General features: G+C 39.8%; 1 protein-coding gene across 3 annotated transcripts; it reads right to left on the reverse strand.

Moving 5' to 3' along the window:
• Nucleotides 1-15,377: 15,377 nt before the first annotated feature.
• Nucleotides 15,378-82,543, reverse strand: CWH43 (cell wall biogenesis 43 C-terminal homolog). 3 transcript variants are annotated; one of them, XM_007539697.2, is made up of 16 exons: nucleotides 82,236-82,542; nucleotides 79,983-80,174; nucleotides 77,435-77,555; nucleotides 76,575-76,729; nucleotides 72,667-72,868; nucleotides 69,080-69,168; nucleotides 63,563-63,820; nucleotides 59,654-59,779; nucleotides 56,539-56,618; nucleotides 53,344-53,449; nucleotides 52,154-52,289; nucleotides 49,895-50,044; nucleotides 34,428-34,572; nucleotides 26,313-26,374; nucleotides 19,300-19,455; nucleotides 15,378-15,993 (listed from the first exon to the last, which is right to left on the reverse strand). In XM_007539697.2, the coding sequence occupies exons 1-16, from the start codon at nucleotides 82,276-82,278 to the stop codon at nucleotides 15,912-15,914; spliced, it is 2,103 nt and encodes a 700-aa protein (XP_007539759.2). In that variant the 5' UTR covers nucleotides 82,279-82,542; the 3' UTR covers nucleotides 15,378-15,911. The 3 variants fall into 3 exon arrangements, with proteins under 3 accessions (XP_007539759.2, XP_060044056.1, XP_060044057.1); XM_060188073.1 differs by lacking the exon at nucleotides 63,563-63,820 and having other exon boundaries at nucleotides 82,236-82,543; XM_060188074.1 differs by lacking the exons at nucleotides 77,435-77,555; nucleotides 82,236-82,542 and having other exon boundaries at nucleotides 79,983-80,165.
• Between the last annotated feature and the right edge of the window lie 61,636 nt (nucleotides 82,544-144,179).

Genomic DNA, 144,179 nt, shown 5'->3' on the forward strand with positions numbered 1-144,179 from the left:
CGTCCATAGGCTTCCACTACAGCATCATATTCAATTTTATTTCTTTTTTTTCTGATGGAGAAAGATAATATTGTTTTTATTTTATTTTTTTTACTGAAGTAGCACTGCACTATAACATAAGTTTCAAGTACTACCTGAGCATCCCATAAGTAAAAGCTTTTGAGTGTATCTCTCATATATTATGTATATATGTATACATATACATATATATTACAAATATATAATGTTACAAATTTTAGTGGGTATCTGAATCATCTGGAGAGGTGTTCCAACCTAGCCCATCCAGCCCTATCCCTGAAGCATCAGAGATGCAGTAGATTTGAGATAGGAAACAACCATCTGCATTCCTGACAACTTCCCAGACTGTCAATACTGCTTATGATGAACCTCACTTTCAGTGGTATTGCTATAAATGTAACCTCAAATTTATAATTCTAAAACACTAATATACCATGGAATAATATAGTGATCTTAGGACCCAAATGGCGAGGCAATCAGTAGGGTGTTGAACTTACAAGCATGAGGTCTGAAATCTGATCCTGGGAATCTCACATACCAGAGTGATTCTCTGGTTCTCTCACATACATAGTATCTACCTACCTATCTATCCATTTGTCTGTCTATCATCTCTATCTCCCTATATTTCTCATATTAATAAAAATCTTTTAAAAAAATAGTGTGGCCTGGGAGGTGACACAGTGGATATAGCTTTGGATGTGAAAGTGTAAAGCACTCAGTTTAATCACATGTAACAGAGTGATAATTTAGTATGTTCTCTCTCTCTCTCTCTCACACACACACACACACACACACACAATAATGAGTAAATAAATCTTTAAAATAGTGACTAATATTTTTCCTGCATGCTACATGCAGCTACAGGAAAAAAAAAAAAAAAAGAGCCTATCTTAAATACCACTGCACTAATCTGAGCGATATTGGTATTCTATCCAGAGAGACAGCTATATGGCACTTCATAAAGAATTAAAAAACTCAAGCATCAGACCTTGTGAAAAAGAAGATAAAAAGGGGGCCACATCAGATGGGCACAGCTCAGGGTCCTTCTAATGCTCCCCTGTAGTGCTGAAGCACTCTGCCTTTCATTTTCAGCTAACTCTACTCCTGTCATCTCTCCTCTGCCTTGATTTTTTCTTCCCTTTGTGGTAACAGCTACCATCACTTTTAGGTAATGCAATCTAGCACTCCTGTTGTTCCTTTATGGAAATGTGAGCCACTGCAAGTACATGTGGTACTTGATATCCACAAAGCAAAAAAATGTTCTGAGTGAGCAGAGCTTTGATTGAACTTTAATTTTTGCTGTTGCTTTGAAGTCTTGGCTCTGCATAAGTTGCTGTTCAGCATGGCTACATTCAGAAGCACCTGGAAGGGAATTGTTCCCTACTTACATATGATATAGATTTCCAAGGTGCTTTTGTAGATTTCTTCAGGGCTATTGCTATTTGGTAGAAAATGAGGCAGATTTATATGCAGAAAATAAAACAAATACCTGCACTTTGAAAGAGGAGATTCAAGATGTTTTCAAAGGCTCGGGAATAAATTCAAACTTATGGGATACTGTAACAAGACCATAGTAGCAATAGACTATTATAGCAATATAGTTATATGAATAATATATAAATACTAATACAGTACTGTTTAACACAGCGGTAGGTTCCACTGTAATAGGATAAGAGGAATGGATTAGCATAGCCCACATTTTTCTGAAAGAGAACGGAAGAATCTTTTGAAATTTTGAGATAAAGGAAAATCTTAGCTTGCTAGTAAAGACAGAATGCTTTCTGTCAGAGATAATCACAGTGTGTCTTGTGACCGAATCTGAGCAATAGAGCAAATGTCATATACTGGGAGGTGCCTTCAAAAAGCCATTTGTGTTGTGTAGGAAAACCACTGGGAAGCATATCCTTGCTTTCATTGGCTAATGTCTTAATTTACAACCACATTCCAAAGGATAGATTCATACTTGTGAGCAAAATGGCTCATACTCATTTCTTTGCCTCACAACTACTTAAGTCATGCCTAGTTTCCCACCCCCATTTATCTCAAATGATGTCTTTCCCCATAGATTAAACCCCTTGGCTTGCTCAGAATTCATGATGACAATAGCCCAGCAGCCTGTGCTAAGGGCAGCATGTGGCACTACTACAACCATCCAATTCTTATAGAAATCCTCTCGCTCTCTCCTCTCTTGCCCAACCTCATATCAACTTCAGAAAGAAATAAGTCAAATGGGAGAAGATAGGACTAAGAATAAATGCCATCAAGAGTCCTGACACACGCAGACCCACTTTGACCTCCAAATGCCCTGGACTGAAAAGGAGCAAAAAAGAAGTAGTGTTAGCATTTTGTGGTCTTTAGAAAACACATGAATGTTTAGCTGTAATGTATACTGTCCTGGTATAGCAGTGGCCCACTTTCAGGACTTAACAAGTGTCGGCACAGGGCCTGAGTTCCTCTCAGGCTGGATAAGTAAGTAAACAGCGTCAGATAGGTTAGCAAAGAGAAAATCAATTTTAAAACATATACACAGAAAACTTACATTGTAGCAAACTCTAAAGAAAAACAGGGCAGATGTGGAATATTTATCTTGTATGGAAGAACCTAGAGTACCAAGGAAAGAGGGAGATTTTACACTGCAAGTAGGGTGGGGCATTTACTCCATTTGTACTATGAGTTTCTCGGGTAGAGACATATTCACTAATAAACTTGCTGGATGATACCCAGCCCACCTCCCCCAACTACATTCTTCTAGATGATTAGAGAGGGAATCAGTGTTTCATTCATTGATTAGGAAGATGACAAAGGACTGATAAGGGATAAGAGCTTACTCAGCCTCAAAGGTCTTGCTTTTTTTTTTTGTTTTGTTTTGCTTCCAGGGTTAAGCTGGGGCTCAGTGCTTGCATTACGAATCCACTGCTCCTGAAGGCCATTTTTTCCCTTTTGTTGCCCTTGTTGTCTATCGTTATTGTTATTATTATTGTTTTATTGCTGTTATTATGATCTTGCTTTTAACTTAATCTATATTCTTAAGATAATGAATGGTAGCATACTTTCTTGGTTTTCCACACAGAAGGTGACATCTATTGGGAAAAATTCTATTCTGCATATATTAAAAATAGCATATCTGATCCTTTGGGGAGACTGATAACACACTAAATGTGTCAGGCTGGGCAAGACAATTCGATTAGCCTGGAAATTATTTTGCTCATATAAAAAATATAATGTCTCTTGAAATCTAGATGTGGCAGATTAAAGGTAACTGACCACATTCTTTTTGACACTTCTTATTTTAATTAATTAATTAGAGAGAGAGAGAGAGATATCAAAACGAGGGCACTGCTCAACTCTGGCTTTATGGTGGTCCTGGGGATTGAACCTGGACCTTAGAGCCTCATGAATAAAAGTCTTTTGCATAACCATTATGCTGTCTCCCTAGCTTGATACTTCTCTTATTGAGAGGTAAGGTCCTAGTCTCCTGCCCCTGAACTTAGCAACTACTTTGGTGTATAGGGTATGGTAGAAATGACATTATTCCAATTTCTGAAGCTAGACCTCATTCTTCTAGAAGCTTCCATCTATTTCCTTGAATATTCACTATAGAATCCCTAAGCCACCATATATAAAGTCTACCTAACAATCTATAGAGAGAAAAACAACTAAGGGGCTCTAGGGAGTCCAGCTTTTCAGTCACCTGCATCATGACGCACAGATCCAATGGTCCAGACTAACCACCATCCACATGCCAGCAAGTGACCTTCATTAATGTCATATTACATGGAAATGGATTGCCTAACCAACTTCTGCCCAATTTTTTAACCCACAAAGCCAAGAGATAGAGCATACTGAACTATAGTTGACCATCAGATTATCACTTAGATGAACCTGGGGGGCCAGGCAGTGGTGCACCTGGTTTTAAGCACACACATTACAATGTACAGGGACCTGGGTTTAAGCCCCTGGCCCCCACCTGCAGGGGGGAAGCTTCATGACTGGTGAAGCAGGGATGCCTCTCTATCTCCCTCTCTATCTTCCCCTCCTCCCTCAATTTCTCTCTGACTGTATCCAAAGTAAATAAAATATTTTTTAAAAGATGAACCTGAAAATCAAAAAGAAATTATAGGCAGAAATGGACTCACAGACTACAAAACATGTTTCATCAGTGTTATGTCAAAGAATAAACTCTGTGTCTCTGAACACAGGTATTTACAATTATTTTTTCCCATTTTGATTTATGGAGGCAAAGTCATTTGCTAGCTATGGTAATAATGGTAGAGAGTGAAAGAAATGCATTCAACTTCTAGTTCTTTATTTTGATGAAGGCCAAGATTTTGAAAGCGATACTAATGCAAGCTCCAGCTGAGAAAAATAATATACCAACAGACTTTACATTATGTATTTAATTAATGAATTTGGAGCATGAATTTATTTTCTTTTCTAATGGTATATTCACCTTACCATATTTCAATGTGATAATTTCAATTAACTAGAAGATTCAGAAAACACAGTACTCACAGTATCTGAAAATTTCATCAGTCCTTCTTGTTGAAAATATTTTCTAAAAGTTATAATAGTTTACCTGCCATCCAGAAAATCTAAACACTTGAAAAGACTGTGAAAATTTAATTTATCAATAAAGACTTAATTTAGGAAGTGTTCTAACACCTGTCATGGGGAAATGTGGAACTATATTCCGGTGGCAACAACAATCATATAAATCAACATTTCCTTAATAAAGTGATACTGAAGTTAAAAGAGAAAAAATATTTAATTTAAAGATTGGGAATGTAGCTTAGTAGTAGAGCACATACTTCATATATATTAAGCTCCAGGTTTGAGGTTTGATCCCCAGCAGAACAAACACACACACTTACATGTTATTCCCAAGTTGAACCTTTGAAACAAACTCATTTCCCCCTTACAATTATGCTGTCAGTGATACAATCCCAAAACACAAAGCCAGTAGGATTCTAAAAATGCTATAATAGACTTCCAGGAGGCATGGCCATCGAATAAATGGGATCGAATTGTCTCTCCTCCCCAAACAACAAATAAACACAACAACAGACCCAACTGAAGTCATAATCTATGGTTGAAAGATCTGCGGCCTCAGGTGGGTGCTCATTAGAGTGTGGTTGGGGCAATAAGGGGTATATGGGTTGAAGAACAGCAAAGTTAAATTGGAACTCTGGGCAGCACAGAGCTGAACTGCTCCATTTTGGTGATTTCACTTTAAGTGCAGCAAACAATGCAGGTTGTTCCTAGTGCCAGAAGACAAGAGAAAGGGCCTTAAAACCTCTCAATCTTTGACTTAGGGGATATTTAGCCTTCTGAATTTAAGGTAAGGGTACAACAGAAAACAGAGCATTTGTGACCACAAGACAGCCCAAAGCAACCCCCCCCACCCCCCCCCGACCCCATCCTACCTGCCTTGGACCATACAAATAAGAGAAGCCTAGAGATCATAATAGCACTACCTGCTGGCCATCAGTAACCAGCACAGAGTAGCAGCAGTTGCGTCTCTCTCCTGTCTCTGGTCAGGCACAAGTTAATCCAGGCAAGTGTGATTAGTGGATTGAATGGTACTGAGAGAGGGACCTCATAACACACCATATACAATGGTTAAACCAAGAAGAAACATTGCAGAAATGAACCAGGACAAAATCCCAGATAAAACCCCCCCAAAGGGTTTTGAGGACAAGATCCAAAAACTAATTGAGTTATTAGCCACAGGAGTGAGGAAAGAGTGACAGTATGACCATCAGAAATGGGGAAACAGCAAATGAGACTCTGAAAGAAAACACTATCGAGGTAATTAGAAAGCTGAAGTAGCTAAGAGCACAACTAGCTGAACAAGCTAATACAGTATCAGAGCAGGGTAGCAAAACAGCTAAGCTACAGCAAACAACAGAGGGGAGAGAGAATAGAATAAGTGAGGCAGAAAACAGAATTAGCAAGATTGAGGATGAATTAGAGAAAACTAAGAAAGAAGTAAGACATCTCAAAAGAGATTAAGAGATACTGAAAACAACAACAGAGACCTATGGGATGCACATTATCAGCTTGCCAGAGACCTATGGGATGACTTCAAAAGAATATGCACATTATCAGCTTGCCAGAGGTAGAAAGAGAAGGAGGGGAAGAAAGCATTCTACAGGCCATAATAGCTGAGAACTTCCCTAGTCTAGACAACATAAAAGACATAAAGGTTCAAGAACCTCAGAGGGGCCCAAACAGAATTAACCCAGACTTAAAGACACCAAGACACATCATATTTAGAAAGGAATAAGGATAAAGAAAGAATCCTGAAGACTGCAAGAGCAAAACAAAGAGTCCCATACAGAGGAAAACTCATAAGATTAGCAGCAGAGGGGGTCGGGCGGTGGCGCAGTGGGTTAAGTGCATGTGGCACAAAGCGCAGGGACCGGCATAAGGATCCCGGTTCAAACCCCTGGCTCCCCACCTGCAGGGAAGTCGCTTCATAGCAGTGAAGCAGGTCTGCAGGTGTCTATCTTTCTCTCCCCCTCTCTGTCTTCCCCTCCTCTCTCCATTTCTCTCTGTCCTATCCAACAACGAACAACATCAACAATGGCAATAATAATAACCACAACGAGGTTACAACAACAAGGGCAACAAAAAGGGGGGGGGAATGGCCTCCAGGAGCGGTGGATTCATGGTGCAGGCACCGAGCCCAGAAATAACCCTGGAGGGAAAAAAAATTAGCAGCAGATTTCTCCACAGAAATACTAAAATACAGAAGAGAATGGCAAGATAATCTATCGAGCACTCAATGATAAAGGCTTTCAACCGAGACTACTGCATCCTCCTAGACTGTCATTCAAACTAGATGGAGGCATAAAAATTTTCTCAGACAAGAAAAGTTGGAGGAATCAACTACCACCAAGCCTGCCCTGCAAGAAGTTCTGAAAGGTCTTTTATAAACAATCACAGCATCATAAACAGCCTATATATCACTCTAAAATTTTAGAATAATGACATTAAAATATCTTCATTCTCTAATATCAATAAATGTCAATGGCCTGAATTCACCTACTAAAAGGCACAGAGCAGGAAGATGCATCAGAAAACCCAACCCAACCATATGTTGTCTGCAGGAATCCCACCTAATTCAACAAGATAAACACAGACTCAAAGTGAAAGGATGGAAAACTACCATACAAGCCAATGGACCACAAAAAAAGTGCAGGAACAGCTATTCTCAATCAGACACGATAGACCTTAAAACAAGTAAAATTTTAAAAGACAGGGATGGACATTACTTAATGCTCAGAGATCAGTCAATCAAGAGGACTTAACTATTACTAACATCTATGCATCCAGTGAGAGGCCATCTAAATACATCAAATATCTACTGAAAGGACTACAGCAATATATCAACAGCAACACAGTAATAGAGGATGTTAGACCAGAAACTATCAAATACTTAGACGAAAATATTGACAGAAATCTTCTCCAACTTTTAAAGGCAGCTTCAATGGAATCAATCCAATTACCAAAACAAACAAAAAAAAGTTGTACAATAAACAATGCAGAACTTGGACGGGGTCTGGTATATTGCACCAAAGCAAAGGACTCTGGGATGAGGGGGGAGGGTTCATGTCCTGGAACATAATGGCAGAGGAGGACATAGAGGGTGTTGAACTGTTATGTGGAAATTTAAGAAATGTGAACAGGGGTAGATGGCATAATGGTTATGCAAAGAGACTCTTATTCCTAAGGCTCCAGAGTCTCATGTTCATGGTGAATTTACCTTCTTTACTCCATCTTGGATATAGCTCAAAGACATCATGTTAAGTGAGATAAATCAGAAACAGAAGGATGAATATGGGATGATCTCACTTCTAGGCAGAAGTTGAAAACAAGATTAGAAAGGAAAACTCAAAGCAGAACTTGGACTGGAGTTGGTGTATTGCACCAAAATAAAAGACTCTTGGGTGTGGGGGAGGGTTCAGGTCCTAAAACATGATGGTAGAGGAAGATCTAGTGGGGGTTGTATTGTTATGTGTTAATGTTACACATGTACAAACTATTGTATTTTACTGTTGACTGTAAACCATTAATCATCCAATAAAGAAAAATTTTAAAAAATAGTACCTGAAAAAAAATGCTATAATACTCCCTAAGACTATATTTTAAGGTTTTAAAAGAATCCTCACAACCAATTTTTAAACCTTATAACATACACTTGACCCAATGAAGCCCTTTTCAGTCAGAGTAGGGAGACCCCAGGATGTCAGTACTCCAAAGAGAAGGCAGTTAAGAAGGCTGAGGCTGGGGCTGGGGAGACAGCCCAGTTTTTATGCAAACAGACTTTCATGCCTGAGGCTTGGCAGCCCAAGATTCTATCCCAAGCACCACCAAAAACTAGAGGTGAGCAATGCTCTGGTCTCAGTCTCTATCTAAAAAATAAATAAATAAATAAGTAAATATTAAAGTATATATAACATGCTATACCTCTACTCCCTATGTTTGTCCAGAACTTAGCACAGAAAAGCATCCATGAAGCAGCACAACTTAGTAATGAATATATGCTTCAAGTCAGAGTGACATAGCTTTGATTCTGCCTTGTCTCTTGGCTATAGTGTCAAAGCTAGTTAGCTCTAAACTTCAATTTCTTTTTAAAAAAATATGTATATTTATTTATTATTGGATATAGATGAAGAGAAATTGAGAGGCGAGGGGAAGATAGAGAGGGAGAGAGACAGAGAGACACCTGCAGCCGTGCTTCACTACTCTGTAGGTGGGACCAGGGGCATGAACCCACATCCTTGTGCACTGTAATGTGTGTGCTTAGCCAGGCATGCCACCACTTGGCCCCTAAACTTCAATTTCTTCAATAATACTTTTTTAAAGCAGCTTTTGTTTGGATTTGAGTTAACCTTGGTTTACAAGTCCCTCAGTGTTCTGAGGTACAATTCTTGCCTCCTCAGGATGCATTTACCTCATCTGCTACCTCCTCCCCAGAGCACCTGTATCTTTCTCTTCACCAAAGGCCATTGAACCATTTTTACCCCTTGGCCCCATCCCCCAACCCTTAGTTAACCTCAGTTCTTTTCAGTCCATGGTCTTTGTTGGGTTTGGCTTGCTTTCCTGGTTTTATTTGCTTTCCCTCTATGGGTGAGGTCATTTTTGTTTTCATTTCATGTGAGTTCCTTAAGTGTCTCTTATAGGCCTGGCTTAGCAGTGAAGAATTCCTTGAACTGCTCTGAAAATCACATCTTCATCGAACCTGATTGAACTCGTAGGCAGGATAAAGTGTTCTTGGTAATAGATATTTTTCATTTAAAACTTTGTATTTTTATTTATTTATTTTATTGCTACCAGAGTTATTGCTGGAGCCTGGTGACAGCACTATAAATCCACCACTCCCACTTGTTTTTATTTTCCTTCTAATTGTTTTTTTTAATATTTATTTTCTTTTGTTGTCCTTGTTTTATTGTTGTAGTTATTATTATTGTTGTTGTTGTTGTTAGACAGGACAGAGAGAAATGGAGAGAGATGGGGAAGACAGAGAAGGGGAGAGAACAATAGACACCTGCAGACCTGCTTCACTGCTTGTGACGCGACTCCCCTCAAACCAGGATCCTTACTGCAGGTCTTTGCGCTTTGTGCCACGTGCGCTTAACCTGCTGCGCTACCGCCTGACTCCCCTAATTGTTTTTTATTTGATAGGACAGAAAGGATTTGAGAGGAGAGGGGGATACATGGGGGGGAGAAAGGCGTCTATAGATCTGCTTCACCACTTGTGAAGTGGACCCTCTGCAGGTGGGGAGCATAGACTGGAACCCAGGTGCTTGAGCTTGGTAATACATGTGCTTCACCGGGTTCTCCACCAGCCAGCCCCTCATTTAGAACTTGGAACATGTTCTACTAGTTCTTTCTAGCTTTCAGTGTTTCTATTGAGAAATCAGCCAAAATTCTTTTTTAAATATATTTATTTTATTTATTCCCTTTTGTTGCCCTTGTTGTTTTATTGTTGTAGTTATTATTGTTGTTGTCGTTGTTGGATAGGACAGAGAGAAATGGAGAGAGGAGGGGAAGACAGAGAGGAGGAGAGAAAGATGGACACCTGCAGACCTGCTTCACCACCTGTGAAGCGACTCCCCTGCAGGTGGGGAGCCGGGGTTTGAACCAGGATCCTTATGCTGGTCGTTGTGCTTTGCGCCACCTGCGCTTAACCCAGCCAAAATTCTTATGGTTATTCCTCTAGGTGCTGTCCCACTGTCACATTTACCCTTCATTTGTTTTTGTGTTTTTCTTTCTTAACTGTCTTTTGGGGGAAAATTATTATTATTATTACTCTATTTTTATTAGATATTTAATATTGATTTATATAATTATAACAGGTGTATAATTCTACACCCTTCCTACCACCAGAGTTTTGTGTCTCCATTCCCTCCACTGGAAACTGCATTAGTTTTCCCAAGGTCACAGATATAGGTTGACTATTATTTCTATAACTCTCTATACTTATATATTTATTAGCTCATTTTTTCTGTGGTCCTGCCTTCTGTTCCTTTCTAAGTCACACCTATTACTTCTGAGTGTACTTCTCCCCCTGCCCCTTCCCCCTTTTCCTCCCTCTCATCTCTCTGGGTCCTGATGGAATTGGGAGTTCAGAGCCCTCTGGTCATCTTCCCCTAACATTTACCCCTCTGGGAGTATGAGCCAAAATTCTTTATGGGGTGCAGAAGCTGAAAGGTCTGACTTCTGTTATTGCTTCTTCGTTCTATCTGGCAGGTCGATCCATACCCCTAGATGGGCAGCTTCTTTTAGCTGAATTTCTTGTTCACCACTTTGGTCTTCGGTGTCTATATTCTAGCAGGTATTCTCTGTTTAACTCTGTCACTTCAATCTTCATTTCTCTGAACACTATTATGAATTCATAAATAAGTTTCCTCATCATTTCTTTGAGTTTGTTGTGGTGTTCCATATTTCTTCTCTAGGATCGCTGCTTCAAGGTCTTCCTTAGGAGGATATGTAAATCTAATGAATTTGAATTTTTCCTTGAGCTGTTTTTGATGTCCGACATTATAGATATATTACCTTGTTTTCCCATTATGTTTAATTCCCAGAAAAGCTGACTGAGACAGTGGCCCTGACTAGAACCAGATGGTAGGCACAGATGTGGACACTTAGCTGAGGCTGGGTGAACTATATGTACCAGGTACAGACTGAACCAGGCATCAGGGAACCTAGTTGGAGCTGGAATCAGACAAACTGTACTAGACACAGGCTGAGCAGAGAGTGAGCTGATTCAGGCTCGGGCTGAGCAGGAGTAGGCTATACCAACAGCAGGGGTGCCAGGTGGACTGCAAAGGCAGGTTAGAGCTGCAGGTCTGGTTGTAACCTTGCCCAGTAAACCTGCTGGGGCTGGGAGCCAGATTCCTAGCTGGGAGCCGGGTTCCTAGCTGGGAGCTGATGGGCTGAGAACTGAGTGGCTGGAGCTAGGAGCTGGCAAACCCAGCAGCTACCACAGATCAACCAGAACACAGCAGCAGATAGCTGTGGCAAAGGCTAGGCCTGTTTTGGTCTCAGTAGCTGAAGCAACTTGTGCTGAAATATTGAGAGCCAGATCTCAAGAGAACAGATCATGGCTAGCAGCAAGACCCTAGTGGTGGGAAACCCAGAGGGGATCAAATTATTACCACCTTTGTGAGTTTCTCTGTCCTCTCCACCTGAATTTTGGGCTTTTGGTAGTTTATCTGTGCTCTCAGCTCATTTCTATGTTTTTATTTGTTTGTTTTGTTTTTGTTTTTCATGTATGCTGTAGCTTTTGTTGTTGATGATGGTGAGGCCAGATGGAGGATCCTAGTCTTGATAAAGACTAATAGTAAGTGCAACAATAACATTTGTCATTTATAGCTATACATGAAGCTCCTATAAAAGCTTAGTGGGATATGCAAAAGCATTCTTAAATTTAAAAGAACTCTGGAAAAGAAAAAAAACTGTATTAAACATTTCCAGGTAGGTAGTTTTCTAAGGAGAAAAATAAAAGTGGAAAACTACTAGAAATATTTATAGACATTGTTAGAAAGTTTTTATGATGGTAAAAAAAACAAGAACAGAGAAATGTTTTGCTCTGAACACAGAAGTGTCTTTTACTCTGCTAGGAAACAGTTCAAACATAAAGGTTCTGTACATTTCTCTACAAAGTAAGCTAAAGAAAAATTAGAGAATTCCCATTCAGCCTGGATCCAATTATAGAATATGAGCCTTAGGTATTGTCATTATCAAGAAGCTTGAAATTTCCATAGACTTGATTAGTGTTTTATAAGAAAACAACAGGCATAAAATGGAGTTATTCATGTCAGGCTATCCAAAACTTAATAACCAGCCTAAATGTAGTTTCAGCTGGACTCAAAATGTATGATTTTAAACCAATCTGATCTGGGTGTTTCTGGCCAGCACTAGTAAGGAATTCTACATAACACTCCTCACCCCATCACACCTCCTTAAATGTAAGATGAAGTTGGCTTTGTATGTAATAATCCTTCTTTAACTGAAGACCTTGTCCCATCTTCTTTCTGACTATAAAAACCTATTTTGTATAACTTCTTGTAGTGCCTTCTTATTATACTTGCTAGATAGAATACTTCTCCATTAAGCATATATATTTATTTCTATTTATTTTTATCAGAGCACTACTCAGCTCTGGTTTATAGTAGTACTGGGGATTGAACCTGAGATCTTTTGTGCTTCAGGCATGAAAGGTTTTTTTTGCATAACCATTATGCTATTTCCTCAGCCCATTATTTATTTATTTATTCATTTATTTATTTTTAAATAGAAGCTGGAGCAGCATCAGTTTCAGACACATAACTTTTTAGAAGCGACTTCCCTGCAGGTGGGGAGCCGAGGGCTCGAACTGGAATCTATGTGGTCCTTGCACTTTGTGCCACCTGCACTTAACCCTCTGCGCTACCGCCCGACTCCCCGATTAATCATTTATCAAAGCCAACTGGACCTTTACAATTAATTGGGCTGGATTTTTATTATTTAACTTTTCTCTCAAGTACTAGCCAGACCCAAACCACATTCCCTTTAGCTTCAGAGATCAGACAAAATCAGGAGAGCTCAGGGGATATGGCCAAGGACAACATTTCTAATCCATAGACTTCCTCAGAAATTTTAAAAATAAGGAGAGCTAAGAAAATATGTATTTTTCTGGGGTGACAGATTACACCAGTTTACTCATCATTTCAAGTTCAGCCATATTGTCAGCTTCCAAAGTAGTCCCTATGAGTTGCCAGGATGCCAAGTCCCCACCTTTCTCACATTTAGCATGACTTAGTCCTCTTACTCCAAGGTGGCCCAATGGATCTACCCAGATGTTCCTAGCAAACAGAGAAACTGTGGTCATACCGTCACCCCATACAAAACCTTAAGTCCTTTAGGATTCAACCACAGAAGTCATCTTCCAGGCCCAGATGGTTAGAGGTGGTCTGAGTTATTATAATTACATGGAAATAATAATCACTAGCCTAAGGGAATTATATAAAACAGAACTCCATATGCTTTCTGTTAAAACTTGTGAAAACTATATGCTAAACTTTGATTTGCACAAAGATGTACTACTATATAAAGATGTAAAGGGATTAAGTATACAGGTAGAATGATAGTGTTTTTGCAAAAGTTAAATAAATGCATTTGAATTTCCCTGGTTCTTGTTTCTTGGGAGCCTTCTACCTCTGGACCAAAGTTTCTTCTGACCTATCTTTCAGTTCTCCAGCAACTTGTCTGTTCTAGTGTCAAGCCATTTCACTGAATTCTTAATTTTAGTTACAGTATTTTTGAGAATTCTAGAATTTTCCTTTTTATGCTGTTAATTTTATCCTTTTAGTTTGTATCAAGAATGTCCAAGGTTGTTTCCCGTTGTTAAATAGAACACATAGTTACCTGATAAATTTTACCCCATAACCTCTGTATCACTTGTCTATTGTTTCTGTTATTTCTCATCATGTTTCTGGTGTTTTATCTCTTGTGCTTAGTCACATATAGCTATATACCAAATACTGTTACGAAAAAAATATTTATATTAATAATCTGAGACTTTTATATGCCTCCTAAGCGGAATACCACTTATCTATCATCTACTGAAACTTTTTGCTACTTTATGTTTCTTCTTTTCCTGAATAAAACTAAAATGGACTCTCCTGGGTTAAGAAAAGAAAGAAAGAAAGAAAGAAAGAAAGAAAGAAAGAAAGAAAGAAAGAAAGAGAGAAGGAAAGAAAAAAAGAAAGGAAGGAAGGAAGAAAGAAGGAAAGAAAATGGGGTGGCATTTTTTTTTCAACCAAGGAATATCTATTACCATCACAGGCTTCACACAGTTCTATGGCTATCATAAGCACTTAATATATATGTTCATTGTTGCCAGGTTCCCAAAGTTGCTCAATCATGAACATTTCAAGGACTGATATGTGACAAATTATTCAATACATCAGTGAATTAAACAATAATTATTATGTTAAGAATTTAGATATAAGCTAAATAGTTGTTAAACTTAGGTCTCTCATGAGTTGCAGCTAAGATGTTAGCTGGAGCTGAATTCAATTTGAAGTTTCATTGGGGCTGGAGGCCAATATCTGAGGTGGTTCATTCACATGGCTGTTGACAAAAGGTTCTCACCATATTTCCATGAAGCTGCTTATGTCATGGCATCTAGCCTTGTTCAGATCCAAAAAGGTAAAATTAAAGCAGAAACTATAGCATCTTTTATAGCCTATTGTCAGAATTGACATACCTCTCTTTAATTTCATTCTCATTGGAAGTGAGTCACTAAGTCTAGCTACCCACAAAGAGAGGCAAATTAACTCTACTACTTGAAGGAAGTGCAAAAACATCTGTGGAGGGGGTAGGGAAGTAGCTCAACAGACTAAGTGCACATTGTGTGAAGCGCAAGGACCACTGTAAGGATCCCAGTTCGAGCCCCCAGCTCCCCACCTGTGAGGTGGGGTCGCTTCACAGGCGTTGAAGCAGGTCTGCAGGTGTCTATCTTTCTCTCTCCCCCCTCTGTCTTCCCCTCCTCTCTCCATTTCTCTCTGTCCTATCCAATAACAGCGACATCAATAACAACAATAATAATGAGCACAATAACGGGAAACAAGGGCAACAAAGGAGAAAAAGATAGTTTCCAGGAGCAGTAGATTTGTGGTGCAGGCACCGAGCCTCAGCAATAAATCTGGAGGCAAAAAAAAAAAAAAAATCTGTGGATATGTTAAAATAGTTGTTTGTATGTGTGGAGATAATGTTGGGTTTATGAGACTGTATGCATACAGGGTGCAAACTCATACTTTTTTCTGATGTATGTTACCACACCATGCATGCCCTGTGGACACATATAAATATGGAAAAAGATTTATGATTTATCACAGCTCATGGAAGGATGGTATTGGACATGTTGCCACTGCTGCTGAGTCAGAAGTAGTTATATGTACACATTATTCTTCATACAATTAGATTTAAATTCAAACAGTTCTCCAGTAGTACTTTGTTCTGGGTGGATTTAAAGTTGCTTGGTCTATGTTAGTTGTCCTTCTAGCTCATTGATAAGTCAGTTTCCTATTTTTAAGCATTAAAACACTAGATTTGTTAGTTATTATATATTTAACAGAGAAACTTTCCTGCTTTTTTCAGACTTCTCCCCAAAACATTTTTGTACTACCCCACATTCTATTAATTATTAAAACCAATTTGGAGAAATGATGTATTAAGCAATATAGTTTATAAGTTGACAGAATTTCCTACTGTATAAATATATTTGTCAAAATCAAGGTTCTCTGTGTGTCATTTTCCACTTTCAGTAATTTTGTCTTATCTTCCATACTTTGTTTTCTTTAGGTTTTCCCAGTCAATAAATTCTTGTTATAAACAGTTCATAAAAAGTACTTGGGAGTACTCATGTGAAAATGGTGTTTGCTTTCATCATGATTATGACCTTCTTTGTAGGATCCAAATCTAAAAACAGTAATCAACATGTTAAAAAAAAACACATTCAAAAAGGTATTCTATGTGAAATTTCAATCATAACCCATAAAACTAGGAGGGATTGATGAATTACATAACAGCAAATGGAGGGATATATCCTAAAGAACCAAATATACCCATTTAAAAAGATCTGTGTATACCAATGTTCACAGCAGCACAATTTGTAATAGACAAAACCTGGAAGGAACCCAAGTATCCAACAACAGATGAGTAGCTGACAAAGTTGTGGTATATATACACAATGGAATGTTAACTCAACTATTAAGAATGATGAATTTAACTTCTTTACCTTATCTTGGATGGAGCTTGTAGGAATCATGTTAAGTGAGATAAACCAGGAAGAGAAGGATAAATATGGAATAATCTTACTCACAGACAGAAGTTGAGAAATAACAACAGAAAGGGGAAACACAAAGTAGGATTTGGACTGGATTTAGTGAATTGCACAGAATTAAGGACTCTGGGGAAAGAAGGGCTTTAAGGTCCTGGAACATGATGGTGGAGGAGGACCTAGACCGGGGGTGAGAGTGTTTTGCAGAAAACTGAAAGATTTTACACATGTACCAACAACTGTACTTACTATAAACCACTAATTCCCCCAATAAAAAAAGAAAAATACTAGAAATGGACCTCCCCTATGATCCTGCAATTCCTCTCCTGGGTATATATCCTAAGGAACCAAACACACCCATTCCAAAAGATTTGTGTATACCTATGTTCATAGCAGCACAATTTGTAATAGCCAAAACCTAGAAGCAACCCAGGTGTCCAATAATAGATGAGTGGCTGAGTAAGATGTGGTATATATACACACAATAGAATACTACTCAGCTATTAAAAATGACAAATTTGCCTTCTTTCACTTTATCTTGGCTGAAGCTTGAAGGAATCATGTTAAGTGAGATAAGTCAGAAAGATAAAGATGAATATGGGACGATCTCTCTCACCGACAGAAACTGAAAAATGGTAACAGAAGGGAAAACACAAAGCAGAACTAGGACTGTTTGGTGTATTGCACCAAAGTAAAGGACTTTGGAGTTGAGGGGAGTGTTCAGGTCCTGGAACATGATGGTGGAGAATGACCTAGGTGGGGGGTTAGAGTGTTATGTGGAAATCTGAGAAATAATATATATGTACAAACGACTGTGATTTACTGTTGACTGTAAACCATTAATCTCCTTAATAAAGAAAAAAAAGAGAAAAGTACATAGAACAACATCAACAACAAAAGGATTCATACATGTAGGAGAAGTTAACTAGACTAAAATTTTAGCTTCCAAAGTCCTCTTTCCATGGTTATGGATGACTCCAAAAGCACAAGAATTCAGCAATTATTGATTGACACCATTGGTTAAAAAATGAAGTTTGGGGGGCTGGACAGTAATGCAGTGGGTTAAGTGCACATGGCATGAAGTGCAAGGACTAGCTCAAGGATCCTGGTTGGAGCCCCCAGCTCCCCGCCTGCAGAGGGGTCACTTCACAGGCAGTGAAGCAGGTCTGCAGGTAGGTGTCTAACTTTCTCTCCTCCCTCTGTCTTCCCCTCCTCTCCGATTTCTCTCTGTCTTATCCAATAACAACAACAGCAATAATAGTAATAAAAACAAGGGCAACAAAATGGGAAAAATGGTCTCCAGGAGCAGTGGATTTGTAGTGTAAGCACCAACCCCCAGAGATAACCCTGGAGGGAAAAAATAAAATAAAGTCTGGATTTTCTCTCCAGTCTCAGTTTGAATAGTATCTATTTTGCAGGTGAAGGGATCATAAGTCCTGAAATGTTGTTTATATTTAATTTATTCATATATGGACTTTATTTTGGAACAATTTAAACTTTGAAGTCTTGTGCTAAGTCACTGCTGCAAATTAACTATATATATAAATATAAAATAATTAATTTTATTGTTCTGGTTGATATGATGAAATACAAAAGGCACTGGAAAGGAAGATGAGACTATATATATATATATATTGTGTGTGTGTGTGTGTGTGTGTGTGTGTATGCATATGGAGTCTCTAGACAACTTTTATAATATTAGAAGAATACGTTAACAAAAGCACTAGGTTGATTAGCAGAAGGTTGATATGTCCATACAGTGGAATACTATTCAATTATTAATTTTTTTCTATCTTATTCAATAAGAGAGAAACCTTGAGAGGGGAGGGCCAGACAGAGAGGGAAAAAGACACCTGTAGACCTGCTTCACTGCTCGTGAAGCATCCCCACTGCAGGTGGTAAGCAGGGACTTGAACCCGGGTCCTTGTGCAGGTCCTTCCACATAGTACTATGTGCACTTTACTGGGTGCACCACCACCTGGCCCAGTTATTAAAATATTTTCAGAAGAGCACAAAGCACAAGGACCAGTGTTAAGGATCTCAGTTCGAGCCCCCGGCTCCCCACCTGCAGAGGAGTTGCTTAACAGGCAGTGAAGCAGGTCTGCAGGTGTCTATCTTTCTCTCCCCCTCTCTGTCTTCCATTTCTCTATGTCCTATCCAACAACGACAACATCAATAACTACAACAACAATAACTACAACAATAAAACTACAAAGGCAACAAAAGGGAATAAATAAATAATAAAAATATATTTTCAGAAGAATGCTTTACTATGGAAGGAAGTTCATCATATTTTATCTGAATAAAAAAATAAGATTAACAAAGAGACTGAATACACATATATTGGATTGTCAGAAAAGTCATGACACATTTTTGCATAGAAAAATGTCATGACTTTTCTGATAACCTAGTTCATGGCCCATACATTTACAAAACGGGGATAATTATAGGCTACTTGAGGTTGGGACTACAACATGCTTCTCTCTTCAAGAAATTAGAGGTCATAAATTGAACCCAAGCAGAATGTTATTTTTATTTATTTATTTATTCCCTTTTGTTGCTCTTGTTGTTTTATTGTAGTCACTATTGTTGTTATTGATGTCGTCGTTGTTGGATAGGACAGAGAGGAATGGAGAAAGGAGGGGAAGACAGAGAAGGGAATAGAAAAATAGACACCTGCAAACCTGCGTCACTGCTTGTGAAGTGACTCCCCTGCAAGTGGGGAGCCGGGGGCTCAAACCAGGAACCTTATGCTGGTCCTTGTGCTTGGCGCCACCTGCGCTTAACTCGCTGCACAACCACCCAACTCCCCCAAGCAGAATGTTATATCTTTACTTTATCTGAACAAAACCTTTAGAACCAAGTATCATGCGTAGCTTATTGTGAGGTGATATTAAGGTTTCTTAGAGGGGAAGGAGTGCCCTGTACAACATAAAGGAACTCACCGAGGGTTGAAATGAATGTTCTCAGGAACCTTCCTGGGGTCCGTGACCATTTTCTGGTTATCATTATAATTGGTAGGGTCATCGGGGATCCTAAATTTGGCCATCTGAATTTCAGAGTCACTTAGTTGAGCATGGGAGATTCTCGCATAGCCCAGCCTGTGGCAGAAATAGAAATGATTTGTGAGGTTTTATCATCTAGAAATCTGATGATATCTAATATGTGACACCTTCACTATATGCCAGTCTCCTGCTTCTAACTCTGTTCTGTATATCACTAAAATTAGCTTCATTTGTTAATCTACACATTTATTAAAACATTGCTTTTATTATATGCATGAATAAAAGAAATACACATAGATTTAATTAACTAAATATACTTAGCACTCTTCCTTTACTTTTTAAATACTATTTAATAATCTCTATATGCAAACTGCCTCTCACATAATTTATATGTTCTGAGTCTGTAATGGAACTGATTCAGAAGGACAGGAACACATGCCTAAATTTGTTCTTACCTTTAAAGATCCAAATGCCAAAAGCCTATTTTTACCCACACTAGAATCTAAACTAAAAGAATTTATATGTTTGATAAAGTGTACATCTAGCTTTTGCTTCAGCTTTCAGATCTCCAGGAAATTCACTTTATAGATGCTATGCACGTAATTCTGAGTAAGTGGGGGAACTGTAAGCAGCCAAGATTTTCTTTTCTGTTATTTATATTTGACTTCTCATTAAAAAAAAAAAAAAAAGCCTCTGTTCTGCCTTGACAGTCCTGGACCAAAACTTGAACTGCATCACACTGGGGAGGATGGGATTTGATCCTGGAGCATCTGGCTTCCCAACCCAACAACCCAATAGTCTGCCACTGAACTGTTACCCTGGCCCTGCTGAGAAGTGCTTATTCTCATCCCTTAATGTTCTCTTTTAAAGAGAGAAAGCTGTGTAGACAATGCTTCCCACTTTAGCCAATCATTGAGAAAAATACTGGTTCCAATTCCACTTGTAGGCATTTACCCAAACATTATAATAACACCGATTCAAAGGGATATATATATATACACCAACATGTTCATAGCAGTTTTATTCACAATAGCAAGAAACTGAGAACAACCAAAATGCCCTTCGACAGATAACTGGACCAAAAAAAAAATTGTAGGGGGCTGGGCGGAAACACAGTGGACTAAGCGCACATGGCACAAAGCGCAAGGACTGACCTAAGGATGCCAGTTCAAGCCCCTGGTTCCCCACCTTAGGGAGGGTCACTTCACAAGTTGTGAAGCAGGTCTGCAGGTGTCTATCCTTCTCTCCCCCCTCTGCCTTCCTCTCCTCTCTTGATTTCTCTCTGTCCTATCCAGTAACAACAATGATAAACAACAAAAGCAACAAAAGGGAAATGTGGCCTCCAGGAGCAGTGGATTCGTAGTACAGACACCAAGACCCAGCAGTAGCCCTGGAGGCACAAAAAAAAATTGTAGGACATATAATCAATGGAGTATTACTCAGCAATAAAAAGGTGATATTGTGTCCTTTGGGATAAAGCAGAAGGTATATTGGAGATTATGATTAGTAAACAAGTAAGAAGGTAAAGGACAACTGCAGAACTTGTGTGGAATACAGAGAACTGAACATGCAAATGTGAAAAAAATGTCAATATATATCTTAGACTGCGGGAGACCTATAATAGTTATCTGTGGGGGTGGGGATGGGGACACAGACCTTTGGTGACAGGATTGATGAGAGAAAAAAAAGAGCATACTGTAAACCATTAACTCCTCAATAAAAATAAAATGAAATAAAATAAAATAAAATGCTGGTTCTAAGAGACCTGTCTCATCTTCATTTTTCAAGAACCCGTTCTATAAACAAAGTCAAATAGGCACTGTGGAGATGAGGACACTAGCAAAAGTCACCTAGTTAAATTGTTTGCCAACTACATATCCAACAATGGAGAAAGGACTAGAACAACTGGGATATCCCTGTGATGGAATAGTGTAGTTATTCATAGTGAATTTAGAAGTTCACTGAATCACATAATATAACTGGCAGTTGTGAACTATGCACACATTGATTATGATTTTATTTCCTAACTGTTCACTGTATAATTTATACATATGCTTAAAATATTTACAATGTTAAAGGTTTCTTTCCATTCCTGTGGCTTCAATCGTGGAAGCTCAGGATTACCAAGGCAAAAAAAAAAAAAAAATCTATTGCTGAGCTATTACCCTCACTCTGTTTGCAAATGCATCTCCTTGTCTAACATTCTCTTTCAGACTAAAGAAGGCTGTGGAGGTGGAGCTTTCCATCACTGGTCTTAACCAATAACTGAGACAATCCTGGGTCTAAGTTCCAGTCAAGCCACTATGCCAGTAAATTCTACACTCATAAGACACCATGAACACAGTCACTAGACATGAAGTTGGACAATGACCCATTTACTTTACACCTTACACAACACAGTAAAATAAATTCTGGAAGATACATTTAATTTAAATTAATTTGTTCTGGAATTTTACTCAGAAAATAGTCCTTCAAAGTTACTCTCAACTGATTAGGTTTCAGAAAGTGTTTTAGCACCAAATATGGGGAGTCTTGCTATGCACTTGGTCACTGTTGTTCCCAATTGGCAGCTGTATAGCAAGGAAAGAGGGAAGGAGAAAGGGAGAGAAGAAGGCAGGGAGGAAGGAAGGGAGGGAGGTGACCTTTCCCATCTACAAATTTCAAGAACTCAAGGAAAGGATTAAAGCAGGGAGGTAATGCAATTTACAGAAAGAATATTTATGCTTGGACCCCAGTGATAGAAGAAGCACTTAAAACAAAGCCCTTAGAGACCCATAAAATAAAGTCAGAAATCCAGAGCTGGGGCAAGCAGAGGCAGTAAGTCTGCTCGCCATGTAGGAAAAGAGATTGAACAGCATTAGATGCAGGTGTGAGCTGACTGACAAGCTAATGTATTTTCCTAAGCTTGGTCCCAAATCCATGCAATTCCTGGTACTTCTAGCTTACTGGCTCTAGTAAATCTAGGCTATTTATTTCCCAAATCTCTATGATCAAAGTCCTAACTTGCTGCACAGCCATTGCCTTTAGTGACTTTCCACAAGTCTTTGAAGATAAGGAACCAAATTTTCCACTAAAACAGAGAATCTTACATTGTTGCTCAGTAAGTATATATTTAGTGCCTAGTAAGAACAGTAAATTGATTTAGGTGAGTGAGATAAAGTTTATAGACTTTATTTTGTGTACAAAACTGAAATACAGTAGTCTCTAGCTTCACTGGCTTTGGACAATTTCAAAATTACCTTCTAATCTATTATAAACTCAGTGTTTGTAATCCCAACAGGTTCATGTTAAAGCCCTTACCACCTCTACATCGACATCCATTAGAGACAGGGCTTCTTGGGAAGAAAGGTTAAATGAGGTCATAGGGTGGGTACTGATCCCATACTATCAGTGTCATATATAAATATATATATGAAACACTGACAAAACCATAGGATAAGAGGGGCACAACTCCACACAATTCCCACCACCAGAACTCCATATCCCATCCCCTCCCTTGATAGCTTTCCTATTCTTTAACCCCATTCTTTTTTTAAAAAAAAAAGAATGGCTCGGGAGGTGGTGCAGTAGATAAAGCATTGGACTGTCAAGGATGAGGTCCTAAATTTAATTCTTAGCAGCATATGTACCCAGAGTGATGTCTGACTCTCTCTCTCTCCCTATCTTTCTCATTAATAAATAAAACCTTTAAAAAGCAGCACTATAGAACCCCTACTCCCTTTTTCTAGAATTGTTGGTTAAACCACACAGTCTATGGTATTCTGTTACATAAACATAATATAAATATTTGACAGTTATAATATATATTAAAATATTCATATATGAAAATTTGCTGTCTTACTTCTAGCAAGGAAGTCTCAGGCCACATGTATACAAACACAGCCCAGCAATTAGTAGTTATATATATTGGTACAATAAATACCACTGTTTGCTGTCAACTAACAATTTTTACCATTCAAAATTATCCCTATATCAGTCTATATCATAAACAGAAATTGCAAGAAATTCTAAAATCCCCATTAAAACAACCACTTTATTATGACCTTAAAGGTGAAACATTTTCCAACTGAGACAGCAGAATGTTTTGCAAGACTAACAACTTTGTATTCTCCTGTTGGTATGCTTCTAATTCTGCTTCTAAAAACCCCTTCTGTTTCATTTGGTTTAATCCCCCCTGCTTAACACTATTCTATTTACATAACTAAGCACCAGCATGCCTGCATGGCATTGGTTTAATCCCCACTGGTTCATGATGTCTTTTTGCTCCACCCCCTCTTGTAGTACACCCTGATTTGCACCTGATTTGCACCTCTTGTAGTACACCCTGATTTGCACCTGATTTGCACGCTCCACCCTCTCTGCGTCACATCCTGTTTCCACCCTACTTGGCGAGTATATATAGGATTGTGTTTTTAGTTTAGTTTGTAGTTTAGTTTAGCTTAGTTTGGCCGTAGATTGTGCTGCGTCCTACATGAATAAAGAGATACTGCGTACAACCCAGCCATGAGTCCCTGATGGTCTGTTACCCGCCCGTGAAGCCAGCCCAGCAAAAACAACATTCTCCCTCCTACATGAACTCTTTGGAATAGTCAAGCTGTCTGCCCTGCAGCCTTGTGGGTATTGTGCAGGGCCTTCTAGAATTTCTGAATGAGCAGTGTAACTAAAACAATCTTAGCATCTTCTTTAAGAGTCTTCTTGACCTACCTCAATAGGCATATGAGCCTAGTTGTTGTCTAGGAACCAATAAAGGTCACCTGCTCCCAAGTAATATCCAAAGTCCTTCTAAGAAGAGTCTTTAGAAGTGTGTAAGACCTGCCTCCCTCAATCCCCTTTCCCTGCACTATCCACACACACTAGCCTCACTTCTCAAAACCATCCAACCCTGCTGCCTTAGGATTTCCTCCCAGATGATCACAAGGCCTAGTCCTTCACATCTGAGCTTCACTATCACACTATCATCACAGTAACACCAGCCTCCTATTTGCAATTCTGGATGTTCTCTAAAACACACACACACACACACACACACACACACACACACACACACACACACACACACCATATTCATAACCTTCTAGAAGAAGACAGCATGGAATTGGTGATTATGCTTACTGTCTATCTTCTTCCATCAGAGGAGGGATCCTTCTCTGTTTTGCTTGTTACTGTACCCTTGGGGTCTGGCATGCATCATGCTCCATCTTGTTAAATGATCCACAGAGTAAAAAACAGGAAACCCTAGGACCTGGCTTTTACTGAATTATAACTTATAACCGAATAAACCCTATCTCCAGTGAGAGAAAAGTTGACCTTGTGTGTCTACATTGTCCCTGGAAAACAGTCTTTTATAAATGTAAACCATAGATGCTCAAATATAAGGGATGATCAGTTTAACAGCAGTCCCTATGTTCAAACAGACAATGCCAAGATGTCTCAGACTTGAAGTGCTCCGCATGGAGGGGGGACTGAAAGTCAGAGAGACAACATCCTAGAAGCCCTCCTTTAGTTCCCAGTACAATTCCAAGAAGTGTGATTAGAGACCTTGAGTCAAATATCTCCAGGTTCTATACTAGCAGTGATTTAAGAAGAGATTTTTGGTATATTCCCTCCATTTAAAAGCCCTGTGAATGGAGAGACCAGTGAATCAGTCAGTGTCTACAGGACCTATGCCTCTCTCTCAGCTACCCCTCTCAGTCTACTACAGCCACACTGGTCTCCTGGTTGTCATTAAAAAAAAAAATGTGAGGCTTGCTCTATACTCTACTGTTCCCTTTGCTTAAAATACTCTTCCCATCGAGCCTGCTGCTGGAATGCCACCCACCAGGGTGGCTACCTTGTCTTTTCTGCAATATATCAGTCCCCACCCCAGTTCTCCCCAACCTTCTAATTTGATGTCATTCATCTTTTCAGCACATTTATCACCACCTAACACATTCTATTTCTTACATGCTTATTTTCTGTCTCCTTCCACTGGAGAGTCAAGGATTTTTGTTTTATTTCTGTCATATCTCCAATGCCTAGGGCAGCTAACAAGTACCAGGTTATATATAATTGGGGGCTAAATAAGTGAATGAGTAAATGAATGGTTACTACTTTTATTTTCAGTATTAAAGTGCTCCTTGCTTTGTTTAAATAATACTTCCTCCAAGTCAGGTGTGCACAACTACATATTTGAATTTTATTATTTTGGAATACGTACTTGTGAAAAAATACTTAATTTCTGATTTGGGATGCATTTTTAATATAATTTATTCAAAGACTTCACCATTATCTACTAGTGACTAAAACAAGTTAGCATACTCACGATGACATGATTAGGAAAAGCTAGAATTTGAGCCCAGGAATTTTCTTTCTCCATGGTTCATGTTGTTTTCACTGGGCCATACAGTGAAAACATGGTACCATTTATGTACTGAGTACTGTGTACTTATCATGCTTAATAATTTATACTCTATATAATTAAACTAAACTTGATTAGCTGTTATTCCTTCTACAATCATTAGGCCATGCCTTTAAAAAAAATGCTAAACTGCATAACAAGCCAAATCATATTTTATAAAAAAATAACCAAATTAATAACATTCATAAAGCTTTTCCTGTCAGGATAGACTCAAAAGATCACAGCAATAAATAAATATTTATTTATTTATTCCCTTTTTGTTGCCCTTGTTTTATTGTTGTAGTTATTATTGTTATTGTTATTGATGTCGTTGTTGTTAGATAGGACAGAGAGAAATGGAGAGAGGAGGGGAAGATAGAGAGGAGGAGAGAAAGACAGATACCTGCAGACCTGCTTCACCGCCTGTGAAGCGACTCCCATGCAGGTGGGGAGTCGGGGGCTCGAACCGGGATCCTCATGCAGGTCCTTGCACTTGGCGACATGTGCACTTAACCTGCTGTGCTACCGCCCAACTCCCAGCTTTTTTTTTTTTTACAAATCAACAACTTATGCTCACCTGATCAGGCCTCGATACATAATGTATTCACACCATCTATCTTGATCTGTGCTGTCAATATCCTAATAAAAAACAGAAAAATGGATGTATAAAATATTAAAAATGGCAATGACTCTTAAATTTCCAAGAAAATGTGTGAATTATAATAATAAATACACTTCCCCATGTTTTATTTTCTCTGCCTGCCTCCTACCAAGGAGCCTGACCCTTTTCAGTCTGAGATTGAGCTATTTGTATGTTTTTCCATACAAAAATGCATCATGACTTTCCCAACAACCCAATACTTATTCATTCTACAAGTGATCTGAAGCACCTCTTATGTGCCCATTAAATTCTTGGGCCAGATGTGCTGGGGGTACAAAGATGAAATCTGGATAGTGAGAGAGTTGATAGGCAAATCAGTAACTATAATACAGTCTCCTGGTTCCCTACAGCTTTGCCTATTTCTCAACCCACACAGGAAGTGCTGAATTGTTGTTAAAATTCAGGGGCTCCAGCAGGCCGGGCTAGTGTCACGGCGGTAGACAGAGACTCTAGGACACACGGCTGGGCAGGGAAGCTGTATTTCTTTATTCAGGAACAACAATTCATAAACTAACCCAAACTAATCACCAAACAAAACTCTCCTGCCTCCTTCTCATATGGCGGCGCCAAGAACTCTCCAACTCTAGAACTCTGGAACCCTGGAACTCTCTCGGGGTTCCTTGGGACGGGGAAAAATGGGCCCGCGAAACTAGCAGGACTGAACCAATTTTCTTGGCAGGGGGAGAGCTAGAACAACCCAATGTAAAGCATACAACACTGAATCTTCATCACTTACCCCATGCAGTACTTCATGTGTACTGGCTGCACTATCCATACAGTTTTCTGTTTCTGTGTCTCCACCTTTCCTTCTTGAGCAGAGGGACTTTTTCATCACATTGGCTCCCTGGTACTTAGTATGAAGGCTAGCATTCAGCAGACAATCTATGCTTATTAACGGCGGCAAGAGATAGGCTGGGAGTATGGATCAACCTGCCAAAGCCCATGTTCAGCAGGGAAGCAATTACAGAAGCCAGACCTTCCACCTTCTGCACCCCATAATGACCTTTTTTTTTTTAACTCCCAGAGGGTTAAAAAATATGAAAGCTATCAGGGAAGGGGATGGGATCCAAAGTTCTGGGGGTGGGAATTGTATGGAGTTGTACCCCTTTTATCCTATGTTTTTGTCAGTGTTTCCTTTTTATAAATAATTTTTTTAAAAAAATTGAATCACTGGAAGCACATTTTGGGAGTAATCATAAGTCTTTTTGATGTTGAAAGCTTGAGACCAGGGTTATTTTTTCATCAGAAAAGTAGAACATATTTTCTTCTATAATGTGTTAGAAAAATTAAATGTGGAGTTCTTTTATATTAAAGAAATCTCCAGTCTCTTCTTTTTTTAAAATTATTTATTTATTTATTTCCTTTTTGTTGCCCTTGTTTTTTTTTTTTTTATTGTTGTTGTAGTTATTGTTGCTGATGTCATCATTGTTGGATAGGACAGAGAGAAATGGAGAGAGGAGGGGAAGACAGAGGGGGACAGAAAGATAGACACCTGCAGACCTGTTTCACCACCTGTGAAGCAACACCCCTGTAGGTGGGGAGCTGGGGACTCGAACTGGGACCCTCATGCTGGTCCTTGTGCTTTGCGCCACATGCGCTTAACCTGCTGTGCTACCACCCGACTCCCCAGTCTCTTCTTTTTAAAAATTATGTGGTGGTGCAGGAGACTGTGCATCAGGTAGAGCACTGGACTTTCAAGCATGAGGTGCAAGTTTAATTCCTGGAACTGTACATTTTGGAGTGATACTCTGAATCTTCTGTCTGTTTCACACAGAGAGAGAAATGAATAAATAAATCTTTAAAAAGCTAAAATATTCACTATCAGGCCACCTTGTCACCTGGGGCCCTAGTTGAGGAGTCCTGAGATTCCCGAATAGACATGATGGGCCTAGACCTCGAATAAATCCCTCTATTGTTACAGATCACCTCTAGCAGGAACAACACAATAGACCCCTTTGTGGGCCCCCATTACCCTCAACTTAGATCAACAACAGTAGAGAATGTTCCATCCTCTGAAGGGAGGCTGGAAAACATACTCTATGCCACACCTGAGGAAGATGGGTCCTGATACTGGGGCAGCTTGGAACGTTCCTACTCATGACGACATGAATGTGAGCTCAGATCTATAGGGATGCAGAGGTCACATAGTATCCTAAGCTGAATATGGGCCCCAGATCAGATCAAATCGATGGGGTTTACAGTCAACAACATTTATACCCCTTTCCCATATTAGGGAGCTACTCTCTTCCCTGATCCAGCTTTCTGGTCCTTTTCCCAGCCATGACATCATCTCCCCAGACAATAACTTCGATCCACCTGCATATCAGAAGGCTCAGGGGAAAGAAAAAAACAAAACAAAACAGAACTAGTATAGCCACAGGCCCTTTGGAATATAACCAAAATATGCCTACTAGCTATCTACAAAATGGAGATCCCCCCCCAACCCTTCACTTGCACTATTCCAGCCTTTAGGTTCATGATTAGTCAACAACTTGTTTGGCCTTATATGTTAACTCTCTTTTCAGCCACCAGGTTCCAGATGCTATCATGATGCCAACCAGACTTCCCTGGACAGACAATCCCACCAATGTGTCCTAGAGCTCTGCTTCCCCAAAGCCCCTGCCCCACTGGGGAAAGAGAGAGGCAGGCTGGGAGTATAGATCAACCTGTCAACGCCCCTGTTCAGAGGGGAAGCAATTACAGAAGCCAGACCTTCCACCTTCTGCATCCCACAATGACCTTGGGTTCATACTCCCAGAGGGTTAAAGAATAGGAAAGCTATCAAGAGAGGGGATGGGATACAGAGTTCTGGGGGTGGGAATTGTGTGGAGTTGTACCCCTCTTATCCTATGGTTTAGACAATGTTTCCTTTTTATAAATAAATAAACAAGTAAGTAGAGGCACAGACCCAGCACAAGTAATAAATCTGCATAAGAATTTAGGCCCCTCAAAAACTAAACTATTAGTTTTACCAGGATATCCTTGGGGGATTGGTCTTGGAACCTCCCTATCTATACCAATATCCACAAATACTTAACTCCCATATAGTTAGGGTTCTATATCAATGGATTCTGCATTTGCAGATTCAGTCAGATGGTTGGCTGTACCCATAAATGCAAAATGTAGATAGACAGAAGACCATGATGTTATCTTCCCGGTCCAAGTAAATACAATTTTATAACTTGGTTTGTACACTTAAATATTTACTAGACATGTTTCCTTCTGACAATGTTTATTTTCTTCATACTTTGTAAAGATGCTGATTAAATGGATAGAATTTCACTTCTTAACCAGTTCCTAATTGATGGCCATTCATATATTTAGGTGAGTGTACTGTTATCAGTGTGCTACAGTGAACACCTTAGAACATATATCATTTTATACTAATTTGAATATATGTCCAGGATAAAGTCTTTGAAGTATGTAACTGCTGGATTAAAAGGTATGCACATTTTAAATCTTAATGTGGATTTAAGGTGAGATAAAAAGTGCCTTCGCAATTATATGGGAAGGAATTCATTCAATTTTATATTAAATAAAAGGGCAGTTTCTTGTGAAAAATGTAATCACTTATAACTTTGTGTACTGAAAAATAAAAAACTAAAATATTAAAATTCTGCAATTTAAAAACTGTACCTTAATTTTTACCACTTCTGAACTTTACTATTAACATTTAATTAAAAGCATATTTTAATTCACTAAAAGACTATACACAATTTATTACCTAATTCTTAATTTTCTGTTTCTTAAATTTGGCGGTATATATTACAAGCTAATCTTTACTGCTACTTACAAATTACTTACCATATAACTTTTGGATACATAAAAATGCAGTAACTTTTAAAAATTAAACTTAAGGGAGTTGGGTGGTAGCACAGCGGGTTAAGTACAGGTGGCTCAAATCACAAGGACCAGCATAAGGATCCTGGTTCAAACCCCTGGCTCCCCACCTGCAGGGGAGTTGCTTCACAAGCGTGAAGCAGGTCTGCAGGTGTCTATCTTTCTCTCCCCCTCTCTGTCTTCCCCTCTTCTCCCCATTTCTTTCTGTCCTATCCAACAGCAATGACATCAATAATAACTACAACAATAAAATAACAAGGGCAACAAAAGGAGGTAAATAATATTTTAAAAAATTAAACTTAAAAAATTTAGTGCTGAAAACATCAAGTAAATAAAAACACTACTGTTCTGGCTTATTTTGAGAAGAAATAAAAATTTGGTCCTTTAGCTGTATATATTGAGAATAACACATTATACATTTACTTAACTATCATTTCATTAGGTCCTAAAAAGATACTGTCACATTTGATGACTGCATAATTTAAATGTGTATTTCTTAGAAAAATCTGTTCACTCAAGCACTTATAGTTAAAATTCCTCTCTGCATTAATAAACTTCCTAATAGAAAAAGCTATGTAAGAATTCACTGCTAATCTCGACACAGCTCCTGACTATAATAGTAGAAACTAGCAGAGGATTAAATAAAAATCAAATAAAATCCCTCTTCCATACAGGAGTGTGTGTGTGTGTGTGTGTGTGTGTGTGTGTGTAGGGGGGGTAGAATTCCTTCTTATGAAGCTACAATATTTTAGACTAGCAAAATGTCATCTTGTTATTCTTTTGTAATATATGATCATTACTTACACATTTATCTTGTTTGGCTATATACATACAGCCAGATGCACATTCTCTATAAATATGTGTGTGTGTGTGTGTGTGTGTGTGTGTGTGTGTGTAGCTGCCATTACTGAATGCCATCCACATACAAGGCAAAGAGTTTTGCAGGTATGTTCTTACCTTTCAACAATCATATAACCATAAGATGCAATAGAACTTGCCACCATTTTACAGTGGACATTGAGACCCATAAAGACAAGTAATTTCCCCACCACCACCACCATGACACACACAGTTGCCTAGCTAGTAAATGACGCACTAGCTGTGCTAGTGAATGGTGAGAGATTATATGAAGAGAGAATACCAGCCAGCAACCAGCACTGAGACCCGGCCATTTTAGACTCCAGGTACAGCTGAGGCATATAGTTCATTGTACAAGTGAACCCAGACAAGAGTGAAAAACTATCCAGTCAACATAAAATCACAAACAGAAAATTTGTTTTTAGTCACTACAGTTTGAGACAGTTTGTTACAGAGTGATAGAAAATGAATGTATACAGTAGCCTACATGGTTTCCTATTCTCTGGATTTTTCTTTTAGTGTTCTCACCTCTCTTTAATTTCTTTTCTGACATAATCTTCCCTCATACCCCTACTCATGATAATCACATTAAATTACACTATCATGGGTTTTCCTTGGGTTTTCTTTTGCATTTTCCTAACCCTATAAGCACTATTCACTATTTCCATGGCTTCAGTGATCACCCAAGTGGTTCAACTCCTTAATCTGTCTGTCTAGTCCTGATTGCCCTCTCCTTTCTAAACTGAAATATGCGACTGCCTGTTGTACATCTCCATTAATATCTCAGATGTCCCAACTCAGCCTGAAGCTAAACTCCCCATCTTATCTGCATAACTCTTCTTCCTTGTGCATTTTTGTATAGTAAATGTCACCACTATAAACCTGGTAATCAAAGCAAAAAGCCCCACTCAGTCTGATACCTTATCCTCTACAACAGATTAGCTCAGCTCCCAAATTTGAGAAGAGAGACTTTGTAGTGTCACCAATAGAAGTAGCACATTCCTGACACTACACAGTGCCTTGCTGGTAAAAGACCACATTTTTTTCCTATTTAAAAAAAATTTTTTATTTACTTATTTTCCCTTTTGTTGCCCTTGTTTCTTTATTGTTGTTGTACTTATTATTGTTGTTATTGTTATGCTGTTGTTGTTGGATAGGACAGAGAGAAATGGAGAAAGGAGGGGAAGACAGAGAGGGAGAGAGTAAGATAGACACCTGCAGACCTGCTTCACCGCCTGTGAAGTGAACCCCTTGCAGGTGAGGAGCTGGGGCTTGAACCAGGAATCTTATACTGGTCCTTGCACTTCGCACCAAGTGCACTTAACCAGCTGTGCTACCGCCGGACTCCCCCTTTTTTCCTGTTTACAGCACTGTCATTTTGCATTTTCTCTCTTATACAGAAACCCCTCATTATGCACGTTCTCCTTCATGTTTTTTTTTTCTTTTTTCATTTCATTAGATAGGATAGAGAGAATCTGAGATGGGAGGGGAGATAAAGAGGGCAAGAAAAAAGAGAAAGACACCTACAGACCTGCTTCACCACTTGTGAAATGAACCCCCCCTGCAGGTGGGGAACCCAGGGCTCGAACAGGGATCCCTGCGCAAGTCCTTGTACTTCCCACTATGTTGTGCTTAACCCTGTGTGCTACTGTCTGCCCACCCCCACCCATCTTCTTTTTAATTACTTGATCAAGTGGGTAAGCTTTTTTTCTCTGCAGACATCATCTCAAGCCATGAAGAAAATCCAAAGCACACAGGGCCAAGAAATGTACAGAGAGATTTAGATAAATAAGAGATCATATTTCTCATAATAAATTAATGCATTTAGGGGTGGGGAAATAGCATAATGGTTATTCAAAGATATTTTCCTGCCTGAGGCTCCAAGTTTCAGGTTCAATCCCCCCACACCACCATAAGCCAGAGCTGAGTGGTGTCCTGGTAAAATAATTTTTTTTTAAATTATTAATTAATGCTTTTAGCATTCTAGTATATATAGCTGATTCCTCAGCAACAGAGTTGTGTGGATCCACTTACATGTGGATTTCGGTTTTTATTCGGGTTCTGCATTCACAGATTTTACCAACCATGGGTGTCAATGTCTGACTTCTCAGACACAGAATCCCTAAAGAAGACGAAAGGTCAACTATGAGGTACTTGAGCATCTTTCGAGTTTGGTAACTAAGAGGAGTTCTCCAGAAGATGCTGAGGTTCAAGTGCAGCTACCATCTGGGGGAAGTCAAACATTATTTGTGGGGCTTTGGGTAACAGTCGGTGCCCCTGATTCCTGCATTGTTCAAAGGTCAACTGCATATGATTCTTGAAAATTTCATGTGTCTGTATGTCAGTTCCTTAGAGCATAATTACATCTGGTTATACAGACAAAACTCAAGTGTTATAGATCTGAACATGCACAGATAAGGACTAATTTGGCATCATTTAACGAATCTGTGTTTAGCAGATCAGCCAGTCTCTTTGTGTGGCATTTAATCTTATTTTTTTACTTTCATCACCAAAACAAGTTTCATAATGTGGGCAGATTGTTATCTATAACATGAATACAATAATTCACTTTCCATAGGATATTCTTTCATGTGACTTTGATACTCTTCTAATTGACAGCTAGGATTTATGATTCTTCCATATCAATATGAACAGGCTTGTGATGACAGTAGGAATCACACTATATGACTTAGAAGGATAGGTCATGAAAGACAATACAGCATCTTCCTGATTCTTTTAGCACATTTATCCTTGAACTAAGTCATCATGGGGGAGGGGAGCCCGAATGGAGCTTGGAGAAGAACCAGGGTCCTGGTCCCCTCATGCTCAAAAGTCAGAACCAACTTGTTACCTTTGGGTCATCTACAAAGTGGAAACAAATTTTCTGTTCTCTCTCATCTTATTGTTTCACTAGGCAGGATACAGAGAATTTGAGATGGGAAGGGAGATAGAGAGGGCAAGAGGAGAAAGAAAGATAGATACCTTCAGACCTGCTTCACCAGAGCAGGCCAACTGAATAGAGAAGAGATGAGCTCTCCCTACTTAGCCCTGCCCAGTTTTTAGACTGACAGCTTCACAGGTAATTGCTGCTGTATATTTTGGTAGTTTTCTTCGAAGTAGTAGATGATTATAATAGATATTAAGTTGTTGGGTTTAGATTTTTTTAAATTTTTTTATTCATAAAATGAAAATATCGACAAGACCATAGGATAAGAGGGGTACAATTCCACACAATTCCCACCACCAGAACTCTGCATGGATTTAGATTTCTAAAAACCATAAAAGGGAAACATTGTATTTAATAAGTCAGAAAATCTATTCAGGTTATGTTACCTTCACATTGCCATGTTTGATGAGCTGCAGATAATCTCTAGAGCCAGGTGCTGAAGTGATATATCCCAGAAATATCACTTGATTAGAGCTATTTCTCAATAGTTGGGAGACAGCAATTGCTTGAAGCTTCCTGTCAAGGTCATCTCTGGAAAAAATGCAAAAACATACCTATTAATTCCATTTTCAAAATAATTTTTAAATAGTCTTTGGTACCTACACTCCCAAATAATATCTTTAAGCTGTGCATAAACCTAGAGTTTTTCCTACATGGGTAAATTTTTTAATACTAGAGATACAGTGCTTCAACTGACAAACACCCAACTAAGAATAGCATGATCTTTACCCCAAATCACTCAGAGTCAAGTTGATTTAAATATCTATTCTTAAAAAAAAAAAAAAAAAAAGTACTGGCTTAACTTTTCTATCTTTTTTGTAAATTTTTATTTATTTATTTATTTTGAATAGAGATAAAAAGAAATTGATACTGAAGAGAGAGAAGAGGAAGGGAGAGGGAGAGGGAGGGGAAGTGAGAGAGAGAGAGACCAACCTGCAGCACTGCTTCACTGCTCATGAAACTTCCCCCTGCAGGTAGGAACTGGGGTCTTGAACCTGGGTCTTTGTGCATTCAAACAAGTGTGGCACCACTCAGCCACAGGCTCAACTTTTCATCAGAATAAATTACCAATAATCTGAAGTCTGGTCACCGGTATTACAGTGAAAGGAAAGAAGCAGGGAAGGTATGAAGATGGAAAGACAGAAGAATGTGGCAGAAGGAGGAGAGGGAGGGAGAGAGGGAGAAAGGGAAGGGGGGAGAGAGAAAGATATATAGAGAGAGGAAATGAGATAGTGTAGAGAGAGGTAGAGAGAGAGAGAAAGATGGATTATTGGTAAGAAAGACAATCCTAACCTGCACAGAACACAACAAGCTTATATAACCTGATGATTCCTTCAACTACAGACTTTCTAGAGTCTCCCTGCCTCTGTTGATCAAATACTGGCTAAACATTATTCATTTGCTATTTTAAGCACTTAGTATATATTATTGAGACAACTAGGCAAATATATCAAGCATATAGACGGCTTATATTCAGTCTTTTTTTGGGGGGGTAGTAAGAAGATCATATCTAACACAATCCAGATAAGAAAACTGAAAACCTAGGTATAAGGAAATGCTGACCAAGATGATGAGAAGCCAAACAAGAGTTAGTGAGGCAACCAGAGTTCAGCTAAGAAAAGTGAAAATCTAGGTGGAAGGAAATGTTGACTAAGATGATGAGAAGCTAAACAGGAGTTAGTGAGGCAACCACGAGTTCAGTAACAATGAGAAACCATCATCTCTAAAACTAGAGATACATCAGGAGGAGGTGATATTTGCAGAGCCCAGAGTCCAGCCCTGATGGGTGAGAAGTGTCTCTATGGAGGACATTATTTAAGCATCTAAGTAGGAAATAGAACCACAAAAGAGACACACCTGTTGCAAAAGACACAGAGAAAACAGAGAGAGGATTCCTACAATAGATAGCCAAGAGAAAGATAAATCAAATTGATCCAAAAACAAACAGGAAGTACATCAACACAGGTATTTACGTAGAAAGCTAGTTAATAAATAGTTGCTGGGAGTCGAGTGGTAGTGCAGTGGGTTAAGCGCAAGGACCAGCATAAGGATCCTGGTTTGAGCCCCCAGCTCCTCACCTGCAGGGGGTTCACTTCACAGGCGGTGAAGCAGGTCTGCAGGTGTCTATCTTTCTCTCCCCCTCTCTGTTTTCCCCTCCTCTCTCCATTTCTCTGTCCTGTCCAACAATGACAACATCAACAACAACAACTACAACACCATTTAAAAAATTAACAATGGGAACAAAAGGGAAAATAAATAATAAAAAATTAAAATAAATAAATAAATGCTTAAAATATAACAAAGGGTTGAATGGAAATCACTGAGGCCCAAGAAGTTTGGGAAAACCTCTGGAGACCAGACTCAGTTTAAATAAATATGTCTGCATATCTGAGTACTATTGAAAAATATCTTCAAAAATAGAAGCATAAAAAGAATGGCCACTTGTTAAATACATTTTATATGGAATATTTATAATAATGGAGAGGCAGGTGTTAATGGTGTTCTTAAATAAAAATAAATGACATCTAATGGTGTACCGAATCAACGTAAAGAATTCTGGGGAAGGAGGGGAAGAGAGAGGCAGAAGAGAACTTTGGGGTCCTGGTACATAATGAAATTGTATCTATGTGTCAATGACTACACTGTAAACAGTTAAATCCCCTAATAAAAAAATGAAAAAAAAAAATCATGCTTCAATCCATTCTTGATGCTTCTCAATGCTTTAGGAGAATAACCCCATCAGTTTCCATCCCCTAACTCTCTTATATGTTGATTTCCAGTTAAGTTTGAACAGTTAGTGGTCCCATAGGAGATGAAATGGTAGGATATAATAAGGATACAAACCCAGGTACAGAAAATATCAAATAATTATGCCATGGGGTGGTCCAGGAGATGGTGCAGTGATAAAGCTTTGGACTCTCAGGCATGAGGTCCTGAGTTCGATCCCCAGCAGCACATGTGCCAGAATGAAGTCTGGTTCTCTCTCTCCTCCTTTCTCATAAATAAATAAAATCTTAAAAAAATAATTATACCATGGATAGTGAGTTTTGTATTGAAATGTATTATAGCTAGCTACATATTAGTAGAAAACAATTTACGAATTTTGCTGTTTTCTCAAGAAATGAATTGTATTCAGTGAAAATCATAGACGTAAAATTATATGTGTGCTTATAAAGAAAGGAGAAGGAGGGGCTGGGTGGTGGCGCACCTGGTTGAGCACACGTTACAATGCGCAAGGACCCAGGTTTGAGTCCCCGTTCCCCACCTGCAGGGAGAAAGGTTCACAAGTGGTGAAGCAGTGCTACAGGTGTCTCTCTATTTCTCTTCCTCTCTATGCCTCCCTCTTCCCTCTTGATTTCTGGCTGTCTCTATCCAATAAATAAATAAAGATAATAAAACAAAACATTTTTTAAAAAAGGAGAAGGAATGAAAGAAAGGACATGTTTTATGGTTTTCTGTCTCTTACTACATGAACAGTCCAACAACCCTATAATATGGGCTTGGAAAAAAAAAAGAATTTAATCAAAATTCCAAAGAATTGTAACTTACTAAGTTTATCCTATAAGAGAAACAAATTTGTAACTGCAGACTTGAGGCTCTATGTGGCCTTTCTTCTTTGTATTTTTATACATATTATGTGAAAATGAGGATTAGCTGATAGCTCAGTTTATTACCTAAAACATATCAATTTACTTAAATGCTATTTACCTAAATGACTTCTAAGGAATACTGCTGTTTACTATTTATTGGCTCTAAAGGGATATTTGTGTAGTCAGTAATTAAAAACATCTAGTAGAGTCAACTAATAATATATACAGCTTTCTGTAATTCATCCATATTATGATTTCACATTTATATGCCATAATCTCTAGAAAATGAAATCTCTAAATAATTCTTCACAGTAGGAATTCTTGTACTGAGTGCGGTAGAAAAGGAAAACAATTGAAAATCTATAATGATGGCTTTAGGAATTATTGGAGGGTGGGGATAGCATAATGGTTATAAAAAGAGATTCTCCAAGGTTCAAGATCCCAGGTTCAATCCCCTACACCAACATAAACCAGAGCAGAACAGTGCTCAGATATAGATATAGACTAGATATAGATTAGATATGGATAGATATAGATTAGATAGAGATTAGATAGAGATAGATTAGATATAGATATATGAAGTATATGTTACCTGTCAAAAGGGTACAGAAGTTCTGTACAATCCATCTAGAAAGTGACAGAACTGTGGCTCTAAGGCAAAGACCACACCAAGCATTGTGCTTGCAACATGGTACATGCTCCATTTGTTTGATGAGTAAACTTTTTCAGTGGCCCAATGTAGGGCGGGGTGGATAGCATAATGTTTATGCAAAGAGACTCTTAATGTCTGAGGCTCCAAAGTCCCATATTAATTCCTCTAGGCCTCCATAAGCCAGAGATGATCAGTGCTCTAGTAAAATAAATAAATAAATAAATAAAATACAAGAGAGAAAGCAGTTGCCCAATGTACCATACAATAAGAGTTGTCTGATTTGGTTTCAAAATAATGGTCAATATTAATGGGACACTTTAGTTTGAAAAAAAAAAAAAAGCTGGAAACCTATAGATGAGACTTCAGAGGCAGTGCTACAGAGGAACAGCAGCTGTGTTTCTCTCCTTTCCTCTCCTGGGTCAACTAGGAATACCAAAGGAGACCACATGGGACAAGACACCTTAACAAGACAGGACTGGAACAAATTTAGGAACCCACCAAATCACTGGTGAATGCAAACACGTGTGGCTCATGGACAGAGAGGAGCCTAGGGAGAGATTAAATGGCTGGTAACAGTCCAGCAGTTTACCAGTTGAGACACCACCTCCAGTCTGTTTCACCAACAAAAAGACGGCTGAAGAGAGAAGAGGAATCCCCTGAGACTCACCAGATGCAACTGTGAGTCCCCATTGCTACTGCCCTCGGAATCTGGAGCAGTGGGGGTAGGCCCTGTGCTGATACCAGGGGATAGAGAACTAAAGAGGAAACTCAGCAGAAGATCTATACCTCAGTGGCCTAGCAGTGGGGCTGTGAGAGTCTCTTTGCATAACCATTAGATTATATCTGCCCCAGCCTGCTTTATCTCTTGGTCTGCAGTCACTGATTAAGCTAAGAAGCCTACTTACAGTTTAAAAGCCCTCAGGCTCCCATAGCCTACAGGAAAGAAAAAAAAAAAGAGAGAGACATTTAAGCCACTGAGCTCCAACTCAGGGATTAAAATAATATTGAAACAACTGTCAATTTCCACAACTGCAAACCCATTAATTACCTTACTTAGACACAAGTCAATACAAGAAAGAGTGATCAGTAATTTGAAAAGTACTGAGAAAGGGACCTCATAACATACTATATAAAATGGTTAAAACAACAAGATGAAATACTGGAGAAATGAACCAGGACAAGAGTCCAGCTAAAAATCCCCCAAAAGTTGAAGCATAAAATAATGAGGTCAACATCCAAACACTAGTTTAGGAAATAATCATAGGAGTGAGTAAAGAGTTTTAAAGACTTGTCATCAGAAATGCAGAAACAAGGAATGAGACCCCGGAAGAAAACACTAATTATCTCAAGGTTATTAGAGTGCTGAAAGCTGAAATAGCTGAGCTAAGAAAACAACTAGCTGAACAAGCTAAATCAGTATCAGAATGGGGTAAAAAAAAAATAGATGAACTCCAGAAAACAGTAGAGGGGAGAGAAAATAAAATAAATGAGGCTGAAGACAGAATTAGCAAGATCGAGGATGAATTAGAGACAACTAAAAAAGAAGTCAGAGATCTCAAAAAGAGATTAAGAGATACTGAAAACAACAACAGAGACCTATGGGATGAATTCAAAAGAAATAATATATGCATTATTGGTTTAACAGAGGAAGAAAGAGAGGGAGGGGTAGAAAGCATTCTTCAGGACTTAATAGCTGAGAAGTTCTCTAGTCTAGACAACATCAAACACATAAAGGTTGAAGAAACCCAGAGGGTCCCAAACAGAATTAACCTAGACTCAACTACACGAAGACACATCATATTTAAAATGGAAAGGAATAAGGATAAAGAATGGATCCTGAAAGCTGCAAGAGAAAAACAAAGAGTCACCTACAAAGGAAAACCCATAAGATTAGTAGCAGACTTCTCCACACAGGCACCAAGGGCCAGAAGAGAATGGCAAGATATCTACCGAGTACTCAATGAGAAAGGCTTTCAACCAAGAATACTGTATCCTGCTAGACTGTCATTCAGACTACATGGAGGCATAAAAACCTTCTCCAACAAGCAACAGTTGAAAGAATCAACTATCACCAAGCCTGCCCTGAAAGAGGTTCTTAAATATCTCCTATAAACAGTCAGACCACCATAAATAGGCCATCTATCAGACAGAACACTCTAAAACTCTACAAGAATGGCATTAAAATATCTTCAATCTTTGATATCAATAAATGTCAATGTCCTGAATTCACCTATTAAAAGGCACAGAGTAGGAAGATGGATCAGAAAACACAACCCAACAATATGCTGTCTACAGGAAACCCACCTAACTCAACAAGACAAACATAAACTCAAAGTGAAAGGATGGAAAACTATAATACAAGCCAATGGCCTACAAAAAAGGGCAGGAACAGCTACTCTCATATCTGACATGACAGACTTTAAAATAAATAAAATTAAATAAATGGGTGGACACTACTTAATGCTCAGTGGATTAGTCAATCAAGAGGACTCAAAAGTTTTTACATCTATGCGCCCAATGAGAAGCCATCTAAATACATCAAACATCTACTGAAAGAGATACAGCAGTAACTTAACAGCAACACAGTCATAGTAGGGGACTTCAACACCCCACTCTCTCAACTTGACAGATCATCCAGGCAGAAAACCAATAAAAACATAAGGGAGTTAAATGAGGAGATAGATAAACTCGAACTATTGGACATTTTCAGAGTTATTCACACTAAGAAACTGGAATACAAATTTTACTTAAGTCCATATGGGTAATTCTCAAGGATAGACCATATGTTAGGCCACAAAGACAGCATCAGCAAATTTAAGAGCATTGAAATCATCCCAAGCATCTTCTCAGACCACAGTGGAATTAAACTAACACTTAACAATCAACAAAAGATTAGTAATAGTCCCAAAATGTGGAAACTCAACTGTATACTCCTTAACAACTACTAGGTCAAGGAGGAAATAAAGGAAGAAATCAAAATGTTTCAAGAGTTCAATGAAAATGAAGACACAAGCTATCAAAATATTTGGGACACAACTAAGGCAATACTGAGAGGAAAGTTCATAGCCATACAAGTACACATTAGGAATCAAGTAAAAGCACAAATGAACAACCTGATTGCACATCTTAAAGACCTAGAAGAAGAAGTACAAAGAGACCCTAAAGCAACCAGAAGGACAGAAATCACTAAAGTTAGGGCAGAAATAAATAACATTGAAAATAGGAAAACCATACAAAAGATCAATGAAAGTAAATGTTGGTTCTTTGAAAGAATAAACAAAATCGACAAACCTTTAGCCAGACTCACAAAACAAAAAAGGGAGAAGACCCAAATAAATCGGATAGTAAATGAAAGAGGAGATATCACAACAGACATTGCAGAAATTCAACATATCATGCGAGGCTTCTATGGACAACTATATGCCACCAAGCTAGAGAACCTGGAAGAAATGAATGATTTCCTAGATACCTACCAACTTCCAAAACTAAGTAAAGAGGAAGTGGATAACATGAACAGACCCATCACAGCTAATGAAATTGAAACAGTTATCAAAAATCTTCCAAAAAATAAAAGTCCTGGACCAGATGGTTTTACAAATGAATTCTACAAAACTTTCAAAGAAGAACTAATACCTCTACTTTTAAAAGTCTTCCAGAAGATTGAAGACACTGGAATACTCCCTGCCAGCTTCTATGAAGCCAACATCACCCTGATACCAAAAGCAGACAGGGACACAACCAAAAAAGAAAACTACAGACCAATATCTCTGATGAACATAGATGCGAAAATATTGAACAAAATTCTAGCCAACCGGATACAGCAGTATATCAAAAAGATTGTTCATCATGACCAAGTAGGGTTTATCCAAGGGATGCAAGGTTGGTTTAATATACGTAAATCAATCAATGTGATCCACCACATCAACAAAAGCAAGACCAAAAACCACATGGTCATATCAATAGATGCAGAGAAAGCCTTTGACAAAATACAACATCCCTTTATGATCAAAACACTACAAAAAAAAAAATGGGAATAGATGGAAAATTCCTCAAGATAGTGGAGTCTATATATAGCTAACCTACAGCCAACATCATACTCAATGGTGAAAAACTGGAAGCATTTCCCCTCAGATCAGGTACTAGACAGGGCTGCCCACTATCACCATTACTATTCAACATAGTGTTGGAAGTTCTTGCCATAGCAATCAGGCAGGAGCAAGGAATTAAAGGCATACAGATTGGAAGAGAAGAAGTCAAACTCTCCTTATTTGCAGATGACATGATAGCATACATGGAAAAACCTAAGGAATCCAGCAAGAAGCTTTTGGAAATCATCAGGCAATACAGTAAGGTGTCAGGCTATCAAATTAACATTCAAAAGTCAGTGGCATTCCTCTATGCAAACACTAAGTGAGAAGAAATTGAAATCCAGAAATCAGTTCCTTTTTCTATAGCAACAAAAACAATAAAATATCTAGGAGTAAACCTAACCAAAGAAGTGAAAGACTTGTATACTGAAAATTATGAGTCACTACTCAAAGAAATTGAAAAAGACACAAAGAAGTGGAAAGATATTCCATGTTCATGGGTTGGAAGAATTAACATCATCAAAATGAATATATTACCCAGAGCCATCTACAAATTTAATGCTATCCCCATCAAGATCCCAACCACATTTTTTAGGAGAATAGAAAAAATGGTACAAATGTTTATCTGGAACCAGAAAAGACCTAGAATTGCCAAAACAATCTTGAGAAGAAAGAACAGAACCGGAGGCATCACACTCCCAGATCTCAAACTGTATTATAGGGCCATTGTCATCAAAACTGCTTGGTACTGAAACATGAACAGACACACTGACCAGTGGAATAGAATTGAGAGCCCAGAAATGAGGACCCACACATATGGACATCTAATCTTTGACAAAGGGGCCCAGACTATTACATGGGGAAAGCAGAGTCTCTTCAACAAATGGTGTTGGAAACAATGGGTTGAAATATGCAGAAGAATGAAACTGAATCACTGTATTTCACTAAATACAAAAGTAAATTCCAAGTGGATCAAGGACTTGGATGTTAGACCAGAAACTATCAGATACTTAGAGGAAAATATTGGCAGAACTTTTTTCCGCATAAATTTTAAAGACATTTTCAATGAAATGAATCCAATTACAAGGAAGACTAAGGCAAGTATAAACCTATGGGACTCCATCAAATTAAAAAGCTTCTTCACAGCAAAAGAAACCACTACCCAAACCAAGAGACCCCTCACAGAATGGGAAAAGATCTTTACATGCCATACATCAGATAAGAGTTTAATAACCAACATATATAAAGAGCTTGACAGACTCAACAACAAGACAACAAATAACCCCATCCAAAAATGGGGGGAGGACATGGACAGAATATTCACCACAGAAGAGATCCAAAAGGCCGAGAAACACATGAAAAAATGCTCCAAGTCTCTGATTGTCAGAGAAATGCAAATCAAGACAACAATGAGATACCTCTTCACTCCTGTGAGAATGTCATACATCAGAAAAGGTAACAGCAGCAAATGCTGGAAAGGGTGTGGGGTCAAAGGAACCCTCCTGCACTGTTGGTGGGAATGTCAATTGGTCCAACCTCTGTAGAGAACAGTCTGGAGAACTCTCAGAAGGCTAGAAATGGACCTACCCTATGATCCTGCAATTCCCCTCCTGGGGATATATCCTAAGGAACCCAACACATCCATCCAAAAAGATCTGTGTACACATATGTTCTTGGCAGCACAATTTGTGATATCCAAAACCTGGAAGCAACCCAGGTGTCCAAGAACAGATGAGTGGCTGAGCAAGTTGTGGTCTATATACACAATGGAATACTACTCAGCTGTAAAAAATGGTGACTTCACCATTTTCAGCCGATCTTGGATGGACCTTGAAAAAATCATGTTGAGTGAAATAAGTCAGAAACAGAAGGATGAATATGGGATGATCTCTCTCTCAGGCCGAAGTTAAAAAACAAGATTAGAAAAGAAAACACAAGTCGAACCTGAACTGGAATTGGCACATTGCACCAAAGTAAAAGACTCTGGGGTGGGTGGGTGGGTGGGGAGAATACAGGTCCATGAAAGATGATGAATGACATAGTGGGGGTTGTATTGTTAAATGGGAATCTGGGGAATGTTATGCATGTACAAACTATTGTATTTACTGTTGAATGTAAAACATTAATTCCCCAATAAAGAAATAAATTATTTTAAAAATAATAATAATAATAAATAAATAAAAGAAATCACTAAAGTTAGGGCAGAAATAAATAACATTGAAAATAGGAAAACCATACAAAAGATCAATGAAAGTAAATGTTGGTTCTTCGAAAGAATAAACAAAATTGACAAACCTTTAGCCAGACTCACAAAATAAAAAAGGGTGAAGACCCAAATAAATCGGATAGTAAATGAAAGAGGAGATATCATAACAGACACTGCAGAAATTCAACATATCATGTGAGACTTCTATGAACAACTATATATGCCACCAAGCCAGAGAACCTGGAAGAAATGGACAATTTCCTAGATACCTATGACTTCCAAAATTAAGTAAAGAGGAAGTGGGTAACATGAATAGGCCCATCACAGCTAATGAAATTGAAACAGTTATCAAAAACCTTCCCAAGAATAAAAGTCCTGGACCAGATGGTTTTACAATGAATTCTACAAAACCTTCAAAAAAGAACTAATACCTCTACTTTTAAAAGCCTTCTAGAAGATTGAAAACACAGGAATACTCCCTTCCAGCTTCTGTGAAGCCAACATCATTCTGATACCAAAAGCAGACAGGGAAACAACCAAAAAAGGAAACTACAGACCAATATCTCTGATGAACATAGATGCTAAAATATTGAACAAAATTCTAGCCAACCAGATACAGCAGTATATTTAAAAGACTGTTCATCATGACCAAGTGGGGTTTGCCCCAGGGATGCAAGGTTGGGTTAATATACATAAATAAATCAACGTGATCCACACATCAACAAAAGCAAGACCAAAAACCACATGGTCATATCAATAGATGCACAGAAAGCCTTTGACAAAATACAACATCCCTTTATGATCAAAACATTACAAAAAATGGGAATAGATGGAAAATTCCTGAAGATAGTGGAATCTATATATAGCAAACCTACAGCCAACATCATACTCAATGGTGAAAACCTGGAAGCATTTCCCCTCAGATCAGGTAATAGACAGGGCTTCCCACTATCACCATTACTATTCAACATAGGGTTGGAAGTTCTTGCCACAGCAATCAGGCAGTCGCAAGGAATTCAAGGCATTCAGACTAGAAGAGAAGAAGTCAAACTCTCCCTATTTGCAGATGACATGATAGTGTATATAGAAAAACCTAGAGAATACAGCAAGAAGCTTTTGGAAATCATAAGGCAATACAGTAAGGTGTCAGGCTACAAAATTAACATTAAAAAGTCAGTGGCATTCTCTATACAAACACTAAGTTAGAAGAAGTTGAAATCCAGAAATCAATTCCTTTTACTATAGCAACAACAACAAAAAAATATCTAGGAATAAACCTAACCAAAGAAGTGAAAGATTTGTATACTGAAAATTATGAGTCACTACTCAAGGAAATTGAAAAAGACACAAGGAAGTGGAAAGATATTCCATGTTCATGGGTTGGAAGAATTAACATCATCAAAATGAATATATTACCCAGAGCCATCTACAAATTTAATGCTATCCCCATCAATATCCCAACCACATTTTTAGGAGAATAGAACAAATGCTGCCAATGTTTATCTGGAACCAGAAAAGACTTAGAATTGCCAAAACAATCTTGAGAAGAAAGAACAGAACTGGAGGCATCACACTCCCAGATCTCAAATTGTATTATAGGGCCATTGTTATCAAAACTGCTTGGTACTGGAACATGAATAGACACACTTACCAGTGGGGAACAGAATTGAGAGCCCATAAATTAGCCCCACATCTATGAACATGTAATCTTTAACAAAGGTGCCCAGACTACTAAATGGGAAAGCAGAGTCTCTTCAACAAATGGTGTTGGACAAAATGGGTTGAAACATGCAGAAGAATGAAACTGAACCACTCTATTTCACCAAATACAAAAGTAAATTCCAAGTGGATCAAGGACTTGGATGTTAGACCAGAAACTATCAGATACTTAGAGAAAAATATTGACAGAACTCTTTTCCGCATAAATTTTAAAGACATATTCAATGAAATGAATCCAATCACAAAGAAGACTAAGGCAAGCATAAACCTATGGGACTACATCAAATTAAAAAGCTTCTGCAGGGAGTCGGGCTGTAGCGCAGCAGGTTAAGTGCACGTGGCACAAAGCTCAAGGACCAGCATAAGGATCCCGGTTCGAGCCCCCAGATCCCCACCTGCAGGGGAGTCGTTTCACAAGCAGTGAAGCAGGTCTGCAGGTGCCTTTCTCTCCCTCTCTATCTTCCCCTCCTCTCTCCATTTCTCTCTGTCCTATCCAGCAACAATGACATTAATAACAACAACAATCATAACTACAACAATAAAACAAGGGCAATAAAAGGGAATAAATAAATATTGTAAAAATAATAAAAATTAAAAAGTGGGGGCCGGGTCGTGGTGCACTTGCTTGAGCACACATGTTATAGTGAGCAAAGAGCAGGGTTCGAGCCCCCGGTCTTCACCTGCAGGGGAAAGCTTCACAAGTGGTGGAGCATTGCTGTAGGTGTGTCTCTGTGTCCTGTCTCTATCTCCCCTTTCCTCTCAATTTCTGGCTGTCTCTATCAAATAAATAAATATTTAAAAAAATTTTTAATAAAAATAAAAAAGCTTCTGCACAGCAAAAGAAACCACTACCCAAACCAAGAGACCCCTCACAGAATGGGAGAAGATCTTTACAATGCCATACATCAGACAAGAGGCTAATAACCAGAATATATAAAGAACTTGCAAATCTCAACAACAAGACAACCAATAACCCCATCCAAAAAATGGGGGGAGGACATGGACAGAATATTCACCACAGAAGAGATCCAAAAGGCTGAGAAACACATGAAAAAATGCTCCAAGTCTTTGATTGTCAGAGAAATGCAAATAAAGACAACCATGAGATACCACTTCAGTCATGTGAGAATGTCATACATCAGAAAAGGTAACAGCAGCAAATGCTGGAGAGGTTATGGGGACAATGGAACCCTCCTGCACTGCTGGTGGGAATGTCAATTGGTCCAACCTCTGTGGAGAACAGTCTGGAGAACTCTCAGTAGGCTAGGAATGGACCTACCTATGACCCTGCAATTCCCCTCCTGCGTATATATCCTAAGGAACCCAACACACCCATCCAAAAAGATCTGTGTACACATATGTTCTTGGCAGCACAATTTGTAATAGCCAAAACCTAGAAGCAACCCAGGTGTCCAACAACAGATGAGTGGCTAAGCAAGTTGTGGTCTATATACACAATGAAATACTATTCAGCTGTAAAAAATGGTGACTTCACCGATTTCAGCTGATCTTGGATGGACTTTGAAAAATTCATGTTACATGAAATAAGTCAGAAACAGAAGGATGAATATGGGATGCTCTCAGTCCCAGGCAGAAGTTATAAAACAAGATCAGAAGTAAAAACACAAGTAGAACCTGAACTGGAATTGGCACATTGCACCAAAGTAAAAGACTCTGGGGTGGGTTGGGGGGAGAATACAGGTCCAAAAAGGATGACAGAAGACCTAGTGGGGGTTGTTGTATTGTCATATGGAAAACTGAGAAATTTTATGCATGTATAACCTATTGCATTTACTGTCGAATGTAAAATATTAATTCCCCAATAAAGACATTAATAGAAAAAAGCTGTGGAGTGGGTTTGATAGTGGCTAGAATATATGTTACCATCATGAGGACCTGGGTTCAATTTCCTGGTCCCCACCTGCAGGGACACTTCACAAGCAGCTGCAGGTGTCTCTACTTCTCATTGTCGCTTACCATCTGTCTAATAATAATAATAAAAAAAATAATGCTTCCAGGAACAGTGGGGCCCATACACACCAAACCCCAGTAATAACTCCCGTAGCAGAAAAGAAAGAAAGAAAGAAAGGAAGGAAGGAAGGAAGGAAGGAAGGAAGGAAGGAAGGAAGGAAGGAAGGAAGGAAGAAAGGAGGAAAGAAAGAGAAAAAAGAGCCATGGACCATCTGTATTATCCATCTTCCAGCCTTCTTTCTGATTTCTAATGGGAGGAAAGCAAGAGTCTAACAGGTAAATATGGTTAGATGGCTTGTTCACATTACTTATTCTCTCATTTATTTTAGCTTTCACAGAGCTAAATAACACTATGAGAAAAGATGAGGTGACCAGGAAAATAAGGTTAGTAGAAACATTTGTTTCACTTAGGTAAAACAGAACAGAGTTATTTTTATAATGTTCTCTGTGTCATTTTAAGGTTCGGTAGCCTCTTGTGCCATTAATGCAGTGAGAACAGAACTTACATGCTCTATTATAATGCACTAATCACTTCACATCAGTGTTTCCAGTTATTGTTACTGGATGATTAGTATAGTAGATTGCTAAGCCATATCCCATTACCTTTGATTTTACAAAATATTGTTGGCATTCATCATTGTTTCTTCACTATGAAATCACTGGCTGTAAGTGCTGGTCTCTGAGGGGAGAATTCATTCCTCATTTGTCACATGTCCTTACAACATGAATTTAAAAAATACATATGGCCTCACACTCTTCTGGTTTCTGGGAAGAACTTGTCTACTTAATTGAGTTTGAAAGGAGTAACTGAGCATACTGGCCTTGTTTACTTTTTGGAAACTGCCAGTTTATAAATAAGTTATTTTTTGTCTCCACCAAGGGAAGAGCCCAACACGGCAGATTTTCCCCACAGGGGAGGCCTACTATTTGTGGGGAGTCTGACTCTTATGTTGTTGGGGTGTATTAGTAGGTCCACATGGAATAAGTAAGCCATGCATACAAATAGGCTTATGAGCATCAACAGTGATATTTTGTTCTCCATCCGTTAGACTCCTTTGCCTACCTGCTGGTTTATTGTTAAAAAAAAAAAAAAAAAAGCATACACCCACACATATATGAAAAAGGAATGTCATTTAGTACTCTCAAGCCTCAGCAGTGCATCCAAATATAGTAATTGTCTAGGAAAGTAGAATTCAATTTTTCTATACTATGATTAACCGAGTGGTTACAAACACGTGTAGGCTCTGAGTTGGGTCTCCCTGTGTCTAGCTATGTAGCCCTGCTTAAACAACTCATCTAGCCTTTCTCAGCCTAGTGTCTTTACCTTTACATGCTAGTTGTTTTTGTACAAAATAAGGATTAAATTCCATAATGCATTCAGTGCAGCACCTACACAGAGGAAGTATTTGCAGTTACTGACTAGAATGGCCATTTTTGCTGCCCTTAACATTATTAAGGACGTTACTTCCTCTCAAATGTTTCTATGCCTGATTTTTTTAAAATCAGCAACACAGAAAGAAATGTTCTGGGAGGGAAGAGAAGGAGCAAATTTTATCACACGGAATGCAGAGAAATTTATTAATACTATTTCTTAGCATTTGTGTACCATTAGATAAAAGAAACCCACTCATGATTTCCAAAGTGTGTCACAACAAAATCCACCAGCTTGCCGGAGATGTTGACAGTCATTGTTATGGCTGGTGCAATCTCGCCCTCTGGTGACGGGAGAAGGTGATGCTTTGATTTCACAATTGGGTATCGTGACAAAGCCATAATCCTGTATTGAAATGAAAAGAAATGATATGTTGACCCCCCTCACTATATAATACATGCAGGAATTTAAAACTGAAAACATGTTAAGTAATAAGCAATGTGTCATACAACATGGATTCCATCGAGAGTAATAGTGTGACAAAAACAAAGTAGTCTATTCAGTTAATTTGTCTCTGCTATTTAGCATTGTCTATGTCACTAAGCACTATACTGCCAACTCCATTCCAGTAACATGAAGGGGGCAGAACTGATAATACCCAAAACCCAGGGGACAGGCAGTGGCACACCTGGAAGGACCTGTTAGAATGTGCAGGGACCTGGATTAAGCCCCTAATCCCCACCTGCTGGGCGGAAGCTCCACAAGTAGTGAAACAGTGCTGAAGCTCTCTCTCTCTTCCTCTCTCTCTCTCCCTTCCCATTCAACTTCTCTCTGCCTCTATAAAAATAAAATAAAATCTATACAAAAATCATTTTACTTGCATGTCGGTTTGGCAACATGTTTACATAAAAATCTCTAATATTAAGCAGTACACTTGGGAATGTGTGATCTGTCAGAAGGGACTCGAAGTAACAATATACATTTAAAAACTGTCCAATAACAATGTGAAAGCACACTGTCCCTCACTATAAGTTAGAGAGCTGCATAAAAAGGAGGAGCAGGACTCAGATCTCATCTAGCTTCCCTTCCCTAGCCTCATGGCCCTGTCATGGAGTCCTTCCAACAGAACCCTCCTTACAACAGTGGCATCTCACCACTATCTCACCACATCTCAGGCCCTCATGCTCTGTCCTACTTGTCCTTCCACGCTATAACATCTACCTATTATATGTCACTTGACTGACCAGAGGCACCTGACAGCTTAGTCTACTACTTCTGTTCTCCTAGTTGTTCTCATCCTATTAGGTGGCATCATATTCTATCAGATATTCATTTGAAAACTGTAATTGCCTGTGTTACTTCCTGGCTCCTGACATCTAAACCATTAGCTAGTCGTATCAGCTCTGCTCCAAAGCAGATTCTGAATTTACCCTCTTCTCTCCATCTCCATGACTCTAGCCATCTCTTAGTGGTGCTATTGTAGCTCTCTCATCACCTGTCTCCAAGCTCCTGTGCTTGCCCCTGGCAACCTGATCTTTCAGGAACTGCCAGAAAGATCTTTTTAAAAAGTAATTCAAGTCCTATGTACCTGTTCAAACTCCTCCAATGTTTTCCTGTCAAGCCCAAGTTAAATCAGTTTTTCAGCATGGATTACGGAGCTTTCTAAGATTAGATGTCCATCCTTGACCTGATTCATACCAGACCCTCCACAATCCCTACACTGTGACACATTAAGCTTGTTACTACTTCCAGTCTTTAGCCTGACAGTTCCCTCAGCAACTTCCACAGCTGGACACTGGATCTTCTCATCATGAAGTCTTTTGAGAGATCTTGCTGACCACCCCATCTAGAGTAGCACCCCCAATTGCCCTCTCCTTTTCTACATAGCACTGATCACTATCTCAAAGTATCATTTCATGTATACATTTTTATTCTCTATCATCACACTAGAATGTAAGCTCCAGGAAGACAGCATCCATGCCAGATACTAGTGCTATAACCTCAGCTCTGTCACTGAATGGTTTATAATGGTGAAGCACTGCAAACACCCAGCAACAAAGAAGTCATTACAACAACTACGGGGGGGGGGGGTTTGGGCTGTAGCCCAGCGGAATAAGCGCACATGGTGCGAAACTCGAGGACAGGCATTAGGAGCCCGGTTCAATCCCCCACCTACCCACCTGCAGGGGGGTCGCCTCACAAGTGGTGAAGCAGGTCTGCAGGTGTCTATCTTTCTCTCCCCATCTCTGTCTTCCCATCCTTTCTCCATTTCTCTCTGTCCTATCCGGCAACAACAACATCAATGACAACAATAATAATAACCACAACAATAAGAAAACAAGGGCAACAAAAAAGATAAATAAATAAATAAAATATTTTTTTAAACTATGGAACAGGCAGGTCTTCAGCACCCATTCAACCCCTAAGAAGCATCACTGTAGTATATTCATAGAACTTCCCCATGGTGTCTGGCTTGCACATGACATGTTCAGGATTAATGCCTACGGTACTCACCCCCAGGTGTGATCTCTTGTGCTTGGACCAAAGTCAGTATAGAATCCCAGTTTCTCCCCTAACCACATGGTTAAGTCATTGTTCCCAATAAAAGGTTTAGAAGCGTCACTCTCTAAAATAGTTATGAAATCTGCACCTGTTCAGAAAAAAGTACATATAGTTATTAGCATTATGAATCTTTGCTTTTACTCACGATTAAAAAAAATTCTATGAGTTACTCAAGTGCATTTTTTCAAATCTGAATCATCAAGGATTTGCCCATATTTATAATGTGGTTAAAACATGGCACACCTTGGAAGAATGTAGGAAACGGTAAAAGCAAAACGTTCCTAAAATTTCAAATAATTTTAGCATCTTTGTCAAATTTTCAAACAGGATTGATTTTATTTCTTAAATACATAATCTCAATACCCTCTCTCAAATACCCAATTTATGTGCAGAAACAATAGAATGGTGGTCAAAAGAGTTGTAATTCTGGGCAAACACTTCCAACGTATTGGAAGATTGTTGGTTTTTTCAGATTCTGATCAGAGCCTCTGAGACCTACACTCAACATGAATGAGCTAAGTGTCAAAGAAATCTTTGTGGCATTACAGTCAGTCATCCCATAGGTAGTTTCTTGGGCGATACACTTATTATCAGGAATAACCATAACAGTTTGTCTTCTGTTGTATCTTGTTCCACACTCCTTGTAGTTGTGCTAAGACCTAAACCATCCCACATATTCTAAAGGGAATTTCATGCAAAGATGAGCATGCCTGCGCACAGAAATAAATGCAGTTGGCCCTCAGGCACTTGAAAGCAATTTGCTCAAGTGAGCAGTATTCTGACCCACTTTTACCTTTTTATCAGACAGTTCTCTGGTCTGTAAATGTAAATGGGTCCCCAAGTGACAGGAGTCATCATCAGGGGCACCTCTAAGAACAAATGCATGACTAAAATCCCCTTCTGTCATTTGGTATGAATGAGCCTTTGTTCAGAATCAACTGAATTAATAGCTTTCAAACCAAGACAGATGTGATAATAGAGGCTTAACCAGTCCTCCTGCAGTTGCCCACCAGAGTAAAAGCCTTTCTAAGATACTAGTTTATGACCCAGCAAGCTCTCCTCCAGTTACTTATATACTTGCAGAGAATAGATGTAGCAATAGCATTTTCTCAGAACCTGGAGCCAATTCCAGTTAGACGTACCTGTCTGATTTAGCAGTTGCGCTGATCTTTCCAGACTAGACCATCCTTCATTGTCATAGCCAAACCTGAAAGGCCAGATGGCAGCTGAGACCTCTGTGGTTGGTGCCTGAAGGATTATTTTAATGGTAATTTAGGATGACTGTCAACAGTGACAATTTCCCTAACCCAGTTTTCAGCACCTCTCTTTCTCCCTCTATCTCCCCCCACCGCTTTTGTTAAAAGTTGTATTTGAGCAAAAGAATTTCCGTTGGCATTCTTCCACATTTAATTCTTGCTATTTGGTGGTCTCAAAATAAGATTCCTGTGAGCTTCTAGCTTAAACTTAGAAGTTAATGGGACATGCTGGGAAAATGAGTATAAGGTTTATAGCAGCAAAAGATCAGACACAACCTGATTGTATTTTCAACAGAAAAAGCAGGAAAGTGAAGGAGTAAATAAATCATGTCACATACACATGATGAGGGACTGCACGGTCCTGACAGGGCTATGTGGTCCTGTATGGCTAAGTCTCACAAAGATGATTTTGAGTGAATAAAAAAACAACGAAGTTGCAAAATATTTTTGCCAGACATTTTCTAAAGTTCAAAACGTGGAAATATTGTCTAGGGTTAAAGCATACCTGGCCCCCTGGTTCCAATAGCTTTCACTATGGATGGTCTCCTACTATGCTAGCAATAAATCAGTCCAGGAGCCTAGAAACTTTTTTTTTTAGTCTAGAAACTTTAAGAGCTCCTCTTCTGGGCCCATGTCAGAGAATGCTCTGCCCAATCCTATTTGTCCATCTCAAATGAGTACCAGTGGATCTACTATAGGGGTCTCATGAAAGTATGACTAAATTAGAATAAAGCCATTGCCACAACTGGAACATGAAGTGGGCCATACAAGGTCAGACTGAAACGAAGAAAGTTGCTGTGTAGCATTAAAAATTTAATGTGCAGGGGTCGGGCGGTAGCACAGTGGATTAAGCGCACGTGGTGCAAAGTGCAAGGACCAGAGTAAGGATTCCAGGTTGAGCCTCTGGCTCCGCTCCTACAAGGGAGTCACTTCACAGGTGGTGAGGCAGGTCTCCAAGTGTCTATCTTTCTCTCCCCCTGTCTGTCTTCCCCTCTTCTCTAAATTTCTCTCTGCCCTATCAAACAACAACGACACTGATAACGATAATAATAACCACAAGAATGATAAAAAAAAACAAAAAACAGGGCAACAAAAGGAAAAAAATGGCCTCCAGGAGCAGTGGACTTGTGGTGCAGGCACCAAGCCCCAGAAAAAAAGAAAAAAAAAACTTAATGTGCATGCTCTACCCATAAAACAAGTAGGACTTTCATTGCATGTATTTATTTATGAGACAGAATCAGAGTGTCACTCTGATACATGTGATGCTGGGGGCTGAACCCTGGGCCTCATGCTTGAGAGTCCAAGATCTTATTCACTGTACCAGCAGCTTCCAGGCTGTGAGACTTCCATTTTTATACAAGAAAGATTATTCAGTTTAGTGAATGTCATAGAAAAATAATGGAACCATCAACAAAGGCATCAAAATGATTGATTATATTCATCAAGCTATCTCATTTCCACCTTCTGTGCCCCATAAAGAATTCTGGTCCATAGTTCCAGAGGGATAAAGAATAGAGTTTCCAATGGAGAGGATGGAACACGAAACTCTGGTGGGAATTCTATGGAATTGTACTCCTATTATCTTACAATCATGTTAATCATTATTAAGTCCCTAACAAAAAATTTTAAAAGGAATTTTACTACAAATACAATAAAATTCTAAAATAATAGTTCTTTATTTTGTAACTTATTATGGAATTAAAAATACTTCCCATAACACAAATCATGAGCAGTCTGTCTTTAATAATGAATGTATCCTACCTATCTCACACCTGTGAGAATGGTAACATCAACAAAACAGGAAATGACAGGTGTTGGTGAGATTGTGGAGAAAAAGGGACTCTGCTACTCTGCTGATGGAAATGCACAAAGGTGCAGCCCCTTTGGAAGAGTGACTATATGGAAAGTCCTTAGATAAAAATGGGACTACTTAATAATCCAGCAACATCACTCTTGGGCATTTATTTAAGGGACGTGCAAACACTAACTAGAAGGGACATATGCACCCCTATGTTCATAGCTGTATTATCTACAATAGCCAAAGAGTAGAAGCAGCCTACGTGCTCATAGATAGATGACTGGATAAAGACATTATGGAAAATATACTCGATGGAATACTACTCTATAATCAAAAAAAAGATGATAATGTGACCATTGGAAAAAAAATGGGTAAAACTGAAGATGATTATGCTTAGTGAAATTAGTAAATAGAAGAAAGACAATTAACAGATTTGTTTCACTCACATGGAATCTAGAGAACTGATAACATGAACTTATAAAAACAAACAAACAAAAAGCCAAAAACAAATGGGGCTGGGATAACAGCATAATACTTATACATAAGACTTTCATGCCTGAGGCTCTGAGGTCCCAGGATCAGTCCCCAGCACCACATACCAGAGCTGAGTAGTGCTCTGGTCTATCTCTGTATCTTCCTTTCTGTATCTCTGTCATATTAATTAATTAATTAATTAATTAATTGTTTTTAAAAAACAGAAGCAAATTATTTCTAAGACTTTCTGAGAGTTATGGTGGTTATCTTTGGGAGATGTGAGGGTGGGGGCACAGAACTTTGGTGGTGGGTGTGGTGTGGAACTATACCCTGTAATTTTATAACCTTGTTATCTACTACTAATCACAAATAATAAATGAAAAAAAAAAGTGGATGTAGCAATTACAGAAGTCAGAACTCTCATCTTCTGCACCCCCCAAAATTTTGGCCCATAGTCCCAAAGGAATAAACAGTAGGGAAATTTCCAGTATAGGGGGATGGGACACAGAACTCTGGTGGTGGGAACTATATAGAACTATACCCCTATTATCTTACAATTGTGTATATCATTATTAAATCAGTAACAACAAATTTAAAAATAGTGGGTATGTCCTATCTCAAGAACTCAACTTCATTAAATAGTTTCACTATGTTATCAATCTGTGACCTGCAATTTAAGTGGACGGGATATAGGACTGTGAAGTCATTAGAACAAAGTCTAGAGTTCAGTTAAAATAGTGAGGTGTACAGATGAATGTATATACACATTTATCATATAAAAATCTCTATCAAAACTTTAGATGACTTACCCCTTTTCCTAATATCCTTTCATAGTTTTTATGCCGTAGTCCTAGTCCCAATAACCCCACACCAACAAGTAGCCACAAAACTAAACAGAAAGAAGAAATATCTTATTAGAAGTCAGATTTATCCTTAAAAATAATTATAGGGAGTCACTATATGTATTATCTAAGAGCTGTGTAAAAAAAAGGGGGGAAATGGAAATATCTAATTCTTAGGTCTATTTTCATGTATGGTAGGTATAAATATGTTAACCTTAAACCAAAGTTTTAAAAGAATTTCCCTAAAAAGGTTTCAAGAATTTTGAGATTAATGTAAGAATAAATCATATAGTTTAAAATAATACGCAGGAAACAAATCTTCATTATCAGGGATAAACAAAACAGAACAAGCTAATGGGCCTGAGGGTGGCTCAACTGGTGAAGAATATGCCGTACTATGCATGAGTCTCCATCACTGGTACCAAAGGAACTCCATGAATAATAGAACAGTGCTTTAGTGTTCCTCCCTTTGCCTCTTTCCCCACCCTTACTCTCCGTCTCAAAAACAGAGTAAAACTTGGGCTGAGGAAGAGAATCAACAGTATCATGTCTGTATGGCCCTCTAGCTTATTTGTCCTTGATACCTCATTAACACACACACACACACCCTGCAGTACCAAATCCACAAATACTTCAGATATTGGTAGTTTTAGAATTAGAAGATAAATTCAGCATGGATAACGCAGTTTGACACCCCCCCCCCCCACCAGCAGGGGCAGTCGCTTCACAAGCAGTGAAGCAGGTCTGTAGGAGTTTATCTTTCTCTCCCCCCTTCTGTCTTCCCTTCCTCTCGCGATTTCTCTCTGTCCTATCCAACAACAGTAGCAATGGCAACAATAACAATAATAACAACAAGGGCAACAACAGGGGCAACAAAATGGGAAAAAATGGCCTCGAGGAGCAGTGGATTCGTAGTTCAGGCACCAAGCCCCAGAGATAATCCTGGAGGCAATAAATAAATAAATAAGAATATTTAATATAATAACTAAAAATATGAGGTGAAATTAATAGTCAGGAAAATCTGTTCAAAATGCAAACATAGTTCTAGAAATAAAATTATATTAATAATTATAGTAAGTGAAATTACAAACTCAATCAACAAGCTAAACAACAAATCATACAAAGCTAAATAGAAAACTACTAGAAGAAAGCATTTAAAAATTCTACTAGTGGGGGCTGAGTGGTGGTACATGGTGTTAAGCGCACAAAGTACAAAGCACAGGGACTCACTCAAAGATCCCAGTCTGAGCCCCCAGCTCCCCCCCTGCAGGGCGTTGCTTCACAAGTGTTGAAGCAGGCCTACCGGTGTCTACCTTTCTCTCTCTCCCTCTCTATCTTCCCTTTCCCTCTCAATCTCTCTGTCCTTTCCAAAAAATATGAAAAAAAAAAAAAAGGTCACAGGAGCAATGGATTCATAGTGCAGGCACCAAGCCCCAGCAATAATCCTGGAGGCAAATATATATATCATATATCATTATCACATATCACATATCATATAACATATAATATAATGTATGACATATAACATATACTATATGACATATAACACATAACATATTATATATATATATGTTAAATCATCTTACCTATCTTAAAAGTGAAACAAAACTGATACAGAATATTTAGAACTAAAATAACTTAGCATCTGAGACCTGCTTTAAAATAGGCACAAGAAATAGGGAAGATAGCGATTAACAACATTGGCAAAATGTTAACAATTATTGGAACCAGGTAAAATTGTCCATGAAGGTTTAGTGTATTCTTTAATTTCACTTGTTCAAAAGTGTGTTTCTATAAAACATTCTTTACAAAAGAAAGCAAATTGGAAGTTCTTGGGGCAGGATTATGGAGTAGTAGCCTCAGAAAAGACCACACCCAGGATGAACTAGATAAAACAACAAAAAGATACACAGAACCTCATCACATTACAATTGGAACTTCTGAAGAAATGCACTTAGCCACAGGTGGGCACAGGTGTGTGTGGAAAGGAGTGTGAGAGAAACTCAAGACAAAAACAGCTTAAAAGAAGAGCCAGAAGCCGACAGCCTGTGCCCAGCGCCATTTTGGTAGCTACATAGCAAAACACAGGCCCAGACCCAAGAAAGCAGGAACCAATCAGGAAAAACTTGGTCAAAAACTAAAGCTGTGGTGGCCAGCTTGGCCATGTTACAATGTGCAAGGAAGGACTTGGGTTCGAGCCCCCAGTCCCCACCTGCAGCTAGAAAGCTTTGTGAGTGGCGAAGTAGTGCTGCAGGTGTCTCTCTTTTCTCTCCCTCTTCATATTCCCCAACCCTCTTGATTTCTGGCTGTCTCTATCCAAGAGGTGGAGTTATGGCTTATGTAAGAGGCCTCAACTGCCAAAAACACCTTGGAGAAAAAAGGAAATAATCAGTTATTATACTCTCCAACTTCAGTTATACGACAAAGCAGTAGTGATTAAACAGTGTGGTACTGGAATAAAAATGGACACTTGGATCAATGGAATAGAATCAACAACCCAGATGTGAGCCCACAAAAATACAGCTACCTAATATAAGACAAAGGGGCCAAAACCATTCAATGGGAGGGTGGGGTAGGGGTGGGGGATTTCCTCAATAAATGGTGCTGGGAAAACTGGACATACATAGAAAATTGAAACTAGGCCACTCCTTTACAGCACATATCAAAATCAGACCCAAATTTTATCAAAGATCCGAATATTAGACCAGAAACTCTAAAATTTCAATTTTTGTCTCACCTCAGAACTTGGAACAGTGTTGAGTGGAATGAGTTAGGAAGACGGGGATGAATACCTGATGACTTCACTTGTATGTGGAACTTGGGAGACAGGGACAGAAAGGGAAAATAAAGGGTGAAACTTGAAACTTGAACTGGGTGTGGTATACTACCTCAAAGCATGGGGCTCTGGGAGAGAGTGGAGGGGGGTTTGGGGGGAGGTGAGGTGAGTGCTGAGGTTCTAAGTTGGTGGTGAGAGTGTTTTGCAGACATTGGTCATGCGGAGATGGGAAATTATGCCCATGTGTACACAACTGTGTTGCAAACCATTAACCACTGTAATAAAATGGGAAGGAAATATACTTACAAAATTTCATGTATTGTTCACTCTTTCTGAGAAGCACTTTAGGACTGCTTTTTGTTTGAAGAAGAAAGTCAAGGCTTTTCTTAGGACCAAATAACATATTCAGCCCAATAACTAGCATCACTATCCCTTTTTAGAAAAAGAGAAAGAATATATCATATTACAATCCCCCCCAAAGCCTTCCAACAGTACATTCTAGGTACCAAGACTTCATTTAATTGGAATACCCTAAAAATTCAGTTTTTTCATTTAATTTATCTCAATGACTGAATAACTGCTATTTTAGTACTTTTGGTAATTGAGCCAATAATAATAAATCAGCTAGGGCTCTAGAAACTAAGAGGACCCCAGGCTTTACCCGATGAGATAATTTTTTTAAATTTTTTATTTATAAAAAGGAAACCTTGACAAAACCATAGGATAAGAGGCCTGATGAGAGATTTTTTAAAATCTGCTAAGTGTTTCCTAATCATTAGCTTGCCAATAGTGCATTTGGCTGACCATTCCGTTGGGCAGGGGAGGTCGGAGTACATGAGAAAGGAGCCTTCTCAAATGTCCTGGAAACTCAGACCATTCCTGCGATGAGACCACATATGCAGGAAGTTAGATCCAAGGGAGAAACATTGGTACTCAGTATAGTGGTGTTGGTGGTACTAATTCCAGAATGAGATGTGGGTATTCTGTACATAAGTCCTCACAGAGGTACATATTAGAACTCATACTGTGCCAGTCAGTGAATGCATCTGGGATGTGTTACCATGTAACTTGTATGTGAAGCTTACATACTTTGAAATTTTATATAGCAAAACTGGAAACTGGTAGAATTGAACAGTTTGTAAACAATGAAATCTCAGGTAAAAGTAAAGCCTAAGTGAAAGGCTAGCAAACAAAACTGTATATGCAGTTTCCAGGTATATCAGGAAAAATCTAGGCAATAAATGTGTAGCTAAATTCTGATTTAATACTGATTTATTTCTATTGTTTTAAAGGTGACTGTGAACATTACCAATGTTCCTAAGTTTGTGTGCCTTAGCAATGTAATGTCACTTTTCAAAATTTCCCAGTGAAGCTATAATAAAACACTGTTTCTGAAACCCCATAAACAGAAGCAATCCAAAAAGTGCATCATTCATGGCATTCTAATGGCACAAATTTATGCTTAGAATGGCTCTTACTTTCATTCATTTTCTCCACGTAGTAGACCCCTAAGCAAGCTGAAGTAAGAAGAGAGCAGGGCATTGGACAAGAAGATAGAGCAGGACAGAGTATATACACCTGAAAGAAACCAAAAGAAGCATAAAGTTTGCAAAGCCAAGCTAATCACAGGAGTGCAGCAACATATATCTCTAAAGATGCAAAAACTTGGGCATTCACTAGAAGTATTAAATTCTCAAAAGTTGTTTAAAATATTTGTTAGCTGTCAAGCTCAAGTAAAAATTACTAATGTCATGTGCCCATAGAAACATACCTAAAATAGACTTCCTAGCTTCTTCTCACCTTAAGATCCCTATTCTCATCTGTTCTAGTCATATATTTTGGTTCCTATTTATTAAACCTGTTGTCCTGCTTTATATCTTAACATCTTTCAGCCACCAAGCTGCAGATGCTACTATGATTCCATCCTGAAATCCCTGGGCAGATGACCTCACCAGTGTGTCTTGCAACCTCACCTCTCCAGAGCCCTAATCCATTACAGAAAGATAGAAAATAGGCAGGGGGTATAGGTCAATCTGCCAACATCCATGTCCCCCAGAGAAGCAGTTAAAGAAGCCAGAACTTCCACCTTCTGCACCCTAAGAAGAATTCTGGTCCATACTCCCAGAGAAGAAGAAATATTAGGGGAATATCACCAGTGGGCTCTAAACTCCAATTCCACTAGGACCCAGAGAAAGAAGAAAAAAGGAAGGACACTCGGAAGTAGTAAGAGGTATAGGTGTGACTTAGAAAGGAAGAGAAGGCAGCACCATTCAACCCACATCTGTGATCTTAGAAAACGACTGCAGTTTCCAATGGAGGGAAATGGGGACATGGTCCTCTGGTGGTGTGAATGGTATGAAGCTATACCCCTGTTATCTTACAATTCCGTAAATATTAAATCACTAACAAAAATAAATAAGTAATGCCTCACTGTAACTAAAAATGTATTCTTCTAAACCGACTTGTCCTGACAGATGTGTAGCTCATGGAGTAGAGTCCTTTAAGCAAAAAATGTTCAGTATTTCAATGTGTAACAAAGGCACAGAGGGGGGCAGTGGGAAGCACTGCAAAGGGACATGGGTAAAACCTAGACTTTTGTGCATCCCTCACTCCAACTATAATTCCATCTAATCCACAAATGTCTATCAAGACCTCATATGTTTGACATGGTTCCTGAACCTGGATCTACAGGTAGGTGAGTGAAAAAACATGACCCTGGCTCTCAAAATATTTAATCTATTCAAGGAGACAGATAATTACAAATATAACTATCCTAACGGTCCTAAAACCTCACTAAACTACAGCCCCAAGTGGGCAAGACACTGAGTCTCTTAAATCTCCTATACTTGTGATTGTGCTGGGAACACAGTTGGTACACAGTGCCTTTTTAAATAAACAAATCAAGAAACAAATGTATGAACATAAAAGAGATGAGTCTCCTGATAACATTCTTTGTTTGTTTGTCTCTTTGTTTTTCAAAGATTTTTATCCTGGATCTTCTGAATTGCTTTACATAAAACACACAGGTTATATTTGATTTCAGTATGCCTGGTACACATCAGTAATTTCACTACTGCTAGAAATAATTCTTTTATAGTAAAATGAGCTAATTTTAAGAAATTTAATTCTAGTATACAAGTTTATAGCCCCTAAAGTGTAAAATGCATGTATTCTGAGATTTGGGAATTTACCATGTATGTTTTTTGCATATGCATTCTACTGGTAAACATGTGGTTTAAAAAAGTCTTAGGTAAAATTCAGGAAAACAAAAAAATCATAATTCCCATGATTATTTATAACCTACCATTGAAGTGACACTGTGAGCAACATAAGAATACCCTTTCCAAACATGTCATATAATGCAAATGTTACATGGTATTTTCTTATTATGTACTAAGCTTTCACTTTCATGAAAAGTTCACTTAAAAGATCTCTTTCTATTTGAAAAAGTCAGCCTGGGGGGGCCGAGTGGTAGCACAGCAGGTTAAGTGCAAAGTGCAAGGACTGGCGCAAGGATCCCAGTTTGAGCCCCCGGCTCCCCACCTGCAGGGGGGTCGCTTCACAGACAGTGAAGCAGGTCTGCAGGTGTCTGTCTTTCTCTCCTCCTCTGTCTTCCCCATCTCTCTCGATTTCTCCCTGTCATATCCAAAAACAACAATGATAATAACAATAACAACTACAATAACAACAATAAGTAACAAAAGGAAAAAAATAGCCTCCAGGAACAGTGGATTTGTAGTGCAGGCACCAAGCCCCAGCAATAACACTGTAGGCAAAAAAAGAAAGAAAGAAAGAAAGAAAGAAAGAAAGAAAGAAAGAAAGAAAGAAAGAAAGAAAGAAAGGAGAGAAAGTCAGCCAAAAAAAAAAAAAGTCAGTCAGAAAAAAGAAAAAGTCAGGAGTGATGACAAAATTAATTAAATTAAAAAAAAAACTTTAAAGTCTTGAGCTATGGTTTATAAGCCTCTATGCATACAGTTCCACACCTATTCAAATGTATGTCACCATACCAAGGTCACCACCAACATCTCTTCATCTCTCTCCACTGAACCTTCTGCATTTAAAGCAGCTTTTCTTTGAATCAAGAGAAACAGTGTTAATGAGAAAGATGAGATTTACTCATTTTTTTTCCACAGTCATGTAAATGCTAAATCCCAGTCAGTCCTAAAGGGTATTTTTGCACAGTGACTTTAATCGAGACCTTTCAAATGTACTCACCCAAAAGTATATCAGATCTTTCTCTAGCATAAACACCTCCTGGAACAAATTTAAATGCTGTGCACCATGCACAGAAAAAGATTTCCGCAAGATAAAATGCCATGCCAATGGTCATGGACTTCCCAGGGTTCAGTCCTGAGCTAATAAGGCGTCCCAGCACTGGAGGCCACACAGACGCTGTGAAGAGCGCGAGCACACTGCCAGATATAGCTGCTGCCCATGTAGGCAGGAAAAGAAGCCCTGCAGCAGAAGCCACTCCTGTTTGAATGAGAGAAAAAAAAAAAAAAGACTCAGGAAGGAATGCAGCAATAGTCTCTTCCATCATCTACATAGATACATACAAATCTAAAAAAAACTACAGACATTTGTAAACAGAAGGACCTTAAAGGCATGCTGATCCAATCTCCAGACTGATGACAAATAGGCCCAGCAAGGTTGACGAGACTTGCTCAAGGTCACAGAACTAGTAGCTCTGCACAAGTGGAAGTAAAATGTAGGTCTAGGAAATCTCAGTGCATACAGGGATGCCAAGTGAGGGAAGACAGTATTTTTAAGTTCTTTGTTTTAAGATGTAATGGCAATAAGCTGAAGAGACAAAGTAACTGTAATATCCAGAATATGTCCATCTAATTTGGCCTGTCAGACCTAGAGCATTAGCAGATACATTGGGTCAGTGGTTTATAGAATATTTTTGTTATAAAACTTTCTAAAGGAATGTCCACTCATTTAAGTACTGCTTCCTGTTTTACAATCTGTAAATGGCCTTTCCCTTGTGTACCATCTTGAAAGAAAATGTAGTGATATAATAGTAGAGACCCTGTTTTTAGCAATCCTACAGTTAGTTCTTTTATTATCCTATAGTCTGGCAGGTGTTGGGTGCTGTGCAACTATCTGGTTCCCAGTAGGCTTTTAGTAAATACTCATTTATCTGTTGAATCAATCTTGAAGGAATACAAGATTTCTGTCAGGGGTCAGGCAGTGGTGCACTGGGTTAAAACCCCCCTTCAAGGATCCCAGTTTGAGCCCTTGGCTCCCCTAGGGGGTAGCTTCACAAGTAGTGAAGCAGGTCTGCAGGTGTTTATCTTCCCCTCCCCTCTCAGTTTCTCTCTGTTCTGTCCAATAAAACAGGGGGGTTGGTGGGGGGGAGGGGAGGGAGGCCACAAGGAGCAGCAGATTCGTAGTGCAGGCACCAAGCCCCAGCAATAACCCTGGAGGCAAAAAAAAAAAAAAAAAAAAAGGATTTCTCTCAATTCCCACAGAATCCATATTGAGACAACAAACACATCAGGGTTTTTAGGTAAAAAAGTCTTTTTGTATAACCGCTATATCTCCCTAGATCTATTTTCAAATAAAATAATAGAGACAGAGTCAGAGACAAAAAGAGAAAGGAGACACTGCAAGCACCACTCCACCATGCACGGAGCTTCCATGTGGTGGCCCTGGGTTCAAACACAGATCCTTGCTTTGCTCTACCAGTGAGCTATCTGCTGAGCCCTTAACAGTTTTGTTTTGTTTTGTTTTGTTTTAAGAATGACTACTAGTTTGATTTTCTGCTCTAACGTCATTAGGATGACCAAGATGCATCTGAAGGGCAAGGAAACATCTCTTCAAGTTGCTCTGGACTGTTACTAATTTTATTTTTAGTTTCTAACTTTAAGTTGGCTATGTATTATTAAATTCACTAAAATTATACTTTAAGCCATCAATTCAAAACATTTGAATATTTTTCATTTATTTTTTGGCACAGGATAGAGAAGAAGAGAGAGAGAGAACCAGAGCAACACTCTGGCACATGGGATGCTGGGGATCAAATCTGGGACCTCATACTACCTGAGTTTAGTATCTTACTCACTGAGCCACCTCCTGGACCCAAATTCAAAACTTTAAAGATAGAAAAAGTCCTTCTGGCCTTGGACACTCTCTAACATCCCTCAGTGAAGACCATCGGTGTCACATATATGTAGAGACAGCATATGTATAGAAATCTGTGTGTGCCACTTGGTCATTTTCACTTAACTGTTTCTTTTTTTTTAATTTCTTAAATTATCTTTATTTATTGAATGGAGACCACCAGAAATCAAGAGGGTAAGGGAGATAGAAAGGGAGAGAGAAAAAGAGAGACACCTGCAGAGAGAAAAAGAGAGACACCTGCAGCCCTGCTTCACCATTTGCAAAACTTTCCCTCTGCAGGTGGAGACCGGAGGCTCGAACCCGGGTCCTTGAGCACTGTAACATGTGTGCTCAACCAGGTGCGCCATCACCCAGTCCCTTTCACTTAACTGTTTCATCTTAGTCGTACTTTGTTTTGTTTTGCTTTTGTCATCAAGGTTATCTCTGGGGCTTAGTGTCTGCTTGACTCTACTATTCCCAGTGGCCATTTTTTTTCCCTTTTCGTTAGAGCGTGAGACTCAGATACAGAAAAGAGAGGCAGAGGGATAAGGAGAGATAGCACAGCACCACCCCACCACTCATGAAGCTTCCCCCTACATGATGGACGGGCACTGGACCTGAGGCCTCAAGCATGGTAATGTGTGTGCTCTACCACATGAGCCTCCTCCAAGGCCCCTTCATCTTAGCTGTTTGTCTGGTTAAAACTGAGTTCTGATATTCTTTTTATTATTATTATTATTATTAGGAAGAGAGAAAAGTACAGAGAGAAAATCCAGAGCACTGCTCAGCTCTGGCTTATGGTGGGGCTGGGGATTGAACCTGGGGTCTCAGAGCCTCAGGCACGAAAGTCTTTTGCATAACCATTATGTTGTTTCCCCAGCCTCAAGTTCCAATATTCTTCAAATCTTTATAGCACCTAAGATACCAAGCAGAATTAGTGCTAATGAATATCCTAATAATAGGGAAAATAACTAACATGTTAGTTTCATTTTTTCACATAAAACTCTTAATGCTTTCTTGTGATCACAAGGAACAAATGAGAAATTCTTTAATGCTGAAAGCTGAAATTAATAAAAGCAGATGCTACAACTATGACAATCTCAGGTTGCTAGACTGTCAGTTTAAGGACTTTAATTTTAGTGTCTACATACTGACCTGTCTACTCTTGACTATGTGGGATTTTCTTGCCACACCTCAGTTTCCTCACCTATGCATGCAGACAACCATTCAGTTCTGACCATGGCAGCTTTCAACCAAATGGTTCTACATTTGGAGAAGGTGACTTGGCCAAACCAACTCTACTGAACACAGCTGCCACTTTTGGATGATTTCCTTTTCTACTGCAGAGGTCAGTCCCTGTGGACAGATTAGTACCTTAGCTTCTTCAAGAGGCTCCCTGAGACTAGAGCTTAAGAGTCAGCAGTTTTTCCTCTACCCCCAGCAGAGAAATGGATGTGCTACTACCAGCAGTGGTAGCCAATAAATGCCAAACCACTAGTAAAGTATGCCCAATATGCTGGTTGATCTCTTATCCAGACTGATGTCCACACATTCACCCACCTTCGGGTTTTCTTCAGCTATATACTGGTAGGGTATTTCTATGCTTTGTTGCTCTTTAAATAGTTGCTTTAAGGGAGTGTGGTTCATTTGTGACTATTCTGCATGACATCATCTCCAAAAGGCAACACATTAGTTTTCAACAGATCAAGTTTTTCATTCAGTAAAATTGTACATACACTCTACAGTACATTGGGACTCTATCAATGCTTTTATCCTGCTGACGTCTTTTTTTGTTTGTGTAGTTTTAGAGATAAAATCCAGAACCCAGGGACTCATACATGCAAAGCATACCCTATACCACTGAGTATATGTGGTCCCAGTCTGTGTCTTTTTAAAAATAGAACTTTGACTCTATTAATTTAACCACAAAAATATTTAAAGCTCCAGTATCTTTGCATTTATGAAATTCTACTGGTCACTGCCATAATTTATTGCATGGTGAAACCCAGTTGAGACTGCAGGGCAAAATTGTACAATGAAAAAACAACAGTGATTTCATCTTTTAGATTCTTCTTTATAGCAAGATTTCCAGAGATGAATTACATTGACAAGTGGCACCATTTTTGATAATTGTGAGTTCCAACTTATTTCAGGTGAGCAGGCAATCAGAGGGAGTGAAGCTCATGAACTATGGTTCTGCTTTCCTCCCTCCCTATGATTTATAGCCTAGTAGAAACTAAAAATCATCTTGCCCTAGGTATTTTGCTCATGCAAAATACTCTTTAATACTTAGGCAACAGAAAATCTAGATTAGGCTTAACTCTCAAGGCTATGGCATTATGTTTCTAGGAAAAATAAGAAGATCCTCAAAAGTCCCTCTTTTCTGTTCTTTGACAAACAGCTTAAGTTTTGTGGACACTGGTTTTCCTATGTTTAAAGTAAGGCTGCTTTGTACCTACCCAGTAAATATTTTATTTATACACCACGAGAAAAGACAACATGTAAACACTGAACAAGCTTTCAATGTTTTGAACATTTATAGAAAGTTTGAAAGAGTGTCTTTCAAATTTTCCCCAATTGCACCCAGATTAAAAAGCTGTAGATGTGCATTCAAATGCAGCATTAGCAAAGTTCATGACCATTTTCTTGAGTCTCATAAGGCATGTCTCTAATGAGAAGAAAGTTACTCTAGTATTCACACGTTTCCACAGACCTACCCTATGGGATGTGACCAGAAAAGAGACAAGCAAGTAAAGACAGCTCAGTGCCACTACAACAGTTTGCACAGACAGCTCCAGAAGAACAAGAAGCTGGTTTGTCTCATTGTTTGAGCAATCTACTTAAACAAGTCTCGACACAAGAGAGACGGTGCTTAAGTTGTACAGAAATTATCTGTGTTATTCAACCCATATCTCCAATAGAGTCTCACGAACCTAACCACAGCATCTAGTGCAACACTCTGCACTGCCTGCTTAATTTGTAGGGGTATATGTGTGTGCATTCTCAGAAAAACCAAATGCTGTATTTGCTCTTATTATCAATTTCTATTCTTTAAGGGGAATGAGTGAAAAATAGCATAATTTAGTCACAGGAAAAATCAGTAGATCGCTCCTGAAAATATGATTACTTTACCTGTATCCTATGATCCTAAGGATGTGCCTGTGTAGAGATAGCCCACGTCTCTGAATATATAAACATGAACCCCAAAGCTGGGTAGAGAGGTAAGGTACTAAATTGTTTCATTATAAAAGAGAAAGGAGAATTGAGTTCCATTACAGAATCCCTAAGGAGAGCATATCTGAAAATCAGAGCAGCAAAAAATTCTTGGAGGGGGAAGGATGTGCTCTCCATCTGCTATAAGACAATTTATGTCAGCATAGGGGAAAATATGACAGTTATAGAATGAAAGAGATTTTGAAGTGGGAGGAAGCAAGGGACTGGAACCAGTAGACACTGGTGACCATAGTGGTATCTGGAGTGAATTTGTTGCAGTGGGTTATAATAGTCTGCTTGGCATCAGTATAAACTTGTATGGCTGCTTCAGTCACCTACTTCCAGTGCAGGTACACATGTCTGCAAATAAAATTAACAACCAAGCTGAATAACTGGTAGGTAAACTCCACATACCTGTAGCCCACCAGATTAAACTGCTACCAGGAAACCATGAACAAGTTGAAAGCACCAATCCACTCCCCAAGCCCAATAGAATTACACCTCTGCAAAAAAAAAAAAAAAAAAAAAGAAAAGGGAGGGGGGCATGCTGTAAAACATCTGACATTATTAATAAGCAAATGACCCCAATATAAAGTAGAAATATATCTCCTATCTCAAGGCACATTTAAGAGAATATATGAATGGGGGGGTAGTGTACCTGGTTAAGTACACACATTACAGTGTACAAGGACCCCGGTTCAAGCCCCTGGTCCTCACCTGCAGGGGGGAAGCTTCACAAGTAGTGATGTAGGTCTGCCGGTTTCTCTCTGTCTCTATCCCTAGCTCTTCTTTCCCTCTCAATTTCTATCTCTATCCAACAATAAATGAAAAAATTTAAAAAGAGAGAATATATATAATAAGACCTCATTGGGAACCAATGCTATAGATATTCAGAATATTCAAGTAACAGCAATGGTGCATAGAAACTGATAGAAAAAGAAGCAAGTCCAAAATGGAGTCACTTGTGCTAAACCTACCAAAACTTAACACTTAGCATAACTAGAATAACAACCTTCCCCTAAACTATAGGCTTAGCTGGGTAATGTAAAGTTTTTCATTTAACACCAATGAGTTAATCTTTTTCATTGCCCAAAGGAAAATGAAATAATCTGTCATATTGACTTTTTCTATTCCCTATAAGTAAGTTAGCTAATCTCTTTTCTCCTTATGAATTTCAATTGTGTTTTCATTATGATCATTGATTATGTTTTTTATATTTATATTTGTTTTCAAATACCATTCCTTGCTGTAGCCCCCTGGGATCTCTGCTACCCCGTGCAAAAACATTCAATAATGCCAATTAGGTCTTTACATTTACTCAGTTGGACTTTTCTTTGTTTGTTTGTTTCCTGTATTGTAAGCTCTGTCTTTAATCAGGAGTACACTGGATACTAGTAGCACTCAGACCTATATTGCTCTGGGGTTAACCAGCTTGGGCAAGCAGCAGGAGATGGAGATGGCAATGTATGCCAAGGGCTGGTGAAGGAGTAGATGGACAAGAAACAGGTTAAATAGATGTATCAGAAATCTGACTGGGTCAAGAGTCAGCAAACTAACCAAACAGGCATCAGGCTGTCAGAGAAGCAGAAAAAATCACCAGGTCAAAAGGAAGGCAGGCACAATGATGATCTGAAATTAAAAGGAAGTAGTCTGGGATCAAGAAGACTACTAAAGTCAAGGGGGCAGAACAGGAAATGAAGAGACACTGTTGTAGTGGACAATGAATAAAATGATTCCTTTCCCTACACCTTATCTATCTTTCATTATCTCTGATAAAACATTGGTGTGGACACTGTAGGTGGAACCAACAGTTAGCACCACCAAGCAAAGGAGAGGAGTTCAGAAAATGGATTTTTTTTTTTTTGACAAGAAAATATCTATAATCTTTCATTGCCAACACAGACATAGCAACTTAGTTTTCTCTGAATTAAATTATAGGCCATCTGACATTTTAAACAACTCTGCCAAAACCAAAAGGAAAAGTCACTGGAAAATAGTTTCTATTTAATTGGTCTCATTTATTTCTTTTTCTTACCTCAATGTTGCTTTTTTTTTTCTACAGTCTCTGCGTCTATCTTATACATAATTTTCTACAGTCTTTGGTGTCAAGCTTGATAATTGATAGCTTTGCGGGTTTTTTTTTGAATACCATAAACTATTTCATTCTTTTGCTACTTTGGGGAAAAAAAGTGCTTGTAAGAAGTAAAAGATAATTTAACTGAACTTTGGGGAGGGGGATCCAGCAACACGAATAGCTAAAACATTATGCTCAATTAAGTATAATAACAAATAAACTAAAAGCATAGCATTTATGACATATCAGACATTGTTTTAAGATTTTCAATAGTGACTATCAATAGTGACTATTAAAAAAAAAGAAGAAGAAAAAGAGTGTCTATTGGGGACAATACAAGAACTCAGCCACAATAATGAGAGTTTGGCTGAGGACTGGGAGGCCTATGTTACTGTGAAGAGGAAGGGAAGGACCCATTTGATGGAAGTAGTAGAATTAGCTGGATTTAATGCCAAATGGATGCTGAAAATAAGGAGGACACAAAAATCTTAATGACTTTTAGTTTCCGACTTGGGTGCTGAAAAAGTATAGAAAAAAGTGAGCCAAGGGGGCTGGGTGGTGGTGCTCATGGTTAAGTACACACAGTACTGTGTGCAAGGGCCCACTCAAGTACCAGGCTACAAGCCCCCTCCCTCTCCCCACAACAGGGATGCTTCTCAAGTTGTGAAGCAGGTCTGCAGGTGTCTATCTTTCTCTCTCCCTCTCTGTCTTTCCCTCCCCCTCTCAATTTCTGTCTTATGGAATAAAATTGGGGGGGGGGAGGAAAAAGTGGCTGGTAGGAGCTGTGGTTTCATAGTGCCAGCACCGAGCACCAAAGATAACCCTGGAGGAAGAGGAGGAGAGAAGAAAGGAAGGAAGGAAGGAAGGAAGGAAGGAAGGAAGGAAGGAAGGGAGGGAGGGAGGGAGGGGAAAAAAATGAGCCAAACCCAAAGCACAGAATAGTGATGAGATGAAATACTGTAACAAGTGTAGACTTAGATATGCCAAGTTTGGAACACCTGTGGAAAATGCCTACCTATCTATTGAGGAAAGATCCAATCCAACAGGAAATTAACTATATGTCTTGAAATGTGGGCAGATTAGCACTTCAAAGGGAAACAGGTGGGGAGCAGGTGGCGGTGCACCCAGTTTGGGGTGCAAGGACTAAGGTTTGAGCCCCCACTCCCCACCTGCAGGGATAAGTTTCATGAGTGGTGAAGCAAGTTTACAGGTGTCTATCTTTCTCTCTTTTTCTACCTTCCCCTCCCCTCTCAATTTCTCTCTGTCCTATCAAATGAAATATTTTTTTATTTCTTTATTGGGGAATTAATGTTTTATATTCAACAGCAAATACAATAGTTTGTACATGCATAACATTCCCCAGTTTCCCATATAACAATACAACCCCCACTAGGTCCTCTATCAAAATGATTTTTTTAAGGAAAAAATGGCCACCAGGAGCAGTGGATTTGTAGTGTTGGCACCAAGCCCTGGTGATAACCCTGTTGGCAAAAAAAAGAAAAGAAGAAAAGGAAAGGAACAGAGGGAGGAAGGAAAGAAGGAAGGAAAGGGAAAAAGAAACAACTATCAGAAGCAAACATCTGTTTAAGAGTTCCTATAATCTTTTTTACAGTCAAAAGTGAACCTTGCTATGGGGAGGGGGTGGGTTTCAGGAAGAGTGGAGAGATGACAAAGCACATGGGCCAATGCTTCAACCCAAGCCAGTTTGGGTGTGCCATGTTTACACCAGTTCCCAGAGCAGCAGAGGATTCAGAAGGGAATATCTTTGTAGCTCCTTCTTCTCTACAGAACACAATCATTTCATACATTTCTGATACCTGGGGAGAACAGAATATGAACTAACACAAATCTAGATTCACAACAAAGAAGGCATATCTTCCTCCAGCCATATCAAACACAACCTTGAACCTTTCAAATTCAAACTCACCCAAATGGATTAGGATCTGGTCCTGAATCGGGATGACCACTCACTGCCCACCTGGCAACTAGAGACACCTCTCCAAAAATCCAATGCGTGAGAAACAGAAGGTTGCCAAAAGCAGCTCCTGCTAACCAACAGTTAGGTGTAGTGGCCATCCCTTTGGTTGCCTCACCAGACTTTTTCCCATCGTGTTTACTGCAGTCACCATCTAGAATAAAAACCACAAGCTGGTTAGTTAAATGGAAAAGTAGCCTCTATGGTAAGAAGACTTTAAGGGAGTAAAAAAGCAGTTCTCAGGTTCAAGTTTTAAAAGGAGATGAGACATACTGCCGTGCTGTGAAGCAGAATGTGCTGAGAATCAGTGGCAGGGGGGAATTCAGGCAGGTTGGATCAGGAGTCATGGGGGGCGTGCAACGCATTGTGGAATTTGACAAAATCCAGAAGGTAATCTTCTTAGGGATTTAAAGGCACACATGCCAGGAGAAATAACAGCACACTGACTGAAAAGTTGCTGTGTGTCAAGTCATGCTTAAAGCCCTTCACATGAACTCATTTAATTTTATTTATTTATTTTTTGCAGCACTAGAAGTTCATTCATGCATGATTTTGCCATTTCTTTTTTTTTCCCTCCCCTCCCGATTTTGCCATTTCTAGGGCCAACTTTTTCATTCTTTTTATTTCAGAAATGGAGCGACACAAAGACTTAAAGGGACAACAGACAGAGAGAGGGAGAGTTTCCCCGGATGCTCTGGTGCACCCTGTGATGCAAATTTCAAACCCAGACCACATGCAAAGCAAGGGGCATGCCCTGCCAGGTGAGCTATCTTCTGCCCCTTGAACTCATTTACTTTTCATAACTTTGAGATTGGCATTATCACTAATACTATTTTACAGATTAGGAAATCTTATCCAAGTAGAAGTACCTTGGCCAAGATCCAGAAACTGGAATTGGAGTTCAGAGAGTCAGGCTCTAGCACTTGTGTACTTAATTATCCTACACCTTTTGGGAAGCTTTCACCAACAGCTCTTCATTCATTGCATCAATAACATCACATACACAAAAGTAACAACTAGAGCAAGCACTGGCAGGAGAATTTCATCCTGGAAACAGAGAGCCTGTGGATACTGTTCATTGCACTGTGAAGTCTTCTGAAGGATAAAAGAAAGCCCCCAGGGTCTGCCTGTCAGGCAGAAACCGTATTTTATAAGGAGGAGGAGAACCAACAAAGAAATCAAAGGAATGAGGAGCTTCACGTGTATGAGGACCTGGGTTTGATTCCCCCAGTGTGGGAATGAGGGAGAAGAAGGTCAGGACAGAAGATGGCTGAGTAGACGGCCTTTAGAGAAGAGATACCTAAACTGGATTTGCTGAGTCGTAAGTTGTGTACTATGGTGCGTGAGTCACCTTCCCCACCCTAACCTCCCCTCTATAAAATCTTCGATAAAGCTACCCCAAAATAAATGCTGTTATTATCAGATGCCTTGGGGTAGCTGAGTTTTGTAAATGGGGGCACAGGACATAAACAGGAAGGGACATGACTTTAAAACAGAGGTGAGAAAGAAAACAACTGAAGTTAGGAAGCTTCAGTTAGTTGTTTGTCAGTTCAGATGCTTGTCAGGCTGGACCTGTGAAAACTGCTGCCTGAGTTTCCACCTCTAAATGTTAGTGTTCCATAAACTATAAAACATCTATTCAGGAATTAGATTTAATTTTCAATGTTCTTTTTTTTTAGTACTATATTTTTTATTGGGGAATTAATGTTTTACATTCAACAGTAAGTACAATAGTTTGTACATGCATAACATTCCCCAGATGCCCATATAACAATACAACCCCCACTAGGTCCTCTGAATCCTTCTTGGACCTGTATTCTAATAGTAATGTCACCTGACCAATGTACATGATTTCATCCTATCTTCAGTGCCTGTTTTATACCAAAATTGGAGCCAAGGCACATTTTTCGTGATGAACCAAAGCCGTCGGCACTTCCCTTAACCTGTAAAATTTCTGCTTGTCCTTACAAAAGAACAGTGAGTCACTCAGAGTCAAACAGTAAGCCAGCAACAGGCTAATTAGAATCTAGTAACACTTCTTTTCAGAAGAGTCTCCAGTTAGCACATGAAGCAGACAACCAGGTTGCGTATGTGTTTCTGTCTGGGTAAAAGTCAGTTCCAGAAATACAGGTGATTCAAACGGTAGTACAAATATGCAAGATTGCTCCTTCTTTTCAAGTTTAGATTTGGAGCTTGAATAGCTTCACAGTCAGGGTGGGAGAAGAAAGATAAAAGACACAGGTTGTTCACACAGCTCTAGCTCTCAAATAAGTTTCGTCTTACAGAGATGTACTTGTGGCGCCGGTCAGGGTGGAAGTAGAAGGATGAAGGACCTGGAATGCCCTGACCAGAGGAAAAGAAGAAGACGGAACTGCATGCTAGTTTATAAGGATAAAGCCTGGGGGCTGGGTGGTAGCACAATGGGCGGGTTAAGCTCACAAGGCTTGAAGTGCAAGGACTGGTGGAAGGAACTCGGTTAGAGCCTTCGGTCCCATGGCTCCCCACCTGTGTGTGTGTGGGGGTCACTTCACAAAAGGTGAAGCAGGTCTGCAGGTATCTATCTTTCTCTCTCTCCCCCCCACCCTCGATTTCTCTCTGTCCTATCCAATAATAACAAGGGCAACAACAACAACAAAACAAAAAAAAAAAAAGGGAAAATTGGCCTCCATGAGCAGTGGATTCATACGGCAGGCACCGAGCCCCAGTGATAACCCTGGAGGCAATAAATAAATAAATATAATAATAATAAAATTTAAAAAGAAGAAAGCTAAAGCCTGAGAGGCTGGGTGGTGGAGCATCTGGTTGACTGCACATGTTCCAATGCACTAGGACCCAGGTTCAAGCCCCTGGTCCCCACCTGCAGGGGGAAAGCTTCACAAGTAGTGAAGCAGTAGTGCTGCAGGTGTCTCTCTGTCTCTTACTCTCTCTGTCACCCCTTCCCTCTTGATTTCTACCTGCCTCTATCAAATAAATAAATAAAGATAAAAAACATTTAAAAATTAGGATAAAGCCAAATATGAAATTTCACTTCTCTTGGGGCAACTTCTTCATTCAGATAGATACAAAGAGTGAGGGAGAGTGAGGGAGCTTCCTCTGCTATGCGGTACCAGAGCTCAAGCTTGGGTTGTATACATGGACACAGTAACAGCCTACCCAATGAGCTATGTCTCAGGACCCACATTCAGCTTTTAATTCCACCCTCACTATGGCAAGAGAAAGATGACTTCTACTTAGGTTATTAATCCACTGGCTGTGCTGGTAACTATTTCAGAAGGAAAAACATTAAAATGGAGAGATGACCTAAAATAGATTTCCTAGCTTCTCCCAACATTAAGACCATTAGTTTCACTCAGCTTTGTTCTTACCTTTAGGTTCCTGTTTATTAAACTATTTGTCCTGCTTTTTTTATATCTTACTGCCTTACAGCCACCAAGTTGCAGACGTTACCATAACATCATCCCAACTTCCCTGGGCAGTCTCCTATAACCTCACCTCTCCAGAATACTACCCCATGAGAAGAAGACAGAAACAGGCTGGGGGTATGGACTGACCTGCCAACATCCATATTCAGCAGAGAAGCAATTACAGAAGCCAGACATTCAACCTTCTGCACCCCATCAAGAATTTAGGTTCATACTCCAGAGGGAATAGGGAAACTTCCAAGTGAGGGAGTGATACATGAAACTCTGGTGGTGGGAATTTTATGTAACTGTACCTCTGTTATCTTACAATCTTGTTGATCATTATTAAATCACTAATTAAAAAAATGGAGAGATGGTACAAAAAGCCTGCCTTATATTCATAAAAGAAAATTAACTATGTAAGAGAGAAAACCCCTAGTAAACTGGGCATACTCTTACCTGTATAAATGCGATCAAGTGTGGCTATAGTACTCAGAGCCAGTATCACTCTGTTGAACATCTGATCATTCCAGATTGGGTTCAGTGAAGTGTACCATATTCGAAGAACAATCAGAAGAATTTGTCCTAAAATGAATCCCCAGATCCTGAGGTACCTATAAGTGTAAAAGTATTTTTAAAGATTTAATATTGTCTAATGACTGATGGGGTTTCAACGTTAGTTTCATTGGATGAATATACCGCCTTGCTTGTAATTTGCAGGAATGGACAAGACTTAGCCTTTATATAGCCTGCCACCTACTTTATTTATACTTATTTTAACTCTTTAATTCCCAAAGCATTATTAGAACTGATAGCAAGTGTTCATATTATGGTTTTGTGAAAAGATATTTGTTGGAAGTCGGGTGGAAGCAGAGCAGGTTAAGCGCATGTGGCACAAAGCGCAAGGACTGGCAAAAGGACCCTAGTTCGAGCCCCCGGCTCCCCATCTGTAGGGAAGTTGCTTCACAGACAGTGAAGCAGGCCTGCAGGTGTCTATCTTTCTCTCCCCCTCTCTGTCTTCCCCTCCTCTCTCCATTTCTCTCTGTCCTATCCAACAACAACATCAATAACAACAACAATAACTACAACAATAAAACAACAAGGGCAACAAAAGGGAATAAATAAATAAATGTTAATAAAATAAATAAACAAGAAAATGTTTTTTAAAAAGACATTTTTCAAAAAGGAGACTTTTGCAAGGCCAGTTGGAAAATGAATACTATAACTTGACACTATAACTTAGAACTCTTGGTCCCAACTTTCTCTTCCCTAACTGTTAATACTTGTTTTTGTATAGGTACACAAAATACAAACCATACCTTTGCAAACCACTTCCTGTCCACCATGTCACAGCTTGGACTATCAGGGAGGAAGACACACCAAGTGCAAGAACCACTAGCCGAAGCCTGGCATTTGGGGCCCAGAAGGAGGCTATACCACCTAAAAAAAAATTAAGGAAAGCTAAACATGTCTAGTAATCTTGTACTGGTACTCAGTGATCTGCATTTGATAACTGTCTTTTATAATACTATCTATCTTTATACTCACAAAGATAGAGTTAAAATACAATTGTGTGTATATGTCACTTAAATTTTTATTGAAATAACATTCACAACGTAAAATTAAAAATGTTTGATTATACAATTTTTTAATATATTCACAAATTTATGCAACTAATACCAGTAAATAACATTTTCATCACCCAAGAAGAAATCCATATCTATTAGCCATCCCTCCCAACTCCTTCTCCCTCCCCAGTCCCTAATTTACTTTCTGTCTGAATGGGCAGAACTCCTTTTTTGGACACTTCATATTAGTGGGATCATAGAAAATGTGGTTAACTGTGACTGGCTTCTTCCACTTAGCACAACATTTTCAAGGTTCATCCATGTTGTATCAATATTTATGCTTTTTATGGATGGCAGCATTCCACTGCATGGAAATGCTGGGTTCTGTTTATCTAGTTATCAGCTGATGAACACTGATGGGCATCTGAGCTGTTTTGACTGTTATGAGTAACAGTTATGCTACTATGTTATGTTATGCTACTATGAATATTAGTGTATATCATGTTGTGAGAACATATTTTTTCACTATTTTGTTGGGTATATACAAAGCATTGGAGTTGTTTGGTCATGCTCACTCTAACAGTTTGAAGACCTATTTATCAAGCTGTTTCTCTAAGCGGCTTACATTCTCCCCAGCAATCTGTCAGGGTTTCAATTTCCCCACATCCTGGTAACAATTATTCCTGTCTATATTTTTTTTCGTGTAGCCATTCTAGTGGGGAGATTTCTCTAAGTCAAAAATAACCTAAATCAACAAGAGCCGTGAACTAGTTTAACAGCAGTCTACATAGTAACTAATGTAATTATGTGAGGTGACAGAGGTAATGTTTCATGTCTTATCTTTTCTATAGATATGTAAGAATATCTTGGGACTCTTGTGAAAAAAAAAAAGTTGTCTCAGGATGGAAAGATAGCTCCCCAGATAGAAGACCTGCTTTGCATACACATGGCTCAGGTCCAAGCTCTAGCACCATGGGAGGTGCTATGGCAGGGAGAAAGAAGGTGAAAGGGGAACAAGAGGAAGTATCTCAGAGACCATATCTATCCCAACCTTATTTAGTTATCATATTCCTTGTAGCCATCAGAAGTTACTGGTTTATAATTAAACCTCAATAATGAGACTGCTCAGTTGGGAGCTTTGAAGGTAAGACTGCCATAGGCAGCACAAATATGGCACTGATGAGCCCACTCCTTGAAAAGTCAACTGGAGAATGTGATGCAGAGATGAAACATTCAACATTCAGGTCATATTTCATATACGGACATGGTAAGACAACAATCACTGAACTACTTACTATGTACTAAGCACTGGCAAGAAGTTTTCATATCTTTATAGAGCTAAAGATTTCACATGCATTTCCTATATTCTTGCATCGAAATGGCACCATCTTTATTAAGGGAAATTTTTTGCAGTGGGTTAAGTATATCCTCGACTTGGGGGGCCAGGTGGTGGTGCACTTGGTTAAGCACACAGATTACCAAGTGCAAGGACCCGGGTTCAAGCCCCTGGTTCCCATTTACAAGGAAGAAACGTCATGAACAATAAAGCAGTGTTGCAGGTGTTTCTCTCTCTCTTTCTCTTTCTCTCCTTCTCTCTCCCTCTCTCCTCTCCCTTCCATTTAGTTTTTCTCTTACTTTATCAAATAGATAAAACATTTTTCATATTTTTCAATTTTAAACATTTAAAAATATAATTTAAAAATATGTTTAAATTGCATTTTTAATTTAAAAACCAAGACCCTCCAACTTTGCAGATGGCAAGAGAGATTACTGTTCTCACCATGTTTGTCCTTCTTCAGGGACTGGCACACTAAAAAATAGAAGGTAATTTCCTAGTAATTGCTATTTTGGAAAAAAAAAAAAAAAGTCAACTGAATTTTTTCCAGACAGGAGAAATACATGACCTGACTCATAGGCAAATGTCACTTGGAAAATTCAAAGAAACAAACTGCAATGTAGCAGAAACACAGGACATGCTGATTCAGCCAAACTGGAATCAGGTGTTTAGAGGGTTTAAACCTTTTATCCATGACCTCACCTTCTTTTTCTTATTTATTTATTTATTTTTACTATCAGTACTTCTCCATAATCAGTATTTTCTGACATTAATTTAATTCAATTTAGTGATAGCAAGTGCATATTTAAAAACTTTACTTGGTCTAGTCTTCCAATTTTACTAAGACTCTCCGAAGAGAAAGAGAAATCTTTTTTGTATTCAATCATTTAACACTCAAAATAAATCTACATGATTTATGTTGATTTTTAACTTTAAAAAGTCTCAAATACTTCTAAATCTTACCAACAGTGATTATCCGTAGCAAGATGAGCATCCATTTCTTGTTAACCAATTTCCAGAAAGGGGGAATTGTTAGGAATATTGGAGACAGCAATGCTATGCTAAATCCTTCAAGCCCAGTGAGTTCTAGTGTTTGCAGAGGAAAGTAATATATCATCGGCGCCAGGTCATGGTAGAGAGAACAACAGACATATCCTAGGGGGTAAAATGTTGAGAACAGAAAATGTAATTTTGTCTGTTTCAAATGGTTACCCTACCCTACCCCTGGAGGGCTGTTGCTCTGGCTGGAGAACCTCTCCACACTCTGCCTTGAACCTGGTTCCAGTATTAGAACGTCTTCCCTTCCCAGCCAGGCCCAGGTTGAGAATAGCTCCCTGCTAGTGAAATTATTCCTTGTTTGTCATTTAACCGTATTCATATGTCAGACCTCCTCCCCATTTAAAACTCTTCCTTTGGAGCACTTAGATTAAACTTGATTTCTTAACAGATTTCTGATTAATAAAAATCCCTTCAAGTCCATACTCCATTCAAAAATAGGTTATAGTTAGCCAACAATCATTTTCTTCTGAGTAAGCCATTTTAAAGTCCACCTTTAGAAGGTAGTGTTGGTGTGTATACGTGTGTGTGTGTGTGTGTGTGTGTGTGGCAACAGAATATTGAGATATGAACTCAGTTTCGGCTCTCCCAGCTACTATGTAATAACTGACACTAATGGGGCCCTGTCAAGTATTCTGTGCTAAGTACTTACAAGGATCTTAGTCCTCATATCTAGAACTCCAAAGCTTCATGAGTAGTGAAGCAGTACTGCAGGTGTCTTGTTTTCCCTCTATCTTCCCCCTTCCTTCTCAATTTCTCTCTGAACTATCAATCAATAAAAAAAACAATAAAATAAAAAAAACATTATAACAAGCAAACAAGAAATATTCCAGAGGCCCAGAAATTAAGTAGATGACTAAGATCACAAAAGTAACAAGAGGTAGAGCGAAACTGAACCCAGAGGTTGGCTCCACAGGGTTTACTAACTCCAGTTGCTCCTCTTTCTGTCTTTCTAATTAGTATAATTCTTTTTTTAGTTTTTATTTATATATTTATTATTGGATAGAGACAGAGAGAAATTGAAAGAGGAGGGGAAATAGTGAGGGAGGGAGACACCTGCAGCCCTGCTTCACCACTCTTGCAGCCTTTCCCTTGCAGGTAGGGACAAGGGGCTTGAACCTGGGTTTCTAGCCACCGTAATGTGTGTGCTTAACCAAGTGCTCCACCGTCTGCCCCCCTAATTAATATAATTCTCTTGGTGATTTAATAATAGTTTACAAGATTAAAGGATTACAGAGGTACAGTACCACACCACATCCACCACAAAAGTTCTCTCATAGTTATCACTGGGGGTGGTGGTGCAAGCACCTCCCGTTCTTAATCAGCAGACAGCACTTCAACCACCTCACCTAGCTCATTTGTTGGGAGTAAACACAATTTTAAACTCTAGGACTACCTTGTCCCCACCCTACCTCCCAACCCCACCCCTGGATCTTGCTACATCACCGAATTCAGAACCACGGAGACTAAGCCTGGGAAGTGGGCCCTACTGAGCAATACCCGCGCCCAGAGAAATCCAGCACTAAGGAAAGCGTCCCTCCCAGGCCAGAGGAACGCCCGTTCCATTCTAGACAGTGAAATTCTAGCAAACTATCTCACGTCGGTCTGGGAATTCTGATTTTAATCATCCAGCTCCGAGAGAACAATTGTTCTTCGGACTTTTGGCAAAGTTGCTAAGTGAGAACACGGACAAAAACTCTTCTCCAAACGTCCAAGTAAGCAGCGGCCACCGAAGCCACCAGTGCGGCGCCAAGACGCAAGGTGGCCGGGACAGGGCGGCAGCCCCCGGGAGGGCGCTCCTTTCCTCCCGAAAGTTTTATTTCAGCCTGAATTGCATGAAGTTGAATTTTAAAAGCACGGGATGGGGGGAGGTCTCGAGGGCGGTACAGGCCACGCGAGTCCTTGCCAACAACTGGAGAGCGGGGCATCCCGCGGCACCACCCCAGGGTGGCAGGGGGAGCTGGGGAGGCGAGCCCGTCTCTCGTCCAAGCCCGACCTCTGGAACCGCAACCTCGCTCGCTCGCCTTTCCCTGCGGGAGCAATCGTCCCCACGGACCCGCACCAGCTCTAGTCCGCGCACGGATCTCGCCTGCCTGCGCCCCCCCCCCCCGCCCCCGCCCAGCTCAGCATCGCCGGCAGGGCGGGGCGGCCCCAGCTTACCCAGCAGCGTCTCCAGAAAGAGTTCTCTCCACAGCGAGCGCATGGCGCGGCGTGGAGCGGCGCTTTGCGGGCGAGCAGCGCACGTACCCAGCGCCCCTCGCCGTGGCCGCGCCCGCCCGGGTCTGCGCCTGCACCCCAGGGCGCGAGCCGGATCAGCCACCGCACCGCCAGCGCTCAGAACACAGGTGAGGGTGCGGTCACACCGCAGGGCCGCCCCGCCCCACCACAAGCAGCCCAGCCTGCCCAGACCCGGGCGCAGTGCTCGCTCGGCCGCCGCGCGCGCCCCAGATGCCCGCGCTCCCTGGGAGGCAGCTCAGCCGCGACACCGCGCAGCGGGCGCGCGTCCCAGCGAGGGCATCGACAGCCTGGCACCTGCAGTCCAGACAACGCCAACTTCCTTGGCCAGTTCGCAGAGCAGCCTCAGGGATGAGAGCTGCCGGCGACCAGGAAAGAGCAGGGACAGCCTCTGGCCGGCCGTTGGTGCTCTGGTGCAAAGGAGGTCCACTAAAAGTTGAGGAAGAGGTCAGAGACCCAGAAAGGGCGGTCCGAGCTGCTGGAGAGGGCATGAAAAATGCGCTCTGAAGCCTTGCAGGGCCTTGTGACCTGGACCTTGGCATTAAGGCCCAAAGTTTTCATGTTTCCCCTCATCATGAATACTATTTTTTTTAACGTACACAGATTTATATCACGTTTCTCTTACAGCCTTTGCTGTTAACATACCCTCAACTTGAAAATTGTAGTTATCAATTAGTGGTAGAAATACCTTCCCAAGGTTTCCCAAGGTTTGCTGGTTCAGAGGAGAACCACTTGACCACTTTACTCCATCTCTGCTTTGGTAGTAAACTGCATTCTGGAAGAGTGGTCAAATAATCGAGAAACTACAGGGTTTCCTATGATTTTTAGAAACGTTGCAGCACTTACGTCTCAGAGGAGAGAAAACAGCTAATGCGAGTGGAAACTCTTAATTTTGTGAATAATATCTTTGAGCGGCCCATCCCTAGGAAGTCAGAGTCATGCTAAGAAGAGGGCACTGGGCCAGTCACCTGTCACTCTAATATTGTCACACCTCAGGATGTCGTGTATTTTTTTTATTATGTCGTGTATTTTTAAACCACTTCAAAACAATTCATTTCCAATTGTAATTAAAATTCCTAATTTGTCACCTTGCTGTGAAGCTACAGAATGGTGGTTGCATAGGGATTTTATAAAAGCCACTTATGAGCAGTTGTAATAAGGCCATACCCGTTTGGAGCAAGAGTTCCAGATCACTAATACAGGGATAAACTCTTATCAGTTTCAGAAATAACCAAACTAGAACCAATGAATCACTAAAGTAGTGACTAGTAAAACTTTAGAGTGTGCATGTAAAAAGGCAGATTGCATACTAGGAAGACTCAACGAAAAACGGAATGAGGTCCAGACACATTGTAATAAAGCAATTTATACAGTGAGAAAGTGGTGTTTATACTTCACATTGATTGGTTGTAAAAATGAATTTAAATTTATCTTAAATGATTGGTATCTATAAGTAGTTTCCTCATGCTTTGTTTGTATATATAAAGTGACTTTGTTTGCTCAGGGAAAATTTTCAAGGACTTTGTGGTATTTTGCTTTTAACAACACAAAGGTTAAAGGATTGGAGCTAAAAGTTCAAGTCATTGTCAGTAAGTTTCCTAAAGCAATGTTGTATGATCTCAAGTATAGTCTTTTGCTCCAGGGCACCTGAATATTTACATGGAAAAGAATAAAGTAGGAGCCCTGTGCCACATGATGTAAGAAATTAATCCGAGGGGGCTGTGTGATAGTACTCGGGGTTAGCGCACATAGTGTGAAGCCCAAGGACCCACACAAGGATACCGGTTCGGAGCCCCCAGGTCGCTTCACTAGCAATGAATCAGGGCTTCAGGTGTCTTCTGCCTTTCTCTCCCTCTCTCTGTCTTCCCCCTCGTCTCTTGATTTCTCTCTGTCCTATCTAGCGGCAATGACATCAGTGGCAACAATAACAATAACGACAACAAGGGCAACAAAATAAGAAAAATCCAGGAGCAGTGGATTCATAGTGCAGGCACCGAGTCCCAGCAATAACCCTGGAGGCAAAAAAAAAAAAAAAATGAAAAAAATGAAAGACACGTGGAAGTGGTAAGATGTTTGTGACTTAGAAAGGAAGTGAAGGTAATACCATAGGGAAAAAAGGGGGGGGGAACATAGATATAGACATAGATAGATTATAAAGTCAATCTATATCTGTCATCTTGGAAAACTACTGCAGTTTCAAACAGAGGGTATGAGGACACAAAACTCTGGTGGTGGGAACCATATGAAATTATAGCCCTATTATCTATAGTTTTGTAAATCAATAGTAAATAACTAATAAAAAATTTAAAAGGAACTTTTAAAATTTTATTTATAAAATGGAAATATTGATAAGAACATAGGATAAGAGGGGTACATTTCCACATAATTCCCACCAACAGAACTCCATATCCCATCCCATCCCCTAATAGCTTTCCTATTCTTTATCCCTCTGGGAGTATGGACCCAGGATCATTATGGGGTGCAGAAGGTGGAAGGTCTGGTTTCTGTAACTGCTTCTCCACTGAACATGGGTGTTGGAAGATCCATCCATACTCCCAGCCTGTCTCTCTTTAGTAGAGCAGGGCTCTGGAGAGGTGGGATTCCAGGACACGTTGGTGAGATCGTCTTCCCAGGGAAGTCAAGTTGATGTCATGGTAGCATCTGCAGTTTGGTGGCTGAAAAGCATTAAGATATAAAGCAGAAAATATTGTTAAATAATCAGGAATCTAAAGGCAAGAATATATCTGATTAGATTTTGGGGTCTCCATTTTGGAAAGAACTAGTAGGTCTATTTTAGGTATATTCCAAGGGGCTCATGACTTTAATAATTTTTGCCTGAGCCCAACAGTTAACATGCAGGTGAACCCAAGGTATTGTCTGGGGAGATGGTGTCAGAGTTGGGAATAGGACTAAAACGCCAGATCAGGGTGATGGTGGCATAGTTGGGGAAAGGACTAGAAAGCTGGATCAGGGAAAAGAGTAGCTTCCAAATATGGGGAAAATATATAAATATTGTTAACTGTAAATCCCATCAATTTAATCTGGGGTCCATATTTGTCCCAGGAGCCTGTGTAACCTTTGCATCCCTGTAGGTCTGAGCTTACATTCTGTGGTCATGGCTAGGAACATTCTAGGTTACACTAATTTCAGGACCTATCTTCCTTGAGTGGTAGAGTATGTTGGCCCAACCTCCCTTCAGAGAATGGGGCTGTGCCTACGATTGTTGATCCTCATAGAGGGGAAAGTCCTATAGGGGCTCACAAAGGGATATGCTATGTTGTTCCCAATGAAGACGAACAGTGACAGTGGAGACAGGGATCTGTTAGAGGTCTAGGCTCATCACATCTGTGTGGGAATCCCAGGATTCCCTGACTTCATGGTTAGCTTGTTCCATGCTTCCATGGATTCTACTAGTCAGAAAATCTCCCTTTTTGTTCAGGTTAGTTTGATTCAGATTTCTGTTTGCTGAAAACAAAAATAATCTTGACCAATCCATCATCAGAGTAGTGTCTTATACTACAACAAAACTTTTCCTTTCTGCATGCTGGTTAATTTCCCATCAGGAAAAATTAAGGAGTAGTGGCTATGAGAGTATTTTTTAGGGTGATAATAATATTCCAACACTGCTAGTAGTGATGGTGTACAACTCTGTGGATACACCCAAAGTCTCTGAATTCTGTATTTTGAATTGGCAGAGATTATGATATATGAACTATATCTTGAAAAATCTGATTTTGGAGAGTCACGTGGCAGTGCAGCAGGTTAAGTGCAGGTGGCGCATAGCCCAAGAGCTGGCTCAAGGATCCCAGTTCGAGCCCCCAGCTCCCCACCTGCAGGGGAATCACTTCACAGTCGGTAAAGCAGGTCTGCAGGTGTCTCTCTTTCTCTCCCCCTCTGTCTTCCTCTCCTCTCACCATTTCTCTCTGTCTTATCCAACAACGATGACATTGACATCGACAACAACAATAACTACAACAATAAAATAACAAGGGTGACAAAAGGGAATAAATAAATAAATATTTAAAAAAAGAAAAATCTGATTTTGGTAAATTAATATAAGTTGTAGAATTTCTGTCTGTACCTATGAAATAGTTAGCAAGGACGTCTTATAATATTTAAACTTGCAATCTTCTAGGAATAGTTATCAAGATGACTAATATCACCACAGATGACTAAGCAAGTCACCAGCCAAACAGCAAGGGCTTATTCTAGAAGACCAACCAAACTATTCATGAAGGTTCCTCAGAGTTGAAAGGAAATCAATGACTTTGACACTTCTCTCCATTAAGGGGGGAAAAATGACAATAAAGAAATGACAAATTCCCCTTCCAGCCAAGGCGACATAGGAATTAAGCACAGGACTCATAAGTCCTGACTTCATTCATAGGCACACAATGCCTGAGTGGACACACTGGTGTGTCCCCTCTTCTCTCTCTCTCCCTCTCTCTCTCTCTCTCTTTTTCTCTCTTTCTCTCTTTCTCTTTCTCTCTCCCTCCCTCTCTTTTTCTCTCGCCATCAGTTAATTAATAAATAAGAAAATATTTTAGAAATAGAACAAATCTTAGGGAATGTCTAGTTCATATTTTAGTATGAACATTTAGGTTTTCTTTCTATTAGACTCACAATCAAAATTATCCTCTTGGCACAGATTTAAAATAAAAAGGTTTTGCTTGGGAGAGAGGAAGCCTGTAAAAGCAAAACTTTTCAATACTTTCCTTTATTTCATATATTTTTAGATAGAGACAGATCGTGGAGGTGGGGGGGAGAGAGACAAAGAGGAGGAGGAGGGGGAAGAGAGAAGGGAGGAAGGGAGGGAGAGATTCAGAGAGAGGAGAGACACCACACTCTGTCATCCATGGGGCTACTCAGCACCATCCATGGTGCTCTCCTGTGTTGCTGGAGCTCAGACTCAGTATCCCACATGGTAAGTCCCACATTTTTCTTTTTTTTAATATTTATTTTATTTATTTATTCCCTTTTGTTGCCCTTGTTGTTTTATTGTTGTAGTTATTATTGTTGTTGTCATTGTTGGATAGGACAGAGAGAAATGGAGAGAGGAGGGGAAGACAGAGAGGAGGAGAGAAAGATAGACACCTGCAGACCTGCTTCACCGCCTGTGAAGCGACTCCCCTACAGGTGGCCACATTTTTCTAATGAGGTATATCCTATCCCCTAGACTCTTGCCTTGACATAACTAGGAAAAGTCAATGTGGGTTGAACAAAATCCAGTAGGCAGCTCTTGAAGGAAACATTCAGAAGTAGCAATGAAAAGTCTTTCTTACACAGAAAAAAAAAAAAGCTCACATCCATTAAGCTTTCATGGCAGATAGACTAAGAAGGCTGTGGAGAAGTACCAGGGTCAAAGGCAGGGGAAAGACCTTTCCAGGTGAACAGAATGGCATCTAGGAGAGGGGCAAAGTCAAGAAATAGTATCTATGGTCAGGGTGCAATCTGTTGGTGACAAGCAGAAGATTCAACAAGCATTCCAGCACAGCTGAATGAAAGGACCTTGAAAGCAAGGGCAAAGAATGTGACATGTACCTGCCACCTAGATCATTCACACCACAGTGAAATTTGCTAAATTAAACAAACAGGATAAGGCAGATGTGATCATACAGTCCCTGCTTCCTAGCAAGTTAAAACAAGTACAGCACCACTGTAGGCTTCAAATATTGCTGGTTGGTTCTCTCCTCTTTCTGCACCTTCCTATTTATTCCCTCCCTTTCTAATATATATACATGGAAAACATTTCACAACCACTAATGACTACTGCGTTGGCTTCATTATCTCCAGGAGTGGTCCATGACTCATCCAAAGGCGGAATAACTTTTACTGGTGGGTAAAGGAAGAGATAGTCTAGTTACCCAGTTGAGGGAGTGTGCTACGCTTGCAGATTTGTAGTTTTCATGCCTTCATAGTTGCTGGATTGTTCACTCGACCCAAGAAGAAATGGATGCCTTTATTCATTTAGTTCCTTGTGTCTTGGCACAGCATGTGGAGGTTTGAGGGAGATAATAAATAACACCCAGCCCCTAAATCAACTGAGAGCTACAAAAGGAAGCAAGCAGATGAACAGGGGTGAGATGGGGTAAGGGGAGGATGAGGAACAGTTTGATTTCTGCTAAAAGCTGAATGGGAGCTTATGGTTAAGATGTGGTGCAACAATGGGTGTCTTCATAAATGAGCCTTCCTCCCCTAGTATGAAGAAGAGAACTAGATTTACAATCCACAGGCAGACGGAAAAGCCACAAGTCTCACCCAGCCAGCGGAACTTCAGTGGATGGCCAGGGGCAGAACAGAGCACACTTCTGCAGGCCAACCCCAGAGAGAAAGAGGAAAGCCTAAATGCTGTGTGTCTGCACCTTCCACCAAATGACAGCTTCTTCTGGGCAGACTTTAGCTGGGTTAAACTGTTAAGTGTCCTCAGGGGTCAGAAGTGGCCCTTATGTGTGGCACTACAAACCACACACACACACACACACACACACACACGCTAGGTTGTCTTAGCAACAGCAAGCTTTCTAAGACCAGTTCTGAGCTTTAAACAAGAGCTCCATTGAGCTCTAGTGCTCTGCTCTTCCATTGTCCTCTGGTGGTTGAAGCTACTGTCCACCTTCCTGTTTCAGGAAAGATCATCTCAGCGCCTCTCAGGTATGGAATGCATTGTCCAGGAGGCAGTCAGGGAGGGTGATGGGTATAACAGAAGAAGTCCTGCCACTGTTCCTCCCAGACAGCTCTAGAATGCAGAGGAAGAGGAGAATGAATTTACATCAGGAGCTCATGGGCTCCTGGGAGAAAGTGACCAGAGCCTCAATACCTGCTTTCAGAAATCAAAGGATTTATAAGCTGGCTGGCCTTAGTTAAAAAAAAAAAAAAAAGTATAAGTCTGTTCCAAGAGACAAGAAAATTTAGTTATACAAAGGAAGTCATAGAAAAAAAAAGCCTTTCATTTCTAGCTTTTATTCATCTTTAATACCTTGACTTTCCCAGTATAAGATGGCAAAATATTTATGCAAAAATGTAAAAAAGTCTATTGACGTAGTAATTCTTTGCCTGGTAATATATACATATATACACGTGGTATTAATTCATATTGTATTAGCTTAATAATATTAAATCGGTAGTGATCACCATGGAACTGAAGTGTAAGTAAATTGTATACTGTAACAGAAGAGTGTGGGTTTTTAAGAAAAGTAATAATATCTGTGAGATATTTGTCTAGACCTAGCATTTAGTATAGTCTTTAAAACCAAAAGATTATTGCACAAATTACAAATTATCATTTCAAGTTTACTTTTTAAATATATTTTATTTATGTATTTAATGGGAGAGATATAGAGAGGAGAAAGGGGGGTGGTGGGAGAGAAGGAGACCATAGCACTGCTCAGCTCTAACTTAAAGTGGTGCTGGGAATTGAACCTGGCACCTTTGGTGTCTCAGGCATCAAAGCTTTTCTTCTTCTAAGGTTTTATTTTTAAATTGATTTATTCATTATTGGATAAAGACAGAGAAATTGAGAGGGAGGGGGATTTGGAGAGGGAGAGAGGCAGAGAGACACCTGCAGCTCTGCTTTCCCACTCATGAAGTCTTCCCCCTGCTGATGGGGACCAGGGGCTTGAACCTGGGTCCTTGTGCACTGTAGGGTATGCACTTAATCAGATGTGCCACCACCTGGCCCCAGCATCAAAATCTTTTTGCATAACCATTATGTTGGCCCCAGGCCTATTTACTTTTTTTTTTTAAGCCAGACTTAACTCTGTTTTAGGAAATTCTAGTGTGTGTGCTCTATATGTAATTCAAGCAAAGAGTTTAAGAGTTAAAAATAGATTTTAAAAATCACCTAGGATGGTCCAGGAGGTGGTGCAGTGGATAAAGCACTAGACTCTCAAGCATGAGTTCAATTCCTGGCAGCACATGTACCAGAGTAATGTCTGGTTCTTCCTCTCCTCTTATCTTTCACATTAATAAATAAATCTTAAAAAAAAAAAATCACCTAGGTCCTGGGTGGTCATACACTTGGTAGTACACACATATTACCATGTGCAAGGACCCAGGTTCAAGGCCTCAACCTCCACCTGCATGGAAAGCTTTGGAGTGGTGAAGCAATACTGAAGGAGCCTTTTTCCTTCATCTCTCTCTCTCACCCTTTCTATTTCTCTCTGTCTCTATCAAAAAAAAAAAAAAAAAAAAAGGAAAGGAAGGAGGAAAAAAATTGGAGAAAGAAAGCTGTTTCACTTCAGCATATACCCTGGTTTCTCTCAGTTTGCAGGTGAATAAATGTCTTACTCAAGGTCATGTCATTATTGGGGCAAAATTAGACCTTTTCTTGTTTTCTAGTTTATACCTTAAAATGTACATTTAAAAAAAAGCTTTCTAATTCCTAACTGTTTCTATTTTAGACTGTCTATTTATCCATGTGATCTAAATCAAAGCAATTTTCTGTTAGAACAGGAATAGCAGGATGAAATCAATCCTCATCACAGTTGTCTCCAAGCTGTGACACTTCCCGGGAACAGAACTCACAGTGAGGTGTGGGAGAGTTCCCCTGGAGCTAGTGACCATTGGTAGAGGAGTAGCAATGTGTTCACTCATACATACATACATACATAGGATTTTTTTTCTGTTTTAATGGGGGGTTAATGATTTACATCACAGTTGTTGACACATGGGTACAATTTCCCATCTCTGTGTGATGGGTGTCTACAAAACATTTTCACCTCCAAATTAGGACCCTCAACCCCTCCCATCCCCATGCCCCTCTCTTTGGCTCCCTCCCCAGAATCCTCTACCTACTAATGAGGTCATTGGGTATTCATACTTCTTTTTCTGACTCATCCCACCCAATACTATTCCTTCAGGTTCCATTCAAAGTGAGGCAAAAATTAAAGTTTTAGTGTTTCTGGTCTAATACCCAGGTCTTTGATCAATCTGGATCTGATTTTGGAACATGATGTTAAGGAATGGCCTAGTTTCACTTTTCTACATGTGACTGCCCAGTTTTCCCAACACCATTTGTTGAGGGAACCTTTTATTCCCCACTGAGTGACTCCTTTGTCATACATTAGGTGCTGTATATGTATGGATTCATGTCTGGGTTCTTGATTCTATTCCATGATGCAAATGTTTATTTTTATCTCAGTACCATGCTGTTTTAATAATCACTTTGTAGTATAAAATGAAGTTGGGGAACATGATACCTCTGATTATTTCCTTTTTTCTTCAAGGTGCTTTGGCAATCCATGGATCTTTTGTGGAAATAAACTTAACCAAAAAAATATTTAGAGGCTGGGTGGTGGTGCACCTGGTAGAGCACAAAGACATAGGTTCAAGCCCCCATTCCCAAATGCAGGGGAAAAGCTTCACAACCAGTGGAGCAGTGCTACATCTCTCTCTCTCTCTCTCTCTCTCTCTCTCTCTCTCTCTCCCTCCCTCAAAAAACAGGAGGAGTGGAGTTGTCATGCAGACACCAAGCCCCAGCAATAATCTCAGTGGTAAAATAAAATAAAAAAGATTTCTTGCTACTTTGAACTGAAATATTGTCATAAAAAATTTATCAGAACAAGCAAATACAGAAATTGATTCATGATCTTGAGAATTTAAGAAATGAGCAAGAGTTGTGAAATATTAAAATGTGAGCCAGGTTGAAAAAGAAAGTTCTTGGATTCTCTTTCAATTTGTTCCTGTGTGCCTGTTACATATAGTGGGTGTCGTTTGGGTAGTTCTGACAATAATGAAAGTTTATATCCGTCTAATTATAACACCCAATACAGGTTGATCAGTGACTGAGATGTATTAACTTAATAAAAGAAGGGAAAGACCTAAAAAAAAAAGTTTATCAGAAATCACAATATACCATTACAAGAGGATCATGGAGACAAATTAGAATTCAAGAGAAAATACTATATGTCCTGAAATCTTATAGCTCCTACACAAATGATAGAGAGTTCCTCAGATTTGACCACCAACTTCAATACTTATTTGACATTGTAAATGAATTGTGAAACTCTGGGAAATCCTTCTTAACTATAAGCAGTAAACAAAGTCTGTTAAACCGTAATCAAAATTTATATGTATTATTCTTCTATTTTAACTATAGAAAATATTAGTCATTTTTAATTATTATACAAAATTTTTTGCTTTTTCTTTAGTTTTTTTCTTTTAATTTTTGTATCATCCTCTTTTCAAACCTAATTTTGTTTTCTGTGTTCTCTCATCATAAAGAGGATCCAAAACTGAATAAGCTACTGATTAAACAAAACCAAACCTGGGCCTTGATATAAATTGAAATGACAGGCTGGTGAAACAGGTCAGCTGAACTATGTGTTACCTGGTCATACACAGACCAAGGTTCAAACTCCCCCCCACCCCCATGAGGGAAGAATAACCAGAAAAGCACAAGAATATGTTTTATTCTGAGCCTGACCAGAAGGTGGCAGCAAGGTAGAGCAATTCCAAATAAGAGCTGCCTTGCCTTCAAAAATAGCGAAGTAAAAGGTTATTTTTGCATAGTCCCTAATACCAGATATTTTATCTTAATGCTTTGAAGTACATTAGGGAGTGTTTTTTGAAAAATATGTCACAAATACAGCTTTCCTTAGTAACTACAATACACCAAAATGTACCAAAATATTATATATATATTAAATATGTAAATACATCTTTAATAGTATGCAGATTACATTCATAATTATTAGGTTTCACTGTTCTGAGCACCTTAGTTCAGAGACTTACTACACCCAAACCAGTTTCTTCTACGGGGTGATTTCTTCCTTATGACACTGCAAAAGAGACTATTGTTTATCCACTTAAGAACTACAGCCTCTTATGATCTTGAAAGACAAATACTAATTTGTAGATTCTGCTACATACAAAAGTGGAAGAATTTCATGTTGAGGAAGAATAATGAAAGCAATATGATACAGGGGCACATGGGAAAATCCTTGTCCCTTAAGCTTCATGATCCTTTCCAACACCAATGCTTAAGGTCCTTGGTAATGCCAATCTACCCATGGTACTGACTCTGTGCCAGGCATTGCAATGTGTTCTTCATTTCTCCAATGCTTCTTCTAAATTTAACCATTTTTGTGTGTTATTAGGTCCTTCTCTCACTACTTTTCAGTCCACTAATCACACTTGCCTGGATTGACTTGTGTCTAAGTAAGGTGCTTAAATTGTTTCAATATTATTTCAATCCCTGAAGTAATGAAGCACAGTGGCTGTTAAACCTTCATATGTTACAAATCTTCCCTGCAGGCTATGGGAGCCTGAGGGCTTTTTAATTATAAGTAGATTTGTTAGTTTATTCTCTCACTCATGATAAACCATCAAGAGATAAAACAGGGTGGAGGATAGAGCAGAATGGTTATGCAAAGAGACTCCCATGCCTCTAGCGTCCAAAGTCCCAGGCCCATCCCCTGCTCTAATTCCAGCCAGAGCAGAGCCAAGCAGCACTCTCTGGTCCAGTGTTAAGGAATAAATCTTGATTTCTGAGGGAATTCTTCACCTTCTCCCTAATTTATCAGGAGAACAATGTGAAAAGGCTCCGACTATATAGCCACACCTGGAGTGTAGATTTTCCCTTGAATTACCCTGCCAGTTCTCCACCCTCCCACCCCCCACCATGTCAATACAGGGCTTCCCTGCTGCTGTTCCAGCTCCTGAGAATCAACAGCAATGAAGACCCACAGTTGTAAATTGCTGAGGTTTAGATGATCTTCGCCTCCCTTCAGCAGTCTTTTTGTTGACAAAACTCAGACAGGAGGTAGTGCATCAACTGGCAAACTGCCCGACTGGTACCAGCCACTCCCGAGAAGGTATGGGCTTTTAGACCCAGGAATCTCTCCTTAAATCTGTCTCTGTGCATGAGCCACAAGTGTTTGCACTCACCCCTGGCTTGGAGGGTTCCTGGAGTAATCCTAGTCCTATCTTGTTGCATTCTCAGGTGATCCTCTTTGCTATTCCTAGTTGATTGGAGAGAGCAAAACTGCAATATGTTCTTCAGACTGTTTTGTTAACTCATCTTGCATTCCCTTCTCTGAAATTCATCTACTCAATGAGAAGCTGTGACTCTTCCACTAATGTGTTTACAGATCTCATCCCCTTTAGGTCCCCATTTCCACTGCCATAGTTCTGCTCAGAAACCTGTGCTTCCTTTTTGTCTTAGAACAATAGCACGTCCTAACTTGTATATTTTTCTACTGTCACTTCTACTGCCTGCAACCAGTGCCCAAATCCCCCCAGCTACTGTGAGACTTCAGATGTCAGAGAGGAACATTCTCAGCCACCTGGCAAACCAAGTGCCCAAGCCAACTCCATAGCAGGTAGCTTAGCAGCAGTGAAGAACCAAGTTGTGATACCACCTCCACTGCTGAGTGTTGATCTTTACTTTCCCTTGCCAAGCTTCTCCCCACCCCAACTCCCCCACCCCAGTGCCTGAGAGACCCTCTCCTTCCTTCTGCCTGATCTTCCATGAGAGGAGAGAAGAGAGAAAAGAAAAGGAGGTAAAGAAAAAAAAAAATCTGGGGTTTTGCACAGGAAGTGTTGAATATCCTTCATATGACATTGTTGAAGGGGGAAGTCCTTCACTGCCATTCCCGAATAAGGTAAGTTTCCCTGTGACCAGTCAGCAGATACAGATGAGAAAACTATGTGCTAAAAAAAGGAGATTGTTTCTCTCTCTCTCTCAATTAGCCTGGAAATAATGGAGACTGGAGCATAAAAGGGGAGAGAGGACAAGGGCAGGATAGTTAAGATCTGCTGACTCCAGAAACCTGAGCAGTCAGATGGTTATTTTCCATAAGAAGGAAATAAAGAGAGGAAAAGAAAAAAAAAAGAAAGAGGAAGAGGGCTAGAAAGAAGAAAGAATAGAGAGAAGGAGAAAAAAGAAAAACACAAATGGGGGAGGACAAAAAGAGGAGAGGGGACAGGGAGGAGTCATCTTTCTTGGAAGAAAACATTATTGTTATACCTGTCAGAAGCTAATTGGAAAATTTTGCTTTTGTTGTTTAATAAGGAAAATAAATTTATTTTTTAATGTTCGCCTACTACATGGAATATATTAGGGCTATGTTAGAATAGGTACCCTAATATATATTGAAAATATATGGAGTCTACTAATATGAAGAAATCTTGAAGACATACTGAATAAATAATGTCAGATACAAAAGGCCCTGCACTGTATTATTTTTTTAATTAAAAAATTTAAATCTTGATTTATTGGATAGAGACAGCCATCAAGAAGAAGGGACAGATAGACAGGGAGAGAGACACCTGCTTTCCTCCCTGCAGGTGGGCATGGGGGCTCAAACCCAGGTCCTTGCACATTGTAAAATGTGCACTCAACCAGGTGCACCACCACCTGGTCCTATGGTCTGATTTTATTTAAAAGAAGTATCTATAATAGGCAGAGCCAATAGAGACAAAGAGCATGTCAGTGACTGACAAGGGCTAGGGGAGGAAGAAGTGAAGTATGAATATTAATGAGTATGGAGTATATGGGGGTTGCAGGTGATGAGAAATTAGTGGTAATAGTTGTGTTATCTTGTGAATCTACAAAAAAAAGTCTACTGAGTTGTACATTTTAAGAAGGTAAGTTTTAGAATGTAAATTATAGCTTAACAAAGCTGTGCTTTCAAAGAACTATCCCAAACAACAAGACTGAACATTCAGCAAAGAGGTTTCCCTCTAATCCATTCAATCCTTTGCCACTCTTCCTTTTATTCAACCCCTAACAGCAGCAATTACTTGACCAATTGTAATGCTAATATTTTCAAGCTAAAATTAGAGATTTTTTTTTCCTTCTTACATAAGAAACTATCCTTAAGGTTTAGAGATATTCATTCTGGTGACTGTTTAGGATTGAGTTATTAGGTGGTCTTTAAAAGTATGCCACCAAAAAAATCTCTGGGAGGTGAGGGTAGATGTTCAGCTTCACTATTGGGGGGTGAGGAGTGGGAAGGGACAAAGACCTTTGGTGGTAGGAATGGTATTAATATACACTCCTATTAACTCATAGTCTCATATTTAATTAATATGAAAGGGGGAAATGGATTGAATGTCTCAAACATTTTGGTGCATAGCCCATAACTCTGAGTACAGATTCCTTCAATCTAAGCACTCAAGACTTCAAACTGGTAATCAGATTGAATTTTAACAGTGGGCTCAAGTTGTTAATACATTTCTAATAATGACTTGTTCTTTGAAACATTAAATCATCTGTAAGCATAGACCAGGGAGAACAGAAGCAACTGGTGACATCACTTTATAAGATACAGCTATATGTAAATAGCATTGAAGGGCATAAACTATGGTGAGGTCTTATGTGCCACAGCAAATCCTAATAATGGGATTTTCAAAGTTAACCCAATTGTCAAATAATTTGGTTATAACAATAACTATCCTCTGCCTTCTTAAACCCTAATAACCTTGAGATAATTAGTATTTTCTTACAGGGTCTCATTTGTTGTTTCTGCATTTCTGATGACAATTCTTCCAAATTCTCTACTCACTCTTGTGATTATTTCCTTAACTAGTGTTTGGATGTTGACCTCATTATTTTGTGCTTCAACCTTTGGGGGGCTTTTAGCTGGACTCTTCTCCTGGTTCATTTCTCCAATATTTCCACTTGTTGGTTTAACCATTTTATATAGTATGTTCTGAGGTCCCTCTCTCAGGACTTTTCAAATTACTGACCACTCTTGCCTGGATTGACTTGTGTCTAAGTAAAGTAATTCAAAGGTTCACAGTTGTAGAAATTGACAGTTGTTTCAATATTATTTTAATCCTTGAGTTGGAGCACAATGGCTTAAAAGCCTCTTTTGTTCTTTTTCTTCCCTGTAGGCTATGGGAGCCTGAGGGCTTTTAAACTATAAGTAGGCTTTTTAGCTTAATCACTGACTCCTGACCAAGAGATAAAGCAGGGTAGGGCAGAGATAATCCAGTGGTTATGCAAAGAGACTCTCACAGCCCCACTGCTAGGCTACCAAGGTATAGATCTTCTCCTGAGTTTCCTGGTTAGTTCTCTGTCCTCTAGTGTCAGCACAGCTCCCCCCCCCCCACTGCTCCAGATTCTGAGAGCAGTAGCAATGGGGACTCACAGTTGCATTCGGTGAGTCTAAGGGGAGTCCTCTCCTCCCTTCAGCAGTCCTTTTGTTGGTGAAACAGACTGGAGGTGTTGTCTCAACTGGTAAACTGCTGGACTGTTACTAACCACTTAATCTCTCCCTAGGCTCCTCTCTGTCCATGAGCCAAACATGTTTGCACTCACCAGTGATTTGGTGGGTTCCTGAAGTCATTCTAGTCCTGTTTTGTTGTGGTCCCAGGTGGTCTCCTTTGGTATTACTAGTTGACCTAGGAGAGGAGAGGAGAGAAACACAGCTGCTGCTGCTCCATAGCCCCACCTCCAGAAGTCCTGCCTTCTTAAACCCTAAGATAGCAGAACCTTCCCATTCTCTACAAAACCCATATTTCTCCCAATCCTGGAACCTTTAGGGTAGTTCTCACTTTCCTGCATGCTTCTCTCAGTTCATACCAACTGATCCCAACTTATTGCATCTGCTGATCCCAACTTATTCAATGCAATCAGTACCACCTCAACACCTCTCTGGTCTTGTCCAGAGACATCAGGAATGGAATGTCAACTCTTAAGCTTCATTACTCTGGTGAGACCTTTCCTAGCTCATAGGACTTCTTAATTTCATTTCGGGTGATGCACTTCCTAACAAAACCTCAGAACCTAGATATAGACCAGGACCGGTGAGATAGGGTTTATGTGCACATGTATCCACAAGTTGGGGGGAAATATATACCTTAAAGCAAAAAATATATACACAATAGTTTTCAGTGAGTCAATAAATGCAACAAGAAAATAGAAAGACACCATAAAGTACCTAACCAAATAGTTCCTACTTAGACCTAGATACCCTCCTTACCTACTTCCTATTTCCCTCAATCACTCCAAAGCTAACCTTGTCAGACAAAGTAAGGATTACAAAAACTGGATAAGGGCAAGAGATTGGCATACCAAAGCTGAATAAGGGCAAGAGACTGCATACTTTACCAATGACTCTTTAGTCACTATCACGCCACCCCATCAGCTGGGGCCCTACTCAGGGAACCCTGAGATTCCCAAACAGACATGATGGGCCTAGACCTTGACTAAATCCCTCTCTCCATTGTTACTGTTCATCTTTATCAGAAACAACAAAACAGACCCCTTTGTGGACCCCCATAGGATCTTGCCCTCAACTTGGATCAAAACAGTAGAGAATGTTCCATCCTCTGAAGGGAGACTGGAAAACATACTCTATGCTACACCTGAGGAAGATGGGCCCTGATATTGTGGCAGCTTGGAATGTTCCTACTGATGACCAGAGAATGTGAGGTCGTATCTACAGGGATGCAGAGGTTACATAGGCTCCTAAGCTGAATACGGGCCCCAGATCAGATCAAATCAATGGGGTTTACTGTCAACAATATTTATACAACTTTCCCATATTTGGGAGCTACTGTCTTCCCAGATCCAGCTTTCTGGTCCTTTTTTCAGCCATGACATCATCTTTCCAGACAATAACTTGGATCCACCTGCATATCAGATTTCAGGCTCAGGAAAAAAAAACACTAGTATAGCCATAGGCCCTTTGGAATATAACTAAAATATGCCTACTAGCTATCTACAGAATGGAGACCTCTGCCCCAACTCTTCATCTGCACTACTCCAGCCTTTATGTTCCTGATCAGTCAGCAACTTGTATGGCTTTATATGTTAACTCTCTTTTCAGCCACCAGGTTCCAGATGCTACCATGATGCCAACCAGACTTCCCTGGACAGATGACCCCACTAACATGTCCTGAAGTTCTGATCCCCCAGAACCCCACCCCACTAGGGAAAGAGAGAGGCAGGCTGGGAGTATGGATCGACCTGTCAATGCCCATGTTCAGTGGGGAAGCAATTACAGAAGCCAGACCTTCCACCTTCTGCATCCCACAATGACCTTGGTTCCACACTCCTAGAGGGTTAAAGAATAGGAAAGCTATCAAGGAAGGGGATGGGATACGAAGTTCTGTTGGTGGTAATTGTGTGGAGTTGTACCCTCTTATCCTATGGTTTTGTCAGTGTTTCCTTTTTATAAAATAAATAAATAGATAGATAAATGAATAAATAAATACTGGCATACTTTAATGATGACTCTTTGGTCATTACCTGGCCACCCCATCACCTAGGGCCCTAGTCAGGGAATCCTGGAATTCTCACACAGACTTGATGGGCCTAAATCTCTAACAGGTTTCTCTCTCCACTATCACTAATTTTCTCCATCAGAAACAACATAATGGACCTCTTTATGAACCCCTACAGGATCTTGCCCTCAATGTAGATCAACAACGGTAGGGACTGTTTCATTCTCTGAAGAGAAGATGGGCAACATACTCTACCACTCAAGGAAGATGAGTCCTGAAATTAGTACAGCCTGGAATGTTCCTAACCATGACCACAGAATGTGAGCTCAGACCTACAGTGATGCAGAGGTAACATAGGATCCTATGCTTAATATGGGCCCCAGATCAAATCAAATCAGTCAAAATATTTATACATTTTTGCCATATTTGGGAGCTACTCTCTTCCTTGATCGAGCTTTCTAGTCCTTTTTCCAACTATGACACCATTTCCCCAGATAATAACTTGGGTCTACTTGCATGCATGTTAGCTGTCAGGCTCAAGCAAAAACTAGTAAAGTCATAGGCCCCTTGGAATATACCTAAAATAGACCTACTAGCTTTTTCCAAAACAGAGACTCCCAACTATTCATCTGTGATATTCTTACTTTTAGGTTCATGATTAGTCAACAGTTTGTTCTGCCTTATATCTTAACTCTTTTTCAGCCACCAGGTTCCAGATGATGCCTTGATGCCAGCCTGATGTCCCTGGACAGATGATCCCACCAATGTGTCCTGGAACCCTGCCTCCCCAGAGCCCTTCCCCACTAGGGAAAAAGAGAGGCAGGCTGGGAGTATGGATGGACCTGCCAACACCCATGTTCAGTGGAGAAGCAACTATAGAAGCCAGACCTTCTACCTTCTGCATCCCATGGTGTTAATGTACACTCCTATTAAATTGTAGTCATATAAATCACTATTTAATTAATATGAAAAGGGAAAATTGTATGTCTCGAACTTTTTAAAATGCAGACTGAGTCTTTTTAATACATAGGTTGAGTCTTTGATATGTTCACTCTCTCAAAAGCCTAGACCAGGGAGAACAGAAGCAACTTGTGGCACAGCTATATACAACATGTTGGGTATTATACAGCAAACCCTAACATAGGGACTTTTCAAAGTTAACCCAATTACCAAATAACGTGATGATAACAAAAACTATCCATTGTCTTCTTGAACCCTAAGACAGCAGGAACCTTCCACTTCCTCTATAGAGCCTATATTACCCCAGTCCTGGAAACTTCGGGTGGGGTGCACTTTCCTGCATGCTTCTCTCAGTTCATATCAAATAATATTGCATCTGCCGATCACAACCTAATCAAGGCAATGAGCGCCACCTCAGCATGCTTCACTTCAGATTGTGACCAGAGACTTCAGGTGTGGAATGACAACCCTTTAGCTTCATTACTCGGGTGAGACCTTTCCTTTCATAGTATTTCCTAATTCCATTCCAGGTGGTTCACTTCCTAACAAAGTCCCAAAACCTAGATAAAGACCAGGTCCCCTGTGATAGAGCATATGTTCACACGTACCCATAAACTAGGGCAAAATATATACCTGAAAGCAAAAGTATACAATAGTCTGCAGTGAGTACACCCTAACACTTCATCTGCACTAGTCCAGCCTTTAGGTCCATAATTGTTCAACAATTTGTTTGGCTTTGTGTGTTAACTCTCTTTTCAGCCACCAGGTTCCAGATGCCAGCATGATGCCGACCAGACTTCCCTGGACAGAAAACCCCACCAATGTGTCCTGGAGCTCCGCTTCCCCAGAGACCCACCCTACTAGGGAAAAAGAGAGACAGACTGGGAGTATGAATTGACCAGTCAACGCCCATGTTCAGTGGGAAAGCAATTATAGAAGCCAGACCTTCCACCTTCTGCAATCCACAATGACCTTGGGTCCATACTCCTAGAGGGATAAAGAATGGAAAGCTATCAGGGGAGGGGATGGAATATAGAGGTCTGGTGGTGGGAATTGTGTGGTTGTACTTCTCCTATCCTACAGTTTTGTTAATGTCTCCTTTTTTAAATAAATAAATAAATAACAGTAAGAAATGCTCAGAATGTTTACTGCTGAACCACGACCCAATCCTTTGTTTGTTTGTTTTGTATTTTGAGAAAGAAGGAATCACCAAACTATTGCTTTACCATCTGTTCCACCATGCTTGTTTATATTACTCCCATGTAGTACCAGGGATAGAATACACATGCAAAGCAGACACTCTACCACTAAGCCACCTCCCAGAGCCCCATCATACTGTCTCTTAGTCCTTAATTTCCTTTATGGAAAGGGAACCACAATCACGGAGAAATGATTTATGTATAATAGGCAGGTGTGACCTTGAACCATGGCTGGGTTGGAACTGATCTCTGGGTGAGCAGCTATCTATCCCTAGAGAGAAGAGACTAAACACTATCTTCTTCAGGCCTGAGAGGTGATTTGACAGTAGTTTACTTGCTGTGTACACATGAGGTCATAGGTCTTACCTTCAGCACTAGAAAGCTAGAAAAAGAGAGAGAAAAAGAGAGAGAGAAGAATTGAAGTTCAGTGGTAATGGAGCTATGCTTTCCCCTACCTATCTTACTCTCTCATAAAAATATAAATACGTACTCTGAGCAGTGGATCACCCAGTAGAGTGCTCACGTCACCATGTGCAAGGACCTGGGTTCAAGCCCTCAGTCCCCACATGAAGAAGGAAGTTTCACAAGTGGTCAAACAGTACTGTCTCTCTTGTCTGTCTTTCTCCCTTTCTCTCTTTCTCTGTTTCTTGCATTCTTCTTGTTCTGTTGTACTACCCCCCAAAAAAAAAATGACCTCCAGGAGTGTTGAACTTATGTAGGCACTGAGCCCCAACAATAACCCTGGTAGTGAAATAATAATAATAATAATAATAATTGCATACTGATATAAATAGGGCTGTCAAAAAATTCATAATGTACTTTCTGTATGCAAAAATGTGCCGTGACTTTTCTGATAACCTAAAATTATTCCTTCTAGCTACCTGCCCTTTTATATAGGTCACTAAAATTTTAAAATATGTTTCTTACCAAAATAAAAGCAACAACCATCCTTATCTGACATTTTAGGATTCCTCTAATCCCATAAGTTTTCTCCATTGTGCTCCCAAATGCCTAAAATATGTTTAACTGGGAAAACAGCTTTTGATATCACAAATCTGTATTGGTCATGGTCTAGTTGACTGCACAGAAGGTGGGTTACACGGTGACTAAGCTGACATCTTCCTCTAATCTCAGGTCCTTCTGGGTCACTGTTTTCCAAACTTAAGTCATCCACATACCATCATCAGGATTTTTGTTTATTCACATATTCTACTAACTAGGTTGTTTAAGATTGGCTTTACCTATTTATTTATCTATCTGTTTATTCATTTATAGAGAGTGAGAATCACAGCATCACTCTGGCACATGTGATGATCAGAATTGAACTTGAAACCTCAGGCTCTTAGATCCAACATTTTAGTCATTGCTTAGCCTCCCAGGACACGAAGATTTATTTATTTCACCTGAGAGAGAGAAAGAGAAGTCAAAGCAGCATTCTAGTATATGAGATACCAGAGCTCAAACCAGGAGCTTCAGACATGTGAATCCCAAGCTCTCTACCAGTTGAGTTAGATCCCTGGGCACTCTACTAATTTTTTCTTGCAAAAGACAAGAAAAGGAAAACATAGGGAATTGAGAGATCCTTAAATCTTATTCGTGCCAACAGGTCTTAACTAGCACTCTGTGTTGGAGATGCCAAGAGGGAGAGCCTCTTGTGAGTCAACCTTGGTGCCCATGAAAACAAGGGAAAACATTTCCAGATGCTTGGCCACTAGAAACTGCACTGTCATTCTCTCTTAATTCCTGATGCACCTGAAAAGGTCATAAAGCACTTTGCATATTAGTTTTTTGGGCTTTGAACTATGTTAAATGTTCACATTGTATTTTTCCTTGCTGGTTAAAGCATGTAAAACTCAGCTCAAATTAGGTCTCAATAGAATGATGTGACTTTTTTTTTTTCCGGACTTCTTCAAGTACACCTACCTTATAGTGGAAAAAATATTCAAAAACTTAAAGGAAGAATAACAAAGACAAAACCACTATTCCTTTTTAAAGAGTTGAAGTCTTTGAAGTGCAAATCTTTTGAATCTCCAGGTGGGAGACTTTACTTTTCCTTTAGAACACTTACATTGATTCCTTCTATCATCATCAATCCCAGTAGTGTGAGATCAGCTTGTTCCTTCTTTAAGGACTTGTCTGCCCATATCCAAGAATAGACTTTCTTACTGCTTGCACAGTTGAGACAGGATAGAATTTTTTTTTAATTACAAATAGCAAAGTACACAAAAGGGAGGTAGATATATCAATATAAGAAATAGTCTAGCTCAGTAATTTTCAAATGGGTTTCCCTAGGAAACATTTCGCAATGTTTGGAGACATTTTTCACTGTCCTAAGTGGGGACAGTCTGTTGACATCTATGGAGCAGAGCATTCTCTTCCTGCCTTTTTTTTTTTTTTAATTTTTTTATTTGTTGCTGGGAAATTGTGCAGATGCAGTCACAGCCAACGTGTTGTCCCTTCAGTGTATTGCCAGTTGCCACGAGAGTTGAAATGATATTCCCGGAGTGCCTTGTTCCACTATGTTGTCCCCTCAGGGTATTGCCAATTCCCGCGAGAGTTCGAGAGTTGAAACGATATTCCTGGAGTGCCTTTCCCGACCAATCCTGTCCCAACTTCCACTTCCGGTTTTTTATCCTATGAAGCCTGCTGCTGCTGCGGGTCCACTCTCTTTCGGCCCATTCTTCACCCTGGCATGGAAGGGTTGTTGCGCATAACAGGAGGCAGACATTTTTGCTAGCTCCACGTGGCCTGAACTGCTGCGCTCTCACCCAACTCTGAGGTGCCCCCACAATAAAGATTTCCCTCTCCGCTCTGGATCTCCTCTCTCTCTCCTCCACTTTGCAGCCTGACAATTTGTTATTGGATATAGACAGAGAGAAATTGAGAGAGAAGGGGGAGATAGAAAGGAAGAGAGACACCTGCAGATCTGCTTCACCGCCTGTGAAGTAACTCCCCTGCAGGTGGGGAGTTGGGGGCTTGAACTGGGATCCTAACTGGTCCTTGCGCTTTGAGCTAGTGTTTAACCCACTGCGCTACTGCCTGACTCCCCCTCTTCCTCCCTTCTATGGTACCAACAGTGCGGTGCTGCTAACCCTCTTATACTGTCTGGAACAACTTCTTGCAACAAAGAATTTTCCAGTCTAAAGTGTCAATAGTGATAAAGTCAAAATTCCCTACTCACAGTTTAAAAGCCCAGAAAGAAGAGGTTACGGCCTTTTGAGCCAAAATGGTGCCATCTCAGATGGCATTATTAGAACTCAGAGAGAAAGTGGCCACATGGAGGTGTCATGTAAAATCTCTCCTCCTTATCTTGATGCTAGTGTGGTCAAGTCCAAGAGAAAGAAGGATTTCCATTTTGATACTCATTGATATTTCTCCCACCCAAATCTAAGGTAGAGGTCTCTAATTCATCACATGATGAATTATCTCACTTTTCAGGTATGGCCTAACTCCTTATACATGTGACTGTGCCTTTTTTCTTACACCCAAAAACGTAATCATACATTATGCAGAGCAATTGCCATAGCATTCACATATGTCAGTGCTCCATAGATGGCTCCAACCAAGTCACCCAAGTAAAAGTGGTCTCTCAATGACCCTGGGTCCATGCTCCCAGAGGGATAGAGAATGGGAAAGCTACTGGGGAGGGGGTGGGATATGGAGATTGGGCGGTGGGAATTGTGTGGAGTTGTACCCCTCCTACCCTATGGTTTTGTTAATTAATCCTTTCTTAAATAAAAAAAATTTTTTAAAAAAGTGGTCTCTCTGTGGTCCAGGAGGTGGCGCAGTGGCTAAGGCACTAGACTCTCAAGCATGAGGTCCTGAGTTCGATCCCTGGCAGCACATGTACCAGAGTGATGTCTGGTTCTTTCTCTCTCTCTCCCCTATCTTTCTCATTAATAAATAAATAAAACTTTAAAAAAAAAAAAAAAAGTGGTCTCTCATAATGACAGCTCCAGCATGTAGGAAACAGTGGCCCTAAGAGGAAGACATTCATTCAACAAGTCCTGGTTCCAGGTTTTGTGTTCTTCACTGAAGAAATCATGCTGAGCAAGTAGATTATAAAGCTTGTACTTTAATGATGACCCTACTAGGCCACCCTATCATTTGGGGCCTCAGTCAGGGAATCCTTGGATTCCCACATAGGTATGATGGGGCTAGACTTCTAACTGATTCCTCTCTCCACCAACACTGGTCATCTCCACCAGAAACAACATTATAAACTCTCTTGTGGGCCTCTACAAGATATTGTCCTCAATGTAGAACATTAGTGGTAGAAATTGCCTTACTCTCTGAAGGGAAGCTGAGTCAACATACTCTGCCACTCAAGGAAGACTGGTACTGAAATGAGAGCAGCTTAGAGTGTTTCTAGTTATGACCATGGAATGCGAGCTCAGACAGAGATGCAGAGGATACACAGGTTCCTGTGCTAAATATGAATAGACAACGGGCGGGGGGAGCAGGCGGTGGCACACCTGCTTAAGTGCACACACTGAAGTGTGCAAGGATGCAGGTTCAAGCCCCTGGTCCCCATCTGTAGGGGGAAAGTTTAATAAGTGGTGAAGCAGAGCTACAGGTGTCTCTCTATCACTCTCCCTCTCTAACGCCCCCCACCCATCTCAATTTCCCTGTTTATATCCAATAATAAATAAATAAATAAATAAATAAATAAATAAATAAAAGTGAAATAAGTCAGAAACAAAAGGATGAATATGGGATGATCTCACTCATAGAAGTTTAAAAAAACTAGATCAGAAAGGAAAACACTAAGCAGAACTTGGACTGGAGTTGCTATATTGCAACAAAGTAAAAGACTCTGGGGGGGGAAGGAGGGTTCAGGTTCTGGAATATGATGGCAGAGGAAGACCTAGCAGGGATTGAATTGTTCTGTGGAAAACTGGGAAATGTTACAGATGTACAAACTATTTTACTTTACTGTCAACTATAAACCATCAATCCCTCAATAAAGAAGTTAAAATAAATAAAGTCTTTAAAAAACAAAAATAAAGAGAGCCGGGCAGTGGTGCAGCAGGTTAAGCTCACATGGCACAAAGTGCAAGGACAGCTTAAGGATCCGGGTTCCAGCCCCCTGCTCCCCACCTGCAGGGGGTTTGCTTCACAGGTGGTAAAGCAGGTCTGCATGTGTATTTCTCTCCCCCTCTCTGTCTTCCCCTCCTCTCTAGATTTCTCTCTGTCCTACCCAACAACAATGATGATAAACAACAAGGGCAACAAAAGGGAAAAAATGTTAAGAATTAAAATTAAATTAAAAAATAAATAGGAGTCAGGCGGTAGTGCAGTGGGTTAAACGCACAAGGCATGAAGCACAAGGACTACTTCTAGCCCACCTAGAACATTTTAGCTGTTGGGCTCAGGCAAAAATTAGTAAAGTCATGGGCCCTTGGAATACACCTAAAATAGGTCCTTCAAACATGAAGACCCCAAATCTCATCTGCTATACTCTTACCTTTAGTTTCCTGATGATTAAACAAATTGTTCTGCTTTATGTCTTAATGCTTTTCAGCCACCAAGTTGCAGATGCTACCATGATGCCAACCTGACTTCCCTGGGCAGACAACCTCACCAATGTGTCCCAGAATCCCTCCTCCCCAGAGTCCTATCCCACTAGGGAAAGATAGAGACAGGCTGGGGATATGGATCAACCTTTCAACACCTATGTGCAGCAGAGGAGCAATTACAAAAATCATACCTTCCACCTTCAGTTCCCCATAAAGATCTTTGGTCCATACTCCCAGATGAATAAAGAATAAGGACGTTTCTGTTGGGGGGAGGGGATATGAAACTCTGGTGGGGAACTGAATTGTATAGAATCGTACCCCCCCATCCCACAATTTTGTCAATCATTATTAAATCACCATTAAAGAAAACCAAACCAAACAAACAAAAAAGTAACTAATCTATACTGTCAGAGCTCACAATTTATTATTGGAGGGTCACCCTAAAGGGAAACAAAAAAGAAATTAGAACATCTTTAAATGGTGATCAGATTCAAACAGAAGGCACCAAAATATCAGACTATAGGAAAAAAAATGAAGGAATATAGAATTTTGAGTCAGAAAACAGATTTATTAAATGTAGTTCAGAAGGGGGCTACAAAATTCCATCTTCACAAATGGTATAAAAAGTGACCGATTTGTGATGCATGGGATACAATCCCCTGGTGTGTATCCTGGTCTAAATCCCAGCTATATAATGGTCAGGAGTGATTAATACTGCAGCCTGGACTCACCCAGCATGGTACAATTGCTCCCTGTCACTGAGCAAATACCGTTTGAATTCTACGGCTGATTAGAAATGGTAGCTGTATGTTTGCTTTAAAAACAAGTTTTGAGAGAGTCGGGAGGTAGCGCTGCGGGTTAAGCGCAGGTGGCGCAAAGCGCAAGGACCCGCTTAAGGATCCCAGTTCAAACCCCCGGCTCTCCACCTGCAGGGTAGTCCCTTCACAGGCGATGAAGCAGGTCTGCAGGTATCTATCTTTCTCTCCCCTTCTCTGTCTTCCCCTCCCCTCTACATTTCTCTCTGTCGTATACAACAACAATAATATCAGTAACAACAATAATGAACAAGAACAAGGGCAACAAAAGGGAAAATTAATTAATTTAAAAAAAAAGAAACAAGTTTTGAAATCACCAGCACAAATTGAGGTGTTATTTATTTATTTGTTCTCTTTTTGTTGTCCTTGATGTTTTATTGTTGTAGTTATTATTGTTGTTGTTATTGATGTCGTTGTTGTTGGGTAGGACAGAGAGAAATGGAGAGAGGCGGGGAAGACAGAGAGGGGGAGAGAAAAATGGACACCTGCAGACCTGCTTCACCACTTGTGAAGCGACGCACCTGTAGATGGGGAGCCGGGGGCTCAAACCTGGATCCTAACGCCGGTCCTTGTGCCACGCACCACTTGCGCTTAACCCGCTGTGCTACCGCCTGACTGCAGAAGTATTATTTAAAGGGTTATCTGGAAAAGGATGACAGAAGACCTAGTGAGAGTTGTATTGTTATGTGGAAAACCGAGAAATGTTATGCACGTACAAACTATTGTATTTACTGTCAGAAGTAAAACATTAATCCCCTAATAAAGGGGGGAAAATGCTAGTAAGCAGGTGACTGGACTGCCTAAAAATAAATAAGTAAATAAATAAAGGGTTATCTAGAGAATTTGAGAATATGGTAGAATAGAAAATCAGATGAATTTTCCTGTGATAGCTTCAGCTTAAAAATTATAATAAATTTTTATTAGTGATTTTTTAAAATATCTTTTTAAACTTTTAAAACTTTTTTATTATTTATTTTCTCTTTTGTTGCTCTCATTGTTTTTTATTTTTGTAGTTATTATTGTTGTCGTCGTTGTTGGATAGGACAGAGAGAAATAGAGAGAGGAGGGGAAGACAGAGAGGGGGAGAGAAAGACGCCTGCAGACCTTCTTCACTGCTTGTGAGGCAACCCCCCCCCCCCCCCCCCCCCGCAGGTGGGGAGCCAGGGACTCGAACCGGGATCCTTAGGCCAGTCCATGTGCTTTTCGCCACATGCGCTTAACCTGCAGCGCTATCGCCCAACCCCCTCTTTTAAAATTTTTATTATTTATTTATTTATTTATTCTTGGATAGAGACAAAGGGAAATTGAGAGGAGAGGGAGAGGGAGAAATAGAAAGAGGGAAAGACACAGAGAAATGCCTGCAGCCCTGCTTCATTACTTGTGAAGCTTTCTCCCTACAGGTGGAGACCAGGGGCTTGAACCTGGGTCCTTAAGCAGTGTAATGTGTGCGTTTAATCAGGTGTGCCTTTGTCTAGTGATTTTTAAGTTGAAAAGTAAAAGAAACCTTGAACAAATATTTAACCAGTATTAAAACATTTATGGCAACAACATGTATCTATACTTATGAAGTTTATTTATTGAATGTACAGAGAAAACTATGTCCCTTTTAAGTGCTTAGAAAGGCTTTGCTTGTCAGGTCATAAAATAGTCTAGCCAAGCATCTGAAGCACTTAAGAAAATTAAATTATTTTTGCCAACAGGGTTATTGCTGGGGCTCTGTGCCTGCATGACAATGTCATCATTCCTGGGCCCTGTGGTGGCACACCTGGATAAGTGCATATGTTACAACGTGTAAGGACCTGGGTTCAGCCTCTGGTCCCCCACCTGTTGGGGGGGAGAGCTTTGCAAGTGGTAAACTAGTACTACAGGCGTCTTTCACTCTTCCTCTCTCCCTCCCCCTACCCTCTCGATTTCTATCCAATAAATAAAGAAAATTAGTTTTTTTGATTTAGTTTCAATGTCTTCATTCCTTGTGACCATTTTTTAAATCTTTTCTGTTATTTAATAGAGGTGAGACTGAGAGAAAGAAAGAAATAGAGAGGAATAAGGGGAAGAGGGAGAAGAGGGAGACACTTGCAGCACTACTCTGTTACTCATGGAGCTTCTGCCCCCATCCCCTGCATGTAAGAACCAGGAGTTTGAACCCAGGTCTTCAAGCATGGTAATGTGTGAACTCTACCAGATAAGCCACCAACTGCACCCCTCAAATTAAATATTTTGTATGTATAAATGCAATTTAAAATGTTTAAGGGGGGTCTAATTAAGTTTTTAAGCGGGACCAATGTTTAGGGGCATTTAATCTGTTCAGACTGAGTTCCTCTTACATTATTCTGAGAACAGCTAACCATGACGGCTTTCATTTAATTAGGTTTTTAAAAAGCACTAATGATATTTCTAAATTTAGCATAGATTTAAGAAAGGTTTGCTTTCTTTATGCCGGTCCTTGTGCTTAAGCACCATGTGCGCTTAACCCGCTGTGCTACCCGTCAGCCCCCTAAAGTTATGTTTTATTAATACTTATTTTAATACTATTAACTTCTAAATATCTGTAATTTCAGTTTTTAGAAAACCTGAAAACTTTTTGGTCCTTCTTAGACAAAAAAAACAAATAAACAAGCAAACAAAAATCTCTTTTTGAGCATTACAGAGTCCAGGTGGATGGTCAGAGGTGGAGTGTAAGACCAGCACGTATAAGGTCCCAAATTTGATCCCCAGCACCATATATGCTAGAATGATGTCCTGGTTCTTTCTCAGTCTCTCACTAAAAGAATAAATAAATCTTAAAATAGAAATCAGGTGACAGGTCATAATGAGTAGGAGTAGAAACAGCCCACTGCAAATATAAATTTACTTTGGCATCTGATATATTATCATGAAAAGTAAATTTCATGCCCCATTGTATATGATATTATTTTAAATGGAAGTAGTTTTCCCACCAAACTTTCAGAAGAATTGCCACTGTAAGATGTACCATGCTTGTCCTATAGTTTCATACAGATCCTGACATTCTTCTATGTCTGTCTAGGGGATAAGTTCCCTTGCTGGAGAAGCAAGGCCTTAGTGCATTAGTCCAGTTCTGCTGTGAAGCGTCAAGTTATATGACATACATTAACAGGCACTTTCCGACACCCCCCCTACCCTCCCTATCCTGGAATGTCTAGTATAAGAGAAAGCTGACTCTTTTAGATGTCTCTGATCTTGGATCCTTTCTTAGGGAAAATGGGGAGTTGATACTAAGCCTGTTCTTTCACCACTGCCACCACTGTCTTAAAGAGGCTTTTAAATGAGCTTGGATTTCTCTCACCTGGAGTGGAAATAATCTGTGCATGGTATTAAGATGTTATTTTTCAGATTCAAACTCACTGAGGATACTGTGATACTCTGATACTGTGACTAGAGTCTACTTATCCCCACTGGGTTCCGCCAGTAGGAGGGACTACAATACTAGCAAATAATGTAATGAAGCCTGATGACTAGCTATACTTCAATTTTAGATTCTCACATGAAAAGGAGAACCATCTGGAAAGTAAAGTGCAGATTCTTAGCATAAATCCCACAGCCACTTATTCAGAGATCTGTGGAGTGACCAAAATAGTGTAGTGGATGGTTTGATCCTAAGAAAGGAAAGCCTAGATGCTCTCACAAGGAGTGTGCCACTCATTTCTCCAGGCACAGAGCGCAGGTTCCTAACAAACTCCAGGTGAGCCCCCCCCCCACCTCCTGCCCCAGGTTTTGCTCTTCTGTAAAGAGGGCTGCTTTACCCAGGTCCAGACCCCCATACCAGGAGTTGCTCATTGCTATAATTTCAGGTATATCAGAAGGCCCATTTCAGCTTCAAGTCCATTACCCACCCCCACCCACACCCCTACAACCCCCCACACACACACACACCTAGGGTCAGCAAGTCAGCTAAGGTCTCTTTTGTAAGTGCAGCAGGTCATTTCTCCTCAGCCTCAACCTTTCTTCCTCTTTCCTTGGTAGGAGTTTTCAAAGCACTTAAGAAATACCTGACTTCTCTCACTTCCACCACGGCTTGCCCAGATGAGCATCAATCTGCCAGACCCAACTTTCAACTCCTGCTTGCCATTTCTGTTTGCTGTTTGCTTGTTTTTTTACATTTACCATAATTTAAATTGTATGGAGAAACACAAAATGACAAGGATGTCCAAAATTGGCTTTTCCATAAAAAAAATTTTAAAAAGCCTAGTCAGCAATGTGTTTGGCTTTATATGTTAACTCTTTTTTTCAGATAATACCATGATGCCAACTGGACCTCCCTGGGCAGACGACCCCACCAATATGTCCTGGAGCCCCACTTGCCCAGAGCCCTGCCCCACTAGGGAAAAAGAGAGATAGACTGGAAGTATGGATCGACCTGCCCACGCCCACATTCAGCAGGGAAGCAATTACAGAAACCAGACCTTCCACCTTCTGCAGCCCAGAATGACCCTGGGTCCATGCTCCCAGAGGGTTAAAGAATAGGAAAGCTATCAGGGCAGGGCATGGGATATGGAGATCTGGTGGTGGGAATTGTGTGGAGTTGTGCCCCTCTTACCCTATGGTTTTGCCAGTGTTTCCTTTTTATAAATAAAAATTTAAAAAGGAAAAAGAAATACCTGCATCAAATCCCCATCTTAAAGACAATATTCAGGAAAACTGACATAAACAGCATGATATGGGGGTTGCAGTCTGTGATTTTATTTCTGATTGTATTCAAAGTCTGTCCACTTCCGTACATTGCTGCCACTCTCATGTAGGTCACAACTTGTCCATCCTGGTCATTTCTGGCTACTGTCACTGATACGATATTTCCCTCTTCTCTTTTCCATGTCCTACACTCTACACAGTGAATGGAGGGGGTTTTAACAGTCCGCAACACATCTGCATATTATAGATTGCCTCCATTAGAATATAAAGCTCAGGTGGTACAATAAAGCACTGGACTCAACATGAGGTCTCAAGTTCAATCCCTAGCATTGAGGCACCAGAGTGATTTTCTAGTTCACTCTCTCTCTCTCATTAATAAATAAATCTAAACAAAACAAACAAAAAGCAGAATGTAAGCCTCAGGACTGTGACTCTTTACCACTCTTTCCATGACATAGAGTAGGTTTCAATAAATGTTTACAGAATCAATTAACAGGTTTTTTTTTTAAAAATTATCTTTATTTATTGGATAGACAGCCAGAAATCAAGAGGGTGACAGAGAGGGAGAGAGACCTGCAGCATTGCTTCACCACTCCCAAAGCTTTCCCCCTCCAAGTGGGGACCAAAGGCTCAAACCCAGGTCCTTGTGCATTGTAATATGTGTGCTCAACCAGGTGCGCCACCACCCGGCCCCCAGTTAACAGATTTCTAAAAGCATCAAAGTTCCACTGGTGCTAGACATCATCAGCACAAAACACACAAGGAAAGCAAATTAAGAGACGGCTCACCTAGCAAAGCACACACCTTGCCACGTGTGAGGCCCAGAGGTCAAGCTCCAGAACCATGGATTGTGGAGCAGTAGTGGGTCATTCCTTCTCCACCTTCCCCCTTTCTGTCTCTCACTTTCAATTTTTCTCAAAAAATACAGAATGAAAATTTGGGCTAAGGAGGATGCTTAGCAATATCACATATGGGTGAGATCTTGGGTGCAAAAATGAACTTTTCTTTTCTCCCCGGAATTGACGATGTGATCTACACAGTTGTTTTTGTATCAGTATTTTCTACTGGAAACTTTCCTTAGACATGTAGGATTTTAGGGTATTTTTGGGAAAAAAAAAGTCAGAGAAAAGCAGAAACTGATCTTGGAGGCACTTTGCATTCTAGTAAACTATCATGTCTTTTTTTATATATAATAAGTGTATTCAATAAAAATTTTATAGTGTTAAGACCTGAAGAGTAAATCTTATCTTCTCTATGACTAACAAAATTGGTGGTATATATGCTGCATGAAAAAGTGGGAATTATTTTTTGACTGATCCCATTAAAAATTCTCTAGGAAACACAAGAATCTCCTTTTTTTTTTCAGTCCTGTAAGCTTTTAACACAGGCATAGTGGGTTTACTTAAAACAGTGGTTATCTACGTAATGTAATTTACCAAGTGATTGTAGGAAATGTTCATTTTTACTAGTAGCTTCCCTTTTAGAAACATATTAATTCTATCCACAGTGATTAGAGAGAAGCTGGACACACATGTACTGAACTAGTCATCCTGAAACATGATTTGGGAAAGGACGGTTGTATGACCCAAGTGTGATTTTGAAATGACTATTATCAAGGGAGAAAAAAAAAAGGCTCTTTGGCTAGCCTGGGTGACTCAGACTCTAGTATCACAGGATTTGTAAAATGTAGTTTGCTACTTTTGGCTTCCTCTGGAGTGAACAATTCTTGAACAAAAATTGTATATATACCGGTGATAAATATATGACATCACTGTCAACTTAAAAGCAAAAATTTGAGATAATAATTTAAAAACTACAAACCTTTCATCAACTGGGCAGACTTACAAGACAAAGAATGGAATCTCAGTCTGCATTTGGAGCCCAGTGACTGCAAGCTGACCAATAGTGTTCTTGAGTATCTTTTGTGCACAGACCATCATCCTCAGGTACTACAAGTCACAATGTAAGAACTAACAGAAATACACATCATGGTGTCATAGGAGCCTAGTGTTCCTGTCTAAGTGCCAACATCAGATTGAAAACCATTAAAACTAATTAAAACCAATACCCAAGGAAGAAATTAAAAACACTTCCAGAGAATTGACTATGTACAAGTGTTTTAACACCAGCCATATTTGCCACATTCTCACACTTCCAGAGAGCAATGGATTTTAATGCTCTATCAGTTGCTCCAGAATTAAAAAATAAAAACTACCCAACTTATCAAGCAAACATAACTGATAACAGCCACTAAGATTGCTAGCACACACAAAATATATTGGAAAGCTGTTTCCTCTAGTGAGTCACGGGCACTGCTTAAGCAAATTAATTACACTTGAACCCTTTAATTCCCAGGTCAACTGCTGAGCTCTTTTGTCCTGAGGACATTCTCACCCCAGGTCCAAGAGAAATGCAAATGGTGGGTGAGGCAGCCTGCTGATGAGAGGATGTGGGCATTATCCATCATTAGGAGGGTCACTGGAGAAACTTGTGAGCACATGACTGAGTATCTCACAGCAAGTAGGAGCAGTGAGTTGAATACCCTTATAGAAGCATGGATTGCATTTACAAACATGGTATTAGGCCTAGGAGTGGAGGGTGGGAATGGGGAGTTTGCTTAATAGTTATTTAAAAAGACTTCAGTCAGCCACTAGGTTCCAGATGCTAGCATGATGCTAACCAGATTTCCCTGGGCAGAAAACACAACCAATGTGTCCTGGAGCTCAGATTCCCCAGAACCCATCCCAACTAGGGAAAGAGAGAGACAGGCTGGGAGTATGGATCGACCTGTCAACTCCCATGTTCAGCAGGGAAGCAATAACAGAAGCCAGACCTTCCACCTTCTGCATCCCACAATGACCTTGTGTCCATACTCCCAGAGGGATAAAGAATAGGAAAACTATCAAGGGAGGGGATGGTATACGGAGTTCTGTTGGTGGGACTTGTATGGAGTTGTACCCCTCTTAGCCTATGGTTTTGTCAGTATTTCATTTTTATAAAAAAAAAATACTTGTGGCTCAGAGGTACCAAGTTCAATTCTGGGGCACCATCATAAGTCAGATATGAGCAGTGTTAGGCTTAAAAAAAAAAAAGGAAAGAAAGAAAGAAAAGTAGGAAAATAGAATAACACAATATCACTTAAAAGAAAAAGATATACATAGAGCAAAGCTATGTATTTTTCCTAAGGGACATTCCAATAGAAATGAATGAGAGTAAGGTAAAAGACAAAAGAGATAATAAATAATCACAGAACAACATTCTTTTTCTATTATGCTAATGTCACTTTCTTTTTTTTTTCTTTTTAAAATTTTTTTATTTATGAAAAGGAAACATTGACTAAAACATAGGATAAGAGTGGTACTACTCTACACAATTCCCACCACCAGAATTCCGTATCCCATCCCCTCCCCTGATAACTTTCCTATTTTTATCACTCTGGGAGTATGGACCCAAGGTCACTGTGGGATGCCAAAGGTGGGAAGTATTACCTTTCTTTTTTTTTTTAATAATTTATTTCTTTATTGGGGAATTAATGTTTTACATTCAACAGTAAATACAATAGTTTGTACATGCATAACATTCCCCAGATTCCCATCTAACAATACAACCCCCACTATGTCCTTCACCATCCTTCATGGACCTGTATTCTCCCCACCCACCCACCCCAGAGTCTTTTACTTTGGTGTAATACTCCAATTTCATTTCAGGTTCGACTTGTGTTTTCTTTTCTAATCTTGTTTTTCAACTTCGCCTGAGAGTGAGATCATCCCATATTCATCCTTCTGTTTCTGACTTATTTCACTCAACATGATTTTTTCAAGGTCCATCCAAGATCGGCTGAAAACGGTGAAGTCACCATTTTTTACAGCTGAGTAGTATTCCATTGTGTATATGTACCACAACTTGCTCAGCCACTCATCTGTTGTTGGACACATGGGTTGCTTCCAGGTTTTGGCTATTACAAATTGTGCTGCCAAGAACATATGTGTACACAGATCTTTTTGGATGGATGTGTTGGGTTCCTTAGGATATATCCCCAGGAGAGGAATTGCAGGATCATAGGGTAGGTCCATTTCTAGCCTTCTGAGAGTTCTCCAGACTGTTCTCCACAGAGGTTGGACCAATTTACATTCCCACCAGCAGTGCAGGAGGGTTCCTTTGACCCCACACCCTCTCCAGCATTTGCTGCTGTTACCTTTTCTGATGTATGACATTCTCACAGGAGTGAAGTGATATCTCATTGTTGTCTTGATTTGCATTTCTCTGACAATCAGAGACTTGGAGCATTTTTTCATGTGTTTCTCGGCCTTTTGGATCTCTTCTGTGGTGAATATTCTGTCCATGTCCTCCCCCCATTTTTGGATGGGGTTATTTGTTGTCTTGTTGTTGAGTCTGGCAAGCTCTTTATATATGTTGGTTATTAAACTCTTATCTGATGTATGGCATGTAAAGATCTTCTCCCATTCTGTGAGGGGTCTCTTGGTTTGGGTAGTGGTTTCTTTTGCTGTGAAGAAGCTTTTTAATTTGATGTAGTCCCGTAGGTTTATACTTGCCTTAGTCTTCCTTGTAATTGGATTCATTTCATTGAAAATGTCTTTAAAATTTATGTGGAAAAAAGTTCTGCCAATATTTTCCTCTAAGTATCTGATAGTTTCTGGTCTAACATCCAAGTCCTTGATCCACTTGGAATTTACTTTTGTCTTTGGTGAAATACAGTGATTCAGTTTCATTCTTCTGCATGTTTCAACCCATTGTTTCCAACACCATTTGTTGAAGAGACTCTGCTTTCCCCATGTAATAGTCTGGGCCCCTTTGTCAAAGATTAGATGTCCATAGGTATGGGGCCTCATTTCTGGGCTCTCAATTCTATTCCACTGGTCAGTGTGCCTGTTCATGTTCCAGTACCAAGCAGTTTTGATGAGAATGGCCCTATAATACAGTTTGAGATCTGGGAGTGTGATGCCTCCGGTTCTGTTCTTTTTTCTCAAGATTGTTTTGGCAATTCTAGGTCTTTTCTGGTTCCAGATAAACATTTGTAGCATTTTTTCTATTCTCCTAAAAAATGTGCTTGGGATCTTGATGGGGATAGCATTAAATTTGTAGATGGCTCTGGGTAATATATTCATTTTGATGATGTTAATTCTACCAACCCATGAACATGGAATATCTTTCCACTTCTTTGTGTCTTTTTCAATTTCTTTGAGTAGTGACTCATAATTTTCAGTATACAAGTCTTTCACTTCTTTGGTTAGGTTCACTCCTAGATATTTTATTGTTTTTGTTGGTATAGAAAAAGGAACTGATTTCTGGATTTCAATTTCTTCTCACTTAGTGTTTGCATAGAGGAATGCCACTGACTTTTGAATGTTAATTTTATAGCCTGACACATTACTGTATTTCCTGATGATTTCCAAAAGCTTCTTGCTGGATTCCTTAGGTTTTTCCATGTATACTATCATGTCATCTGCAAATAAGGAGAGTTTGACTTCTTCTCTTCCAATCTGTATGCCTTTAATTTCTTGTTCCTGCCTGATTGCTATGGCAAGAACTTCCAACACTATGTTGAATAGTAATGGTGATAGTGGGCAGCCCTGTCTAGTACCTGATGTGAGTGGAAATGCTTCCAGTTTTTCACCATTGAATATGATGTTGGCTGTAGGTTTGCTATATATAGACTCCACTATCTTCAGGAATTTTCCATCTATTCCCATTTTTTGTAGTGTTTTGATCATAAAGGGATGCTGTATTTTGTCAAAGGCTTTCTCTGCATCTATTGATATGACCATGTGGTTTTTGGTCTTGCTTTTGTTGATGTGGTGGATCACATTGATTGACTTACGTATATTAAACCAACCTTGCATGCCTGGGATAAACCCCACTTGGTCATGATGAACAATCTTTTTGATATACTGCTGTATCCGGTTGGCTAGAATTTTGTTCAATATTTTCGCATCTATGTTCATCAGAGATATTGGTCTGTAGTTTTCTTTTTTGGTTGTGTCCCTGTCTGCTTTTGGTATCAGGGTGATTTTGGCTTCATAGAAGCTGGCAGGGAGCATTCCAGTGTCTTCAATCTTCTGGAAGACTTTTAAAAGTAGAGGTATTAGTTCTTCTTTGAAAGTTTTGTAGAATTCATTTGTAAAACCATCTGGTCCAGGACTTTTATTTTTGGGGAGATTTTTGATAAGTGTTTCAATTTCATTAGCTGTGATGGGCCTGTTCATGTTATCCACTTCCTCTTTACTTAGTTTTGGAAGTTGGTAGGTATCTAGGAAATCACTCATTTCTTCCAGGTTCTCTAGCTTGGTGGCATATAGTTGTTCATAGAAGCCTCGCATGATATGTTGAATTTCTGCAGTGTCTGTTATGATATCTCCTCTTTCATTTACTATCCTATTTATTTGGGTCTTCTCCCTTTTTTGTTTTGTGAGTCTGGCTAAAGGTTTGTCGATTCTGTTTACTCTTTCGAAGAACCAACATTTACTTTCATTGATCTTTTGTATGGTTTTCCTATTCTCAATGTTATTTATTTCTGCCCTAACTTTAGTGATTTCTGTCCTTCTGGTTGCTTTAGGGTTCCTTTGTTGTTCTTCTTGTAGGTCTTTAAGATGTGCAATCAGGCTGTTTATTTGTGCCTTTTCTTGTTTCCTAATGTGTGCTTGTATAGCTATGAACTTCCCTCTTAGGACTGCTTTAGCTGTTTCCCAAATATTTTGATAGCTTGTGTTTTCATTTTCATTGAAGTCTCGAAACACTTTGATTTCTTCCTTGATTTCCTCTTTGACCCAGAAGTTGTTAAGAAGTGTACTGTTGAGCTTCCACATTTTGGGACTGTTACTAATCTTTTGTTGATTGTTAAGTGTTAGTTTAATTCCACTGTGGTCTGAGAAGATGCTTGGGATGATTTCAGTGCTCTTGAATTGGCTGATGCTGTCTTTGTGGCCTAACATATGGTCTATCCTTGAGAATGATCCATGTGGATTTGAGTAAAATGTGTATTCCAGTTTCTTGGGCTGAATGACTCTGAAAATGTCCAATAGTTCTAGTTTATCTATCTCTTCATTTAGCTCCCTTATGTCTTTACAGATTTTCTTTCTGGATGATCTGTCAAGTTGAGATAGTGGGGTGTTGAAGTCCCCTACTATGATTGTGTTACTATTAATATATTGCTGTAGCTCTTTCAGTAGAAGTTTGATGTATTTAGATGGCTTCTCATTGGGTGCATAGATATTAATAATTGTTAAGTCCTCTTGATTGACTGATCCTCTGAGCATTAAGTAGTGTCCATTCCTATCTTTTTTAATCTTATGTATTTTCAAGTCTATCATGTCAGATATGAGAATAGGTGTTCCTGCCCTTTTTTGTGGGCCATTGGCTTGTATGATAGTTTTCCATCCTTTCACTTTAAGTCTGTGTTTGTCTTGTTGAGTTAGGTGAGTTTCCTGTAGACAACATATTGTTGGGTTGTGTTTTCTGATCCATCTTCCTACTCTGTGTCTTTTAATAGGTTAATTCAGGCCATTGACATTTATTGATATCAAAGATTGAAGATATTTTAACGCCATTCTTGTAGAGTTTTAGAGTGTTTTGATATATGTCCTATTTGTGGTGGTCTGGTTGTTTATAGGAGACCTTTCAGAACTTCTTTCAGGGCAGGCTTGGTGATGGTTGCTTCCTTCAACTGTTGCTTGTCTGAGAAGGTTTTGATGCTTCCATCTAGTCTGAATGACAGTCTAGCAGGATATAGTATTCTTGGCTGAAAGCCTTTCTCATTGAGCACTCGATGGATATCTTGCCATTCTCTTCTGGCCTGTAGTGTTTGTATGGAGAAGTCTGCTGCTAATCTTATGGGTTTTCCTTTGTAGGTGACTCTTTGTTTTTCTCTTGCACCCTTGAGGATCCTTTCTTTATCCTTATTCCTTTCCATTCTAAGTATGACATGTCTTGGTGTCTTTAGGTCTGGGTTAATTCTGTTTGGGACCCTCTGGGCTTCTTGAATCTATGTCTTTGGTGTTGTCTAGACTAGAGAAATTTTCAGCTATTATGGCCTGGAGAATGCTTTCTTCCTCTCCTTCTCTTTCTTCCTCTGGTAAGCCAATAATGCGTATATTGTTTCTTTGAAGTCATCCCATAGGACTCTGTTGTTGTTTTCAGCATCTCTTAATCTCTTTTTGAGATCTCTTACTTCTTTTTTAGTTGTCTCTAATTCATCCTCAATCTTGCTAATTCTGTCTTCAGCCTCATAGATTCTATTCTCTCTGCCCTCTACTGCTTTCTGGAGTTCATCTATTTTGTTGCCCTGCTCTGATACTGTTTTAGCTTATTCAGCTAGTTGCCTTCTTAGCTCAGCGATTTCAGCTTTCAGCTCTCTAATAACCATGAGATAATTGGAATTTTCTTCCATATTCTCAGTTGTTGTTCCTGCATTTCTGATTACAATTTTTTCAAATTCTTTACCCACTCCTGTTATTATTTCCTTAGCTAATGTTTGGATGTTGAACTCGTTGTTTTGTGCTTCACCCTCTGGAGGACTTTTAGCTGGACTCTTGTCCTGGTTTGAGTCTCCAATATTTTTTCTTGTTGTTTTAACCATTTTATATATTATGTTATGAGTTCCCTTTATCAGTACTTTTCAAATTATTGATCACTATTGCCTGGATTGACTTGTGTCTAAGTAATTTAATTAAAGGTTTTACCGTGGTGGAAGTTAACAGTTTTTTCAATCCCTGAGTTGGAGCTCAGTGGTGTAAAAGCCTCTTTTTTTTTTCTTCTTCCCTGTAGGCTATGGGAGCCTGAGGGCTTTTAAACTGTCAATAGGCTTCTTAGCTTAATCACTGACTCCTGACCAAGAGATAAAGCAGGGTGTGGCAGAGATAATCCAGTGGTTATGCAAAGAGACTTTCACAGCCCCTCAGCTATGCCACCGAGGTATAGGTCTTCTCCTGAGTTTCCCGGTTAGATCTCTGTCCCCTGGTGTCCCTCCCTGTTGCTGCTCCAGATTCTGAGGGTAGTAGCAATGGAGACTCAGAGTTGCACTTGGTGAGTCTCTGGGGAGTCCTTTCCTCCCTTCAGCTGTCCCCTTGTTGTGGAGCAGACTGGAGGTGGTGTCTCCACTGATAAACTGCTGAACTGTTAGCAGTCACTTAATCTCTCCTTAGGCCCCTCTCTCCTCTCTGTCACCAGCCACGCGTGTTTGTACTCACGGGTGATTTACTGGGTTCCTGTGGTCATTCTAGTCCTGTCTTGTTTCGGTCCGGGTGGTCTCCTTTGGTGTTCCTAGTTGATCCGGGAGAGGAGAGGAGAGAAAGCGATCTGCTGCTCGTAGCTCCACCTCCCGCTAATGTCACTTTCTTGAGGAAATGTTGATCTATAGGATTTTTTTCATGATTTTATTGGGAGACTAATGATTTATAATATACTTATTGATACAGAGAGGTGTTTGCAAAACACTGTCACCCCCCAATTTAGGTCACCATTATGCTCCAGGACATTAAAGCCCCCCCCCATCCCCATCTCTGATCTCCTTCCCCAGAATCCTTTGCTTTGGCTTAATACACAAAATCAAGCTAAAATTCTACTTGGAGATTCCCTTTCCTGGCAAAACCACATTCTAATTTTCATAGACCCCATGTTCCTGTACATTCATGACTTCTTTTATCCATGAAAAACGCTTAAAGACATATTTTCCAGTGGTATTGGCACAGAGACAAATATGTTAATACTATGTATGGAAACATCTTCTTTGAACTGATAATATGGTTTTTATATCTAATTCCAATAACATTAAAATATTTTCATAGCTCTTCAAAAGCATCATGCTTGCTGTACCCAAAGGACAAATTATAAGGAGGAAAAACAAGGAGGAGGAGAAGAAGGGGGAAGAAGAGAAGAGGAGGAGGAAGAATGAGTTAGAGAGGGGCCTTGCATGAACCAGTGATTATTATATGCTACAAAGTGAGGAGTATGAGTTATTTAGTCCTTTTCACCTAATAACTAAAAACCCTTCCTTAAGTATGCTGGAGAACTCTGGTACCCTGGCCATTACTGAGACAAGAGGGAAAGTATGATTCCACCTGAGTGCTCTAAGTGGCAAGTGATGTGTTTAAAAATTGTCTTATAGGGGTCGGGCAGTAGTGCAGCAGATTAAGCGTACATGATTACCAAGCACCGGCGTAAGGATCCCGGTTCAAGCCCACAGCTCCTCACCTGCAGGGGGGTCACCTCACAAGCAGTGAAGCAGGTCTGCAGGTGTCTATCTTTCTCTCCCCCCTCTCTGTCTCCCCTCCTCTCTCAATTTCTCTCTGTCCTATCCAAGAACAACAACAACAAAGGGAACGATAATGACAAGGGCAACAACAAGGACAAAAAAAAATGGGGAAAAAATGGCCTCCAAGAGCAGTGGTTTTGTGGTGCAGCAATAACCCTGGAGGCAAAAAAAAAAAAAAAAAAGAAAAAGAAAAGAAAGATAAGAAAAAGGAAAAAGAAAAAAAAATTAATTTTTTTATTGTATCATTTGTCAGAATCTGTGCTATATACCACAAGATAAATTGTTAGTCTCCATGGGTGTGCAGAGGAAGTAGAACAATTCTCCACAGCAATTCGACAATAGAATTCTCCCTCTTTGATGGAGGATGTAAAGAAAAACAAAGAAATCCCCCATAGTTTGGTCCAGTTTCGTCCCAGATTCATACAGTCTGAGCTCAACTCCAGTTTGTCCTGGCCTGTCTGTCTTTCCCCTTCTATCAAGCTGGGTTCTCACTTGTAGACAGGGGAGGGCTATGGCTTCTTTAGGTTCCAGGTTGCAAGGTCAGTCTCAGGAAACATATGGCCTTGCTGGACACAGAGGCTGGGCTAAGGACATACATTAGTGTATAACTTCTGAATATTTGTTTTTTCATTTATTTATTTACAAGAGCACTACTCAGCTCTGACTCTTGGTGCTGAAGTATCTCAGAAAAAGAGAGAGAGAAAGAGAATTTGAGAGAGAGAAAGAGATTTACATGAGTGAAAAATCAGAGCACCACTCCAGTACATGCAGCTCTGGGCTTGACCTGGGAGCCTGGGACATGAAATTTCTGTGCTCTACCAGTTCAGCTGATTTCCTGACCTCATGATTATTCTGAATGTGTAGCATACATGCTTTCATTCATACTACTGTCCTGGAGCCTCAAAAATTGGAAGTAGTTCTGGTTTCATGTTCTTCTTAGAAGGTTGATCCTTCTTTTCCATTGGATAATTCCCAGACTAGCTTCCAAAATCAAAATCATAATCCTTCAGACCCGAAACCCTTTTCCTTGTGTGCCAATCAGGAGTTAAGATGCCCAGGCACACTGGATTTGGGTATCTCTTGCTTCTCAGACTTAAAACCATATCAGTGTATATATATTATGAGGTTTTTTACATTTTATTTATAAAAAGGAAACACTGACAAAACCATAGGATAAAAAGGGTACAACTTCACACAATTCCCACCACCAGAACTCCATATACCATCCCCTCCCCTGATAGCTTTCCTATTCTTTAACCCTCTGGGAGTATGAACCCAAGGTCATTGTGAGATGCAGGAGGTGGAAGGTCTGGCTTCTGTAATTACTTCCTTGCTGGACATGGGAGTTGACAGGTCGATCCATACTACCAGCCTGTCTCTCTCTTTCCTTAGTTGGACAGGGATCTGGGAAATCTGAGCTCCAGGACACATTGGTGGGGTTTTCTGCCCAGGGAAGTCTGGTTGGCATCATGCTAGCATCTGGAACCTGGTGGCTGAAAAGAGAGTTAACATATAAAGCCAAACAAGTTGTTGACTAATTATGAACCTAAAGGCTGGAATAATGAAGGTGAAGAGTTGGGGGGGGGGGTCCTCTGTTTTGTAGATAGCTAGTAGGCATATTTTAGTTATATTCCAAAGGGCCTGTGGCTATACTAGTTTTGTTTGGTTATGTTTTGTTTCCTTTCCCCTGAGCCTTCTGATATGCAGGTGGATCGAAGTTATTGTCTGGGGAGATGATGTCATGGCTGGAAAACGGACCAGAAAGCTGGATCAGGGAAGAGAGTAGCTCCCTAATATGGGAAAGGTGCATAAATATTGTTGACTGTAATATTATGAATTTTAAGTCTTCTGCCCCAGAAGTTTCTGTCTTTTCTGTCCCATACAAAGCTCGTTTCAAGGATACACACACACACACACACACACACACACACACAGAGAGAGAGAGAGAGAGAGAGAGAGAGAGAGAGAGAAAGAGAGAGAGAGAGAAAGAAAGAAAGTCAAGCTGAATATTCTAACTTCAGACACTGCTGGTTCTCTGTTTGCATCCTCAAATCCACTCTCTGCTATCCTCTGCCATGCTGTGTGTCACAGGAGCTGAATGTCCGACCATACCTTAGACTTTGGAAGAACTGCACATGGAGAAAAAGGGAGAAGGGACAATCTAGAATCGGCCCTGCCATAGGGAATCCTAGGGAGTACCTTTCCCAGTGACAGCATGTTTATATTCATTGTCAGAAAAGTATTCCATTGATCAGTGTTTTTCTATACAAAAAGATGATTTTTATCCCTGCCCATTTATGATCCTGAAATGAGATTATCTAGATTGAGTTTGTAATAGCACAACTTGGATTTGGCTCTTGATATGTTATAGGAAGCTGAATGACCTAGACATTAGGGAATAACCCATTTTAGAAAATGTACTAACTTCAGTGTCATGATTATTTTATTGAAAAAGACATGACCACACTGTCTTTCCCTGTATAGTTTGCCCTTCAAGGAATGAGCATTCTCAGCTCCCAGTCATTCAGACAACAGATGACTTGACTAAGGCAAGTAGATCAAAGACAAATGAGGAAGAAACTCTTTTTCTTCAGAGGTAGACAACTGTTGACACAAGCTTTCAATGATTTAGAACATTTCAATAGGGGGTGAGGGATTTAGTAGGAATATAGAGTTTAAAAACCTATATACTGGTCTTATTTACTTCTCCTGTTACATATCCCTTTCACTATTACCAACTCTTCAGAAAACTACCCTTAAAACTGAAATGCATAAGGGATAGAGACAAGACTATAAGCCCTTCCCCATTCTCTTCCACACGATGGTGGTAATAGCATCAGTTAGCGACAGAAGAGCATCTCAGTCAATTGAGAATAACCCCATGAGGGGTCCAGTCACAGGTGAGGCTACAGTTGGAGAAGCAGGTGGGAAGACATGTGAGATATATCCTAGAGATGACTCAGATATCATTAACAGATACTGAGAAGGACAAATATCCAATAATAATAATTCAAGTTATAGGTAGACTGGGTCATTTCAAAGTTAAAAGAGAGACAGAGAGATTGCTTATACCTAATCTTGAAATATGCATTCAATTTTAAGAATCCAACTTCAAAAATATCACTGTAAATCATATGTGATGGTCTTTTATACCATCTTACAGTGCAGTTTTAAAATATGCCTATTTAGATATTTAAAAAAAAATCCCTCTGTCCCAATGCTTGAAAAATAGGAGAATTTGTACTCCCAAAGGCCAACTTGATTTGAAGCTATAAAACAGAAACAATCCTTTTAAGAGGTATCTACTTAAATCTTTCATGTTCCTGAACAGTCAAATGAGATTGTACAGCACTTTATCAAAGAATTTTGCTCATAACTCCCCTTTCAAAGTACATTTAGGCCTCCTACTAATAACTATCATGAATCATATCACCACAGAGAATACTGGACATGGGATAATTATATGAGGTAATAAAAGTGAGAAATAGCCATTAGAATTGGAAAGCTATTTTTGTACAAAGTACAACTTCAAAGAACATAATCAGTGTGACAGATCCAGGATGGAGCCTTTATACATAAGCATCAGAGGAGGATAAATCTGATCCAAAAGTAAGTGTTTCTACTAAATGAAGTCAAGGAGGACCTAATAAACCAGACTAGATGTGGGACAGAGATTTGGGACAAACTAAGCACAGTAGTTAACTGGGCATCCCCACCAAATTATTCAGTCTTTCTTGGATTCAGTTTCAATCACAAAACTTGGAGTATGAATAAATATTCTCTATGTCACTTTCTAGCTCCAATCATCCCTTAAAAACCGATGGAAAACTAATTCATTCAATGCTTTGAAGCCAAAGACAACAATCCAAAAGTCGCAAGCTCTGACTTAAATAAAATTGATAGTCAGTGGTTCTAATATTTGGTATCATCAGAAAACTTGTTAGATTTAGTCCCAGAAATTCTGATCATGTGGTTCTGAATTGGGCACCGGGCACTGGTATGTTTCACAAATTTCTATGATGATTCTGATATTCTCTAAATTTTGAGAACTACTTGTTTTGTTAAGTCATCAGGCATGCTGACTAGTTATTGGAATGAGACTGAGAAGAAAAGCAACTTTTATTGAAAATTTGTTCTATGCCAGCAGTGAACATATGTTATCTTGTTTAATCTTCCTTCCAATTCAGTAAGAAATGATTTCTTAGGAGGAAAAATCAACCTTAGTGGTTAGTAACACAATAAAGAATTCTAGACAATTGTAGTAAATTATTTTCTCCTACTGACCCTTGGCAAATTAGGTAAACAACTAAGTTAATTGTAAATCTTTATTTGCTTATTTTCTTTATACTTTTGAAGAACAGTGATTAAAAAAAAGAGAAATGAATTTCACAAATTCAACATAATCATGTAAATATCAGCTTTATAACTAAAACAAAGAAATCAAAACCAATCAAGACCTCCTTTAGGTAACTAAGCGTGGAGAGTTGTAATTTAATTGCACATGAATTTTTTTGTATACCAACCTACACTCTAGCCAAGATTTACTCAGCTGCAATAGAAAATTCAGAGCTCTTAAATCTCACACCTTACACATAAATTCTTTATTTAATGATGTGTTCTCTCTCTAAAATGTGCCAAGTGCAGAGGAAAACTAATAAAAATTGTAAAATTCCAGGTTGCTAGGACACATTAGCCATTTGTTTAAAAATACCAATCTCCATTTTTGCTCATGCTGGGAGAAATTATCATTACCAAGGAATCTTTGGGAATGCAGTCAGTTCTCAAAGTTCTTTTCTCAGAATATTTATTCAAACTGCACTGCTCCAGAAAGGCTCTTGTTCTTTATTCTTAGTAACTTAGGACAGCACACTGACAGTCCTGTGACTTAGCATTTGGTAAAGCACTTACACCCCACTGGTATTTCAACCACTAGAGAAGAGAAAGCTATAGATATTTTGAAATTTCTGAGTGAAAATAGAACTTAACCTTAGAAAAAGGATGGGGTCAAAACGAATGGAAAATTTTCCAGTATCTATTTTTAGTAATCTTACATCTATTTTTCTTAAACCTATTTTTCTCAGGAACATAAAATTGAATTATAATTAGTTTACTTACTAAATTATTATGAACTCTATTTAGATATTTTCAAATACATCACATGAGTATTATTCTCTTTTTCTACTTTTTAAAATCATGTTATGGTTTACAGTACAGTTGCTGGCATATGGGTACAATTTCTCAACTCTCTATGATAAGTGTCTCTCTACCTCAACCTAGGTTCTTTCTCACCATCACACACCAAAACCCCAAAATACCTCCCCCTTCTTTTATTTTTGCTTGATTATTCTTCTCAATGCTCAAAAATGTCCCTACAAATGGTGCTATTTATGATTAAATTTGAAGAAACCCAACATCTTTAGATTACTAAAAGCAACCAAAAATTTGCAAAAGAGAAGAGAAAAGAAGTACTAGTCTGTGCAGATACTCTCAGTGTCTTGAGAAGTAGGGTGTTAGTGTTACAGGTTAGGAGGGGATTTAGAGAAATCCAGAAAGTTACTCAGTTAGTAAGTGGAAAAATCAGGATAGAACAAAGTCCACTTGACCCCGCAGATTGTATTTCTTCTCTTACAGCATTCAGTTGGCTGTAGGAGGCCACTAGCCCAGTCAACTGTGACCTACAGAGGAGGGGGAGGTTTTGCTTTGTTCAAGTTACTAAGTTGTCTATATATGATAACATTGGTGTCTGGCTAGCGACGCAAGGGAGAGCAATGACCCAGGAACCAAGCTCATGGAGGCAAGGCAATACAAATCTTTATTCATCTGAGCACCCCCAGAGTAGGGTGGTAGCACACCTGGTTAAGCTACATGTCACAAAAACTCAATGGCCTGCATCAGCCTCCCGGTCTGCCCACATGCTCCTCCAGGTCAGAACACGGAAGAGACAAGACAGAAGTGGAAGTGGCTTGATAATACCATACATGGTTAGGAAAGGGGTGGAGAAAGGCAAAAGGGGCTGGGAATGGTATGGACCTCCCCAGCAACTGTTGCTAGGGGTTCAACTGGTAGGATTAGCAATACCCTTCAGGGGAATTAGGAAGGAGACCTTTAGTCATTTGTAAGACAAAGTAGAAGATGGATATGTAGATAATAAAAGGAATGCAGGGTAGAGCAGGCTTAATGTTTTAAGGAATGTTGGGCTCCTGGAGGCAGGAAAATGCAGGGTGTTTTGTGAGGCAGGGAAGTCTGATATTACGTGCAACATTTGAGGTTCCTGTCCCCCCCCCCCCCAGCCTCTCTGTAGAGTGAGAGAGACTAACAGGATGGACTCACCTCTCAGGTCAAACCCTGCCAGGCTCCACCACATCCCCAGTATTTTCCCTACACATTGGTTTACAAGACAGTATGTTTTTTCTTTTTTATTTATTTTTATTTATTCTCTTTTGTTGCCCTTGTTGTTTTATTGTTGTTGTCATTGATGTCATTGTTGTTGGATAGGACAGAGAGAAATGGAGAGAGGAGGGGAAGACAGAGAGAGGGAGAGGGAGAGAAAGACACCCGCAGACCTGCTTCACCGCTTGTGAAGCGACTTCCCTACAGGTGGGAAGCCGGGAGCTGGAACCCGGATCTTTACTCCGGTCCTTGCACTTTGTGCCACATGCGCTTAACCTGCTGCACTACTGCCCGACACCTGACAGTCGGGCACTACTACCCGACTCCTGACTTTAATGGAACAATTCCTTTCCTGTTCAAACTGTTTGCTATTACATCATGCCCACCATCAGAGTGTCAATATCCCAACACAGCAGTCTACCAGATCCCTCTGCTTTTCAGCTAAACACCATCAACACCATATTGGTAACATGAGCTCTGCATTCAGAGTCAAAGAGTTCTGTTTGCTGGACTTTAATGATTTCTTTCCTTTCCCCCCTATATCTTACATGAGTGTGGTTGTCTGGTATTTGTCATTCTCCTTCAGACTTTACTGTGCTTAGCATGAGCCCCCTCTGGTCCTAGTCATGCTGTAGCTAAAGACAAGGTTGCATTTACTCTTACAGCTGAGTGTTTGCTTTTGTCATTGGTGCTACATCATTCTAGTCCGACTATTTTTTTTTTTTTAGATTGAATGACAGAGACAGAGATAGAAAGATAACATTACACCAAAGCTCCCTACAGTATGGTGAAGGCTGGGCTTGAACTTGGATTGTACTCATGATAAAGAAAGTGCACTATCCAAGGGAGCTAGCTTACCAACCCCAGCAGTGTTATTTCATCAACATCTTTTATCCACTCAGCTGTTGTTGAGGACTTTGGTTATTTCCTTTATTTAACATTTTGTTTATTATTGGAGAGAGAAAATTGAGAGGGGGGAGACAGAGAGGGAGAGAGACAGAAACACCTGCAGCCCTGCTTTACCACTCGTGAAGTTTTCCCTTTGCAGGTGGGAACCAGGGACTTGAACCTGGGTCCTCACACACTGTAATATATGAGCTTAATCAGGTGTGCCACTGCGTGACCCCTTCTATATACTAACTATTGAGAATAATGAGCAGTAATGTTACAACAAACATGTGAGTACCTATATATTTTGGATTAGTGCCTTTATGTTCTTTGGAGAGATACCTAAGAAATAGAGTTCCTGAATCACCATAGACCCATTTTAGTATTTTGATAAATTTCCAGACTGATTTCCAAAGAGGTTGGATTAGTTTACATTCCCACCTTTTTCTTCACACCCCCATCAGTACTTGCTTCTGGCCTTTTTGTTGTATGTCATTCTCACAGGTGTGAGGTGATGTCTCACTTATTGTTTTTAATTTTCCCTTTTCTGATAAAAATAATAATGAGCATTTTTTCATGTCTGTTGGCCACTTGTCTGTCTTCTCTAGTGAAATATCATCTCAGATCGTCTCCCCACTTTTGATGGGACTGTTTGTTTGTCAGATTGTTTATTTTTGTGACTTCTTAATATACCTCTGTTAGATACAGGACCTTTAAATAGTCTCTCCATTTTGGTAGGATGTTTAATGAATTTTTTTCTGTACAGAATCTTTTTAGTTTGATGTCATCCCATTTGTTTGTTCTTGCTTTAATTCCCTTGCCTTTGGGATCAAAGCCCCAAAGGTATCATTGAAGTCAAAATTGTGAAGTGTTTTGCCTATATTTTCTTTAATGTATTTTATGATTCCAGATCTAACATCCAAGTCTTTAATCTATTTTGAATTAACATTTGTGGATGGTATTAGAGAGTATGTTTTATCTACTGCCCCACACACATCATCAGGAATACTGCAGGCTCATTAATTCTCTTTGTTTCCACTGCCTTCATGGCATCTATGAAAAAGTTTGTAGTGAAAAAGTCAAATAAAAACAACAAAGCAAAGTGTCTACTTTGACATAACATGTACTACAAATTTTATATATTTATATATATATATATATACATATATATATATATAGAGAGAGAGAGAGACTACATGCATATGTAGGAATCATAGCTCCTGCCAATTTTGAGCAATTTCTTCAGGAGAGAGTAGGAGTGAATGGATATATAAGATTCTCAGTGTAGGAACTACAACCATAAGGTATTTTTTTCCCAAAAAATGATATTTGAAAAATCTCAGCTGAAAATATTTGAAAAAGAATAATAGGCATGATTGTTGATTGCTAATAGCAGAAAGACTTACCAATAGTGACATGTCCAGATTAACCAGGATGAAGAAGAGAAGGATTAGAACTCATTTATCTGGATTATTTATTATAAGTTCTTGAATAAAATGTGGAAACTTGAAATAAACAAAGAAAAAAAAAAACCTAGGCCATTATCCAATCACCATGTATTACCGAATTCTTTCCAGGTGGTTTTATTTCTATGATTCCCTGACACAAAAAACTCATGCAGAGGGCCAGGCAGTAGGGTTAAGCACATAGTATAAAGTGCAAGGACTGGCGCTTCCCCACCTGCAGGGTGTCACTTTGCAACTGGTGAAGCATGTCTGCAGGTGTTTATCTTTCCTCCTCGCAGTCTTCTCCTCTCTCAGTTTCTCTCTGTCCTATACAACAACAACAATAACAACAATTAAAAAGGGGGGGAGAGAGACAGCCACCAGGAACAGTGGATTTGCCAGCAATAACTCTGGAGGAAAAAAAAAAAGTCTCATGCAAGCAAGACAAGCTCCCCAGACAAAGAAGTCAGGTCCTTAGCCAAAGACCTCAGGGAAGTGTCACCAAGATAACCCTCACCAGCCGAGGATAAGAGTGAATAAAGGTTGTTGTGAGTCAAAAAAAATCCTCATAAGTCATGACCCCTCCAGCTGAAGGGTCCATCTAGATAAAATATAGTAATTTGGCCTAACTTTTCTTTCTTCTATAAGAAAATTAGCATCAACTTTGATTGCCTGGATGAGGGCCATGACAGAGTTATATAGTTCTTATGCAAAGCGCAAGGACTAGCATAAGGATCCTGGTTCCAGCCCCTGGCTCCCCACCTGCAGATGTGTTGCTTCACAAGCAGTGAAGCAGGTCTGCAGGTGTCTATCATTCTCTCCTCCCTCTGTCTTCCCCTCCCCTCTCCATTTTTGTCTGTCCTATCCAACAACGATGACGACAACAATAATAACGTCAACAATAAAACTACAAGGGCAACAAAATGGAATAAATAAATATTTTTTTAAAATACAAGTGAGTATTCTTTAAAAAAAAAAAAAAAAAGGAAAGAGAAGTTCTGGGTGAAGAAGCTTCCTGCAGCAGTCTTCTCATCATGGCCTTATGAGAAAGAGTGTCTACAAAGACCCAGAGGTGAGAAAAAGAGTGAAAGAAAGCATTCTGGCAGTGTCCAGTCTAAGAATCAGGACTGTTTAGTCAACTCTTCCATTAGCCCCTTCTTCTTCTAGCGTTTGCCCTTCTTCCGTAGCCAGTCAACAGCGTCAGGTTGAGCCTGCTACCAGCACTCCCACTTTCTTAGCTATCCAAACCAATTACTCCTCCTTTTCAGTCAGTTGGCTGGTTATATGTCACTGGGAATTGTCAAAGCTCTAATAAAATGCATATGGTTACCTTCATCAGGAGTTAAGAATTCCTTTGGTGGGAGTCCGGCGGTAGCACAGCGAGTTAAGCGCACGCGGCACAAAGCTCAAGGACAGGTTTAAGGAACCGTTTCGAGCCCGGGCTCCTCACCTGCAGGGGAGTCGCTTCACAAGCGGTGAAGCTGGTCTGCAGGTAACTCTTTTTTTCTCCCCCTCTCTGTCTTCCCCTCCTCTCTCCATTTCTCTCTGTCCTAACAATGATGACATCAATAACAATAATAACTATAACAATAAAACAAGGGCAACAAAAGAGAATAAATAAATAAATATTTATTTATAAAAAATAAAATAAAAACAAAAAGAAATCATCTATAAAAAAGAAAGAAAGAAAGAAAACAATTCCTTTGGTTTTGACCACATCTCTAGATACTCCATGGCCTGGTTTATCTTGCTAACCTAAAATCAAAAGGCCAAAATGAAAGGCAACTGATAGTCATTTAGATTCTGTGGCGATATCTCAGTGGTACAGCACAGGACCTGTATGCACAAGGCCCCAAGTTTGATCCCCTGCACCAAATATGCCCAACTAAGTGTGTGTTTTTTTTCCTTTTCTTCTCTCTGTCATTCACACACTCATTCAATAAATAAATGAATGAGTAAGCATAAAGTTTATTTGAAATTAAAGGATTACAAAAAAGATCATTGAAGATGTCTTTAAAATTTATGCGGAAAAGAGTGCTGCCAATATTTTCCTCTAAGAATCTGATAGTTTCTGGTCTAACATCCAAGTCCTTGATCCACTTGGAATTTATGTTTGTATTTAGTGAAATGTAGTGGTTCAGTTTCATTCTTCTGCATGTTTCAACCCATTTTTTCCAACACCATTTGTTGAAGAGACTCTGCTTTCCTGATTTAATAGTCTGGGCACCTTTGTCAAAGACTAGATATCCATAAGTGTGGGGGCTGACTTCTGGGCTCTCAGTTCTATTCCACTGGTCAGTGTGTCTATTCATGTACTAAGCAGTTTTGATGACAACAATCTGAATACAATCTGAGATCTGGGAGTGTGATGCCTCCAGTTCTGTTCTTTCTTCTCAAGATTGTTTTGGCAATTCTAGGTCTTTTCTGGTTCCAGACAAACATTTGTAGCATTTGTTCTATTCTCCTAAAAAATGTGGTTGTGATCTTGATGGGGTTAGCATTAAATTTGTATATGGCTCTAGGTAGTATATTAATTATGATGATATTAATTCTTCCAACCCACGAACATGGAATATCTTTCCACTTCTTTGTGTCTTTTTTAATTTCTTTGAGGAGTGACTCATAATTTTCAGTATACAAGTCTTTCACTTCTTTGGTTAGGTTTATTCCTAGATATTTTATTGTTTTTGTTGCTATAGTAAAAGGAATTGATTTCTGGATTTCAACTTCTTTTTTAAATTTATTTTATTTTCTATTTTAATTTTATTTATTTTCCCTTTTGTTGCCCTTGTTGTTTTTATTGTTGTTGTTGTTGTCAGATAGGACAGAGAGAAATGGAGAGAGGAGGGGAAGACAGAGAGAGGGAGAGAAAGATAGACACCTGCAGACCTGCTTCACCGCCTGTGAAGCGACTCCCCTGCAGATGGGGAGCCGGGGGGCTCGAACCGGGATCCTTATGCCTCCCTGTGCTTCGTGACACGTGTGCTTAACCCGACTTCCTGGATTTCAACTTCTTCTAACTTAGTGTTTGCATAGAGGAATGCCACTGGCTTTTAAATGTTAATTTTGTAGCCTGACACCTTACTGTATTGCCTTATGATTTCCAAAAGCTTCTTGCTGAATTCCTTAGGTTTTTCTATGTATACTATCACATCATCTGCAAATAGGGAGAGTTTGACTTCTTCTCTTCCAATCTGTATGCCTTTAATTCCTTGTTCCTGACTGATTGCTATGGCAAGAACTTCCAACACTATGTTGAACAGTAATGGTGATAGTGGGCAGCCCTGTCTAGTACCTGATCTGAGGGGAAATGCTTCCAGTTTTTCACCATTGAGTATGATGTTGGCTGTAGGTTTGCTATATATAGACTCCACTATCTTCAGGAATTTTCCATCTATTCCCATTTTTTGTAGTGTTTTGATCATAAAGGGATGTTGTTTTTTGTCAAAGGCTTTCTCTGCATCTATTGATATGACCATGTGGTTTTTGGTCTTGATTTTATTGATGTGGTGGATCACGTTGATTCATTTACATATATTAAACCAACCTTGCATCCCTGGGACAAACCCCACTTGGTCATGATGAACAGTCTTTTAAATATACTGCTGTATCTGGTTGGCTAGAATTTTGTTCAGTATTTTAGCATCTATGTTCATCAGAGATATTGGTCTGTAGTTTTCTTTTTTGGTTGTGTCCCTGTCTGCTTTTGGTATCAAAGTGATGTTGGCTTCATAGAAGCTGGAAGGGAGTATTCCTGTGTCTTCAATCTTCTGGAAGACTCTTAAAAATAGAGGTATTAGTTATTCTTTGAATCCAAATACAAAGAAGACTAAGGCAAGCATAAACCTATGGGACTATATCAAATTAAAAAGCTTTTGCACAGCAAAGGAAACCACTACCCAAACCAAGAGACCCCTCACAGAATGGGAGAAGATCTTTACATGCCATACATGAGACAAGAGGCTAATAACCAGAATATATAAAGAACTTGCAAATCTCAACAACAAGACAACAAATTGCACTATCCAAAAATGGGGGGAGGACATGGACAGAATATTCACCACAGAAGAGATCCAAAAGGCCGAGAAACACATGAAAAAATGCTCCAAATCTTTGATTGTCAGAGAAATGCAAATAAAGACAACAATGAGATACCACTTCACTCCTGTGAGAATGTCATACATCAGAAAAGGTAACAGCAGCAAATGCTGGAGAGGTTATGGGGTCAAAGGAACCCTCCTACACTGCTGGTGGGAATGTCAATTGGTCCAACCTCTGTGGAGAACAGTCTGGAGAACTCTCAGAAGGCTAGGAATGGACCTACCCTATGATCCTGCAATTCCTCTCCTGGGGATATATCCTAAGGAACACAAAATATCCATCCAAAAAGATCTGTGAACACATATGTTCTTGGCAACACAATTTGTAATAGCCAAAACCTGGAAGCAACCCAGGTGTCCAACAACAGATGAGTGGCTGAGCAACTTGTGGTATATATACACAATGGAATACTACTCAGCTATAAAAATGGTGACTTCACCATTTTCAGCCGATCTTGGATGGACCTTGAAAAATTCATGTTAAATGAAATAAGTCAGAAACAGAAGGATGAATATGGGATGATCTCACTCTCAGGTAGAAGTTGAAAAACAAGATCAGAAAAGAAAACACAAGTAGAGCCTGAACTGGAATTGGTGTATTGCACCAAAATAAAGGACTCTGGGGTGGTTGGGTGGGCAGAACACAGATCCAAGAATGATGACAGAGGAACTAGTTGGAGTTGTATGCTATGTGGAAAACTGGGAAATGTTATGCATGTACAAACTATTGTATTTACTGTCGAATGTAAAACGTTAACTCCCCAACAAAGAAATAAAAAAAAAAAAAGAATTACAAGTCAGAGCATAGTTTCATGGAGAAACCTAAAATGTGCCCCAAGTAGAAGATAAAAGTTGAGATTCTATAGAGTGTCATGAGATAAATTTTAGAATAGGGTTGGTGTTAATAAACTTAAGCTCTTTTTTGACCATACATAATTGATTACTGATTTAATTTTCTAGCAAAAGTCCATAATCACCACTTCTCATGATCAGGATGTCATTCTAGTATTTCAAACAACTATTTTGCTCTGTCCAACAGTCTTCTAGCACAAACAAACAAACCATAGCTATTCTTCCACCGTGGTAACTGTGTGTGTGTGTGTGTGTGTGTGTGTGTGTGTGTGTGTGTGTGTGTGTGTGTATGATACAATATTGATTTACAAAAGTATAAGTGTGGGGGGTAGATAGTGTAATGGTTATGCTAAGAGACTCTCATGCCGGAGGCTCCAAAGTCCTCGTCAAGCCTCCACACCACCATATGCATTGCTGTGTAGTACTCTGATAAAAAAAAAAAGTATAAGCTAATAAGACTATAATTCCATACTGTCCTACCACCAGACTTCTGTTTCCTCATCCCCATTTAGCAGAAACTGCAATAGTTCTCCGAGGTCACAGATAATGGGTTGACTTTGTATCTATATCTATGTATCTACATTTATTTTCTGTATATTATTATATTTATTTGATAGAAACAGAAATCAAGAGGACGGGGGTGAGAGAGACAGAGAGACACTTGCAGCCCTGTTTCACTACTTGTGAGGTTTTCCCCCTGCAAGTGAGGGCTAGGGGCTCGAACCCAGGTCCTTGAGTATTGTAACATGTGCACTCAACCACCTAGTCCCATATATATATATCCCATTTTTATTCACTTCTACCTTCAATTCCTTTCTAAGTCACAACTATACTTATGATTACTTCCAAATGTTCTTCCTTTCTCCTTTTCTCTCTCAGGTAAGAGAAGCAGTGCCTGACTTCCTCTGGTGTTTTCCAGATTCACTTCTCTTTAAGTGATGGTATAAAAACAAAGATTCCTGGTGGCAAGCATTTCTGATCCCAGTGGAGTTGAGGCTTAGAGCCCTCTGGTCATCTTCCACAACATTTCCCTCCTCTAGGAGTGTGAATCAAACTTCTTTTTGGAGCGCAGAAGGTAGGAGTTCTGGTTTCTATAATTGCTTCTCCTAGGTATGGGCCTTGGCAGGTCAGTCCATATCCCCAGCCTGTTTCTATCTTTCCCTAGTGAGGTAGGCTTCTGGAGAGGTGAGGTTCCAGGACACATTGGTGAGGTTATCTGCCCAGAGAATCATAGTAGCATCTGCAATATAGTGGATGAAAGGCAGTAAGATATAAAGTACAACGAACTGTTTAATGAACAGGAACCAAAGAGTATGAATAGAGTAGATGAGAATAAGGACCTTAGGGTGAAAAGAAGTTAGGATGTCTATTTTAGGTATGTTCCTAGGGGCCCATAACTTTACTAATTTTTGCTTGAGCTTGTTAGCTAACTTGGAGGTGGACTAGAAATATTGTCTAGGAAGATGGTGTCAGAGTTGAGAATAGAACTAGGAAGCAGGGTTAAGGCAAACAGTAGTTCCCAAACTTGAAAAAAATATATAAATACAATCCATTATTTACCTCATTGATCTGACCTGGGCCAAACATGTATATTCATGTTTAGCGCAGGAGCCTATATAACTTCCAGGTCCCTGTTAGTCTAAGCTCACAATCCATGGTCTCAGCAGGGAACATTATAGGCTCAACTTATTTTATTTATTCATTCATTTATTTATGTATTTATTTATTGCCTCCGGGGTTATTGCTGGGGCTCAGTGCCTGCACTAGGAATCCACTAGTCCTGAGACCATTTTTTTTCAATAAGACAGAGAGAAACTGAGAGGTGAGGTGAGGATAGAGAGGAAGAAAGATAGACACCTGAAGACCTGCTTCATCTATTGTGAGGCAACCCCCTCCACCTGTAGGAGGGGAGCCCAGGGGTTGAACCAGGATCATTGCGTGGGTCCTTGTGCTTCTTACTACAGTGCTTAACCCGGTTCACTAATACTGGGCTTCCACAGGCTGAACTTATAGGACCAATCTTCTTTGAGTAGTAGAGTAGGCAGACCCAGCTTACCTTCGGAGAGTGGGGCAGTTCCTACAATTGCTAGTTTATAGTGAGGCTAAGGTCCTGGAGAGGCCCACAAAAGGGCTTATGATGATGTTCCTGATGGAAGTGTCTGATCACAGCTTCCCATAATAAGTGCCTTGAACTTGAACCATGTTGCCATGCATGTATTCATCTGAACTGTGTGAATAGAAGTCACCCTGAAGAAGTACTGGCACTATATTCTGGTTAATGCCTTTCAGGAGACTGATTAAACACATACAGGATAGAGCTGCCATGCACATAGCACACAGTAATGATTTATTGTCTAACTACATAGGTGGCTAACTGCCAGATATAGGATGACAAAAGGGGGGGACTGTGTGAGCCAGCTGCTTCTATTTCAGTTTGGAATCTGTCCTCATGGAATTTCATCCTGATTTTCTGACTTCACTCTTCAGAGGGCACATTTTGTCTCTGCCTATGTAGAATGTGTGCAGACTACTAACTTTCTTTGTAGTTTTACACCAGGGCTTCTCACTAGCAGCACTCTTGAACTGGATGGATCTTTGTTTGGGGAAGTTTCTCTATGCTTTATGGGGCTCTGGTCTCCAGAAGCTGGTCTCTACCTACTAGCTACCAGTAGCACCTTCTTCCATTTGTGAGAATCAAAACTAAATGCAATTATTGCTTAGCTTCTCTGGGGTAGACAAATCTTGTCTTCAGTTGAGATCCACTGGTTTAGACTTGTCATCAACATTTAGTCTTTGGAAGATAATGCTATTTTCTGTCATTATCCTTTGAAATGTCATGAGAGGGGCTGAGTGGCAGTATACCACACAATTATCATGTGTAGAGACCAGGGTTCAAACTGGTTTCTACCTGTGTGTGTGGGGGTGGGGATGGGAGTATAGGTAGAGCTTTATGAACAGTGGGAAAGTGCCTCTAATCCTGTGGTTTTGTCAATATTTCCATTTTACTAATAAAAATTTCAAAAAAGAAAGAAGGAAAAAGAAAGAATTAAAGAGAGAGAAAGAAAAAGAAAGGAAGGAAGGAAGAGAGAGAGAGGGAGAGAGAGAGAGAGAGAGAGGGAGAGAGAGAGAGAGAGGGAGAGAGAGAGAGAGAGGGAGAGAGAGAGAGAGAGAGGGAGAGAGAGAGAGGGAGAGAGAGAGATGGAGAGGGAGAGAGAGAGAGAGGGAGAGAGAGAGGGAGAGGGAGAGGGAGAGAGAGAGGGAGAGTCAGGCGGTAGCGCTGTGGGTTAAGCACACGTGGTGTGAAGCGCAAGAACCAGCTTAAGGATCCAGGTTCAAGCCCCCCCCCTCCCAGCTGCAGGGGAGTCGCTTCACAGGCGGTAAAGCAGGTCTGCAGGTGTCTATCTTTCTCTCCTCTCCTCTGTCTTCCCCTCCTCTCTCCATTTTTCTCTGTCCTATCCAACAACAACAATAAAAACAAGGGCAACAAAAAGAAAATAAATAATTTTTTAAAATAAAAATAAGAAAAAGAAAGAAAAAGACGAGATCAGGCATGTTCAGGATGGTATGGCCATAAAAGGGAGAAAGATATTTCGTTTCTAGCTGAAGTTTTAATATCAAGCAGATTAATTCACCACTCTTCAGTCATGCCTAGGAAGGCATTTATCACACTAGAACATAGCTCCCTGTATCTGTTTTCTGTTGCATCTGTAACTAATTGCCATAGATATAGTGGTCTGATAGAGCAAAGCTTTAGTATATAGCTTTGTAGGTCAGAAGTCCCAAATCGGTCTCATTGGTCCAAATGCAGTATGCTTACAGGACTAACTCCTGCAGACTTCAGGGGGTGAATCCCTGGTTTTGCTCCTACTATAATCTAAAGGCTGCCTGTACTCCTTGATTCGCAGCCCTCTGTCACATCATTTTAATCTCTTTCATCCATTGTCACATCCCCTACTATGGCTTTTTGCCGGCTAGCCTGAGGGTGTTTCTTCCCAGGCAAGTGCTCTCTGGGTTGGAGAGAACTCCACCGGAGCCAACCTGGGCTGCTGCTTACTCAGCTATGCAGGAGACCAGGAACTGTGGCCGAGCAGGAACGCAATGCGTCTTTATTGATCAGAGACAATGCTTTTATATCTTAGGCAAGTTGGAAAAGGAAATGGCTAGTAAAGGGGGTGGAGAAAAGGAAAGAGCGGGCTAATGGTGGAAACTCCCTTAGCAACCGTTGCGAAGGTTTTAACCGGTGGGATTAAAATACCCTGAAGGCAGGGCGGGTCTCAAGGTAGAAAGAAGATAGATCAGGCAAAAACAATGATTATGTAAATAGGTGGTAGTGTCAGCAATGGAGGATGGAGTAGGGGGGCTGCCGGACATCTTTTGACCTTCTTGCCTCTCCTGTAGGAACACACACTAATGATTATATTGGGCCGCCTGCAAAATCCAAGATAATCTCCTCTCAGGATCCTTAAGCACATCAGCAAAGAGCCTTTTGCCATGCAAGGAAACATATTCACAAGTTCTAGGGGTTAGGGTGTGGATCTCTTTGGAGGCAGGGGTGTCATTATTATGTCTATTAGCTAGTACTTAAGAATTTCCAGTGAACAGAGCCCCACCTATCAAGTTACATTAGACATGCAGCATGTGAAAAGATACTGTTATGACATAAAATGACTAAGATTTAGAGGGTTGTCTGCTACTGGTGCACAATTTACATTCTGTTTCTTTTCTATCTCCTGTATTTTGAAAAATTTAAAAATAACTGAATGCTTTAAATAGGACTATTTTCTACATAAAAAACATTTTTTAAATAGTACACTGTAAATAATCAGTCTTTTAACAAGCTAAAGGGGGTGGTTTTGCTCCTGAACAAAAATAACATTAATTCTAAAGTGAAATAGACCTAAGAGAAAAAAATTGTTGTACATATCCGAGATGCTAACAAAATGCTTTCCTGAATCTGAAAAATCTCCACAAAATCCCTTTGTTCCAAAAAAGTTTGAACCTGAAAATGATGCTTTTACTTAGATCTTGAACCAGATGAAAACAATAGAGAAATTAACTCACTGAAAGATTATTAAACTGGGGCCAGGTGGTGGCACATATGTTACAATGCGCAAGGACCAGGGTTCAAGCCCCCAGCCCCTACCTGCCTGGGGAAAACTTCAAGAGTGGTGAAGCAGTGTTGCGGGTGTCTCTCTCCCTCTCTGTCACCCTCTTCCCTCTCAAATTCTGGCTGCCTTTATGCAATAATAAGTAGAGATAATTTTAAAAAGAAAGAAAAGAAGGAAGATCATTAAACCTAGACTTCTTATTCCTAGAAAATAGGAGGGGAGGTGTTCTTGACATCTGAAGTGAAAACAACTACCTGAATTTCTTAAATGCAATATTGTCTTTAACTCTTGTAATTATGCCAGACACCATAATGCTCAGAGTGATAAATGGCTCCTGTAACGAAGTACAGTTTAAGCTGGACCACAACTCACATCTCTTCTTCATGAATCAAATGAACAAAGGACATGTCAGTCTCAGTTCAGATCTGTGACCACAAGCTTCTTGGTCATATTCTCTAATTTGTGAACTAGTTTTAGTCCATGTTTCTAAACTGTGTGTTTATCAAGATGTTGTGACTACTGTCATAAGTACACAAAAAAAGAGAAAGAAGTTGAAATGATTTCCTAAGAAATAAATACTCTTCTAAATTAACTTGGCTAATCATGATGACATCATATTGCAGTGGTTAGTACTGCAAGACACAATATGCCTTTAAGGAAAGGTTCTTTGGGTTATCAAAATAGCTCACCCAGATATTGTACCTGCTTTGCCATGCACACAACTCAGGTTCAAGCTCAGCCCCCACCACACTGGAGGAAGCTTTCACTCTCATAGTCTTTTCATCTCTTTTTCTACCTGAAAAGTCATCCCAGAGCAGTGAAGTCCTGTGATGACAAAGAGAGGAGAGATGTTCATCACTGCCGATAGTAAATTTATCTCTAAAGATGTCATCTTCTTGACAATTTTGAATATTCTGTCAGACTTTTTATCAGATGGGATTTAATCATCATACTTTTATCTTTTACTGTGGACAAAACCTAGATGTAAAATTGACTGCTCTATCCTTTCTGTAGTTTATCTACTTCTGCCGGGAACAGCTGCTGGCTATGATAACATCACCCCAGAACTCATTCTTAACTTGGGCCCCACAGCAAAGAAGTGGCTCACTTCATTCCTGTCCCACATCTTGGAATCTGAATCTATGCCCAAAATTTGGCGTCGTGCAAAGATAATAGCAGTTTTGAAACCAAAGAAAGACCCAACACTGGCCGCCAGCTATAGACCAATTTCTCTCCTCTCCGTGTGTTACAAACTCCTTGAGAGGCTGCTTCTGTCACGTATTTCTCCTCTTACAGAGAAATTCCTATCACCCGCCCAAGCTGGTTTCCACCCAGGAAGATCTACCTGCGAACAAACCCTGGCCCTTTCAACTTACATTGAAAATGGATTCCAGAAGAATTTAAAGACGGGTGCTGTCTTTGTTGATCTCACAGCAGCCTATGACACGGTCTGGCACCGTGGTCTCCTAGTCAAGATCTCAAGATGCCTGCCTCCATGGGTGGCCAACACTATATAGTTTCTTCTCCAAAACAGAAGATTCCGGGTGCATCTGGGTGACAAGTCTAGCAGATGGAGACTTGTCTCAAGTGGCCTCCCCCAGAGCTCTGTTCTGGCTCCTACGCTATTTAATATTTACATCAATGACCTCCCAGAAACTTCTTCAAGGAAGTTCATCTACGCTGATGACATCTGCTGTGCAACTCAGGCATCCAAGTTCGACATCCTCGAGGAAACACTCATGAAAGACATGTCTCTGATATCTGATTACTGTAAAAAAATGGCGACTAATCCCTAGCACTGCAAAAAACGGTATCATCTGTTTTCCATCTACACCATGCCTCGGCCTTGCGTGAGCTTAATGTGCAGCTTGGCGGTACGAGAAGCCGGCATGAAGCCCAGCCAGTCTATCTTGGCGTTACTCTCGATCGCACGCTGTCATTTCACAAACATCTCATAAAAACTGCAGCAAAGGTGGGCGCAAGGAATAACATCATTGCAAGACTGGCCAGCTCCTCATGGGGCACGAGCGCTTCCACACTACGATCATCATCTCTGGCATTATGCTATTCCATTGCAGAATACTGTGCCCCAGTATGGTTCCGTAGCCCCCATGTCCACTTGGTCGATTCCAAATTATATTCCTCCATGAGGATAATTTCTGGAACCATCCGTTCCACCCCGGTTCCATGGCTGCCAGTTCTTAGCAACATCGCCCCGCCAGATATTCGTCGGGATGCAGCATCATCTAAGTTCATTTCCCACGTCTACGCTCGACCGGACCTGCCAATATACGCGGATATCTTCGCCCACCCTGTCCAACGCTTGACGTCTCGTCATCCAATCTGGTCCCCTACGCCTACACTGAACTTCTCTGTTCCAGTCTCTTGGAAACAGAGTTGGCAGTCAGCTGAGGTCAAGAACAAACACCTCATCACAGACCCCTGCAAGCGCCAACCCGGCTTTGACCTAGCACGTTATGATTGGGCCCTCCTCAATCACTATC

This window comes from Erinaceus europaeus, chromosome 3 (genome assembly GCF_950295315.1).
Source record: "Erinaceus europaeus chromosome 3, mEriEur2.1, whole genome shotgun sequence".
NCBI classification, from domain to species: Eukaryota; Metazoa; Chordata; class Mammalia; order Eulipotyphla; family Erinaceidae; genus Erinaceus; species Erinaceus europaeus.

Coding starts and splice junctions, on each gene's coding strand:
- CWH43 (XM_007539697.2), bottom strand. CDS start 82,278: ATGCGCTCGCTGTGGAGAGAACTCTTTCTGGAGACGCTGCTGG. Junction 59,780..63,562: donor AAGATCTGATATACTTTTGG/GTGAGTACATTT, acceptor TTTTCTAAAAAG/GGATAGTGATGCTAGTTATT. Junction 52,290..53,343: donor GCAACTGCTAAATCAGACAG/GTACGTCTAACT, acceptor TTTTCTGAACAG/GTGCAGATTTCATAACTATT.